The sequence below is a fragment of the Myotis nattereri genome (assembly GCF_964212035.1).
Source record: "Myotis nattereri genome assembly, chromosome: 19".
Lineage (NCBI taxonomy): Eukaryota > Metazoa > Chordata > Mammalia > Chiroptera > Vespertilionidae > Myotis > Myotis nattereri.
Genome location: NC_138095.1, coordinates 26,536,996 through 26,676,550, shown reverse-complemented (window position 1 = coordinate 26,676,550; position 139,555 = coordinate 26,536,996). Strand labels below are relative to the sequence as shown.

The window sequence follows — 139,555 nt, the reverse complement described above, 5'->3', positions numbered from 1 at the left end:
GTGACTGGATCAGGGGACGGGGAAGGGGCCCTGGGGAGACACATGGGCCCTGCTTCCTCCTCTTGTCTCTAGACCCAGACTCACCATCTCTGTGTCTCCCCCTCTTGCAGGATCCTGGGCCCAGTCTGTGCTGACTCAGCCATCCTCAGTGTCGGGGGCCCCGGGCGAGAGGGTCACCATCTCCTGCACTGGAAGCAGCACCAACATTGGGGATGGTTACAGTGTGAACTGGTACCAACAGCTCCCAGGAAAGGCCCCCAAACTTATCATCTATGGTAATAGCAACCGGCCCTCAGGGGTCCCTGACCGGTTCTCTGGCTCCAGGTCTGGCAGCTCAGGCTCCCTGACCATCACGGGGCTGCAGGCTGAGGACGAGGCCGACTATTTCTGCCAGTCCTATGACAGCAGTCTTGGTACTCGCACAGTGCTGCAGGCCTGTGGGGAAGTGAGACAAAAACCCGCTGTCCCACTGCAGTGGGGCCCGGGGCAGCCCCATCCTCTGATAAGTCGGTTGTGCCTTTGCTGGGTGACCCGAAACTGGGCCCTGAGGTCCCCCCCAGGGGACTGTTTCTGAAAAACCTGTCCCCACCCTTTGAACCTGCCCGTCAGGCCGCCCGTGGCAGCAGCACAGGGTGTGCGTGTCTCAGCCTGAGCAGACCTCCCGGTGCGTCAGGGGCCGACAGGACGGGGCAGCGCAGACCCAGGGCCCAGACTCCAGCTGTGCCTGCGTCAGAGCCCCTCAGGGAGGCCAGTGTCTGTGCTGTGACCTGGGGTTCCCCACACCGCCTGGGACCCCCATCCAGCCGGAGAGCAGGCGCCTGTGTGGTCCCTGATCTGCTCACTGGGGCAAGGCTGGCAACTCGGGCTCCATGAGCCCCGCCTGGCGGGCACTGAGGCCATTACTTCCTGCCGGGCCCCTCCTGTGCCCGCAGCCCCAGTGCCCACCCAGAGCCCGTCCTGTGGGACTGAGGCCACAGGGAGCCCTTCTCACCTGCCAGGAGGGGGCGCCCCAGCACCTGCCACTCAGGCTCAGCCTCTGGCCTCTGCTTCTAATGCTGTTCCTCCCAGGGGCCAGGTCCCAGGGCAGCCCCTGGAGCATGAATGGGCCTCCTCCCTCTCCCCTCAGAGGCCCTCACAGCAGCCTCCTCCTGGACACACGGCCTGACACCAAACAGGAGGCCCATCCCCATCAGCGGGGACACTCAGCCCCTTGGCCCTGAGTCCCGGGTCTGAGGTGGGGACCGTTTGTGGTCACTTCAGGCCTGAACCCCGACCAGGGCCCCTGCGTCTCTCTCAGGGTCAGTGACTGTGTCCAGGACCTTCCCGGCCGGGCCCCCTCCTCCCTGATGCTCAGTGGGAGCGGCTGAGGCCTTTGTGCACAGAGAGGCCCCTGTCCCTGTGCCCCGGCCCCGGGGTCTCAGGCCGCAGCGCCCACCGGGGTCCTTGGGCACAACCGCTGTCCCCCCTCAGTGCTGAGCTCTGACGCTCACTCCTCCTGTGAGTCACTGGCGGCTCCTCTCGGGAACCCTGAGCCCTGAGCAGTGACGGCCACAGTGTGGCTCCTGGTCTTTGGGGCAGTGCCCTCCCCCCCAGGGGCTCACAGGCTGCTGTGGGAGGCGTCGTACGTGTGGGGAGAGTGTCAGTCACCACATCTGCCAGCTCCTCACCAACCCCTTTAGCTTGTGCCTCAAATGAGGAAACATGCACGAAAGGACAGACAGGGAATTTAAAATATAAGCATATTTTTTTTTTGTAAATACATATTTTATTGATTTCTTCCAGAGAGGAAGGGAGAGGGATAGAGAGTCAGAAACATCGATGAGAGAGAAACATCGATCAGCTGCCTCCTGTACACCCCCCACTGGGGATGTGCCCGCAACCAAGGCACATGTCCTTGACTGGAATCGAACCTGGGACACCTCAGTCCCCAGACAGATGCTCTATCCACTGAGCCGAAGTAGCCAGGGCATAAAATATAAGCACATTTTTGAACACCGAAGATAAAATTGGTACACAGAAAAGCACCACATAGAAATGTTGGAATATAAAGGCATTTCCTAAAATATAAAAAACCCAACATGCTACAAACGCCACCGGTAAATGTGAAGCCTACCAAACCGTTTTGCTTTTTTTAATGAATCACTAACTCAAATCACATGACAATGAATTGATCCTTTACATGGTTTGAAATGTTTGCTGAACAGTCCTTCGTTGAATATGATCCTGAGGGTATTTCTGGAAAAATCCTTTTCTGTCATTCACCTGGACAGCCCCCAGGAGCTCATCACAGCTCCCTCACCTGTGAGGTTGGACACGCGGCTCACTGTGTGTTTATTTGTGCAGCATCTTCACTGGGAGAGAAACCACATTCATTTGTCATTTGTGAACGTTTGAGCTCCTCACACAGACGCAGACCTGGGAGTGAGACGCTGCGGGATCAGACAGAGATCCCATCGCAGGGTCTGGGCTCAGACCGTGGGGGTGGGAACAGGGACAGGGACCTGGGGGCCCACAGCCAGCTGGGCTGTCAGGGCTTTGGGGCAGGGAGGGTGTGTCCTCCCACCAGCAGGGGGCGCTGTGGGACCGCCAGGCGATCAGCACACAGCTGTTCAGTGAGACCTGCACACACAGGTCCCTGCACTGTGGGCTCCCTGCTGTCCTTGGGGGCCTGGCAGCGCCCCCTGAGCAGGCACCTGTGTGTGGTCTCAGCAGGTGCTTCCTCCCAGACCCCCCAAGGGGTGAGCCCACCTCCATGCCCCTCAGTCTGGGGTGTGAGCTGAGCTCCAGCCCCAGGGCCCAGGGAGGGGCTGGGCAGTCCCTGGAGGGACTCCCATTTGCATGGCAGCCCCTCCCCTGGCAGAGGGTGGGGAGAAAAGGAGGCCTGGGCAGCCCAGCCCCACTGTGGGCTCAGGGCTGTGAGCACCATGGCCTGGACTCCTCTGCTCCTCGCGCTCCTCTCTCACTGCACAGGTAGGGACAGACCTGGGACCCGGCTTCTTCCCTTCCTGCTCAGGCTCCTGGGAAACGGCCCCTGGTCCCTGCCCATCACTGACAGTGTCTGTGTCTGCAGGGTCCCTCTCCCAGCCTGTGCTGACTCAGCCGCCCTCCCTCTCTGCATCTCCGGGAGCCACAGCAACACTCACCTGCACCCTGAGTGGTGGTGCCTATTCTATTACTGGTTACTGGATACACTGGTTCCAGCAGAACCCAGGGAGCCCTCCCCGGTACCTCCTGCAATATAAGTCAGACTCAGAGAAGCACCAGGGCTCCGGGGTGCCCAGCCGCTTCTCTGGATCCAAAGACGCCTCGGCCAATGCGGGGCTCCTGACCATCTCGGGGCTGCAGCCTGAGGACGAGGCCGACTATTACTGTGCCATATGGGATGGCAGCTCTAACACTCACACAGTGGTCCAGACCCACAGGGAAGTGAGACAAAAACCTCCTCTCCGCTCTCATGGCCTGACCTTGGCCCTGCTGGCGGCTCCGCCCCGTTCTGGCTCAGCTGTGACTGTGCTGATAGGTGTCCATCTGCACCGGCTGACGCTTGGACCCGGGGTCCTGACAGTGTCACAGCTTTGATGTCAGGTCAGCGTTTCCATTGATTTGTTGCTCAAGGAATGTGTGCCATGTTCACGTTCTCACAGGTAACATTCCTCAGGGATGAAGTTTCCCATGGAGACATTGGAGGAGGTTGAGTCAGAGTCATTCAGGCCGAGCTCAGATCCGAATGGAGGAGTGACTGAGATAGGATCCTGGTCTAAGGGCCCAAATCTGAATTGTGCATTAAAACCCACCTACAGTAATGAAGTGCATTCTGTATAACAGCAGGGAACTATCAAAATGCAAAAATAACAACATCCTATCTTAGCCACATGCATAGGAGCTCCTTGAGGATACGTCTGGCTGTGGGACGGGATGATGGATGTGAGGCTGCTGGGCCTTAGCTCCGGGGCCAAAGGACCAGGGTGTCAGGTTGTGCCACCAGGTCCTGGTTCTTCCTTGTCCTCACGATTAAACACGACCCAGGGACAGGCTCCCAGATGCTCATGCTCATGGGGGCAGCCCTGCCAGTGCACACGGGTCCCTGCAGCTCCCCTGCTCCTCCAGCTCCTCCAGCTACTCCAGGGACCGGGACAAGGACAGACAGCCCAGGCCTAGTGCCCGGCCCAGGCAGCAGCACTGGGGAGAAAGCCGTCATTTTCATCCCTCAGCACCAGTGACATGTCATCAACACTCTGCAGCAATGACACAGCCACATCCTCAGGACATGGGGGTCCTCAGCCCGGTCGCCGGGGCTCAGTGGTTGAGCGTCGACATGTGAACCAGGAGGTCAGGGTTGTATCCCGGGTCAGGGCACATGCCCAGGTTGCAGGCACCATCCCCAATGGGGGTTGGAGGGGGTGCAGGAGGGAGCCAGTCGATGATTCTCTGTCATCACTGATGTCTCTCTCTCTATCTGCCTCTTACTTCCTCTCTGAAATCAATAAAAATATATTTAAAAAAAGAATGAAATGTTGGTTCTCATTTTGGTCACCATGTCAGCTACCGCAGAGGCCCCTGGTCACAGCTTGAGGATGAGGCTGAGCATCACTGACCAGCCCACCCCAGGGCCCCGCCCTCCTCCCAGCAGAGCCTCGGGGGGTGTGAGTCCCCTTCCTGGGCTCCCAGTCTCTCCCGGGAGGTGCTGACTCCAGGTTGAATTATCATCATCATCATCGTTACATTTCAGAGGATTCTGCAAAGTGAGCACAAGAGAAATGAGTTGGTAGCTCATCTCCTTGCCGTCTCCCACCCACACCCCCGGGTCAGCAGGAGGTCACAGGTTCTGGCAGCTTCCCTGGGGGCAGGACAGACAGAGTAGAGCACAGCTGAGTCTGGAGGAGGAAGGTCACTGTCCTCACCCCAAGGTCAGGAGCGCCCTCTGCAGACTTGGACGGGGAGGCCTGCGGGACGCTATGGTGCCTGCAGGCCCTGCTCTGAGGGGAGGGTCCAACCTGGAACCAGAAGGACGATCTTCCGGGGTTTCCCCAGCGCTTCTCCAGGGGCCTGGACAGGAAGGCTGGCGTCTAAGGGTCTCACCAACATCCTATGGCTGTGTTCTTAAAGGGCCAGACCGATTATCACACAAAATGCCCCCAAACGGGTATTGATGGTTCCTGTGGCTTTTCCCCTCCATCGATCTGCCACTGTCCCCCCCCACACACGCATTCAGTGTCTTCAGCTCTTTGTGTGGCCATTGCATGGGGACGACGAAGAGATTGCTCCCCCTAAACCCACACCCAGCTCATCACAGAGGGCCCAGCGCAGAAGGCACTGCATCATCAGCCAACACCCCCCATTCACTGGACGGGTGAGCGAGTCCACAGAGACAGACTGAGTGAGTGACATGCGTGTCAGGAGCCCCCTCCCGTCTGTGCAGAGGGAGGAGCCCCGGGCTGTGTCCCAGGCTCATGTCCCTTCTCAGCCCTCCAGCGCCCTCAGGACCCTTAGCACCATGACCTCCCCTGAAGGCTGGGGCACAGCTGACTGTTTATGAACGTGTGAGGCCGCATTTCTAACGGCCTCCCAGACAGCAACTCCCAGTCACTTCCCTGCTGGCACCTCCCAGGCTGCGCCCAGGAGTGAGAGGCTGCCAGTCAGACCAGGAAGTGGGAACAGACAGTGGCCTGGGAGCTGCAGACACCAGCTGGGCCTCAGGGCTTAGGACCAGGGCGATGTAGTGTGTGCTGCGGCCAGCAGGGGGCGCTGTGGGACCGCCCTGTGGCCCCCACCCAGCTGCTCACTAAGGACTTTCCACTCACAGGAGCCTGGACCTGGGGGCTGGGCCCTGTGCGCCCTGATGGGGACCAGCTGTGTCTGTGCTGGCAGCGCCCCCTGAGCAACAGCCTCTGTGCTGTCTCAGCAGGTGCTTCCTCCCAGGGCCCCCAAGGAGTGAGCCCACCTCCATGCCCCTCAGTCTGGGGTGTGAGCTGAGCTCCAGTCCCAGGGCCCAGGGAGGGGCTGGGCAGTCCCTGGAGGGACTCTCATTTGCATGGCAGCCCCTCCCCTGGCAGAGGGTGGGGAGAAAAGGAGGCCTGGGCAGACAGCCCCACTGTGGGCTCAGGGCTGTGAGCACCATGGCCTGGACTCCTCTGCTCCTCGCGCTCCTCTCTCACTGCACAGGTAGGGACAGGCCTGGGACCCGGCTTCTTCCCTTCCTGCTCAGGCTCCTGGGAAACGTCCCCTGGTCCCTGCCCGTCACTGACAGTGTCTGTGTCTGCAGGGTCCCTCTCCCAGCCTGTGCTGACTCAGCCGCCCTCCCTCTCTGCATCTCCGGGAGCCACAGCCAGACTCACCTGCAAGCTGAGCAGTGGCTTCAATGTTGGAAGCTACACTATATACTGGTACCAGCAGAAGCCAGGGAGCCCTCCCCGGTACCTCCTGTACTACTACTCAGACTCAAGTAAGCACCAGGGCTCCGGGGTCCCCAGTCGCTTCTCTGGATCCAAAGACGCCTCGGCCAATGCGGGGCTCCTGCTCATCTCGGGGCTGCAGCCTGAGGACGAGGCCGACTATTACTGTCTGATCGGGCACAGTGGTGCTTCCCACAGTGACACACACAGATGGGGAAGTGGGACAAAAACCTCAGCCTCCCAGAGTCTTATTTCACAGTAATTGAACCTGTTAACATAACCTCCAAGTGCAAACTATACGTGGAAGTACTTCTGGTTTATAATGTGTCACTTTCCATTTTTTATCACATGTATCTGAGCTAACACCCCAACCCAATGGTCATTTGTCCCTGAAAGGAGGCCTGTCACCCGTGGGTCAGAAGCCCATGTCCTGGGCGATGGCTGTTTCTGACGTGAAATAAGGGAAGAGCTTTGGAAACGGCTCCCAGAGCCCAGGACCCTCCCAGCAGGCGGCCCGTCCCCGGAGCACGGACTCGGTGCCCAGAGGTCAGAGCAGGGACCCCTCCGTCCCCGGCTCCTCGCCCACGGCCCCTGTCCGGCCCTGTGCACACGGACCGGCTCTCAGCTGCGAGGGGTTGGGGAGCCTCGGGCCCAGGAGGAGGCCCCGGCACAGGGCTGGCCGTCACCTCTGCTGGGACCCTGACCTTCAGTGCCGCTGGGGAGAGGGGCGGTCAGAGGGAAACGGGTGGCCGGGGCCCTGGAACCCTCTTTGGGTCTCGACAGGGTGAGCGAGCTGGACGGCGGCCGGATGCTGAGCTGCTCCAGGGAGGAGGCGGGCGCCGGGGTCTGTGGGGAAGACGCTCTCACCGCTGACGCCACTCGGGCCCATAGGGCTCCCGTGAGTGGGGTTCCCTGAGCCTCAGGCTCTGACTGTGTCCTCTCCTCTCACCCACCGGGGCTTTCCTGCCCCCAGGGTGCGGGTGGCTGTGGGCCATGGGGAGCAGGACCTTCCCAACGGGTGCCTGTCACTCCCCTGGGAAGCTGTTGATGAGCCCAGATCCCAGGTCACCTTCTCCTGAACCTGGGTCAGCAGACACATTGACCGTTCCCATAGCAACGTCCCCACACCTCCCAGGCAGAGCGCCTACCGGACCTTGTGACCTAGGACAGAGGTGATTGACAGTCTGGGGTCAGCCCTCTTCCGGTTCTCCTGGCTGGTGCACTGGGCCCTGTGACCAGCCCTGGTCTGTGGCCTGAGGAGGAGGCTGCCTGTCTCTGTCACGTGACTTCATCAACCCGCTGCCACAAGGAGCTGCCAGCCCGGGGGCAGCTGAGGGGCATGTGCCCTCCACTCCTGCAGGACCAGCTCACCCTGCACCCGATTTCAAAGATACCACTGAGAGCCCTGGCCGGTTGGTTCAGTGGGTAGAGCCTCAGCCTCCAGACTGAAGGGATTGGGTTTGATTGTGATCAAGGCTCATGCCATGGTTGAAAGTTCCATCGCCAGTAGGGGACGTGCAGGAGGCAGTCGCTCAATATTCTCTCTCATCATTAATGTTTCAATCTCTCTCTCCCTCTCCCTTCCTCTCTGAAATCAGTAAAAACATTTTAAAAAAGGGAGAGTGCATGGGACCCAGAGGCTTCTCACATCATCTCCAAAATGTCTGGATTCTGTATAAATTACCCCTCGTTATGTCAGGAACCAGGAAGTTAAAAGCCTGAAGGAGGAAAGAGAATCTACTGACACCAACCCTGGGGCGGCCCAGAGGAGGGGGTTCTGGGCGGATATATGAGGACAGGACCCCACAGTCCATGGAGGAGCAGCACACGCTTCCTAGTCCAAAGGGAGGAAGAGACACCCAGGATTTAATAGACTCTGTGAACACAGCCAAAGGGCAGCTATAGAACCAAAAACAAAACCGGGGGGAAGCTCTCTGCAGGGAGTCAGAAGGAGGAAGTACCTGGTTGGTTGGTTTGTTTGAAGAGCCATCAGTCCTTCTGTAGTTCCCCCACCATGACTATTCCCACGCCCTCTCCTTGGAACCTCTGCCTTGCCCGCCCCTCCCTCAGGGGGGGACAGGCCCTGAGGCCCCGCCCTCACCCTCTGACCCCACACCCCATGATGCTTCCATCCCACAAAGTGCTCCCCCAGGTCACCGTGAGGTCATCAATCAGTGTCCCCCCCTCACAGGCCCTGGTCCCGGTGGGGCTGTCACTGTCCCTTCCCCTCTGTGTCCAGGGAGCTGGGGTCACAGTGACTCAGTCAGACACTCAGACACCAGACTCTCCTGTGGACAGAAAACAGACGATGGGAAACATTATATTCAATTTCCCTGTTAATGAGGATGCCGGTTACTAGGTAAAGCTTGACCGAAAAGCGTGTGCAGAAACACAATATGTATAATCCACTGGACAGAAGGGAAGGACATTGAGAGAATAATATCTGTGTGCTGGGAAGAGAGTGATTTATTTCTAACCGGGAGGAATCACATAAAAAAATAAAACTGTGTCCTGACAATTAGGGACTTGCCTCCTCAGCACAGTCGCTGCTCTGGACCTGATCCTGGGAGGAACGTTCCCTAAGTGACAGCAGCTCAGCTCTGACCATGAACAGCCAGTGAGACGGGCCCAGACCCCCAGGAGGAGGCGGAGGGACATAGAGAGAGTCCTGAGGGGATGAGGAGGCCGCCTCAGGGGGACCTGGACGCCCTGAGCCAGGGGGTCAGAGCACAGAGCTGGGGGAGCAGGACCTGCCCCTCATGGGCTCAGTCAGCAGGGGGCACAGCGGTGCATCCAGGCCTGGGCACCAGGGGGCGCTCAGGGGCTGCTGCTGAAGGGCTGGGCTCATTGGAGCTGCAACCTGTCCCCTGGCCCTGCCTGGTGCCCTGTGCTCAGGGCTCACAGCTGTGACCTGCCACCCCCTGGGACCCACACAGCCCCACCCCTGCCCTCACCCTGCCTTCCTCAGGCACAGGGACCAGACCCAGGGCCCAGGGAGGGATCAAAACCAGGGGGTCCTCATTTGCATGAGTGGGCCCTCCCTCCCGCAGACTATGAAGAGGGGAAGGGAGAGGTGTGGGGAGCTCTGCTTCAGCTGTGGGGCCTCAGGAGGCAGGACTCAGGGATGACCTCCACCATGGCCTGGGCCCCTCTCCTCCTCACCCTCCTGGCTCACTGCACAGGTGACTGGATCAGGGGACGGGGAAGGGGCCCTGGGGAGACACATGGGCCCTGCTTCCTCCTCTGGTCTCTAGACCCAGACTCACCATCTCTGTGTCTCCCCCTCTTGCAGGATCCTGGGCCCAGTCTGTGCTGACTCAGCCATCCTCAGTGTCGGTGTCCCTGGGCCAAAAGGTCACCATCTCCTGCACTGGAAGCAGCAACAACATTGGGGGTTACAATGTGCACTGGTACCAACAGCTCCCAGGAACGACCCCCAAACTCCTCATCTATGGTGATAGCAACCGACCCTCAGGGGTCCCTGACCGGTTCTCTGGCTCCAGGTCTGGCAGCTCAGGCTCCCTGACCATCACGGGGCTGCAGGCTGAGGACGAGGCCGACTATTACTGCCAGTCCTATAGCAGGAGTTTTGATGATTGCACGGTGCTGCAGGCCTGTGGGGAAGTGAGACAAAACCCGCTGTCTCACTGCTGTGTAGCCCGGGGCAGCCCCATCCTCTGATGAGATGGCTGTGCCTTTGCTGATGGCCCGAAACAGGGTCTGAGGCCCCCCCAGCGGACACTGTCAGCAAAACCTGTCCCACCCTTTGTACTTGCCTGTCAAACCCGCCCGTGGCAGCAGCACAGGGTGTGCGTGTCTCAGCCTGAGCAGACCTCCCGGTGCGTCAGGGGCCGACAGGACGGGGCAGCGCAGACCCAGGGCCCAGAGTCCAGCTGTGCCTGCGTCAGAGCCCCTCAGGGAGGCCAGTGTCTGTGCTGTGACCTGGGGTTCCCCACACAGCCTGGGACCCCCATCCAGCCGGAGAGCAGGCGCCTGTGTGGTCCCTGATCTGCTCACTGGGGCAAGGCTGGCAACTCGGGCTCCATGAGCCCCGCCTGGCGGGCACTGAGGCCACTACTTCCTGCCGGGCCCCTCCTGTGCCCGCAGCCCCAGTGCCCACCCAGAGCCCGTCCTGTGGGACTGAGGCCACAGGGAGCCCTTCTCACCTGCCAGGAGGGGGCGCCCCAGCACCTGCCACTCAGGCTCAGCCTCTGGCCTCTGCTTCTAATGCTGTTCCTCCCAGGGGCCAGGTCCCAGGGCAGCCCCTGGAGCATGAATGGGCCTCCTCCCTCTCCCCTCAGAGGCCCTCACAGCTGCCTCCTCCTGGACACAAGGCCTGACACCAAACAGGAGGCCCATCCCCATCAGCGGGGACACTCAGCCCCTTGGCCCTGCAGCCCCGGGTCCGAGCTGGGGACCATCTGTGGTCACTTCAGACCTGAACTCCGACGAGGGCCCCTGCGTCTCTCTCAGGGTCAGTGACTGTGTCCAGGGCCTTCCTGGCCGGGCCCCCTCCTCCCTGATGCTCAGTGGGAGCGGCTGAGGCCTTTGTGCACAGAGAGGCCCCTGTCCCTTCTGCCCCGGCCCCGGGGTCTCAGGCCACAGCGCCCACCGGGGTCCTTGGGCACAACCGCTGTCCCCCCTCAGTGCTGAGCTCTGACGCTCACTCCTCCTGTGAGTCACTGGCGGCTCCTCTCGGGGACCCTGAGCCCTGAGCAGTGACGGCCACAGTGTGGCTCCTGGTCTTTGGGGCAATGCCCTCCCCCCCCAGGAGCCCACATGCTGCTGTGGGAGGCATCGTATGTGCGGGGGGGGGGGGCGTGTTAGTCACCACCTGCCAGCTCCTCACCATCCCCTTTAGCTTGTGCCTCAAATGAGGAAATGTGCACGAAAGGACAGGCAGGGAATTTAAAATATAAGCACAGTTTTTTTTTTTGGAAATACATATTTTATTGATTTCTTGCAGAGAGGAAGGGAGAGGGATAGAGAGTCAGAAACATCGATGAGAGAGAAACATCGATCAGCTGCCTCCTGCACACCCCCCACTGGGGATGTGCCCTCAACCAAGGCACATGCCCTTGACCGGAATCAAACCCTGGACACCTCAGTCCCCAGGCCGACGCTTATCCACTGAGCCGAAGTGGCCAGGGCATAAAAATATAAGCACATTTTTGGACACCGAAGATAAAATTCGTACACAGAAAAGCACCACATAGAAATGTTGGAATATAAAGGCATTTCCTAAAATATAAAAAACCCAACATGCTACAAACTCCACCGGTAAATGTGAAGCCTACCAAACCGTTTTGCTTTTTTTAATGAATCACTAACTCAAATCACATAACAATGATTTGATCCTTTACATGGTTTGAAATGTTTGCTGAATGGTCCTCCTTTGATTATGATCCTGAGGGTATTTCTGGAAAATTCCTTTTCTGTCATTCACCTGGACAGCCCCTGGGAGCGCATCACAGCTCCCTCACCTGTGAGGTTGGACACGAGGCTCACTGTGTGTTTATTTGTGCAGCATCTTCACTGGGAGAGAAACCACATTCATTTGTCATTTGTGAACGTTTGAGCTCCTCACACAGACGCAGACCTGGGAGTGAGACACTGCGGGATCAGACAGAGATCCCATCGCAGTGTCTGGGCTCAGACCATGGGGGTGGGAACAGGACAGGGACCTGGGGGCCCACAGCCAGCTGGGCTGTCAGGGCTTTGGGGCAGGGAGGGTGTGTCCTCCCACCAGCAGGGGGCGCTGTGGGACCGCCAGGCGATCAGCACACAGCTGTTCAGTGAGACCTGCACACACAGGCCCCTGCCCTGTGGGCTCCCTGCTGTCCTTGGGGGCCTGGCAGCGCCCCCTGAGCAGCACCTGTGTGTGGTCTCAGCAGGTGCTTCCTCCCAGGGTCCCCCAAGGGGTGAGCTCACCTCCATGCCCCTCAGTCTGGGTGTGAGCTGAGCTCCAGCCCCAGGGCCCAGGGAGGGGCTGGGCAGTCCCTGGAGGGACCCCCATTTGCATGGCAGCCCCTCCCCTGGCAGAGGATGGGGAGAAAAGGAGGCCTGGGCAGCCCAGCCCCACTGTGGGCTCAGGGCTGTGAGCACCATGGCCTGGACTCCTCTGCTCCTCGCGCTCCTCTCTCACTGCACAGGTAGGGACAGGCCTGGGACCCGGCTTCTTCCCTTCCTGCTCAGGCTCCTGGGAAACGTCCCCTGGTCCCTGCCCGTCACTGACAGTGTCTGTGTCTGCAGGGTCCCTCTCCCAGCCTGTGCTGACTCAGCCGCCCTCCCTCTCTGCATCTCTGGGAGCCACAGCCAGACTCACCTGCACCCTGAGTGGTGGTGCCTATTCTATTACTGGTTACTGGATACACTGGTTCCAGCAGAAGCCAGGGAGCCCTCCCCGGTACCTCCTGCAATATAAGTCAGACTCAGAGAAGCACCAGGGCTCCGGGGTCCCCAGCCGGTTCTCTGGATCCAAAGACGCCTCGGCCAATGCGGGGCTCCTGACCATCTCGGGGCTGCAGCCTGAGGACGAGGCTGACTATTACTGTGCCATATGGGATGGCAACTCTAACACTCACACAGTGGTCCAGACCCACAGGGAAGTGAGACAAAAACCTCCTCTCCGCTCTCCTGGCCTGACCTTGGCCCCTGCTGGCGGCTCCGCCCAGTTCTGGCTCAGCCGTGACTGTGCTGATAGGCGTCCATCCGGCACCGGGTGATGCTGGGACCCGGGGTTCTGACAGGGTCACAGCTTTGATGTCAGGTCAGCGTTTCCATTGATTTGTTGCTCATGGAATGTGTGCCAGGCTCACGTTCTCACAGGTAACATTCCTCAGGGATGACGGTTCCCATGGAGACATTGGAGGAGGCTGAGTCAGAGTCATTTAGGCCGAGCTCAGCTCAGAGTGGAGGAGTGACTGAGATAGGATCCTGGTCTGAGGGCCCAAATCTGAATTTTGCATTAAAACCGATTTGCAGAAATGAAGTGTATTCTGTATATCAGCAGGGAACTATCAAAATGCAAAAATAACAACATCCTATCTTAGCCACGTGCATAGGAGCTCCTTGAGGATACGTCTGGCTGTGGGATGGGAAGACGGATGTGAGGCTGCTGGGCCTTAGCTCCGGGGCCAAAGGACCAGGGTGTCAGGTTGTGCCACCAGGTCCTGGGTCCCCCTTGTCCTCACGATTAAACACGACCCAGGGACAGGCTCCCAGATGCTCATGCTCATGGGGGCAGCCCTGCCAGTGCACACGGGTCCCTGCAGCTCCCCTGCTCCTCCAGCTCCTCCAGGGACCGGGACCAGGACAGACAGCCCAGGCCTAGTGCCCGGCCCAGGCAGCCGCACTGGGGAGAAAGGTGTCATTTTCATCCCTCAGCACCGGTGACATCTCATCTCTGCACCCAATGACACAGCCACATCCTCAGGACATGGGGGCCCTCAGCCCGGTCGCCGGGGCTCAGTGGTTGAGCGTCGACATGTGAACCAGGAGGTCAGGGTTGTATCCCGGGTCAGGGCACAGGCCCAGGTTGCAGGCACCATCCCCAATGGGGGTTGGAGGGGGTGCAGGAGGCAGCCAGTCCATGATTCTCTGTCATCACTGATGTCTCTCTCTCTCTCTGCCTCTTACTTCCTCTCTGAAATCAATAAAAATATATTTAAAAGAAGAATGAAATGTTGGTTCTCATTTTGGTCACCATGTCAGCTACCGCAGAGGCCCCTGGTCACAGCTTGAGGATGAGGCTGAGCATCACTGACCAGCCCACCCCAGGGCCCCACCCTCCTCCCAGCACAGCCTCGGGGGGTGTGAGTCCCCTTCCTGGGCTCCCAGTCTCTCCTCGGAGGTGCTGACTCCAGGTTGAATTATCATCATCATCATCGTTACATTTCAGAGGATCCTGTTCAGTGAGCACAAGAGAAATGAGTTGGTAGCTCATCTCCTTGCCATCTCCCACCCACACCCCCGGGTCAGCAGGAGGTCACAGGTTCTGGGGGCTTCCCTGGGGGCAGGACAGACAGAGTAGAGCACAGCTGAGTCTGGAGGAGGAAGGTCACTGTCCTCACCCCAAGGTCAGGAGCGCCCTCTGCAGACTTGGGCGGGGAGGCCTGAGGGACACTATGGTGCCTGCAGGCCCTGCTCTGAGGGGAGGGTCCAACCTGGAACCAGAAGGAAGATCTTCCGGGGCTCCCCCTGCTTTTCTCCAGGGGCCTGGACAGGAAGGCTGGCGTCTAAGGGTCTCACCAACATCCTATAGCTGTGTTCTTAAAGGGCCAGACCGATTATCACACAAAATGCCCCCAAACGGGTATTGATGGTTCCTGTGGCTTTTCCCCTCCATCGATCTGCCAATGTCCCCCCCACACACCCACACGCACACGCATTCAGTGCCTTCAGCTCTTTTTGTGGCCATTGCATGGGGACGACGAAGAGATTGCTCCCCCTAAACACGCACCCACCTCATCACCAAGGGCCCAGCGCAGAAGGCACTGCATTATCAGCCAACACCCCCATTCACTGGACGGATGATCATGGGCATCCACAGAGACAGACTGAGTGAGTGACATGCGTGTCAGGAGCCCCCTCCCGTCTGTGCAGAGGGAGGAGCCCCGGGCTGTGTCCCAGGCTCATGTCCCTTCTCAGCCCCCAGCGCCTCAGGACCCTTAGCACCATGACCTCCCCTGAAGGCTGGGGCACAGCTGACGTTTATGAACGTGTGAGGCCGCATCTCTAACTACCTCCCAGACCAGCACCTCCCAGTCACGTCCCTGCTGGCACCTCCCAGGCTGGGCCCGGGAGTGAGAGGCTGCAGTGAGCGCCAGCCTATGTGCCAGTCAGACCAGGGGTGGGAACAGACAGTGGCCTGGGAGCTGCAGACACCAGCTGGGCCTCAGGCCTTTGGACCAGGGCGATGTAGTGTGTCCTTGGGCCAGTAGGGGGCGCGGTGGGACCGCCCTGTGGCCCCCACCCAGCTGCTCACTAAGGACTTTCCACTCACAGGAGCCTGGACCTGGGGGCTGGGCCCTGTGCGCCCTGATGGGGACCAGCTGTGTCTGTGCTGGCAGCGCCCCCTGAACAGCAGCCTCTGTGTGGTCTCAGCAGGTGCTTCCTCCCAGGGCCCCCCAGGGGTGAGCCCACCTCCATGCCCCTCAGTCTGGGGTGTGAGCTGAGCTCCAGGCCCAGGGCCCAGGGAGGGGCTGGGCAGTCCCTGGAGGGACTCTCATTTGCATGGCAGCCCCTCCCCTGGCAGAGGGTGGGGAGAAAAGGAGGCCTGGGCAGCCCAGCCCCACTGTGGGCTCAGGGCTGTGAGCACCATGGCCTGGACTCCTCTGCTCCTCGCGCTCCTCTCTCACTACACAGGTAGGGACAGGCCTGGGACCTGGCTTCTTTCCTTCCTGCTCAGGCTCCTGGGAAACGGCCCCTGGTCCCTGCCCATCACTGACAGTGTCTGTGTCTGCAGGGTCCCTCTCCCAGTTTGTGCTGACTCAGCCGCCCTCCCTCTCTGCATCTCCGGGAGCCACAGCCACACTCACCTGCACCCTGAGTGATGTTCCCAGTATTAGTGGTTACTGGATACACTGGTACCAGCAGAAGCCAGGGAGCCCTCCCTGGTACCTCCTGGCCTATCAATCAGACTCAGATAAGCACCAGGGCTCCGGGGTGCCCAGCCGCTTCTCTGGATCCAAAGACGCCTCGGCCAATGCGGGGCTCCTGACCATCTCGGGGCTGCAGCCTGAGGACGAGGCCGACTATTACTGTGCGATCTGGTACAATAGTGCTTCCCACAGTGACACACACAGATGGGGAAGTGGGACAAAAACCTCGGCCTCCCAGAGTCTTATTTCACAGTAATTGACCCTGTTAACATAACCTCCAAGTGCAAACTATTCGTGGAAGTACTTCTGGTTTATAATGCATCACTTTCCATTTGTATCCCATGTATCTGAGCCAACACCAAACCTGAACGGTCATTATGTCCCTGAAAGGAGGCCTGTCACCCGTGGGTCAGAAGCCGAGGTCCCGGGCGATGGCTGTTTCTGGCGTGAAATAAGGGAACAGCTTTGGAAACGGCTCCCAGAGCCCAGGGCCCTCCCAGCAGGCGGCCCGTCCCCGGAGCACGGACTCGGCGCCCAGAGGTCAGAGCAGGGACCCCTCCGTCCCCGGCTACTCGCCCAAGGCCCCTGCCCAGCCCTGTGCACACGGACCGGCTCTCAGCTGCGAGGGGCTGGGGAGCCTCGGGCCCAGGAGGAGGCCCTGGCACAGGGCTGGCCGTCACCTCTGCTGGGACCCTGACCTTCAGTGCCACTGGGGAGAGGGGCGGTCAGAGGGAAACGGGTGGCCGGGGCCCAGGAACCCTCTTTGGGTCTCGACAGGGTGAGCGAGCTGGACGGAGGCCGGGTGCTGAGCTGCTCCAGGGAGGAGGCGGGCGCCGGGGTCTGTGGGGGAGACGCTCTCACCGCTGACGCCACTCGGGCCCATGGGGCTCCCGGGAGTGGGGTTCCCTGAGCCTCAGGCTCTGACTGTGTCCTCTCCTCTCACCCACCGGGGCTTTCCTGCCCCCAGGGTGCGGGTGGCTGTGGGCCATGGGGAGCAGGACCTTCCCAACCGGTGCCTGTCACTCCCGCTGGGAAGCTGTTGATGAGCCCAGATCCCAGGTCACCTTCTCCAGAACCTGGGTCAGCAGACACACTGACTGTTCCCATAGCAACGGTCCCCACAGCGTCAGGCAGAGCACCTACCGGACCTTGTGACCTAGGACAGAGGTGATTGACAGGCTGGGGTCAGCCCTCTTCCCGTTCTCCTGGCTGGTGCACTGGGCCCTGTGACCAGCCGTGGTCTGTGGCCTGAGGAGGAGGCTGCCTGTCCCTGTCACGTGACTTCATCAACCCGCTGCCACAAGGAGCTGCCAGCCCAGGGGGCAGCTGAGGGGCATGTGCCCTCCACTCCTGCAGGACCAGCTCACCCTGCACCCGATTTCAAAGATACCACTGAGAGCCCTGGCCGGTTGGTTCAGTGGGTAGCGCCTCAGCCTCCAGACTGAAGGGTCCGGATTTGATTCTGATCAAGTCACATGCCCGGGTTCAATGATCCATCCCCAGTAGGGGGCGTGCAGGAGGCAGCCGCTCAATATTCTCTCTCATCTTAAATGTTTCAATCTATCTCTCCCTCTCCCTTCCTCTCTGAAATCAGTAAAAACATTTTAAAAAAGGGAGAGGGCGCAGGACCCAGAGGCTTCTCACATCATCTCCAAAATGTCTGGATTCTGTGTAAATTCCCCCTCGTTATGTCAGGAACCAGGAAGTTAAAAGCCTGAAGGAGAAAAGAGAATCTACTGACACCATCCCTGGGGCGGCCCAGAGGAGGGGGTTCTGGGCGGATATATGAGGACAGGACCCCACAGTCCATGGAGGAGCAGCACACGCTTCTTAGTCCAAAGGGAGGAAGAGACACCCAGGATTCAATAGACTCTGTGAACACAGCCAAAGGGCAGCTATAGAACCAAAAACAAAACAGGGGGGAAGCTCTCTGCAGGGAGTCAGAAGGAGGAAGTACCTGGTTGGTTGGTTTGTTTGAAGGGGCATCAGTCCTTCTGTAGTTCCCCCACCATGACTATTCCCACGCCCTCTCCTTGGATCCTCTGCCTTGCCCGCCCCTCCCTCAGGGGGGACAGGCCCTGAGGCCCCGCCCTCACCCTCTGACCCCACACCCCATGATGCTTCCATCCCACAAAGTGCTCCCCCAGGTCACCGTGAGGTCATCAATCAGTGTCCCCCCCTCACAGGCCCTGGTCCCGGTGGGGCTGTCACTGTCCCTTCCCCTCTGTGTCCAGGGAGCTGGGGTCACAGTGACTCAGTCAGACAATCAGACACCAGACTCTCCTGTGGACAGAAAACAGACGATGGGAAACATTATATTCAATGTCCCTGTTAATGAGGAAGCCGGTTACTAGGTAAAGCTGGACCGAAAGCATGTGTAGAAACGCAATATGTATAATGTGCTGGACAAAAGGAAGGACATTGAGAGAATAATATTTGTGTGCTGGGAAGAGAGTGATTAATTTCTAACCGGGAGGAATCACATAAAGAAATAAAACTGTGCCCTGAAAATTAGGGACTCGCCTCCTGGGGACGGTCGCTGCTCTGGACCTGATCCTGGGAGGAAAGTTCCCTAAGTGACAGCAGCTCAGCTCTGACCATGAACAGCCAGGGAGACGGGTCCAGACCCCCAGGAGGAGGCGGAGGGACATAGAGAGAGACCTGAGGGGATGAGGAGGCCACCTCAGGGGGCACCTGGACGCCCTGAGCCAGGGGGTCAGAGCACAGAGCTGGGGGAGCAGGACCTGCCCCTCATGGGCTCAGTCAGCAGGAGACACAGTGGTGCATCCAGGGCTGGGCACCAGGGGGCGCTCAGGGGCTGCTGCTGAAGGGCTGGGCTCATCAGAGCTGCAACCTGTCCCCTGGCCCTGCCTGGTGCCCTGTGCTCAGGGCTCACAGCTGTGACCTGCCACCCCCTGGGACCCACACAGCCCCACCCCTGCCCTCACCCTTCCTTCCTCAGGCACAGGGACCTCACCTAGGGTCCAGGGAGGGATTAAACCAGTGGGTCCTCATTTGCATGAGTGGGCCCTCCCTCCCTCAGACTATGAAGAGGGGAAGGGAGAGGTGTGGGGAGCTCTGCTTCAGCTGTGGGGCCTCAGGAGGCAGGACTCAGGGATGACCTCCACCATGGCCTGGGCCCCTCTCCTCCTCACCCTCCTGGCTCACTGCACAGGTGACTGGATCAGGGGACGGGGAAGGGGCCTTGGGGAGACACATGGGCCCTGCTTCGTCCTCTTGTCTCTAGACCCAGACTCACCATCTCTGTGTCTCCTGCTCTTGCAGGATCCTGGGCCCAGTCTGTGCTGACTCAGCCATCCTCAGTGTCGGGGTCCTCGGGCCAGAGGGTCACCATCTCCTGCACTGGAAGCAGCTCCAACATTGGGAGTTACCATGTGTCCTGGCACCAACAGCTCCCAGGAAAGGCCCCCAAATGCATCATCTATTATAATAGCAACCGACCCTCAGGGGTCCCTGACCGGTTCTCTGGCTCCACGTCTGGCAGCTCAGCCTCCCTGACCATCACGGGGCTGCAGGCTGAGGACGAGGCCGACTATTACTGCTCAACATGGGACAGCAGTATCAAAGGTGCCACAGTGCTGCAGGCCTGTGGGGAAGTGAGACAAAAACCCCTCTGGTCTGCGAGGGGGTGAGCTCTCCAGCAGTTGCCTGCTCAGCTCAGCCTGTGACCTGTGGCTTCTGCTTATTCCCTCGCTGACTCCCTGGGCCCAGGTTCATGGGTGACCCTGCCTGGGGGTGAAAGGTCCTCCCTCCCCTCCGGCCTCCATGTCACTCAGAGCAGCGCTTTCCCAGGCTCAGGGTCCTGGAGGAAGGGAAGGCCTCTCCCCACCCAGGGGCCCCGTTCCCTCCCCCTGGGCTGCACTCACTGGGCCTGGGAGACTGAAATGAGTGACAGCTGGCTGGGCCCGCCCCTGCCTGGGGCTCAGCACTGTGTGCTGTGCTGGAAGGACCCCTGGCCCTGTTCCATCCCATCAGGATTTACTACCTTTAAGCCGTGCGACTGGTTTCCATCTGCTCTGTGATTTTAAGCACAAAAATCGGCAATTCACAGCTGTCACTATAGCAGATTGGGGGGTGCCATGGTGGGCGCTGAAGGGGTTGGTCCCAGTGGGTGAAGGGGTCCAGGAGGAGACACTTCCGGCTGTGACTACCTGGCTCTGGGAGTGTGGACAGCATGGGGACCCGGCAGGGGGCGCTGTCACACTGTGTCTGTGAAAGCAGCTGAGAGACTGGATCTTAAGTGTCCTCAGCACAAGAAATAGCAAAACTTGCAGCCACGTATGATGGCTGAGGTCAAGGAGACGTATTCTGGGATGGTTCCTCAGTATACACCGCTCAGCGTCATTATGTCGTACACCTGACACAAATTAATGTCAATTACATCTCAGTTAAAAATAAATTGAAATTAATCTGAATCTTCTGTTTCCAAATAACCAGCACGTGGAATCTTTAGCAGCTTGATTAACCCCCTAGCAGTGGTTGGCATACTCAATCGTCAACAGAGCCAAAAACAGAGTCAAAGATTGAAATTTCTTTTGAGAGCCAAATTTTTTAAACTTTAACTATATAGGTAGGTTCATTGTTATTAACTTAATTAGGGTACGTCTAATGCTTAAGAAGAGCCACTCAAGGGGCCAAAGAGCCACATGTGGTTCGCGAGCTGATGTTTGCCGACCACGGCCTAGACCAGTGGTTCTCAACCTTGGCTGCACATTAGAATCACCTGGGAATCTTGTTAAAATCCTGATTTCTGGGTGTCATCATTACTAACAAAGAAACAGAATTTCCGGAGGATGAGGCCCAGAAATCAGGATTTTATCAAGATCTACAGGTGATTGTAATGTGAGCCAAGGTTGAGAACCACTACCTTAGACTGAGAGCAGCCAGGAGTCTGTGCCTGGAGTCTGTGACAGCTGTGAGTGGTGGGGATGTCCTCCAATAAGGGCCTGATTTTAAAAGGGGATGTGGCCCGGCCGGCGTGGCCCAGTGGTTGAAAATCGACCTGTGAACCAGGAGGTCACGGGTCAATTCCTGGTCAGGCAGGACACATGTCCGGGTTGTGGCCTCCATCCCCAGTGGGGGGTGTGCAAGAGGCAGCCGATCCATGATTCTCTCTCATCATTGATGTCTCTATCTCTCCCTCTCCCTCTCCCTGTCCCTTCCTCTCTGAAATCAATAAACATATATCTTAGAAAAAGAAGAAAGGCCAAAACCTGTTTGGCTCAGTGGATAGAGCGTCGGCCTGCGGACTGAAGGGTCCGAGGTTCGATTCAGGTCAAGGGCATGTACCTGGGTTGCGGGCACATCCTCAGTGGGGAGGTGTGCAGGAGGCAGCTGATCGATGTTTCTCTCTCATTGATGTTTCTAACTCTCTATCTCTCTCCCTTCCTTTCTGTAAAAAATCAATAAAATATATTTAAAAAAAAAAAAAGAAAAAAAAGAAAAGAAGAAGAAGAAAGGCTGGTTTGGTGATTTTTTTATACCTAGATCTTCCAAGGACATGAAGCACCCTTCTGCCTGCTGGTTAGGGTTCCTCCTACCTCAGACCCCACACCCCCATCTCCTGTTAACGACTTAATTCCCCTCCAGCCTCCATTGGTCTCAGTGAAAACTGCCTGAATGTGTGGCCCAACGGTTGGGAGGCTCATTGTCCGTTTGACCATCGGAGCTGGGTCTCTGCTTCCTCACGTGGCCCCCAGGTTGTTCACCCCGAGACTTGAAGCTGTGGGTCTCCTGGTGACAAGGCCTCTCTAGTGTCCACTGGAGACTGGGCGTGTCCCGGTCCCTGCAGGAGCCTGGGGAGCAGGCCAAGGTTCTCTCAGCAGGGCCTGTGGTCCCTGTGCCGGCGGCTGGCTCCTTGGTCATTGCCCATCGGCTATTCCTGACCTGGAACCTCAGTACGGACATGTTACTTAGGACATCTGTGCCCACATCTAGCATGATTTCCTGTCATTTTTAGTTTTCTATCATTTCCAGGAGCATTTGTCGCTGTGATAACGGCTTTAAAACCAACCAGGACAGGGTACAACTTGTTAAATGTTTTTGAGAAATTTGGATGAAAATGAATTAGAACCATTAGATCTGCTGACCTGTGAGAGGGCCCGTGAAACTGCCTTTCCCATTCCATGAAGTCGTCCCTCAGCATTTTCTGTTTTATAAGAACATTGGTCTCTTAGTTATTCCATTGGTGATGCAGCCACACTTGCGTCTTCCAAGGAAAGTTATCATGTTATCGATCTATCTACATAAAAGGCTAATATGCAAAGTGTCCCCCCCGGGAGTTCGACCAGAAGATCTGAGTTCGATTGCTCGCTATGACGTGAGCTGACCACGAGAGGGCGGTGCGGAACATGGAGTGGGAGCAGTGGTGGGGCTCTGAGGGAGTGAGGGAAGGACGTGGAGAGGTGGGAGACCTGATCGGCCCTGATCACCAGCAAGGCCTAGGGACCCTTCCCGTGCATGAATTTCGTGCACCAGTCCTCCAGTCTTTAAATTAAGGTTAGAAATATTAGCTTTTCTATTTTAGCACATATGACCAGCAGGTGGCGCTGTGGGACTGCCCTGAGGTTCATGCAAGCTGCTCAGTGAGGACCATTTACTGACAGGAGCCCCATGGCCATGCTCTGTGCTCCCTGAGGGGAAAGCAGCAGCCGCATCCTCTGAGCAGGACCCTTGTGTGGTCCCAGAAGGTGCTTCCTCCCAGGGCCCCCAAGGGGTGAGCCCACCTCCATGCCCCTCAGTCTGGGGTGTGAGCTGAGCTCCAGCCCCAGGGCCCAGGGAGGGGCTGGGCAGTCCTTTGGGGGGGCTACATTTGCATGGCAGCCCCTCCCCTGGCAGAGGGTGCGGGAGAAAAGGAGGCCTGGGCAGCCCAGCCCCACTGTGGGCTCAGGGCTGTGAGCACCATGGCCTGGACTCCTCTGCTCCTCACGCTCCTCTCTCACTGCACAGGTAGGGACAGGCCTGGGACCCGGCTTCTTCCCTTCCTGCTCAGGCTCCTGGGAAACGGCCCCTGGTCCCTGCCCATCACTGACAGTGTCTGTGTCTGCAGGGTCCCTCTCCCAGCCTGTGCTGACTCAGCTGCCCTCCCTCTCTGCATCTCCGGGAGCCACAGCCACACTCACCTGCACCCTGAGCAGTGGCTTCAATGTTGGAAGCTATGTTATATCCTGGTACCAGCAGAAGCCAGGGAGCCCTCCCCGGTACCTGCTGTCCTACTACTCAGACTCAAGTAACGACCAGGGCTCCGGGGTGCCCAGCCGGTTCTCTGGATCCAAAGACGCCTCGGCCAATGCGGGGCTCCTGACCATCTCGGGGCTGCAGCCTGAGGACGAGGCTGACTATTACTGTGCCATATGGGACGACAACTCTAAGACTCACAGTGGTCCAGACCCACAGGGAAGTGAGACAAAAACCTCCTCTCCGCTCTCCTGGCCTGACCTTGGCCCTGCTGGCGGCTCCGCCCAGTTCTGGCTCAGCCGTGACTGTGCTGATAGGCGTCCATCCGGCACCGGGTGATGCTGGGACCCGGGGTCCTGACAGGGTCACAGCTTTGATGTCAGGTCAGCATTTTCATTGATATGTTGCTCATGGAATGTGTGCCATGTTCACGTTCTCACAGGTAACATTCCTCAGGGATGAAGGTTCCCATGGAGACATTGGAGGAGGTTGAGTCAGAGTCATTCAGGCTGAGCTCAGATCCGAGTGGAGGAGTGACTGAGAGAGGATCCTGGTCTGAGGGCCCAAATCTGAATTTTGCATTAAAACCGATTTGCAGAAATGAAGTGTATTCTGTATATCAGCAGGGAACTATCAAAATGCAAAAATAACAACATCCTATCTTAGCCACGTGCATAGGAGCTCCTTGAGGATACGTCTGGCTGTGGGATGGGATGACGGATGTGAGGCTGCTGGGCCTTAGCTCCGGGGCCAAAGGACCAGGGTGTCAGGTTGTGCCACCAGGTCCTGGGTCCCCCTTGTCCTCACGATTAAACACGACCCAGGGACAGGCTCCCAGATGCTCATGCTCATGGGGGCAGCCCTGCCAGTGCACACGGGTCCCTGCAGCTCCCCTGCTCCTCCAGCTCCTCCAGGGACCGGGACCAGGACAGACAGCCCAGGCCTAGTGCCCGGCCCAGGCAGCCGCACTGGGGAGAAAGGTGTCATTTTCATCCCTCAGCACCGGTGACATCTCATCTCTGCACCCAGTGACACAGCCACATCCTCAGGACATGGGGGCCCTCAGCCCGGTCGCCGGGGCTCAGTGGTTGAGCGTCGACATGTGAACCAGGAGGTCAGGGTTGTATCCCGGGTCAGGGCACAGGCCCAGGTTGCAGGCACCATCCCCAATGGGGGTTGGAGGGGGTGCAGGAGGCAGCCAGTCCATGATTCTCTGTCATCACTGATGTCTCTCTCTCTCTCTGCCTCTTACTTCCTCTCTGAAATCAATAAAAATATATTTAAAAGAAGAATGAAATGTTGGTTCTCATTTTGGTCACCATGTCAGCTACCGCAGAGGCCCCTGGTCACAGCTTGAGGATGAGGCTGAGCATCACTGACCAGCCCACCCCAGGGCCCCACCCTCCTCCCAGCACAGCCTCGGGGGGTGTGAGTCCCCTTCCTGGGCTCCCAGTCTCTCCTCGGAGGTGCTGACTCCAGGTTGAATTATCATCATCATCATCGTTACATTTCAGAGGATCCTGTTCAGTGAGCACAAGAGAAATGAGTTGGTAGCTCATCTCCTTGCCATCTCCCACCCACACCCCCGGGTCAGCAGGAGGTCACAGGTTCTGGGGGCTTCCCTGGGGGCAGGACAGACAGAGTAGAGCACAGCTGAGTCTGGAGGAGGAAGGTCACTGTCCTCACCCCAAGGTCAGGAGCGCCCTCTGCAGACTTGGGCGGGGAGGCCTGAGGGACACTATGGTGCCTGCAGGCCCTGCTCTGAGGGGAGGGTCCAACCTGGAACCAGAAGGAAGATCTTCCGGGGCTCCCCCTGCTTTTCTCCAGGGGCCTGGACAGGAAGGCTGGCGTCTAAGGGTCTCACCAACATCCTATAGCTGTGTTCTTAAAGGGCCAGACCGATTATCACACAAAATGCCCCCAAACGGGTATTGATGGTTCCTGTGGCTTTTCCCCTCCATCGATCTGCCAATGTCCCCCCCACACACCCACACGCACACGCATTCAGTGCCTTCAGCTCTTTTTGTGGCCATTGCATGGGGACGACGAAGAGATTGCTCCCCCTAAACACGCACCCACCTTATCACCAAGGGCCCAGCGCAGAAGGCACTGCATTATCAGCCAACACCCCCATTCACTGGACGGATGATCATGGGCATCCACAGAGACAGACTGAGTGAGTGACATGCGTGTCAGGAGCCCCCTCCCGTCTGTGCAGAGGGAGGAGGCCCCGGCCTGTGTCCCAGGCTCATGTCCCTTCTCAGCCCCCAGCGCCTCAGGACCCTTAGCACCATGACCTCCCCTGAAGGCTGGGGCACAGCTGACGTTTATGAACGTGTGAGGCCGCATCTCTAACTACCTCCCAGACCAGCACCTCCCAGTCACGTCCCTGCTGGCACCTCCCAGGCTGCGCCCAGGAGTGAGAGGCTGCAGTGCGCGCCAGCCTATGTGCCAGTCAGACCAGGGGTGGGAACAGACAGTGGCCTGGGAGCTGCAGACACCAGCTGGGCCTCAGGCCTTTGGACCAGGGCGATGTAGTGTGTCCTTGGGCCAGCAGGGGGCGCTGCGGGACCGCCCTGTGGCCCCCACCCAGCTGCTCACTAAGGACTTTCCACTCACAGGAGCCTGGACCTGGGGGCTGGGCCCTGTGCGCCCTGATGGGGACCAGCTGTGTCTGTGCTGGCAGCGCCCCCTGAGCCAGTCCCTCTGTGTGGTCTCAGCAGGTGCTTCCTCCCAGGGCCCCCCAGGGGTGAGCCCACCTCCATGCCCCTCAGTCTGGGGTGTGAGCTGAGCTCCAGGCCCAGGGCCCAGGGAGGGTCTGGGCAGTCCCTGGAGGGACTCTCATTTGCATGGCAGCCCCTCCCCTGGCAGAGGGTGGGGAGAAAAGGAGGCCTGGGCAGCCCAGCCCCACTGTGGGCTCAGGGCTGTGAGCACCATGGCCTGGACTCCTCTGCTCCTCGCGCTCCTCTCTCACTACACAGGTAGGGACAGGCCTGGGACCTGGCTTCTTTCCTTCCTGCTCAGGCTCCTGGGAAACGGCCCCTGGTCCCTGCCCATCACTGACAGTGTCTGTGTCTGCAGGGTCCCTCTCCCAGTTTGTGCTGACTCAGCAGCCCTCCCTCTCTGCATCTCCGGGAGCCACAGCCACACTCACCTGCACCCTGAGTGATGTTCCCAGTATTAGTGGTTACTGGATACACTGGTACCAGCAGAAGCCAGGGAGCCCTCCCTGGTACCTCCTGGCCTATCAATCAGACTCAGATAAGCACCAGGGCTCCGGGGTGCCCAGCCGCTTCTCTGGATCCAAAGACGCCTCGGCCAATGCGGGGCTCCTGACCATCTCGGGGCTGCAGCCTGAGGACGAGGCCGACTATTACTGTGCGATCTGGTACAATAGTGCTTCCCACAGTGACACACACAGATGGGGAAGTGGGACAAAAACCTCGGCCTCCCAGAGTCTTATTTCACAGTAATTGACCCTGTTAACATAACCTCCAAGTGCAAACTATTCGTGGAAGTACTTCTGGTTTATAATGCATCACTTTCCATTTGTATCCCATGTATCTGAGCCAACACCAAACCTGAACGGTCATTATGTCCCTGAAAGGAGGCCTGTCACCCGTGGGTCAGAAGCCCAGGTCCCGGGCGATGGCTGTTTCTGGCGTGAAATAAGGGAACAGCTTTGGAAACGGCTCCCAGAGCCCAGGGCCCTCCCAGCAGGCGGCCCGTCCCCGGAGCACGGACTCGGCGGCCAGAGGTCAGAGCAGGGACCCCTCCGTCCCCGGCTCCTCGCCCAAGGCCCCTGCCCAGCCCTGTGCACACGGACCGGCTCTCAGCTGCGAGGGGCTGGGGAGCCTCGGGCCCAGGAGGAGGCCCCGGCACAGGGCTGGCCATCACCTCTGCTGGGACCCTGACCTTCAGGGCCACTGGGGAGAGGGGCGGTCAGAGGGAAACGGGTGGCCGGGGCCCAGGAACCCTCTTTGGGTCTCGACAGGGTGAGCGAGCTGGACGGCGGCCGGATGCTGAGCTGCTCCAGGGAGGAGGCGGGCGCCGGGGTCTGTGGGGGAGACGCTCTCACCGCTGACGCCACTCGGGCCCATGGGGCTCCCGGGAGTGGGGTTCCCTGAGCCTCAGGCTCTGACTGTGTCCTCTCCTCTCACCCACCGGGGCTTTCCTGCCCCCAGGGTGCGGGTGGCTGTGGGCCATGGGGAGCAGGACCTTCCCAACCGGTGCCTGTCACTCCCGCTGGGAAGCTGTTGATGAGCCCAGATCCCAGGTCACCTTCTCCAGAACCTGGGTCAGCAGACACACTGACTGTTCCCATAGCAACGGTCCCCACAGCGTCAGGCAGAGCACCTACCGGACCTTGTGACCTAGGACAGAGGTGATTGACAGGCTGGGGTCAGCCCTCTTCCCGTTCTCCTGGCTGGTGCACTGGGCCCTGTGACCAGCCGTGGTCTGTGGCCTGAGGAGGAGGCTGCCTGTCCCTGTCACGTGACTTCATCAACCCGCTGCCACAAGGAGCTGCCAGCCCAGGGGGCAGCTGAGGGGCATGTGCCCTCCACTCCTGCAGGACCAGCTCACCCTGCACCCGATTTCAAAGATACGACTGAGAGCCCTGGCCGGTTGGGCTCAGTGGGTAGCGCCTCAGCCTCCAGACTGAAGGGTCCGGATTTGATTCTGATCAAGTCACATGCCCGGGTTGAATGCTCCATCCCCAGTAGGGGGCGTGCAGGAGGCAGCCGCTCAATATTCTCTCTCATCTTAAATGTTTCAATCTATCTCTCCCTCTCCCTTCCTCTCTGAAATCAGTAAAAACATTTTAAAAAAGGGAGAGGGCGCAGGACCCAGAGGCTTCTCACATCATCTCCAAAATGTCTGGATTCTGTGTAAATTCCCCCTCGTTATGTCAGGAACCAGGAAGTTAAAAGCCTGAAGGAGAAAAGAGAATCTACTGACACCATCCCTGGGTCGGCCCAGAGGAGGGGGTTCTGGGCGGATATATGAGGACAGGACCCCACAGTCCATGGAGGAGCAGCACACGCTTCTTAGTCCAAAGGGAGGAAGAGACACCCAGGATTCAATAGACTCTGTGAACACAGCCAAAGGGCAGCTATAGAACCAAAAACAAAACAGGGGGGAAGCTCTCTGCAGGGAGTCAGAAGGAGGAAATACCTGGTTGGTTGGTTTGTTTGAAGGGGCATCAGTCCTCCTGTAGTTCCACCACCATGACTATTCCCAGGCCCTCTCCTTGGATCCTCTGCCTTGCCCGCCCCTCCCTCAGGGGGGAACAAGCCCTGAGGCCCCGCCCTCACCCTCTGACCCCACACCCCACGATGCTTCCATCCCACAAAGTGCTCCCCCAGGTCACAGTGAGGTCATCAGTCAGTGTCCCCCCTCACAGGCCCTGGTCCCGGTGGGGCTATCACTGTCCCTTCTCCTCTGTGTCCAGGGAGCTGGGGTCGCAGTGACTCAGTCAGACACTCAGACACCAGACTCTCCTGTGGACAGAAAACAGACGAGTGGGAAACATTATATTCAATGTCCCTGTTAATGAGGATGAGAGTTACTAGGTAAAGCTGGACCGAAAGCATGTGTAGAAACGCAATATGTATAATGTGCTGGACAAAAGGAAGGACATTGAGAGAATAATATTTGTGTGCTGGGAAGAGAGTGATTAATTTCTAACCGGGAGGAATCACATAAAGAAATAAAACTGTGCCCTGAAAATTAGGGACTCGCCTCCTCAGCACAGTCGCTGCTCTGGACCTGATCCTGGGAGGAAAGTTCCCTAAGTGACACCAGCTCAGCTCTGACCATGAACAGCCAGTGAGACGGGCCCAGACCCCCAGGAGGAGGCGGAGGAACATAGAGAGAGTCCTGAGGGGATGAGGAGGCCGCCTCAGGGGGCACCTGGACGCCCTGAGCCAGGGGGTCAGAGCACAGAGCTGGGGGAGCAGGACCTGCCCCTCATGGGCTCAGTCAGCAGGAGACACAGTGGTGCCTCCAGGGCTGGGCACCAGGGGGCGCGCAGGGGCTGCTGCTGAAGGGCTGGGCTCATCAGAGCTGCAACCTGTCCCCTGGCCCTGCCTGGTGCCCTGTGCTCAGGGCTCACAGCTGTGACCTGCCACCCCCTGGGACCCACACAGCCCCTACCCCTGCCCTCACCCTTCCTTCCTCAGGCACAGGGACCTCACCTAGGGTCCAGGGAGGGATTAAACCAGTGGGTCCTCATTTGCATGAGTGGGCCCTCCCTCCCGCAGACTATGAAGAGGGGAAGGGAGAGGTGTGGGGAGCTCTGCTTCAGCTGTGGGGCCTCAGGAGGCAGGACTCAGGGATGACCTCCACCATGGCCTGGGCCCCTCTCCTCCTCACCCTCCTGGCTCACTGCACAGGTGACTGGATCAGGGGATGGGGAAGGGGCCTTGGGGAGACACATGGGCCCTGCTTCGTCCTCTTGTCTCTAGACCCAGATTCACCATCTCTGTGTCTCCTGCTCTTGCAGGATCCTGGGCCCAGTCTGTGCTGACTCAGCCATCCTCAGTGTCGGGGTCCTCGGGCCAGAGGGTCACCATCTCCTGCACTGGAAGCAGCTCCAACATTGGGAGTTACCATGTGTCCTGGCACCAACAGCTCCCAGGAAAGGCCCCCAAATGCATCATCTATTATAATAGCAACCGACCCTCAGGGGTCCCTGACCGGTTCTCTGGCTCCACGTCTGGCAGCTCAGCCTCCCTGACCATCACGGGGCTGCAGGCTGAGGACGAGGCCGACTATTACTGCTCAACATGGGACAGCAGTATCAAAGGTGCCACAGTGCTGCAGGCCTGTGGGGAAGTGAGACAAAAACCCCTCTGGTCTGCGAGGGGGTGAGCTCTCCAGCAGTTGCCTGCTCAGCTCAGCCTGTGACCTGTGGCTTCTGCTTATTCCCTCGCTCACTCCCTGGGCCCAGGTTCATGGGTGACCCTGCCTGGGGGTGAAAGGTCCTCCCTCCCCTCCGGCCTCCATGTCACTCAGAGCAGCGCTTTCCCAGGCTCAGGGTCCTGGAGGAAGGGAAGGCCTCTCCCCACCCAGGGGCCCCGTTCCCTCCCCCTGGGCTGCACTCACTGGGCCTGTGAGACTGAAATGAGTGACAGCTGGCTGGGCCCGCCCCTGCCTGGGGCTCAGCACTGTGTGCTGTGCTGGAAGGACCCCTGGCCCTGTTCCATCCCATCAGGATTTACTACCTTTAAGCCGTGCGACTGGTTTCCATTTGCTCTGTGATTTTAAGCACAAAAATCGGCAATTCACAGCTGTCACTATAGCAGATTGGGGGGTGCCACGGTGGGCGCTGAAGGGGTTGGTCCCAGTGGGTGAAGGGGTCCAGGAGGAGACACTTCCGGCTGTGACTACCTGGCTCTGGGAGTGTGGACAGCATGGGGACCCGGCAGGGGGCGCTGTCACACTGTGTCTGTGAAAGCAGCTGAGAGACTGGATCTTAAGTGTTCTCAGCACAAGAAATAGCAAAACTTGCAGCCACGTATGATGGCTGAGGTCAAGGAGACGTATTCTGGGATGGTTCCTCAGTATACACCGCTCAGCGTCATTATGTCGTACACCTGACACAAATTAATGTCAATTACATCTCAGTTAAAAATAAATTGAAATTAATCTGAATCTTCTGTTTCCAAATAACCAGCACGTGGAATCTTTACCAGCTTTATTAACCCCCTAGCAGTGGTTGGCGAACTCAATCGTCAACAGAGCCAAAAACAGAGTCAAAGATTGAAATTTCTTTTGAGAGCCAAATTTTTTAAACTTTAACTATATAGGTAGGTTCATTGTTATTAACTTAATTAGGGTACTTCTAAGGCTTAAGAAGAGCCACTCAAGGGGCCAAAGAGCCACATGTGGTTCGTGAGCTGATGTTTGCCGACCACGGCCTAGACCAGTGGTTCTCAACCTTGGCTGCACATTAGAATCACCTGGGAATCTTGTTAAAATCCTGATTTCTGGGTGTCATCATTACTAACAAAGAAACAGAATTTCCAGAGGATGAGGCCCAGAAATCAGGATTTTAACAAGATCTACAGGTGATTGTAATGTGAGCCAAGGTTGAGAACCACTACCTTAGACTGCGAGCAGCCAGGAGTTGGTGCCTGGGGGTTTGTGACAGCTGTGAGTGGTGGGGATGTCCTCCAATAAGGGCCTGATTTTAAAAGGGGATGTGGCCCGGCCGGCGTGGCCCAGTGGTTGAAAATCGACCTGTGAACCAGGAGGTCACGGGTCAATTCCTGGTCAGGCAGGACACATGTCCGGGTTGTGGCCTCCATCCCCAGTGGGGGGTGTGCAAGAGGCAGCCGATCCATGATTCTCTCTCATCATTGATGTCTCTATCTCTCCCTCTCCCTCTCCCTGTCCCTTCCTCTCTGAAATCAATAAACATATATCTTAGAAAAAGAAGAAAGGCCAAAACCTGTTTGGCTCAGTGGATAGAGCGTTGGCCTGCGGACTGAAGGGTCCCAGGTTCGATTCAGGTCAAGGGCATGTACCTGGGTTGCGGGCACATCCTCAGTGGGGAGGTGTGCAGGAGGCAGCTGATCGATGTTTCTCTCTCATTGATGTTTCTAACTCTCTATCTCTCTCCCTTCCTTTCTGTAAAAAATCAATAAAATATATTTAAAAAAAAAAGAAAAAAAAGAAAAGAAGAAGAAGAAAGGCTGGTTTGGTGATTTTTTTATACCTAGATCTTCCAAGGACATGAAGCACCCTTCTGCCTGCTGGTTAGGGTTCCTCCTACCTCAGACCCCACACCCCCATCTCCTGTTAACGACTTAATTCCCCTCCAGCCTCCATTGGTCTCAGTGAAAACTGCCTGAATGTGTGGCCCAACGGTTGGGAGGCTCATTGTCCGTTTGACCATCGGAGCTGGGTCTCTGCTTCCTCACGTGGCCCCCAGGTTGTTCACCCCGAGACTTGAAGCTGTGGGTCTCCTGGTGACAAGGCCTCTCCAGTGTCCACTGGAGACTGGGCGTGTCCTGGTCCCTGCAGGAGCCTGGGGAGCAGGCCAAGGTTCTCTCAGCAGGGCCTGTGGTCCCTGTGCCGGCGGCTGGCTCCTTGGTCATTGCCCATCAGCTATTCCTGACCTGGAACCTCAGTACGGACATGTTACTTAGGACATCTGTGCCCACATCTAGCATGATTTCCTGTCATTTTTAGTTTTCTATCATTTCCAGGAGCATTTGTTGCTGTGATAATGGCTTTAAAACCAACCAGGACAGGGTACAACTTGTTAAATGTTTTTGAGAAATTTGGATGAAAATGAATTAGAACCATTAGATCTGCTGACCTGTGAGAGGGCCCGTGAAACTGCCTTTCCCATTCCGTGAAGTCGTCCCTCAGCATTTTCTGTTTTATAAGAACATTGGTCTCTTAGTTATTCCATTGGTGATGCAGCCACACTTGCGTCTTCCAAGGAAAGTTATCATGTTATCGATCTATCTACATAAAAGGCTAATATGCAAAGTGTCCCCCCCGGGAGTTCGACCAGAAGATCTGAGTTCGATTGCTCGCTATGACGTGAGCTGACCACCAGAGGGCGGTGCGGAACATGGAGGGGGAGCAGTGGTGGGGCGCTGAGTGAGTGAGGAAAGGAGGAGGTGGAGAGGTGGGAGACCTGATCGGCCCTGATCACCAGCAAGGCCTAGGGACCCTTCCCGTGCATGAATTTCGTGCACCAGTCCTCCAGTCTTTAAATTAAGGTTAGAAATATTAGCTTTTCTATTTTAGCACATATGACCAGCAGGTGGCGCTGTGGGACTGCCCTGAGGTTCATGCAAGCTGCTCAGTGAGGACCATTTACTGACAGGAGCCCCATGGCCATGCTCTGTGCTCCCTGAGGGGAAAGCAGCAGCTGCGTCCTGTGAGCAGGGACCCTTGTGTGGTCCCAGCAGGTGCTTCCTCCCAGGGTCCCCCAAGGGGTGAGCCCACCTCCATGCCCCTCAGTCTGGGGTGTGAGCTGAGCTCCAGCCCCAGGGCCCAGGGAGGGGCTGGGCAGTCCTTTGGGGGGGGCTACATTTGCATGGCAGCCCCTCCTCTGGCAGAGGGTGGGGAGAAAAGGAGGCCTGGGCAGCCCAGCCCCACTGTGGGCTCAGGGCTGTGAGCACCATGGCCTGGACTCCTCTGCTCCTCGCGCTCCTCTCTCACTGCACAGGTAGGGACAGGCCTGGGACCCGGCTTCTTCCCTTCCTGCTCAGGCTCCTGGGAAACGGCCCCTGGTCCCTGCCCGTCACTGACAGTGTCTGTGTCTGCAGGGTCCCTCTCCCAGCCTGTGCTGACTCAGCCGCCCTCCCTCTCTGCATCTCCCGGAGCCACAGCCAGACTCACCTGCACCCTGAGCAGTGGCTCCAAAGTTGGCAGCTATGCTGTAGGCTGGCACCAGCAGAAGCCAGGGAGCCCTCCCCGGTACCTGCTGTACTACCACACAGACTCAGATAAGGGCCAGGGCTCCGGGGTGCCCAGCCGCTTCTCTGGATCCAAAGACGCCTCGGCCAATGCGGGGCTCCTGACCATCTCGGGGCTGCAGCCTGAGGACGAGGCTGTCTATTACTGTAACACATGGGATGGCAACTCTAAGACTCTCACAGTGGCCCAGACCCACAAGGAAGTGAGACAAAAACCTCCTCTCCGCTCTACTGGCCTGACCTTGGCCCTGCTGGCGGCTCCGCCCAGTTCTGGCTCAGCCGTGACTGTGCTGATAGGTGTCCATCCGGCACCGGGTGATGCTTGGACCCGGGGTCCTGACAGGGTCACAGCTTTGACGTCAGGTCAGTGTTTCCATTGATTTGTTGCTCATGGAATGTGTGCCAGGCTCACATTCTCACGGGTAACATTCCTCAGGGATGAAGTTTCCCATGGAGACATTGGAGGAGGCTGAGTCAGATTCATTCAGGCCAAGGTCAGATCTGAGGTGAGCAGTGAGTGAGATAGGATCCTGGTCTGAGGGCTCAAATCTGAATTTTGCATTAAAACTGACCTGCAGAAATGAAGTGTACTCTGCATAACAGCAGGGAACTACCGAAATGGAAAAATAATAACATCCCATCTTAGCCACATGCATATGAGCTCCTTGAGGATACGTCTGGCTGTGGGACGGGATGATGGATGTGAGGCTCTAGGCCTTAGTTCCGGGGCCATAGGACCAGGGTGTCAGGGTGTCTCCACCAGGTCCTGGGTCCGCCTTGTCCTCACGATTAAACAGGACCCGGGACAGGGTCCCAGATGCTCATCCTCATGCGGGCAGCCCGCCCAGCCCTGCCCCATCCCCTGCAGCGTGGACCCTCCTGTGCACAGGGGTCCCTGCATCTCCCCTGCTCCTCCAGCTCCTCCAGGGACCGGGACCAGGACAGACAGCCCAGGCCTAGTGCCCGGCCCAGGCAGCAGCACTGGGGAGAAAGGTGTCATTTTCATCCCTCAGCACCGGTGACAGCTCATCAACTCTGCACCCAATGACACAGCCACATCCTCAGGACATGGGGGTCCTCAGCCCGGGCGGCGGGGCCCAGTGGTTGAGCATCGACCTGTGAACCAGGACGTCAGGGTTGTATCCCGGGTCAAGGCACAGGCCCAGGCTGCAGACACCATCCCCAGTGGGGGGGTTGGGAGGCGTGCAGGAGGCAGCCAGTCGATGATCCTCTGTCATCACTGATGTTTTTCTCTCTCTATCTCTCTGACTCTCACTTCTTCTCTGAAATCAATAAAAATATATTTAAAAAAAGAATGAAATGTTGATTCTCATTTTGGTCACCATGTCAGCTACCGCAGAGGCCCCTGGTCACAGCTTGAGGATGAGGCTGAGCATCACTGACCAGCCCACCCCAGGGCCCCGCCCTCCTCCCAGCAGAGCCTCGGGGGGTGTGAGTCCCCTTCCTGGGCTCCCAGTCTCTCCCGGGAGGTGCTGACTCCAGGTTGAATTATCATCATCATCATCGTTACATTTCAGAGGATTCTGCAAAGTGAGCACAAGAGAAATGAGTTGGTAGCTCATCTCCTTGCCGTCTCCCACCCACACCCCCGGGTCAGCAGGAGGTCACAGGTTCTGGCAGCTTCCCTGGGGGCAGGACAGACAGAGTAGAGCACAGCTGAGTCTGGAGGAGGAAGGTCACTGTCCTCACCCCAAGGTCAGGAGCGCCCTCTGCAGACTCGGGCGGGGAGGGCCTGTGGGACACTATGGTGCCTGCAGACCCTGCTCTGAGGGGAGGGTCCAACCTGGAACCAGAAGGAAGATCTTCCGGGGTTTCCCCAGCGTTTCTCCAGGGGCCTGGACAGGAAGGCTGGCGTCTAAGGGTCTCACCAACATCCCATGGCTGTGTCTTAAAGGGCCAGACCGATTATCACACAAAATGCCCCTAAACAGGTATTGATGGTTCCTGTGGCTTTTCCCCTTCATCGATCTGCCAATGTCCACCCCCACCCCCACCACACACACGCATTCAGTGCCTTCAGCTCTTTGTGTGGCCATTGCATGGGGACGACGAAGAGATTGCTCCCCCTAAACACGCACACACCTCATCACAGAGGGCCCAGTGCAGAAGGCACTGCATCATCAGCCAACACCCCCCGTTCACTGGACGGGTGAGCGAGTCCACAGAGACAGACTGAGTGAGTGACATGCGTGTCAGGAGCCCCCTCCCGTCTGTGCAGAGGGAGGAGCCCCGGGCTGTGTCCCAGGCTCATGTCCCTTCTCAGCCCCCAGCGCCTCAGGACCCTTAGCACCATGACCTCCCCTGAAGGCTGGGGCACAGCTGACTGTTTATGAACGTGTGAGGCCGCATTTCTAACTGCCTCCCAGACCAGCACCTCCCAGTCACGTCCCTGCTGGCACCTCCCAGGCTGCGCCCAGGAGTGAGACGCTGCAGTGACCGCCAGCTTCTGTGCCAGTCAGACCAGGGGTGGGAACAGGCAGTGGCCTGGGAGCTGCAGACACCAGCTGGACCTCAGGGCTTTGGACCAGGGCGATGTAGTGTGTCCTGGGGCCAGTAGGGGGCGCGGTGGGATCGCCCTGTGGCCCCCACCCAGCTGCTCACTAAGGACTTTCCACTCACAGGAGCCTGGACCTGGGGGCTGGGGGCTGTGCGCCCTGATGGGGACCAGCTGTGTCTGTGCTGGCAGCGCCCCAGAGCAGGTCCCTCTGTGCTGTCTCAGCAGGTGCTTCCTCCCAGGGCCCCCCAGGGGTGAGCCCACCTCCATGCCCCTCAGTCTGGGGTGTGGGCTGAGCTCCAGGCCCAGGGCCCAGGGAGGGGCCGGGCAGTCCCTGGAGGGACTCCCATTTGCATGGCAGCCCCTCCCCTGGCAGAGGGTGGGGAGAAAAGGAGGCCTGGGCAGCCCAGCCCCACTGTGGGCTCAGGGCTGTGAGCACCATGGCCTGGACTCCTCTGCTCCTCGCGCTCCTCTCTCACTGCACAGGTAGGGGCAGGCCTGGGACCCGGCTTCTTCCCTTCCTGCTCAGGCTCCTGGGAAATTCCCCTGGTCCCTGCCCATCACTGACAGTGTCTGTGTCCGCAGGGTCCCTCTCCCAGCCGGTGCTGACTCAGCCGCCCTCCCTCTCTGCATCTCTGGGAGCCAGGGCCATACTCACCTGCACCCTGAGGAGTGACATCAGTGTTGGTGGTAAAACCATACACTGGTACCAGCAGAAGCCAGGGAGCCCTCCCCGGTACCTCCTGTCCTACTACTCAGACTCAAGTAAGCACCAGGGAACCGGGGTGCCCAGTCGCTTCTCTGGATCCAAAGACGCCTCGACCAATGCGGGGCTCCTGACCATCTCGGGGCTGCAGCCTGAGGACGAGGCCGACTATTACTGTCTGATTGGGCACAGTGGTGCTTCTCACAGTGACACACACAGATGGGGAAGTGGGACAAAAACCTTGGCCTCCCCAGAGTCTTATTTCACAGTAATTGACCCTGTTAACATAACCTCCAAGTGCAAACAATACGTGGAAGTACTTCTGGTTTATAATGCATCACTTTCCATTTGTATCCCATGTATCTGAGCCAACACCAAAACCCAATGGTCATTATGTCCCTGAAAGGAGGCCTGTCACTCGTGGGTCAGAAGCCCAGGTCCCGGGCGATGGCTGTTTCCGTCGTGAAATAAGGGAACAGCTTTGGAAACGGCTCCCAGAGCCCAGGACCCTCCCAGCAGGCGACCCGTCCCCGGAGCACGGACTCGGTGCCCAGAGGTCAGAGGAGGGACCCCTCCGTCCCCGGCCCCTGTCCGGCCCTGTGCACACGGACCGGCTCTCAGCTGCGAGGGGCTGGGGAGCCTCGGGCCCAGGAGGAGGCCCCGGCACAGGGCTGGCCGTCACCTCTGCTGGGACCCTGACCTTCAGGGCCACTGGGGAGAGGGGCGGTCAGAGGGAAACGGGTGGCCGGGGCCCAGGAACCCTCTTTGGGTCTCGACAGGGTGAGCGAGCTGGACGGCGGCCGGATGCTGAGCTGCTCCAGGGAGGAGGCGGGCGCCAGGGTCTGTGGGGGAGACGCTCTCACAGCTGACGCCACTCGTGCCCATGGGGCTCCCGGGAGTGGGGTTCCCTGAGCCTCAGGCTCTGACTGTGTCCTCTCCTCTCACCCACCGGGGCTTTCCTGCCCCCAGGGTGCGGGTGGCTGTGGGCCATGGGGAGCAGGACCTTCCCAACAGGTGCCTGTCACTCCCGCTGGGAAGCTGTTGATGAGCCCAGATCTCAGGTCACCTTCTCCTGAACCTGGGTCAGCAGACACACTGACCGTTCCCATGGCAACGGTCCCCACAGCTCCCAGGCAGAGCGCCTACCGGACGTTGGGACCTAGGACAGAGGTGATTGACAGGCTGGGGTTCAGCCCTCTTCCCATTCTCCTGGCTTCTGCACTGGACCCTGTGACCAGCCCTGGTCTGTGGCCTGAGGAGGAGGCTGCCTGTTCCTGTCACGTGACTTCATCAACCTGCTGCCACAATGAGCTGCCAGGCCAGGGGCAGCAGAGGGGCATCTGCCCTCCTCTCCTGCAGAACCAGCTCACCCTGCACCCGATTTCAAAGATACGACTGAGAGCCCTGGCCGGTTGGGCTCAGTGGGTAGCGCCTCAGCCTCCAGACTGAAGGGTCCGGATTTGATTCTGATCAAGGCTCATGCCCGGGTTCAATGCTCCATCCCCAGTAGGGGGCGTGCAGGAGGCAGCCGCTCAATATTCTCTCTCATCATAAATGTTTCAATCTCTCTCTGCCTCTCCCTTCCTCTCTGAAATCAGTAAAAACATTTTAAAAAAGGGAGAGTGCATGGGACCCAGAGGCTTCTCACATCATCTCCAAAATGTCTGGATTCTGTATAAATTACCCCTCGTTATGTCAGGAACCAGGAAGTTAAAAGCCTGAAGGAGGAAAGAGAATCTACTGACACCATCCCTGGGGCGGCCCAGAGGAGGGGGTTCTGGGCGGATATATGAGGACAGGACCCCCACAGTCCATGGAGGAGCAGCACACGCTTCCTAGTCCAAAGGGAGGAAGAGACACCCAGGATTCAATAGACTCTGTGAACACAGCCTAAGGGCAGCTATAGAACCAAAAACAAAACAGGGGGGAAGCTCTCTGCAGGGAGTCAGGAGGAGGAAATACCTGGTTGGTTGGTTTGTTTGAAGGGGCATCAGTCCTTGTGTAGTTCCCCCACCATGACTATTCCCAGGCCCTCTCCTTGGAGCCTCTGCCTTGTCTGCCCCTCCCTCAGGGGGGGACAGGCCCTGAGGCCCCGCCCTCACCTTCTGACCCCACACCCCATGGTGCACCTCCTTCTGCTTCCATCACCAAAAGTGCTCCCCCAGGTCACCGTGAGGTCATCAATCAGTGTCCCCCCCTCACAGGCCCTGGTCCCGGTGGGGCTGTCACTGTCCCTTCCCCTCTGTGTCCAGGGAGCTGGGGTCACAGTGACTCAGTCAGACAATCAGACACCAGACTCTCCTGTGGACAGAAAACAGACGATGGGAAACATTATATTCAATGTCCCTGTTAATGAGGAAGCCGGTTACTAGGTAAAGCTGGACCGAAAAGCATGTGCAGAAACTCAATATGTATAATCCACTGGACAAAAGGAAGGATATTGAGAGAATAGTATTTGTGTGCTGGGAAGAGAGTGATTAATTTCTAACCGGGAGGAATCACATAAAAAAATAAAACTGTGCCCTGACAATTAGGGACCTCGCCTCCTCAGCACAGTCGCTGCTCAGGACCTGATCCTGGGAGGAAAGTTCCCTAAGTGACATCAGCTCAGCTCTGACCATGAACAGCCAGGGAGACGGGCCCAGACCCCCAGGAGGAGGCGGAGGGAACATAGAGAGAGTCCTGAGGGGATGAGGAGGCCACCTCAGGGGGCACCTGGACGCCCTGAGCCAGGGGGTCAGAGCACAGAGCTGGGGGAGGCAGGACCTGCCCCTCATGGGCCCAATCAGCAGGGGGCACAGCGGTGCCTCCAGGCCTGGGCACCAGGGGGCGCTCAGGGGCTGCTGCTGAAGGGCTGGGCTCATTGGAGCTGCAACCTGTTCCCTGGCTCTGGCTGGTGCCCTGTGCTCAAGGCTCACAGCTGTGACCTGCCACCCCCTGGGACCCACACAGCCCCACCCCGCCCTCACCCTGCCTTCCTCAGGCACAGGGACCAGACCCAGGGCTCAGGGAGAGATCAGATAGATGGGGTCCTCATTTGCATGAGTGGGCCCTCCCTCCCGCAGACTATGAAGAGGGGAAGGGAGAGATGTGGGGAGCTCTGCTTCAGCTGTGGGGCCTCAGGAGGCAGGACTCAGGGATGACCTCCACCATGGCCTGGGCCCCTCTCCTCCTCACCCTCCTGGCTCACTGCACAGGTGACTGGATCAGGGGACGGGGATGGGGTGCTGGGGAGACACATGGGCCCTGCTTCCTCCTCTTGTCTCTAGACCCAGACTCACCATCTCTGTGTCTCCCCCTCTTGCAGGATCCTGGGCCCAGTCTGTGCTGACTCAGCCATCCTCAGTGTCGGGGTCCCCGGGTCAGACGGTCACCATCTCCTGCACTGGAAGCAGCTCCAACATTGGGGGTTACAGTGTGTACTGGTACCAGCAGTTTCCAGGAAACGCCCCCAAACTTATCATCTATGGTACTAACAGTCGACCCTCAGGGGTCCCTGACCGATTCTCTGGCTCCAAGTCTGGCAACTCTGCCTCCCTGACCATCACGGGGCTGCAGGCTGAGGACGAGGCCGACTATTTCTGCGCATCACCCGACAGCAGTCTCTATAGTCCCACAGTGCTGCAGGCCTGTGGGGAAGTGAGACAAAAACCCCTCTGGTCTGCGAGGGGGTGAGCTCTCCAGCAGCTGCCGCTCGGCTCAGCCTGTGACCTGTGGCCTCTGCTTATTCCCTCGCTGACGCCTTGTGCCCAGCTTTACCCGGGGACCCTGCCTGGGGGTGAAGGTCCTCCCTCCCCTCCGGCCTCCATGTCACTCAGAGCAGCGCTTTCCCAGGCTCAGGGTCCTGGAGGAAGGGAAGGCTTCTCTCCACCCATGGGGTCCGTTCCCTCCCCCTGGGCTGCACAAACTGGGCCTGTGAGGCTGAGATGAGTGACAGCTGGCTGGGCCCCGCCCCTGCCTGGGGCTCAGCACTGTGTGCTGTGCTGCAAGGACCCCTGGCCCTGTTCCATCCCATCAGGATTTACTCCCTTTAAGCTGTGCGACTGGTTTCCATTTGTTCTGTGATTTTAAGCACAAAAATCGGCAACTCACAGCTGTCACTATAGCAGATTGGGGGGTGCCACGGTGGGCCCTGAAGGGGGTTGTCCAAGTGGGTGAAGGGGTCCAGGAGGAGACACTTCTGGCTGTCACTACCTGGCTCTGCGAGTGTGGACAGCATGGGGACCCAGCAGGGGGCGCTGTCACACTGTGTCTGTGAAATCGGCCAAAAGACTGGCTCTTAACTGTTCTCAGCACAAGAAATAGCAAAACTTGCAGCCATGTATGATGGTAGAGGTCAAGGAGACGTATTCTGGGATGGTTTTGCCGTATACATCTCACAGAGTCATTATGTAGTACACCTGGCACAAATTAATGTCAATTACATGTGAATTAAAAATAAATTAAAATTAATCTGAATCTTCTGCCCACAGAAATACCAGCACCTGGAAGCCTATTGTGGCTTTATTCACCCCCTAGACCAGTGGTCGGCAAACTCATTAGTCAACAAAGCGAAATATCAACAGTACAACGATTGAAATTTCTTTGAGGGTCAAATTTTTTAAACTTAAACTATATAGGTAGGTACATTGTTATTAACTTAATTAGGCTACTCCTAAGGCTTAGGAAGAGCCACACTCAAGGGGCCAAAGAGCCGCATGTGGCTCGCGAGCCGCAGTTTGCTGTCCATGGCCCTAGACTGAGAGCAGCCAGGAGTCGGTGCCTGGAGGTGTGTGACAGCTGTGAGTGGCGGGGATGTCTTCCGATATGTGGCCAGTTTTAAAAAGGCGATGTGGTCTGGCCTCCGTGGCCCAGTGGTTGAGCATCGACCTATGAACCAGGAGGTCACGGTTAGATTCCAGGTCAGGGCACAGGCCCAAGGTGTAGGCTCGATCCTCATTGGGGGGCGTGCAGGAGGCAGCCAGTCAGCGATTCTCTCTCATCATGGATGTTTCTCTCTCCCTCTCCCTTCCTCTCTGAAATCAATAAACACATATTACACAGATATAAACACAGAACACACCCCGGGCTTTAATGGGGGAGCACTTGGACAGTCTGTGTGCAGGGGGTCCCTTCCCGCAGGAGGCCTTCCGGGGACCACAGCGTTGTGTCCCCACCAGAAGGCGAAGAGGCGGGGGAGCTTCAGGGGGTGGAGGGGCTGAGAGAGGCGGCCATTCGCTCAGCAGCTCAGCAAGGAGGCGGCGCTGGGTCACAGAACCCAGGGGGCAGCAGTGAGTTAAGGTTGTTCCTGGCTTTGGGGTCTGTCTCTCCATGACCAGGAGGTGGCGCTGCAGAGCAGGACGCTTTCCCTGGCCAGGTTGTGCTGACTTCAGCTACAGTGTAAACAATCGCAGGTGTAAAAATTGCAGTTGGTTGTGGTGATTTAACAAATATATATATTTGTATTGATTTCAGAGAGGAAGGGAGAAGGAGAGAGAGATAAAAACATCAATGATGAGAGAGAATCATGGATCGGCTGCCTCCTGCACCCCCCCCCCCCCGGGGATGGAGCCCACAGCCCAAGCATGTGACCTTGACTGGAATTGAACCTGGGACCCTCCAGTCCGCAGTCCGGTTACATCTGAATTAAATTGAGTCACACCGGCCAGGGTGGTTGTGGTGATTTTTTGGACAGATGATGCGGAGTGCTGTGCAGTAAATCTCCCCGAAGCACTGTGCCAATGACCCGGCCTCTGAGGTTCATCGATAGAAAGCCCCGCCCACAGGTACTCTCACGCTTTCTCTCTCCTTCTCTGCCAGAGAGCCAATAATCTGTCACCCTTGTCACTGGTTCAGGCTTCCTGGGACGCTCCAGGCCGCCCACCAACGTAGGACAAGGAAACGCAGGCACAGACCGCGTCAGGGACAGAACCCAAGCTCGGAGCGGCCTCCTGCTCATTCTCCTGCAAGGGAAGCCCTCTAGGTCCCTCGGGAAAACGCAGCAGGTTGCCACACCCACAGCCACACCCACAGCCACACACACACACACAGACACACACCCACACAGACACACCCACACAGACACACCCACACAGACACACACCCACACACAGCCACACACACACAGACACACCCACACACAGACACACACACACAGACACACCCACACCCACACACCCACACCCACACACAGACACACACACACACATAGACACACACACAGACACACACACATACACACACACACACAGACACACACAGAGACACACAGAGACACACAGACACATACACACAGACACACACACACAGACACAGACACACCCACACCCACACATCCACACCCACACACAGACACAGACACACACACACACACCCATTCAAGGTTGGATCTTTCGCCCCAGCCCTTGTCACGATCGGGGGTCCCCAGGATGGACCCGTGACTGATCTGCTTGGCTCCCAAACGGTCTCAGAACCCAGAACATTCCAAACCAACTGTCCCGTGGCAGCTCTGCCCAGAATGAGCCGTTACTTCCACTGCCCAGCCCTGGGAGAGGGCTCCTGCCTCACGCAGGGAGGGCGGCCGGCGGGCCGGGGCCTGGCTGGGTTCACGTGTGGAGTCTGTGGGGCCGGGTGCGAGGCTGACTCGGGATGGGAGCTACTGTCTGTGCAGCCCTGACGGAGGCCCGGGAGCCCCCAGGGCTGCCCTCACACGTGACTTTTCAGTGAATCAGTCCTGGGTGGTAGCAGTGCTGATGGGCCAAGAACGATGCTTGTCCACAGGAAATGGAAAGGGGGGTGTGAGAGCGTGGGGGTGACAGTGGAGAAACATGGCAATATCAAGAGTTGCCAAGAGCCAGGGAACTAGGACCCCCACCCGGTTGGCGGGCGTGAGCACCGCTGGAACGGGGAGCAGGGACTGAGCATGCGCACGCCCTCCACCTCCGCGGCCACATCTGGGTATTACTGAGAATATTGCCCAGTTTGTAGTAGCGAAACGTGGAAAACTAAATGTCTACTCTATACAACACACACACACACACACACACACACACACATATGGCATATACCATATGCTGGCATTACATATGTACCTAGGATACTCACAAACGTGTATAGACATGTTGATTTCGGGTGATGCTTGAGATGGGTTTTATAGCCTCTACGTCACCCCGTCTAGAGAACTACTTGCCTCATGCTGCTCAGGTTGGTGCGATAGCAAAGACCTTATTGTTTAAGCCCCAGCAGAGGTTCATACCGATGTAAAATACACACACACATAGATCGGTACAGTGGTACCTGCATATGCTGAACGCTTCAGCAATTAGTAGCAATGACCTGGCTCTATATGTGATCACGGCCAGGCCTCCAGAACACAATGCTGAGTGAAAAAAAAATGCAGCCAAGTCTCACGGACAGCAGAAGCCCATCCTGTGTGAAACGGAAAACTCGGGAACAACTTCCCAATGCATATCGCAGCCTCCCGCGGCCTGCTGTTCTCTCTGAGGTCCGTAGTTGTAGACTCTCTCGCTCTCTTAAACGTAAGGCGAGACTCTGTCGTGTTTCCTTCTCTGTCCACTCCTGCCTCCACACCGTTGGTGGAAGGAGAATTGTCCATCCTCCTCGGAAAACAGCTGGGTGGCTGCTGAGGACGGTGGCTACTGCGTCTCACAGGGGCCGGCCATGGCTCTCCCAGGTGTAGAGCAAGAGAAAAGGACATTTACATGTCTGTACAACACTCGCACACACGTGCTTAGTAGAGCAGTGTGTGGCACACAACAAGCCTTCAATAAATACTTGAATGAGTGAGTGAGTGAGTGAGTGAATGAATGAATGGTTCAGAAGGAAAAGGTGCCGTGTAAAGGGGCGTCTGGGGAAGGCAGGTGGCTTCGGGGAACAGCTGTCGGAGCAGTGTGTGGCTGGCAGGACAGCTGGCCCCTGGCCAGAGAGTGGGGGCCCGGGCTGGTGCCCAGAAGTGCCCACCATGGCCAGAAGGCAGGCGGTGGGAGGCAGGCGGTGGTCTTTCGCCCGGACGGGAAGTTATACTTGTTGCAGGAGTGGCTGCCAGGCGGACAGCAGGGGGCCTGAGTGCAGAGCTGGAACCGGTCAGTCAGGGTCACTGAAGGGAGACCGGCCACCCCCTGTGCCAATCGCCGTGTAAGCGATTGTGCTCAATAAAAAAAACAGAGAAAGCTGGAAAAGATGGGAGAGGCCTTCTCGGGGCTATGGCCTTGCAGTGTGCCTCCGGCACCCTCTATTGGCAAAGCCTGGTACTGCACCAGCTGGCAAAGCCACTTTTCATCTGAGCAGCATCTCTCCTTTTTACAAAAATCTCCCCCTCCCTCTCCAATGAGGAGACACATGCTCCCATGAGTCGTAGAACACACGGCAAACTATATTAACTTCTCCTCAAAGCCAGCCACAGTTCCACTGAATATCCTCCTGGCCTCCAACAACCTGAATATAAACACTAGAGGCCCAAGGCACGAAATTCATGCAAGGGGCTCGGCCCTCGCAGCCCCGGCTTCCTCCGGAACGTCATCTGGAAGGACGTCCGGAAGGTCATCCGGCTGTCCAGTCTAATTAGCATTTTACGCCTTTATTATTATAGATAGCAATACCGAGAAGAAGAGAGAATGTGGTTAAGAAATACAAACACATATGGACATAGAATGAGCCAAGAAAAAAGGTGTGAAGTTCCTGCAGTACTTGGGGCATCGGTCATGAAAATGGGGCTGTGAGATAGGCCACAGGCCGTGCAAACAATGATTTTATTTTATTTTATTTTTTAGTATAAGGATGTCCCAACTATTTCATGTGACACAACTTAGACGAAAAAGATTATTCATTGTTTCCCTGAAATCCACATTTAACTGGACACCTGTGTTGTTGTTTGTAATTTGCTAAACCTGGCCACCCTCGTCATGAGGTCATCGTTACTATCTACGACCTGTTTCTCCCGCCACCGATGTGATATTGTTATTTCTCTGGCCCTGAGCTGGAACCCCAGCCGTCATGGATCTTCTCCTGGCGGTGGCGGCAGATCTAAACCTTCGTGCTTTGAGGCTCTGAGTCCTAAGAGGCCCCGAGAGGCCTATGGAGCCCGTGGTGCCCTCAGGTCTGCACAAAGTCCTGGTGTAGCCCCGCAGCCTGATTTCTAGGAGTCCAACCCGAGCCTCTTCCCTGCCCGTTGGAGCGCCCCTAGCGCCCCCTGGTGGGAGCATGATCCGCGGGGAGCTAGGCTCTCCGAAGCCGCAGAGGTCAGAGTGAGTGCATCCGCTGGACTCTGTGAAAGAAGCCGTTCCTGCCTCCACCTCCGGATCCCAGGCACAAGGAGCTCGGCTCAGGGAGAGGGGCCGCACCCCAGAATGGTCTCTGATTCGCAGCGCGCATTGCAACCCAGACGGCTACCCCTCAGGGTGTTGCTCCCACCGCAGAGCCCTCAGAAAGCCGCCCTGCTTCTTGCATGAGGCCGGTCGCCTCTGGGCAACGGGGCACATACATCTACGCTCAGACTCAGACGAGAGAACCCCCGGTGCAGGTCCTTGGCTGGGGAACAAGTCCCCCCGTTACACGCGGTGCTTTGGGGGGGACAGCCGCGATGGTGGCTGAGACGTCCCGAGCGCCCAGGGATGGCGGCGCTGGAAGCAGCATCACAGGCGGGGACAGCAAGTCCGGACCCAGAGCCTGTGCCCCTTCCGTGATGCAAGAGGTGCCATGGCATCACCTCGCCACCAGGCGGCTCCCGGGGGCGCCCCCAGGGAAGGGTGCTCTGCGTGGGGTGGGGCTCCCTGTGGTTCGCAGTTCTGGGCGGGTGAGCCACCAGGTGGCAGCAGCACGCGGGCCAGCTGGGTGAGGGGGAGACCGTGCCCCCACCGCCCCTCTGTTCATGGGCCCGTTGGGCCAACGCTGGCAGGGCTGGGAGCCAGGCCGGCGGGCACCCCGCACTGCGTCCCCCCGGCCCCTGGTCACCGAGCCTCCTTTGCAGGGCGCTCCGCTGCCCGTGGGCGGCAAGGGGTGGGGGTATCTTCACGTGTGTCCGTCCTGGGGGCCGTCCTCCACCTGCCTCCGCTCCCCGGGGCCATGTCCTTTCCAGCCCTGACCCGCACCCCTGCGCCCCGGCTGTCCTGGCTCAACACCGGGGACTGGGTGGGTGCTATGCGGGCATCGCTTTCCTGCAGCTCTAGGGGGACTGGGGTGCCGCAGACCCGGCGTTTGCAGGTTCGGTGCCTGATGTGAGCCCGTCTGGCCTTCCGTCTGGGCGTGGAGAGAGGGGGAGCTGGGGGTGGACGTAGACGCTGACGCCTCTCTCTCTCTCTCCTTCTAAGGGCATCCCCCCCATCCCCAGGGTCCCCCCTGACCTCATCCAACCCGAATTTCCGCCCAAAGACCCCTTCCCCAAAGACCACCATGTGGGTGCTAAGGGCCGCGGCCTGTGGATTTTGCACTGGCTGTTCCTCTGCCGGGAGCACCCCCTCCCAGGCACCTTCCCGGCTCGTGCCCCGGCGGCACCCAGGGTGGCCTCTGTGACCACCATCTACACCAGCAGCGCGGCTCTCCCCGCCCCACGTGGCGTCATGTGGGGTTCGCTCGGGCCTGCGCCCCCCGGGACTGTGCTGCAGGCCCCTGTCGCAGGGGCCGCTCCGGGGCCGGGCTGGGCGCTGGAGCTGCTCAGTAGCGACGGGCGGAATGAAAGGCGCTGGTTTTTTCTCTGGGGGAGGAGGCAGCCCACGGGACCCTGTGCCTGGGGCAGGTGTGTGTGGGTACAAGACCCCCCCCTGTGGCAGGGCCCTGGGAGCTGGGATCTGAGCGCCCAGGCTGAGTGGGGGGGGGGGGGAGCACTGGCTGAGGAGTCAGGGGCAGGGCTCCCCCACCCCCTCCTGCGTGACCTTGGCCAGGTCACGTGCCTCCCGGGAAAGGAGAGAATGGCCTTCAGCTTTGTGCAGCCTGGTTTCCCATGAGGCTCCTGGGGACCTTTTAGGACAATGACAAGAGCGGCCACTAGAGGGCACTGCCGGCTCGGGTGTGCGCCTGGGTGAGTGTGTGGGCTGTGTGCCCTGTGGGCTGTGTTGCCTGTGGGTGTGTGCGTGTGGACGTGTGCGTGTGGATGTGTGGGTGTGGGTGTGGGTGTGGACGTGTGCGTGTGGATGTGTGCGTGTGGACGTGTGTGTGTGGGTGTGTGCGTGTGGACGTGTGCGTGTGGATGTGTGTGTGAGTGTGTGCGTGTGGATGTGTGTGTGGATGTGTGTGCATGTGGATGTGTGCATGTGGATGTGTGTGTGGACGTGTGCGTGTGGATGTGTGGGTGTGGATGTGTGTGCGTGTGGATGTGTGTGTGAGTGTGTGCGTGTGGATGTGTGTGTGGATGTGTGTGCATGTGGATGTGTGCATGTGGATGTGTGTGTGGACGTGTGCGTGTGGATGTGTGGGTGTGGGTGTGTGCGTGTGCGTGTGCATGTGGACGTGTGCGTGTGGATGTGTGTGCGTGTGGATGTGTGCATGTGGATGTGTGTGTGGATGTGTGTGTGGATGTGTGTGTGGATGTGTGCATGTGGATGTGTGTGCATGTGTATGTGTGCGTGTGCGTGTGGATGTGTGTGCATGTGGATGTGTGTGTGGATGTGTGTGTGAGCGTGTGTGTGTGGATGTGTGTGCGTGTGGGTGTGTGCGTGAGCGGGAGGGGGCACTGTACAGGGACACTCGGGGGGTGATGACCAGGAAGGCAGCTGGTAGGACCCGCCCTGCGGCCCAGGGAGCACAGTCAGGGGAGGAGGGTGACATCCCGTGGGGGCGCCACCCCTGCCGGGTGTGTGGTGACGGCCTGGCCGTCCTGCTCCCGGGTCAGCTCCTGACCCCCTCTCCCCAGGGGTACACTGGATCCCCTTGGGCTTGGGAGAGCTGGGGTGGGGCCTGGCCCACCGGGAGGCACCTGGGGCAGTGGGGTCGCTGTGCTCCCCGAGGCCCGAAGGGGGTGGCAGGAGGAGCCAGCTTCTGCTCCCAGAGGTTGTGCAGCTCGCCCATGACAACAGACACCTTCCCGGGTCCCCTCGGGCCGGGCCTGGGACCGCTCACAGCGAGGTCCCCCAGGCCCCTGCTCCAGTCGGGCTGCCCCACCCTGACCTCCCTGGTGGGGTGCGAGCGGGAAGCCGAGAGCCTGGAGCTGACCCTCAGCCTGGAATGTGCTTCTGGCCTGAGGCCCAGGAAGGAGGCCGGGCGGGCCGCAGCTCCTTGGCCTTGACTGTGGCCCCTGAGCTCCTCAGCCCCACGTGGCCAGGCCGCCTCAGGGTGCAGGTCGCAGGGGGAGCTCAGCCGAGAGGGGCCCCTGGGGCCAGGGCGTGTGGGTGCATGCTGGGGAGAGCAATGCCTCAGTCCTGGTCCTTTGCGGCCTGTGGGCCTGGCTTCTCCTGTGAGCTGTGTGGCTGTCACCCACTTTCTGTTGCCCCTTCTGGGTTCCCCGTGACCCCCCGGCTTCCCTCTGGCTTCTGGGGCAGCTGATGAGTCTGACACCCGGGCTCTGAGAGGGGTGGGGGCGGGGGGGCTGGAGGCCTCCTGCTGAAGCCCCCACATTGAGGCCGGACAGGGGGGCCTCTGACCTCAGAAATGGGGAGCATGTGCTATTCAGGGCAGAGGGGACACCCCCCCTCCCTGCGCTCTAACCCTGGGAACCACCAACAGGGCCTCGCGTGTCCCCCACAGCCTCACGGGCAGCCCCCGCCCGCCCCCGCCCGCTGACCCCGGGACAGTCCCAGGCCCTCGCTCCCAGCCTTGCAGCCTCCCCCACTCAGCCTAGCCCCCCCAACCCCCACCCCCAGCCAAGGGCTGAGCTCACAGCCCAGAGCCCTCTCCTACCCGGGGGCTCCTACTGACAGGGCTACACGGGGAGCAGTGTGTGTGTGTATGTGTGTGTGAGTGTGTGTGAGAGAGTGTGTAAGTGGTGTGTGTGAGAGTGTGTATGCGTGTGTGTGAGTGAGTGTGTGTGAGCCTGTGTGTGTGTGTGTGAGTGTGTATGTGTGTGTGAGTGTGTGTGTATGTGTGTATGTGTGTGAGTGTGTGTATGTGTGTGAGCCTGTGTGTATGTGTGTGTGTATGTGTGTGAGCCTGTGTGTATGTGTGTGTGTATGTGAGTGTGTGTACGTGTATGTGTGTATGTGTGTGTATGTGTGTGTGTATGTGCGTGTGTATGTGTGTGTGAGTGTGTGTGTGTGAGTGTGTGTGTGTGAGCCTGTGTGTGTGTGTGAGCCCGTGTGTGTGTGTGTAAGTGTATGTGTGAGTGTGTGTGAGTGTGTATGTGTGTGTATGTTTGTGTGTGTGTGAGCCTGTGTGTGTGTGTGAGTGTGTGAGCCTGTGTGTGTATGTGTGTGTGAGTGTGTGTGAGTGTGTGTATGTGTGTGTGATAGTATGTGTGTGTGTATGTGAGTGTGTGTGTATATGTGTGTGTGCGTGTGTGAGCCTGTGTGTGTATGTATGTGTGTGTGTGTATGTGTGTGTGAGTGTGTGAGTGTGTGTATGTGTGTGTGTGTGAGTGAGTGTGTGTGTGATAGTATGTGTGTGTGTATGTGAGTGTGTGTGCGAGAGTGTGTGTGTATATGTGTGTGTGAGTGTGTGTGCGAGAGTGTGTGTGTATATGTGTGTATGTGTGTGAGTGTGTGTAAGTGTATGTGTGTGTGTGAGTGTGTGTGTGTGTGTGTGTGTGTGTGTGTGTGTGTGTGTGGAGAGGTCAAGGCCTCGTGGGGACGGGGCCAGGCCTGCTCAGGTGCCTGGTGGGGGGACTCCGAGGAGCTGGGAGAGGCCTCGGGCCCTCGGGCCCCACCTCGGAGCAGAGCTGGGGTTGGGGTGGGATGGGTGGGAGGGTGGGACGGTGGGAGGGTGGTGTCCCCAGGTTCCTCTCTTTCACGGCTGTGCAGCCCCTTCCTTAGACCCAGGGGTGCTCCCAGGCCGGGGGTGGAGGGAGGGGGGTGGTGGCAGCGCATGCTTCCCTCTCTGGAAGGTGTGGGAGGGTCTGCACTCTCCTTCCAGGGCCTTAGAGGGCCTGACCTCTGTTTGATTCCTGGGGGGAGGGTTCGGGAGGGCCCCCCTGAAGTCAGTGGTGGGATGGGGATAGGGGCCCACGGTGGGGTGCACGCCCAGGTGACCCACACCGGTGGGGGTTGCTGCTCAGCGCGAAGACAAACTCTTCCTGGAAAATATGCTGAGCGGAAGCAGCCAAACGGAGGAAGACAAATAGCCATGAGCTCCCCACGCGTGGGATCTAACGAACAAGGTGAACCGGCCCCCAAAACAAGACCCGAAGCCGGAGGCATGGAGCAGCCCACCACGCCCCCATGTGGGGCTGGGGGACGAGAAGAGAGAAACCCCAGAACTTATATGGTTACACGCACAGCCCATGGACAGCGGCAATAAGGGGATGAAGACCTGGGGAGGGGGGGTGTGTGTGGGAGGAGATGGGGGGAAACAGGAGATATCTGTAATACTTTCAACAATAAAAAATACATTGAAAAATAAAAGAACATTTCCTATCATTAAAAAGAAAAAGAAAAACTCTTCTGTCTGTCATCTACCTATCATTTATTATCATCTACCATTATCATCTATTATCTATCATCTATCATTTATTATCTATCATCTATCATCTATCACCTATCATCTATCATTATCATCTATCTATCATCCTATCCTCTTTGTGAAATTCAAGGTCATATTTGGAAGGACACACACCAGATACAACCAGCACGGAACTGCAGGCTGTGCTGGAAACTTGTTTACATTTTTACTTCTGTTTCATTTTTAAAGAGTATTTGGATTTCTCTGTAGACCCAGGGAGACGAATTCAGCTGTCTCCATTTCTGAGAACAAAACAGAGAAGGAATGCGCTGCGCAAGTGCAGGGCCCTGGACAGACCCCAGGCCCAGGCGGACGGTGGGGCCGCCCGGTGTGGGCCTCCCCCGGCACCTCTGGGGCTCGGGCGCCCGGGGGGGTGGGGTGGGGCAGAAGTCACCCGCCGCCCAGTTCAGCCTGGTGACGCTCAACAGCAGAGAAACCGCTGGGTTAAGGGCACCCACCGAGGAGGTAAAGCTAGAAGGAAGAGGGAAGAACGCAGGATCCTGGGGTCTGCCCGCGTGCTGGGTCTGGGATCTAACCGACGGGAAGTTCACCTCCCCTGGAACTCGCCATTTTAAAACGAGCAATTAGGCCCGGCCGGCGGGGCTCCGTGGTTGGGTGTCGAACTGTGAACCAGGAGGTCACGGTTCAATTCCCAGTCAGGGCACAGGCCTGGGTTTCGGGCTCGATCCTCAATGTGGGGCGTGCGGGAGGCAGCCGATCCATGATTCTCTCTCATCATTGATGTTTCCATCCCTCTCTCCCTCTCTCTTCCTCTCTGCAATCAATATAAATGTATTAAAATGAACAATTCGGTCACTAGTACATCCAGGGCGATACGCAATGATCACCACGATTATTATGACTCTTTAGCTCTGCAGGTGCGTTTTATTTACCGATGGTGCTCATCACAGTTTACAATGAAAACAGGAGGCCCGTCCGAATCACAGCAGCGGCTCTTCTGGGCGAATGTGGGGGCGCATCTCTGCCCCCCTGTTTGTTTCTCTGTCCTTTTCGTGTTGTTTACAGCGAGCAGTTATTGTTTTCAACCCGAGACCGAGACCCAGACTCTATTTTGAGAGGAACTCGGAAAACAAGCAAGGTGATTTCCCTCCCGGGAGCGGCACCTGCGCCCTCCTCGCTCCTTCACGCCCGGGTGCCTCCACCTGGGCCCGGCGTGGGGGCCGGAGGCACCTGAAGGTCTCTGACGGGAGGGACCCCAAACTGGAGAGAAATCTCTTCCAGGCTCAGCGGTGTCCCCCCTGGATCCCCTGCTCCCGGCCCCCCAGCCCCTCCATGTCTGACAGACGCTTGGCCCCGGATGTTTGTGAGCCCAGACCCTGAACTGGAGAATTGGAGGCCCCTGAGGGTGTGGGTGGAGATGTTGTGCCACCAGCCATCTCCTCTTCTCCTTCCTGTTGAAGTCCCGCAGCAAACTGAGCGACAAATTTAAAAAGGAACTCGAGCCCTAGCTGGGTTGGCTCAGTGGATAGGGCGTAGGCCTAGGAATGCAGGGCTCCAGGCTCGATCCCCAGTTGGGGGCCATGCAGGAGACAGCCGATCCATGATTCTCTCTCCTCATTGATGTTCCTATCTCTCTCTCTCTCTCCCTCTCCCTCCCCCCTGAAATCAATACAAATATATTTAAGAAATAATAATAAATAAATAAACATTTAAACAGAAAGTTGAGATGGCCCCACAGTGGATGCAAATGGTGGCCCTGCTGTCCCCCCAACTCTTGCGGCCCCTGCCTGTGCATGCTGCTCCCAGGAGGTGCCATGCTGCCGGGGCCAGGCCCCTGCTCCCGGGCGGGGAGGGTCTGCCACCGGGATGAGTGCCCGAGCTCTGCTGCCCCCTGAGCCCCCGGATGCTCTTGGGTGGGTCTCGGGTATCGGTCTCCTTGACCAGGGGCTTGGGTTGGGTGGCGAGGGTGACCCTCTCTGGGTCACGGCCTCTCTCGGCAGAGCCCGGAGCTCTCCCCACCTGCACGTTTATGCGGACACATTCCTGCGTTTAGCAGCCCCTGGGCTGGCTGTCCCGGACTCCTCGTGCCTCCGGGGCACACTGCTGCGGGGACGGGGTTGGTCTCTTCTCGGTGACCCCAGAAGGCCGGCCTCAGGTCCATCGCTGCACCCCTGCCTGGTGCTGTGCCGGGCGCTTTCTGGAATTACCCGCCTGTACCCTCACTCAGCCCCGAGGGATGGTCGCCACCGTCATCACCTCCATGTGACAGAGGAGGACACCGAGAAGGTGTCACCAGGCCAAGGCTGTACGCCTGGAGAGTGGTGGAGCCAGGACTCAAACTCGGTCCGTCTGGGTTCCAGGCTCAGACGCTTACCACCGACTGGGACCCAGCCCCGCAAGGTGCCCCCAGCGCCAGGAGTGCCCCAAGGTGCTCTCTGGGTTCCCACCAAGTCTTCCTGGACGTGTGTCCTGCCAGCAGCGTGTGAGGTGAGCAGGGCAGGACCACCTTCCTCTTTGTCACGAGAAGACAGGGCTGAGAGACATGAAGGGACGGCCGGGGTCACACTCACGTCAGCGTCGGATCTGGGGTAGGAACCCACGCGTTGGGTTCAGCATTTCTCCACAGGAACCAAGGTTCTGCGTTTCTCATGATCAGGACCTCCCCCGCCCCCCAACAACCGTCCATCCACTCACCACCCAACTACTCATCCACTCTGGCACCCACCAACCCACCCACTCACCCATCTAGCTATTCATCATCCATCCATCTGTCCACACACCTACCCATCCACCCCACAGCCATCAGTCACCTCCCTATCTCCCCATCCATTCATCCAGCCACCCAGCTCTTCATCTATCCATTCACCCATACAACTACCCACCCACCAAACCACCCACCCAACTATTCATCTATCCATTCACCCATACAACTACCCACCCACCCACTCACCCACCAAACCACCCACCCAACTATTCATCTATCCATTCATCCATACAACTACCCACCTACCCACTCACCCACCAAACCACCCACGCAACTATTCATCTATTCATTCACCCATACAACTACCCACCCATACAACTACCTACCCATACAACTACCTACCCATCTACCCACTCACCCACCAACCCACCCACTCATCCAGCCACCCAACTATTCATCTATTCATTCACCCATACAACTACCCACCCATACAACTACCCACCCACCCACCCACCCACTCAGCCACCAAACCACCCACCCAACTATTAATCTATCCATTCACCCATACAGCTACCTACCCATACAACTACCTACCCATACAGCTACCTACCCACTTACCCACCAACCCACTCACTCATCCACCCACCTAACTGTTCATCTATCCATTCACCCATACAACTACACACCCACCCACTCAGCCACCAATCCACCCACTCATCCATCCACCCAACCACTCATCCGTTCACCCATCAGTTATTTACCCAAGCACACGTCCATTCACCCACTCCCCCCTCCCTCCCTTCCCCCCTTTCCTCATTCAGTTTACTGAGAGCCTCGAAGTTCCCAGGCACGGGCCGGGGTGAGATGAAGAGCCTGCAGACCTGGAAGGAGCTGCATCTCTTGGGGCCGATAGCTTTCCTTCCCTCTGTCAGGGCAGGCTCTGGAGGGGGACCTGAGGCAGGGAGCAGGGAGGAAGCAGAGATGGCCAAGTTCCTGCCATCTGGGCTCCAGGTCACAGCACTGGACTCCCTGAATTGGGTTAAAAATGGCATTTTTCTGGGGGAGAAGTGAGGAGGGAACCATGGGGTCTGTCCACCTGTCACTTACGGAAGGGAATGCTGGCAATGCCCTCGGGTGGAGAGTGTCTCTAAACAGAGTTTTCATGAACAGACGGAAGGACAGGTACACAGCGACCAGGCAGGCAACATAGATGCCATTAGCATGAACGAGCAAACCAGGAAACAGTGAGATTCCAGCAGCCATTTCTAACCCGCTTCGGCCCTCGTTGCACCAGGTCTTGTGGCGGGATTTGCGAACATGCCCTCATGCTCCCCACACGGACATGCACGTGGAGACGCCTGTCATCAACATCGACGGGACCAGAACACGAGGAGAGAGACCGTCACGGCAAACGGTCACCCCCACAGTGAAGTTTGTCAGCCCCGGTCTCCCCACCGCCACCGCCACGCCTTGGCCTGTCCCAGGACCTGGCGGCGACTCCCTGGGCTGCGTCAGACGCTGCTTCTCTCCCCCTACTCCCCCCAGCCCGGGGCCGGCCGGTCCGTGCCCATCGCTTTATACGCAGGAGGGTTTGCAGAAAGGGTTGGTGTGCAATTGCTCACTCCTCTGTTGTTAACTGTATTGAAACGGGGTTGCCTTCCTCCAATCCTCTCTGCTAGATGCCTGGAGAACTCCTTCTCTCCTTTCAACGGCCCAGAAACTGCCTCCTGCCTCCTGCCTCCAGCCTCCTGCCTCCTGCCTCCTGCCTCCTGCCTCCTGCCTCCAGCCTCCTGCCTCCTGCCTCCTGCCTCCTGCCTCCAGCCTCTGGCCTCCTGCCTCCTGCCTCCGGCCTCCTGCCTCCTGCCTCCTGCCTCCTGCCTCCTGCCTCCAGCCTCTAGCCTCCTGCCTCCTGCCTCCAGCCTCCAGGCTCCTGCCTCCTGCCTCCTGCCTCCTGCCTCCAGCCTCCAGGCTCCTGCCTCCAGCCTCCTGCCTCCTGCCTCCTGCCTCCTGCCCCCTGCCTCCTGCCTCCTGCCTCCTGCCCCCTGCCTCCTGCCTCCAGCCTCCAGCCTCCTGCCTCCTGCCTCCTGCCTCCTGCCTCCTGCCTCCAGCCTCCTGCCTCCTGCCTCCTGCCCCCTGCCCCCTGCCCCCTGCCTCCTGCCTCCAGCCTCCAGCCTCCAGCCTCCTGCCTCCTGCCTCCTGCCTCCAGCCTCTAGCCTCCTGCCTCCTGCCTCCAGCCTCCAGGCTCCTGCCTCTGGCCTCCTGCCTCCAGCCTCCTGCCTCCTGCCTCCTGCCTCCAGCCTCCTGCCTCCTGCCTCCTGCCTCCTGCCTCCAGCCTCCAGCCTCCTGCCTCCTGCCTCCTGCCTCCAGCCTCTAGCCTCCTGCCTCCTGCCTCCAGCCTCCAGCCTCCTGCCTCCTGCCTCCTGCCTCCTGCCTCCAGCCTCCAGCCTCCAGCCTCCTGCCTCCTGCCTCCAGCCTCTAGCCTCCTGCCTCCTGCCTCCTGCCTCCAGCCTCTAGCCTCCTGCCTCCTGCCTCCAGCCTCCAGGCTCCTGCCTCCTGCCTCCTGCCTCCAGCCTCCTGCCTCCTGCCTCCTGCCTCCTGCCTCCTGCCTCCAGCCTCCAGGCTCCTGCCTCCTGCCTCCTGCCTCCTGCCTCCGGCCTCCGGCCTCCCTCCGGCCTCCGGCCTCCTGCCTCCGGCCTCCGTGGGGAGCGGGAGCTGTGAGAGAGTTCCCAGATCTGGGCAGGATAACGCGAAGGAGCAAGAATCCACATCGGGCCTCGAATGACCACCCTCCACGCGTGTCCCGCGGGGCCCCTCCCGGGAGAGACGGCGCTCTTTGTCATCAGCGCAGTCCCGGGCACGCGCTGATCTCTGTCGGATTTAGGGAATCGGACTAAACGTGCTGAAGTGAGAGGAAAGCTTGTTGTCCATAATTGCACAGGAAGGGCGCACTCACTGAACAGCAGTCGCAAAAGTCAAATGTGGAAAATAAAACATTATAGTTCCCCCCCGGGCAGCCCCGGGCAGCAGACGGCTCCAAGAATGATCTTAAATCAGCTCATTCTTCTGTTTTCTGATTATAAAGGTGACACACGCTCTTTGAGAAATCGGAGAACAGGGAGGAACATGCAGAATGAAACAGAGCAAACATCTCTCTCCCAGGCTCTCCTCTGCATGCAGTCCTGTCGTTTTCACAAAAATGGGCTCCTGCGAGACCGTCCCTCGTCACCTGCCAGGACCCCACCGCCCCCCACTGTCCCCCACCGCCCCCCATCTGGAGTCTGCCCGTGGCCCGTCTCCAAGGCCGCCCAGGCCGTGGCATCAGGCCCACAGCAGCGTATGCTGCCGGACACGCACTGTGAGGCATCTCCGTGCACTTGGCCCTGTGATGTGTTCATGGTGCATTTCTACCAGCGAGGCTGCTGGGGTCAAGGGGACAAGAGGGGGCGCCTTCCGGGCCCAGGACACAGGGGTCACAGTCCCTCCTGCAAGGCTGGATGTGTCTCCCCGAGGCCCCTTGGAGTCCCGGGGTCTCGGGGAGTCTGGCTGCCTGTGCGCCCCGCTCGCCCACTCAGCGGCTCATTCAGCTGCAAGAAGGGCCTGGGGCCGGGGCTCAGGGTGCGGCCCTCCCTCTGCGCCCACTCGCTCTGTGAGCCTCATCCCCTCCCGGGACCCCACTGACCAGGGGGCGGCCGGTGTGGCTCTGAGATCCCTCGGGGTGGGGCCCTGGGGATTCCAGGACCCAGGATGGAAGTGGGAGGACTGGGGAGGCAGCCAGGGGGCAGCACCAGGCCCCGGCCCTGCCCGGAGGGGGCCAGGGTGGGGGAGGGCTCCGCACCCCCACCTGCGAGCTGCACAAACATCCGGGGACAGCCTGAAACCGCCCGCTGCCCCCTGCGCCCCAGCCGGCCCTGTTTGTCGCTGGGCCCACGCCCTGCTGGCCACCAGCTTAGTTTCTCTTCCTCTTCCGTCTCCCCTTTTGTCACCCCGAGTTCTGGTTTCAACCAGCACGGGGTTAACTTTAGCCTGGGGATTCCCAGGGGTGGCCAGCTGCAGCCTGGGCCCGCACCCCGCCCGCCTCCTCGCCCCCACCGGCCCCCAGCCTGCTCCCACCTCAGGCCTCGCTGCGCAGCAGGCCCAGGGCCTTCCCGCTCAACCCCTTCACCCGGGAATCCTATGGTTTTCCTGTAGGTTCTGGCCCTCAAGACCCCTCCCCCAGCTCCCCCCTGAGCAGAGGCCAAGGCTGGGCCCAGAGAGGGGAAGGGACTTGCCCAGGGCCACACAGCATGTCCGAGGCCGGCCCCGCAGGAGCGGGAGATACAGCAATGGCGGGGGGTGGTGAGCGCCAGCCTGGGCCAGGCTGGTCAGAGGCATCGTCTTTAACCTTCAAACCCACCCTGTGGGGAGGAAACAGGCCCACAGAGGGGAAGCAAACTGCCAAGGTCAGGGCTGTGTGGGTGGGGGGCTTCCCTGTCTGCTCTGAGGTCTGGGTTCCCACTGCTGGGTCTCCCCCGGGCCCGCGGCCAGCCAGGCTCTCCTCCTCCGGGTCATCGGGCGAAGGGGTGGCCACTGGGCCCGCTCTTGGGCCTCTTTCCCGCCCCCCTGAAATGGGGTCAGGGCTGGGGAATGACGGGGGGAGGTCACCCCACGTGAGCACAGAAGGCAGCGCTCCACACAGGCCGCCCCTGTGTGAATCCAGGCAGGTCCCGTCCTCTGCTGGCCTCAGCGTCCCCACCCAGCAGATGCGAGGGCCCAGGCTGGACGCTGGGACACCCAGGAGCTGATTCTGTCTTGCTCTTTGGGATGTGAGTCACACTGAGCCTGTTTTCCTACCTGTGAAATGGGACGATGATCCTGGCTGCCAGCTCAGCATACGGAGTGGCGCAGCCGGGTAGGGGAATTCCTGTGTTTTCTAAAAGGCACGGGGGCGACAGGCCGCTCAGCAGTGCCCAGGGTGCAGCAACTTCTGGAATCGCAGATCTGGTCAACACTGAAGCCCCCGGGGCCTCCACTTTGGCTTTGCCTCCTCTGACCCTGTCCCTGCTCTGAACCTGTCCCTCCTCTGACCCTGTCCCTGCACTGACCCTGTCCCTGCTCCTCAGCCCGGCCTGTGGCACAGACCACGCTCCCACCCAGAGCCTCCTGCGCACCCCTGGGCCTCACCCTGGGTCTGCATCCCAGCATCCTCTGCACGTCCCCCCCGCTGCCTGCATTCCTGTCTATGTCCCCTTTTCCTTCCTCCCCAGGCCGGGGCCTGGCCCCAGGGCACACGGGCTTTCTGGGTGGGGAGCAGGGTGTTGGGTCTGGGCTGGCTGAGCTGGAGGGGCGAGAGGGCTTCACGGGGGGCCTGTATGTGCCAGCTGAGGGGTGCCGCAGTCCCTCCCTGCCTTTGCGCCTGCTGACCCCCCAGCCCTTTCTCCCTTTGTCCCTCAGCCCCGGGGTCCAGCCCCCAGGCCCTGTTTTGAGGCTCAGGTTGCTGCTGCCACCAGACCGCCTTTGCTGGCTGCCCAGGGCCCCCATTTCCCCCACCCAGGGGTGGCCAGCAGCAGCCTGGGCCCGCACCCCGCCTGCCTCCTCGCCCCCACCGGCCCCCAGCCTGCTCCCACCTCAGGCCTCGCTGCCCAGCAGGCCCAGGGCCTTCCTGCTCAACCCCTTCACCCGGGAATCCTATGGTTTTCCTGTAGGTTCTGGCCCTCAGGACCCCTCCCCCAGCTCCCCCTTGAGCAGAGGGCAAGGCTGGGCCCAGAGAGGGGAAGGGACTTGCCCAGGGACCACACAGCATGTCCGAGGCCGGCCCCGCAGGAGCGGGAGATACAGCAATGGTGGAGGGTGGTGAGCGTCAGCCTGGGCCAGGCTGGTCAGAGGCATTGTCTTTAACCTTCAAACCCACCCTGTGCGGAGGAAACAGGCCCACAGAGGGGAAGCAAACCGCCAAGGTCAGGGCTGTGTGGGTGGGGGGCTTCCCTGTCTGCTCTGAGGTCTGGGCTCCCACTGCTGGGTCTCCCCCGGGCCCGCGGCCAGCCAGCCTCTCCTCCTCCCGGTCGTCTCCACTGATGCCTGCGGCGGGGAGGGTCTTGTCTGCACCCTGAGCTCTGGGCTGAGCAGGGGTCAGTCTCCCCGAGCTGGCTGCACCCCAGGACCTGGGCTGGGCAGGGGAGCTGAGGGGTGGGAGTGAGTGAACAGCAGTTGCTGAGCCGATGGATCTCGGCTGAGCGGGGCACACTCCCCAGACTCTTGGGTGGGGCACTTGCCCAGCAGACACTGCACCTCTCCTGGCTCCTGGCTTCCCCGGGCTGGGGGGCTGTTGCCAGTGTCCCCCAAGCACAAGCTGGTGAAGTCTCACCGGTGGAGGTGAAGCCAGGAAACGGTGGCTGGGTGCCTGGTCCCCCCATCTCCACTCCTATGTGGACCTTGGAGCCCTGGATGACCTGGGGACCCCTCTGATTGGGGAAGGAGAGGGAGAAGAGGCAAGAAGGGAGGGTCTGCTTAAAGGTTGGATCTGGGAGCGTGTAACTGGGGTGTGTGGGGAACCTGGTCACCCTCGGGCAGGGGCATCAGGCCTTCCCACACTGGCCCCTTGTCACACCTCTCAGCACCCTGGCTTTGCCCTTGGCATCTAGGCCCAGCCCAGGGCACCCAGTGCCTGATGCCCGCTCCTCACATGGTGAACAAGCACATTCCAGACCTCATTTTGGCCTTGACTGGGCCAGTCCCTCTTTGCCCCAGGACATGACAGCTGAGGGCAGGTGCCCAGCCCTGAGGAGGCTTGTGGATGGATGGATGGACGTATGGATGGTGGGTGGGTGGGTGGGTGGATGGATGGATGGATGGATGGAAGTATGGATGATGAATGGGTGGTGGGTAGATGGGTGGGTGGACGGACAGATGGACAGACACATGTATGAACAGATAGGCAAGTGGCTGACCAATCTGAGGTCCTGTCCACTGGGGAAGGCCCTTGTGAAGTCTTTGGGGGACAGTGAGCTTCTGTCCCCAGAGCCCGGGCTCCCAGGGCAGCAACTATGAGGGCCCACAGATCTCACCCCCCACCCCCACTTGGCCCAGACCCCCGAAGAGGCCAGGCCTGGGGATGGCGGTAGAGGTGTGACCCGCACCCAGCCCTGGCCTCATGTTTGAGCTCCAAGGGCCAGGCTGTGTCCCACGCTCTGAGCACGACCCGCATACACTCAGGCTTCTGGGCCTGGCGGTGCCCCTCCTGGGGCTGATCGACCATGACCTCGAGCCCTGGCCCCGCTCGGGCCTGGACACACGGGCTTGGTGGCCTCGGGGCTGGGATGTGGGCCCTTCTCCAGCTGGGCCGGTGGAAGCTTACAGAGCTGGAGCCCCCCACCTCACCCCCACCCTGGGGAGCCGGGCACCTGCAGCCAGGGCTGGGCTGGGCCGGGGTTTCCCAGCTATTTTGGGGCATCAGAAACTCTTGGTTTCACCAGGCCAGCTGCGCTGGGGCGAGGGTGCCAGGTCCGCGGGAGCCGGGGCGCTGGCCTGAGGCCGCTGGGCCTGGGACAGTCAGCGATAACGGTCACAACAGTCAACCGCAGGGACCAGCGAAACGTCCATTTTCCATCTGGCCGTCCTTCCCCGGGGGGGTGGGGGGGGGAGGCTCCCTTAGCAACTGGCTGCACAGAGGGGAAACTGAGGCTCCAGGCCACCAGCCCCGCTGCAGGGACCTGGCCCCTGGCCGCCCCCAGCTGCCTGGACGTCGCCCCGTGTGGGACCCCGGCCCCCTCCCCCAGGACTCCATTTCTTCTCTGGGTGACCCCGTCTCCTGCAGGGCGCCATTCACTAGTCCATTGGGCGGATCCCCATGTTCCCCAAACGTGGGCGCTCTGAGCAGGGCTGTGAGCCCGCACACAGTAGGTACTCAGAGAGAGATGCTCAGTGGTCACTTGGCTCTGAGTAGGTCTACGCTGGGGCCTCATCCGTGTCGGGCCTCGGTCCACACTGGACCGGGACACCTGAGGATGGGGCTCCCCTGGCTGGTTGAGGGTCCTGCTCTCTCCAGCCCGCTCTGCCCAGCGCCCTCCCTCAGAGAATGTTCTGGGCCCCCCAGCCCTCTGTTGGAGCCAGGCCAGGTCTGGCTGCAGGTCCCCTCTCCTCCCAGGGCGACAGGAGACCCCGATACCTCCCCCATGGGCTGGGCTCTGGGTGGGCAGGGGCTGCCCGCCTTTCTGAGGACCTGCGGGGAGGGGGCCGGGCTCCGGTCCCCAGCACAGCCCTGGGCACCGTGGACACTCGGTGGCCTCAGCCCTGACCTGAGTGTCCCCAGGCCAGAGGCTGAGGCGCAGGAGGCCTCTGGGCTGCTGGTGTGGCCACGGGAAGAGGGTGGCACCACAAAGGGGTGACTGGAGAGGAAAGAGACCCATGGTAGGTGCCCCGGTGGGTCGTGGTGAGCACCCCAGAGTGGGCACAGCGGCATCTGGTGACCCAAGCCCTGGGATCCTGGCCACAGGAGTTACCCAGCCTTCCCCGGGCCCCTGGCCTTGTTACCCCGAGACATTTCCCCTATTTTCTGCCAATTTCCCGAGGGACAGGGCTGCCCAGAAGACCAGTCCCTTGCTGGACCCCGCACACTGGGTGGCCACTGGGTGGGAGGTGGCATGAGGGTCTCACTTGGGTCTCTCATGGGCTGGGACGGTGTGAGCTCACACCCAGGGGACTCAGCCCGGGCCTGCAGAGGCCAGGAACCCCGTGGTGACCGCCCAAGTGTGGCCCGGGGAGGCCGCTGGCCCCCGTCCGGCACTCTGGGAAGGCTGGCACAGTGTCTGGCACGGGTGACCGCAGGCCAGGAGGCTGGCCTTGGCCCCTTCCGTTCTAGCCCGTGACAGGGAGCAGCGTTTAGCCCATCAGCAATCCGTTACGCTGAGCTTGGGCGGCCAGAACTGATCTCCCAAACTGGACATTTCCGGGAGCAGAAGGGGCATTACTATTATTACACCAGGAGCCCCGGCCGGGGTGGCTCAATGGATAGAGCGCTGGCCTGCGGACTGAAGGGTCCTGGGTTGGTTCTGGTCCAGGGCACGTGCCTCGGTTGCAGGCTCAATCCCTGGCTCTGGCTGGGGTGCGTGCAAGAGGCAACCAATCAATGTGTCTCTCTCACATCGATGTTTCTTTCTCTGTCTCTCCCTCTCCCTCCCACTCTCTCTAAAAACAAAAAAATCAATGGAAAGACATCCTCTGGTGAGAATTAACTACAACAACAGTGACACCAGGGAGCAGGCGTGAACGGGGATGTCTGGGAGATGCAGGCCCGGTGTCCCAGGGGACACGCCACCTTGGACTCCTGGCCAAACAGGATGCAGTTTGCTGTGATCCCAAGTGATGCACTGGCTTTTCAGCAAAGCTGATCCAAAGCCTGGCCCTGCCCGACCCCCCTGCTGAAGGCCCCCCTGCCATTCTGCGAGGTGACCCCGTAGAGGACAGGGGTTCTCCCAGGTCACCCCAAGAGAGCAAGTCCCCACAAAGGCGTCTGCAGGAGGCGCCTCTTGGGGACCTTGTCCAGCAGGGTTCTGGGAGGGGGACGGGGGGCAGCGGCCGGCTCTGTGGGTGCTGCTTGGGAGGAGCGGGGTGTGTAAACTGGCCTCAGATGGGCTGGGGGCCCCGAACCTGGCCAGGGGTGACAGAGACCCCCCCAAAGCAGCTGATGTGTTGGCAGGAAGGGAGCCCACCCTGAGAGATGTCACTGTCGTGCTGTGTCGCGTGGCGCTAAACCAATGGGCACTGAGTGGGCGGTTGGCTGCTCCCTGGACACCCTGGGAGCTGTGTTCACAGGGCGGCCGGGGCCTGGCTGGGGCCTGGTGTTGGGAAGGGGCCTCGCCTTGTGAGGGGCACTCGCTCTGCTGGTCTGTGTCCTGGTGAGTGTCTGTCCTCAGGACACACAGACCGGGGGCGGGACCCCTTCCCATGGGCCTGGCTGGGCCACACCGCTGGGTGCTGCTGCAGGTCTCACAGGGTCTTGGCAGACAGGAGAGTCGCCCAGCTCTGCTCTGTAGGAGCTCCCAGGCCTTCCCCAGGGCCCTGAGCTGCCACCTCCCCTCTCCACCCCTCCCCCAAGACCCTGAGCTGCCACCTCCCTTCTCCTCCCCCAGGGCCCTGGGCTGTCACCTCCCCTCCCCTCCCCTCCCCCAGGACCCTGGGCTGTCACCTCCCCTCCCCTCCCTTCCCCTCCCCCAGGACCCTGGGCTGTCACCTCCCCTCCCCTCCCCTCCCCTTCCCTCCCCCAGGGCCCTGAGCTGCCACCTCCCCTCCCCTCCCCTCCCCTCCCCCAGGACCCTGGGCTGTCACCTCCCCTCCCCTCCCATCCCCTCCCCCAGGGCCCTGAGCTGTCACTTCCCCTCCCATCCACTCCCCCAGGGCCCTGAGCTGCCACCTCCCTTTTCCTCCTCCAGGGCCCTGAGCTGTCACCTCCCCTCCCCTCCCCCAGGGCCCCTCTGCTGGAGACTATTCTAGCTCTGATTTCTCAGCTGGCAGTGGAGGAAACCACAGGTCCCTCCCCCATCAGACTCAGTGCCTCCCAGCCCTGGCCGCCAGGGAGGCCCAGGAGTTAGGAGGCTGCACAGGGAGAAGACACCGGGCAGCGCTGGGGAGGAGCCCATCCTGGGCAGCGCTGGGCAGTGCCCACCCTGGGCAGCAGGCACCAGAGGCTCAACAAGGCGCCGCCTGGCCCCCATCGGCTTCCCTAGGGGCTGGGGGAGATGAGTCCGGCCCTCAGGTGGCCGCCACGGTGAACCTGGCCTGCAGCCCTGTTGCCCACCCCAGGCTGGTGGGTAAAGAAACAGGCCCTTGTTCAGTCCCGCCGGGGCATGCCCTTCCTGGGCAGAGAGGGAAAGCGTTTCCGGGCCGGAAGCAGCCTGCCCGTGTGGTGGCCCACAGGGGTGCAGGGCCACACCGATGGGGGGCACCCAGGCCTCCCCCAGGGCTTCCGGCTCCAAGGTCAACCCCAGGCCACCCCACCTTTCCCGATGCCAGACTCAGGAGGCTGTGCCTCGGGGACTCACAGGTGTGGGCCACAAGCCGGTGGGCAGCCAGGCTCCCGGGCCCCGGGTCGCCCACCCGCCCGAGGAGCCCCCAGCCCTGCCTCTTCCCTGTTCCAGGAGGGGTGGCCCAGGCTGGACTGCCCGGCGCCCTGGGCCATCACTCCCCCGGCTGCCCTGGCTCTGAGCTGTGCAGGGCAGCGCCAGGGTGGCCCTCCTGGCCAGTGCCCCCCGTGAAACAGGCGATGGCAGCCCAGTGCCTGTGAGGGTCTCTGAGGGACCCCTACTGGGCATCTAGCCGCGACCGAGGTACATGCCCTTGACCAGAACCGAACCCGGGACCCTTCATTCCATGGGCTGACACTCTATCCACTGAGCCATACCTGCCAGGGCTGGAAATAAAGGCCTTGGTGGTCTGTCAGAGGGGCCACCCGAGTCCAGGCATTCCCCTGATTCTGGGTGACTCCTTCCCCACAGGCCACGTCCATGGTCCCATGACGGCCTGGGGGGAACACTGGCCCTCACACTGAGACTCGGTGGCCTGGATGCTGGGCTGGGACCAGAGACCGCCCCCTCACAGAGTAGTGGGGCCCCGAGGGGGTCGTGGCTGTGGCCAGGGCGTCTGGGCAGGGCCCTCCCTTGGTGGCTGCTACCATGGCCCCAGGCAAGGCCAGGCTGGGTCCCAGGCGGGGCTGGGCAGGCTCATCACTTGGAAAGCTGCGGCTGCTGGGCGGGGGCCGCCTGGGACCCGAATGGGAGCGCGATCTCTCATGGGCCGGTCATCGCTCCATCCCCAGCATCAATGCCCAGGGGTCCGAGGGGCAGGGACTGGAGCAGCATGTGATTATGGCGGGGAAGCGGGTCACAGAGGGCCAGAGCAGGAGAGGCCCACACCCCACAGCCTGCACTGTGTGTGCCTCTGGGCGGCTGCAGCCACGCGGGGTGTCTGTCCATCTCGGGGTCTGAGGGTCCCCTCTGCTGGGCGCCCAGGGCCCCAGGCGTGGGGCGGGGGGAGGATGGGGGCCTGGACCTTTCTCATCAGGAAAGGGGGGTGGAAGTGGATGTGGGGGTCGGGGGGAGAGAGGGAAGCAGCCTGGGGCTCTCCCTGGCCGCGTGCTACCCGGCCTGCTATGCTCCTGGGAGTTTCCCGCAAGTCGGTGTCGCCGACCAGCACTGGGCCCCCTTTTCCTGGGCCCCAAGCCCCTGCTCTGTGCACTGTTCCCTTGGAGAGCTTGGCTTGCCTGCAGGTGTTGCTACGGATTCCTGCACCCGACGGGAGCAGCTGGGACCAGGATGTGCGGGGACGGGTTTTCTGGTGTTGAGCACTGCGGCGACCCTCGCCTCCCAGAACCTTAAGCAAGGTGAGGTCCCTGCGAAGAGGAGACACTCTCACCACCCCTCTCCCAAGTGCCCTGACAGTGATTTAAATATATATATATATATTTCAGAGAGGAAGGGAGTGGGAGAGAGAAACATCAATGATGAGAGAGAACCACTGATCGGCCCTTCATAAAAAAAAAAAATGGAATCATATACCATGTTTATGGATAGGAAGAATTAACATCATTAAAATATTCATACTATCTCTAGATTCAATGCGGTTTCTATCAAAATACCAATGTTATATTTTGCAGAACTAGAAAAAATAATGCAAAAATTCATATGGAATCACAAAAAAACCCCTAAATAAACTCAGTGATACTGAGAAAGAAGAAGAAAGTTGGAGGTACCATACTACCTGCTATCAAACTATACTTCAAGGCCATAGTAAGCAAAGCAGCCTGGTACTGGCATAGAGCAGGCATATAGACTTACGGAACAGCACAGCGAGCTCAGAAATCAACCCACACCTTTATGGTCAATGAGTATTTGACCAAGGAGGCAAGCACATACAATGAGGTAAAGATGGTCTATATTCAATAAGTGGTGCTGGGAAAATTGGACAGATACTTGCAAAGGAAAGAAAAGAAATGAGATCATCTTCTAGCCCCATATGCAAGGATAAACTTGAAATGGATCGAAGACTTAAAAGTAAGCCTTGCAACCATCAAAATCCTAGAAGAAAACACAGGCAGTAAAATCTCTAACGTTTCTCATGCAATATTTTTTCTGCGATATCTCCTTGGACAAAGGAAACAAAAGAATAAGTAAACAAATGGGACCAAAGAGCTTTTGCACAGCAAAGGAAGCCATCAACAAAGTGAAGAGACAACCGAATAAATGGGAGGAGAACATATTCACCAATGACACATCTGATCAGGGGAAAATACCCAACATGTATAAAAAACTCAGAACACTCCACACCAAAAAAATCCCATTAAAAAATGGGCAGAGGGCCTCAGTAGACACCTCTCCAAAGAGGACACGCAGACGGCCAGCTGACATAGGAAAGGACGCTCAGCGTCACTAATCATCAGAGAGATGTAAGTTAAAACCACAGGAGCGACCACCTCACACCTGTCAGAGTGGCCATCATCGACAAACCAGAACGACAAGTATTAGCAGGGATGTGGAGAAGAGGGAATGCAGATTGGCGAAGCCACTGTGGAAAACTGCATGCAGGGTCCTCAAAAAGTTAAAAATGAATCTTCCTTACGACCCAGAGATTCCACTTCTGGGATTTACCCAGAGAAACCCAAAACACGGGTTCAAAAGCATATGTGCACCCCTATGTTCATCGCAGCATCATTTACAACGGCCAAGAAATGGAAGGGACCCAAGTGCCCATCAGTAGACAAGGGGGTGGATGGAATATTACTCAGCCATGAAAAATGAATAAAACCTTACCTTTCGCGACAGCATGGATGGACCCAGAGGGTATTATGCTAAGTGAAACGAGTCAGAGGAAGCAAACAGCACAGGAATTCACTTAACTGTGGAATCTAAAGAAAACACAAACAAAACTGAAGCACCCATTGACAGTTACAGAGCAGTCACGGGAATGGAAAGTACAGCCTAGGGAATAGAGTCAATAATCTTGTGATAACTGCGTGGTGCCCGTTGGGGGACTGGAAATATCGAGGGGAACACTACATAAATGATATGATTGTCTAACCACTAAGCTGTACTCCTGAAACCAACATAAAATCAAATCCAAAGAAAAACAAAACAAAATGAAGGAATAGAGCCCGGCCGGCGTGGCTCAGTGGTTGAGCATCAACCTATGAACCAGGAGGTCCTGGTTCCATTCCAGGCCAGGGCACAGGCCCAGGTTTCGGGCTCCATCTCCAGTGTGGGGCGTGCAGGAGGCAGCAGATCCATGATTCTCTCTTCATTGGTGTTTCTATCTCTCTCTCTCCCTTCCTCTCTGAAATCAATAAAAATATATCTTAAAAAACACACACAAAGGAGTAGTCATCAGAGACAAGGGCACAGGACAACTCTCCGGGGTCCTTTGTCTGACCTTCTGCCCTGCAATGTTTCCCGGGTATTTCCGGGTGAGAGTAAACTCCCCTTCAAGGAAAAACAAAGATTCCTTCAAACTCAGAGGCCGGAAGCGACGGTCCCCTGGAGCGAGAGCAGCGAGGAGGGACAGGAGGGGTCTCTCACCAGGTGCCTCGGGAGCCAAGCGGTCCAGGGGGCTGAGATGGGCAGAGAGAAAAGGCGAAGGACGCGGAATTCCAGCGCCAGTCAGAGCCTAGACCACACTGGATGGGAAGAAGAGAAAAATGGGCCCAAATTCTGCTCGCCTCCAAGGAGGAGGGGGCGGAAGAGCCTCACCGAGGATGGTCAGATAGGTCCCCTCTGCCGAACACAGCACACAGTGACACAGCCTTGAACATAAACCCCCTGTCGCCCCCACCGCCCCGGCCGGGCCCAACTGCAGCTGCACGGGAGGCCCCAAGTCCAGCCCCCTGGTCATGGGGGCCGATCTGGCCCATGGGGGGGGGCGGTGCGGGAGGGTGCCCCCTCCCCACCTGCAACTCCGCTTCCTTGAGGGGTGACCTTTCCTCCATCTGTCCCCCGTGGTGGCAGGGGTAGGAGGGAGTGTCTGAGGGTCCCATCACATCCAGGGACCCTACAGTCCCGGGAGGGGCTGTGTCTCTGGCTCCTTGGGGAATGTCAAGTGGAAGGAGAGGGAAGTCCAGTTTACAGCCCAGAGATGATGGAGCCCGGGCGGCCATGGGAGGGTTCTGGATGCCACACGTGTCCCGGACACATGGTCTACCAGGTGTACCGGTTAATAATGCGGATTTCCCCCAATAGACGGAGTCACACATATGTTGATCTAGACGCGATTTGATATGTACGCTATTTGGTTGTATTGCTCCTTCAGATTCCCACTTGTTCCGATTGATGGCACGCGCACTTTCTGAGCGGCACTTCAAAACGTACGAAGAAGTGGAAAATTGGGGCTCTGAATGGTCTGCCTCAAAACAAGAAATTGGGACGGTCTCCACAAATCACCTGAAAGATGGGGGAAATGTGTAGCTAGCGATGGCCATTACTCTGAATAAAGCACTTTTGATGTTTCTCTTGAAATTATCGTGTTTTCTTTGATTACAAAATCCACATTTTTAACCGGTTAACAACTAATCTGCATTTTTAACCAGATCCCCACCCAGGGCCAGCTTCTAGGACTATAATCTCCCGGGGATCTCGGGGTCCATGTTAGGTTCCCAAGAAAACAAGTCAGTTCAGAGTCATGCACATGACTTATTCTCAGAATCATATTCTTGATTTTATTTATTATTATTATTTTTAATATTTTTATTGATTTCAGAGAGGAAGGGAGGAGAGAGAGATAGAAACATCAATGATGAGAGAGAATCATGGATTGGCTGTTTCCCACACTCCCCACACTGGGGATCGAACCGCAACCCGGGCCTGTGCCCTGACCGGGTGTGGAACCATGCCCTCCTGGTTCATAGGTTGGTTCTCAACTGCTGAGTCATGCCGGCCATATTCTTGACCTTAGACTAGTGGCCCATCTGCTACCCATGGCTACTATGACATGCATGTTTGTGGTGGGCTCAGTGGTGGGCTGGCATCTGAGGGGTTGAAAGGGAGCAGAGCTGGCCCCTAACTCCACTGGCCTTGACCACAGATGGGACCCAGATGGGAGAGGTGGTCCCCAGGAAAGAGTCCAGGTGACTGGCCACGGTCCAGGAACCGAGGGTTCTGTAGTGAGTGTAACAGTGAGGGGCCAACGGTCAGGGCACATGGCAGTGATGACACAGGGGCAGGGGGAAGGGGGCCTAAAGGAGGAGGAACGCTCTAGATTGGGAGGATGGAGAATTTCCAGAAGGAGGGAGCCATGGAAGGCATGTGAATGAGGATTTGGGGGGAAGAGAGCTCAGGCACTACCCTGGTTTCCATGGGGACCAAGGGGAGTGGTCCTTGGGGGTGGACATGGTCCACAGGAAAAAAGCAATTTTAGGGCAGGCGTGAGAAGTGTGCTCTCCTGCGTTCTGCAGCCCCTACCCCTTGTTCTAGAACATTCTCTGGGCAGCTCTGGGTGAGAGGGAAACCCCTTCAGGGAAACATAAAGACTCTTTCACTGGGTCCTTTCCTACAAGGTCAAAAGGACAGTTTTCACCTTTGAGGATAGTTGAGTTCAAGGTCAAAGTCCAGAAACAAAAATGACCAAGAGAATATGACATCTGATTGACAATAAGAATATTTTATTGAGAGCTGATCAGGTGCAGGGAGAAGAAAGAATGGGTGTGGGGGTAGGGAGATCCTCTTGGGGGTCCTGAAGTCTAGACCCCCAAGGGTGAGAGGACTTGGGTTCTAGGAACACTCCGAGGGGACCACTGTCTTCTCCACGGTCTTCCCGTCGTGCGTGACCTGGCAGCTGTAGGCGCTGGCGGACTTCCAGTCCTGGCTGGACACGCTCAGGTAGCTGCTGGCCGCGTACTTGTTGTTGCTCTGCTTGGAGGGCTTGGTGGTCTCCACGCCCTGGGTGACGGGGGTGCCATTTGCCTTCCAGGCCACCGTCACGCTGCCCGGGTAGAAGTCACTCATGAGACACACCAGTGTGGCCTTGTTGTTGTTGTTGAGCTCCTCAGCGGATGGAGGGAACAGAGACACGGAGGGTGCAGACTTGGGCTGGCCTGTGGGTGCGGGAGGGGCAGGAGGGGAGAGGCTCAGGGGCCATCCTGAAAGCTGCTGCCCTCGGTCCTCCTGTGGGCACAGTGTCCTGAGGACCATGCAGGACCCCGAGGGCAGGGGCCTCTCTGGGTGTGAGCGTCCATGCCATGAGTTTGGGGTGTTCTTAGCTCAAGTCCCCATTTTCCTGAGAAACCCTGAGCCTATACACCTGCCATCACCGTCCTTGTGGGCCCCGTTCTGCCCCCCACACATCTGACTGTCACCCTCTGGCTCTGCCTTCTCCTGGTATCTGACTGGGCCTGTCTGTGTCTGTCCGTCTGTTTGACCCACAAAAGATGCTCTGAGCCCTCTGACCTGCTGGGCCCATCTGTGGACACCTCTGACCTGATCCTCGGTGCTGGGGGCTTCGGAGCATCTGCCCAAGGGCTCAGTTTCTCACCCAAATCTATGTCCCTGTAACTTCTCTAACAGGGCACACTTTTAGCTGATGAATCAGAAGTCTGTCTGTCTGTCCTTGGGTCTCTCTCATTGTTGAGTCAAAGCCTCCCCACAGATCGCTCCTATCCCTAGAGCTTTCGTGCCATAGATTCTGCATTCCCTTGAGCAAGTCTTAACAGAGACCAAAGGCCACCTTGTCCTCATACCTGTCCTTCCATGACCCTTCCTCCTGCACCTTCTCCTCCCCCCTGTGTCCTTCCTCCTGCAGGCTTCCCTGGTGCCAGGCTGGTCAAGACTCCGCATGGCAGCTCCATGCAGTCCCGGGGAGCCCTGCACCCCAGCACCATTCCTGACCCCTGTTCATGAGCCCACAGTCCCTGAGACCTGCCCTGAACCTCTGACTTGTACGTCTCTAGTCTTGGTCACCCTACAATGTTCATGTGGTTAACCGCTCAGGCCTGCTTATCCTCCCTTAGGATGTGAGCAACCATTGACCCCCAGAAAGAAATCTGGCACAAGAGGAGCCCATCAGATGAAGACAGAACAGAGCCCGTCCAGAATCCAGCAGGTCCTGGCAAAAAGATAGAAGAAACCACAGGTCATCCTGTCCATTCCTCAGTCTCTGGGGTCCGAGGTGAATGGCTGGTGGTGACCGTGGAGCGAAATAGGACAGAAAGAGCGGAGATGGGAAGAGCTCAGGGCCCCAAAGGCTGGGATCCTGGTGGAAGCTTGGCCACAGGCTGAGATAAGACCCCCCCAAAAAGAGCAAAACTAGCAGAAAAATGCCCCGACTGCCCAGAGAACAAGGAAGGATGGGGAAGGAGAGACTCACCTAGGACGGTCAGCTGGGTCCCTCCGCCGAACACAATACACTGTGACACAAGCTCATACAAAAACCTCTCTCTGGGAGGCCCTGCCCCACCCCTGAGCCCACCCCTCTCCCCCTGCAGCTGTGATGGAGGAAGCCTGGGCCACTGCCCAAGCTGGTGGTGACTGGCCTGCAAGGGGCACACACATTGTCCCCCCTTTCAGACCAGCAGGTGACAGGATAGGGGACAGGGTGCATTGCAAGGTGATAGCACTGTTGGAAGCAATTCTCCCAAAAGAACTTGGTGTCTGATAGGCTGTTTCCACTGCGGTCTCCTGGGATTTGGGATGAGTTTGGAGGCCGTTTATTTCACGGTGAGTGAGGTTCCGAGGGAACGGGTGGCACATCTCTCTTACGTCCTAACAACCTTAATCCCAGGGTGAGAGCATGAGGGGCGGGCGGCCTGTAATCCCTCTCCCGCTCCCTCCCCTCCGTGGAAGGGCAGGCTGGCCTGTGTAGGATTCTACTCCCACTCTATGTCCCCAGCCATCTGATCCAGACCTCTGGCTTATGGTCCCTATGGACAGCCTAGATAGGGATAGCACTGGGGATGTCAGGGTGGGACAGTAGTCTTTGCCTACCTGCCCTTTAGGGTGACCTTGGGGGTGTCCCCTGCCTTCACTCCCAGAGTTGGAGTGGTTTGGGGGTGCTGTGTCACCAGGAAACTCTGACCTTGCTGTAAACCATAGGCCACTTGCCCCCTGCTCTGAGCTGGTCTCACCTGCCCTTACTGGACTCCTGAATTCCAGTGGATATGCCCTCCCTGGGACGACACTGGATGCCCATTCTGTGCCCAGGACGGTGCCCTTTGTAATCCATCAAGGACAACTCCCATGTCTATTCCACCTGAGATGCTGACATCACCTTCTCGATCCTTAAAATCAACCCTCAAATCTCTCAGGTTGATCTGACTTCAGGGTTTGAGATCTTCATGATGGAGGTCCCAGGCCTAAGCAAGGGTCACCTTGAGCCTGAGCCTGACCCAAGACGATGTGAACAGAAACTGAGCTTCCTTGTGCCTCATCCTCAACCCAGGTTCCCACACCAGTGATGATGAGTCCCAGGCTCCCTGACTTGCTAGAAGGAATGATCATGATGGGGGAATTGTTAGGCTCCGTGATATTTAACTGTTTCTCTGCTGCAGGACTAGTCAGTGCCATTGCTTAGCTCACGTGCATTGGCAGAGTTTGACCAATGCCCCATGGGAGGCACTATTCCAAGCTTTCCCTGACTCTGAGCTGATGGGCCAACCATGAGCCCCTCACCTGGCAATGGCTCTCCCATTGGGCTCCATGATGGACAGGGATGTTCAATGTCTGTTCCCAATGAGCTCAGCCTTGGCTCCATGATTTCCTTCCCAATATTTCCATCTGTAGCCCACCGTGCCCTCCTGGGACCCTCTTCAGTTTTCCTTGATTGCCCCTCAGGGTGCTCACATCTTTGTCACTCAGCCCCTGTTCCTTTCTGGGGACAAGTACTGCCTCCCAGGGGCCAGAACCACAGGAGAAGTTCCTGCCCTGGGAACCACCTCCCAAGGGAACTCAAACTGATTCAAGTACCTGGTGGGTGAGTGGATGGACCTCAGGTGAGTCCATGTCATGTCATTCCTGTCCTGCCCTTTATTACCGACCCTTCAACCCAGAGACCCTCCCCCACACAGAACACACATGCGAAATGTCAGATGAGAAATGACAGGAGTTTATTCAGGAGAAGGGGAACCGGGGAGGGATGGCCACATGCCCAGTCTGAGCGACCAGGGCAGGAGCCGCAGGGGGACAGTGGGGAGCAGGGGAAGGGAGCGTCTGACGGAGAAGTGTCCCCAGAAGTGGGGACTCAGGTCCTAGGAACACTCCGAGGGGACCACTGTCTTCTCCACGGTCTTCCCGTCGTGCGTGACCTGGCAGCTGTAGGCGCTGGCGGACTTCCAGTCCTGGCTGGACACGCTCAGGTAGCTGCTGGCCGCGTACTTGTTGTTGCTCTGCTTGGAGGGCTTGGTGGTCTCCACGCCCTGGGTGACGGGGGTGCCATTTGCCTTCCAGGCCACCGTCACGCTGCCCGGGTAGAAGTCACTCATGAGACACACCAGTGTGGCCTTGTTGTTGTTGTTGAGCTCCTCAGCGGAAGGCGGGAACAGAGACACGGAGGGTGCAGACTTGGGCTGACCTGTGGGTGCGGGAGGGGCAGGAGGGGAGAGGCTCAGGGGCCATCCTGAAAGCTGCTGCCCTTGGTCCTCCTGTGGGCACAGTGTCCTGAGGACCATGCAGGACCCCGAGGGCAGGGGCCTCTCTGGGTGTGAGATCCATGCCATGAGTTTGGGGTGTTCTTAGCTCAAGTCCCCATTTTCCTGAGAAACCCTGAGCCTGGACACCTGCCATCACCATCCTTGTGGGCCCCGTTCTGCCCCCCACACATCTGACTGTCACCCTCTGGCTCTGCCTTCTCCTGGTATCTGACTGGGCCTGTCTGTGTCTGTCGGTCTGTTTGTCCCACAAAAGATGCTCTGAGCCCTCTGACCGCCATCTGTGGACACCTCTGACCTCATCCTCTGTGCTGGGGTCTTAGGGGTTTGCCCTCAGGGTTCTGTTCCCACCCTCCAATCTACTGGTCCCGTACTCTCTCTTAAGTGAGTATGAGTTTTTCTGATGGACAAAATGTCTGTCTGTCTGTCCCTGAGTCTCTCTCATTCTACAGTCAATGGAGTCTGGCCTAGTCGGTTATATCACTGGAACTTATATGCCAATAATTGTACGTTACCTTCTGAGCAGATTTTCGTCCTGCAGAGACCAAAGACCACCTTATCCATACCTGCCCTTCCATGCCCTTCCTCCAGCACCTTCTCCTCCCCCCTGTGTCCTTCCTCCTGCAGGCTTCCCTGGTGCGAGGCTGATCAGGACTCTGCATGGCAGCTCCATGCAGCCCCGGGGAGCCCTGCACCCCAGCACCATTCCTGGCCCCTGTTCATGAGTCCACAGTCCCTGAGTCCTGCCCTGAACCTCTGACCTGTGTGTCTCTAGCCTTGACCCTGAGCTTCTGGGTCACCCTAAAATGTTAACCCGGTTTCCCCTCGGTACTTCTTTTCCTCTCTTCCCCTTAAGACAGAGGCCACCAGTGACCTGCAGATAGAATCTTGTCCCACAGGAGCCCATCAGGGGAAGACAGAAGAGAGCCCAACTGGAATCCAGCACGACCCTCGCAGACAGACAGACAGAGAGAAGAATCCACAAGGCATCCTGTCCATTGCCCTGTCTCTGAGGTCAGAGGTTAATGGCTGAAGGTGACCAAGTAGGACAGTAAGAACAGGGGTGGGAAGACCTCAGGTCCCCAAGGGCTGGGGTCCTGGGTGAAAGCTTGGCCACAGGCTGAGGCAAGACCAGAAAAAGAGCAAAAATAGCAGAAAATGGCCCAAACTTTGTGGGGGAGCAGGGAAGGAGGGGGAAGGAGAGACTCACCTAGGACGGTCAGCTGGGTCCCTCCGCCGAACACATAACACTGTGACACAAGCTCATACAAAAACCTCTCTCTGGGAGGCCCTGCCCATCCTTGAGCCCCCCGCCCCCCCATCCCCTCCCCCTGCAGCTGTGATGGAGGATGCCTGGGCCACTGCCCCAGGGGGTGTCTGGTCTGCAAGGGGCACACACACTGTGCCCCCTTTCAGACCAGCAGGTGACAGGATAGGGGGCAGGGTGCACTGCACGGACATAGCATTCTTGGAAGCAATTCTCCCAAAGGAATTAGGTGTTTGACAGGCTGTTTCACTCTGCTCCCCTGGGATGTGGGATGAGTATGGCGGACATCTCTGTCACCGTGAGGGAGGTTCCATGGGAATGGGTGGCACATCTCTCTTATGTCCAAACATCCCTAACCCCTGGGTGAGAGCATGAGGGGAGGGCAGTGTGTATTCCCTCCCCCCCTCCCCTTCTAGGGAAACACAGGTTGGTCTGTGTAGAGTGTCTACTGGCAACTTCCTATGTCCCCAACCATCTGATCCAGACCTCTGGCTTATCCTTCCTATGGACAGCCTGGATTGGGAGAGCACTGGAGATGTCACATTGGGACTGTAGTCTTTGCCAACCTGCCGTTTAGGGTGAGCTTGCGGGTGTCCCCTGCGATTCTTTCCAGGGGTGGAGTGGCGTGGGGTGCTGTGTCAGCGGGAAGGCCTGACCTTGCTGTAACCCACAGGCCACACTCCCCCTGATCTGAGATTGTCTGACCTGCCCTTACTCAGCTTCTGATTTCCGATGGATATGCCTTCCCTGGGACGGCACTGGATGCCCATTCTGTGCCCAGGACTGTGCCCTTTCTGATCCATCGAGGTCAACTCCCACGTCCCCTCCACCTGAGGCCTGTCATCACCTGCTCCATCCTTAAACCAACCCCCAAAACTCTCAGGTTGATCTGATTTCAGGGTTTGAGATCTTCATGATGGAGGTTCCAAGCCCAAGCTAGGGTCACCTTGAGTCTGAGGCTGACCCAAGACAATGAGAACATAAAACGAGCTTCCTTGTGCCTCATCCTCAGCCCAGCTTCCCAGCACCATGAGATCCAGGCTCCCTGAGTTGGTAAGGGGTGTGGCATGATTGTGCAATTGTTAGGTTATATGATGTTAAACTGTTTCTCTGCTGTGTGACTTGTCAGTGTCTTTGTTGACTTAACATGCATAGTCAAAGTTTGACATATGCACCATGGGAGGCACTGTTGAAAGCTTTTCATGATTTTAAGGCGAAGAGTACCTTCACCTACTAATGGCTCTCCCATTGGGTTCCATGATGGGAAAGGGAAGTTCAATGTCTGTTCCCAAGGACCATAGCCTTGGTTCCATGATTTCCTTCCCAATATTTGCATCAGTAGCCCACCTTGCACTCCAGGTCCCTCTTCAATTCTCCCTGTTCCCTCCTCAGGGCTCTTGAATCCCTCTCACTCAGCCCTTGTCCCTTGTCAGGTGACCAGGACTGCGTCCCAGGGGCTGGTCCCACAGGAGAAGTTCCTGGCCTGGGTCGCAGCTCCTTCGGGCACTCAAAGCTCATCCAGGTCCCTGGAGGGTGAGTGGAGTGGACCTCAGGTGGGTCCATGTCATGTCATTCCTGTCCTGCCCTTTATTACCGACCCTTCAACCCGGAGACCCTCCCCCACACAGAACACACATGCGAAATGTCAGATGAGAAATGACAGGAGTTTATTCAGGAGAAGGGGAACCGGGGAGGGATGGCCACCTGCCCAGTCTGAGCGACCAGGGCAGGAGCCACAAGGGTGAGAGTGGGGAGCGCGGGAAGGGAGCGTCTGACGGAGAAGTGTCCCCAGACGTGGGGACTCAGGTCCTAGGAACACTCCGAGGGGACCACTGTCTTCTCCACGGTCTTCCCGTCGTGCGTGACCTGGCAGCTGTAGGCGCTGGCGGACTTCCAGTCCTGGCTGGACACGCTCAGGTAGCTGCTGGCCGCGTACTTGTTGTTGCTCTGCTTGGAGGGCTTGGTGGTCTCCACGCCCTGGGTGACGGGGGTGCCATTTGCCTTCCAGGCCACCGTCACGCTGCCTGGGTAGAAGTCACTCATGAGGCACACCAGTGTGGCCTTGTTGCTGTTGAGCTCCTCAGCGGATGGCGGGAACAGAGACACGGAGGGTGCAGACTTGGGCTGGCCTGTGGGTGCGGGAGGGGCAGGAGGGGAGAGGCTCAGGGTCCATCCTGAAAGCTGCTGCCCTCGGTCCTCCTGTGGGCACAGTGTCCTGAGGACCATGCAGGGGCCTCTCTGGGTGTGAGTGTCCATCCACACAGAGCAGTTTGGGGTTGTTCGTAGCTCAACTCCCCATTTTCCTGAGAAACCCTGAGCCTGGAACCTGCCATCACCATCCTTGTGGGCCCCGTTCTGCCCCCCACACATCTGACTGTCACCCTCTGGCGCTGCCTTCTCCTGGTATCTGACTGGGCCTGTCTGTGTCTGTCAGTCTGTTTGTCCCAGAAAAGATGCCCTGAGCCCTCTGACCTCCTGCTGGGTCCATCCGTGGACACCTCTGACCTGATCCTCGGTGCTGGGGGCTTTGGATCATTTGCCCAAAGGCTCAGATTTTCACCCTAATCTATGTCTCCTGCTCCCTGTCTAAACTGGGTGGCATCTTTTTTGATGAAACAGAAACCTGTCTGTCTGTTGTTGGGTGGCTCTCATTCTACAGTCAATGCATCCCCAAGAATTGGTCGGATCACTAGAGCTTTCTTGACATGGATTCTGTGATTCCTTCTGTGAGAATGTTCTTCCTGCAGAGATCAAAGGCCACCTGTCCTCATACCTGTCCTTCCATGCCCTTCCTCCAGCACCTTCTCTTCCCCCCTGTGTCCTTCCCTGGTACAAGGCTTCCCTGGTGCCAGGCTGGTCAGGACTCTGCATGGCAGCTCCATGCAGCCCCGGGGAGCCCTCTTCTCCAGCACCCTGTTCATGAGTGACAGTCCCTGAGACCTGCCCTGAACCTCTGACCTGGGTGTCTCTAGCCTTGGCCCTGAGCGTCTGGGTCTCTCTAAAATTTCCACCCGGATCCCCTCAATACTTCTCCTCCCTCTTCCCCTTAAGACAGGGTCCTCCAGTGACTTCCAGATATAAATCTTGTCCCACAGGAGCCCAACAGGGGAAGACAGAACAGAGCCCAACTGGAATCCAGCACGACCCTCGCAGACAGACAGACAGACAGAAGAATCCACAAGGCATCCTGTCCATTCCCCTGTCTCTGAGGTCAGAGGTGAGTGGCTGAGGGTGACCAAGTAGGACAGTAAGAACAGGGTGGGAAGACCTCAGGTGCCCAAGGGCTGGGATCCTGGGTGAAAGCTCGGCCACAGGCTGAGACAAGACCAGAAAAAGAGCAAAAATAGCAGAAAACGGCCCAAGCTTTGTAGGGGAGCAGGGAAGGAGGGGGAAGGAGAGACTCACCTAGGACGGTCAGCTGGGTCCCTCCGCCGAAAACCCAACACTGTGATACAAGCTCATACAAAAACCTCTCTCTGGGAGGCCCTGCCCATCCTTGAGCCCACCCCCACCTCCCCCTGCAGCTGTGCTGGAGGAAGCCTGGGCCACTGCCCCAGGGGGTGTCTGGTCTGAAAGGGTCAAACACAATGTCCCCCCCTTTCAGACCAGCAGGTGACAGGATAGGGGACAGGGTGCATTGCACGGACATAGCATTCTTGGAAGCAATTCTCCCAAAGGAATTAGGTGTTTGACAGGCTGTTTCACTCTGCTCCCCTGGGATGTGGGATGAGTATGGCGGACATCTCTATCACCGTGAGGGAGGTTCCATGGGAATGGGTGGCACATCTCTCTTATGGCCAAACACCCCTACCCCCTGGGTGAGAGCATGAGGGGAGGGCAGTGGGTATTACCTCCTCTCCCCTCCCCGCCATTCCAGGGAAAGACAGGTTGGTCTGTGTATAAAGTCTACTGGCAACTTCCTATGTCCCCAACCATCTGATCCAGATCTCTGGCTTATTTTCACCAGGGGCAGCCTAGATCGGGAGAGCACGGGTGATGTCACAGTGGGACTGTAGTCTTTGCCAACCTGCCCTTGAGGGTGAGCTTGGGGGTGTCCCCTGCCTTCGCTCCCAGGGCTGGAGTGGCGTGGGGGTGCTGTGTCAGCAGGAAGGCCTGACCTTGCTGGAATCCACAGGCCACACCCCCCCGATCTGAGATTGTCTGACCTGCCTTTACTTGGCTCTTGAATTCCAGTGGATATGCCCTCCCTGGGTCACACTGGATGCCCATTCTGTGCCGGGGATGGTGGCCTTTCTGCTCCATTAAGGTCAACTCCCATGTCCCCTCCACCTGAGAAGCTGACATCACCTGCTCCATCCTTAAACCAACCCCCAAAACTCTCAGGTTGATCTGGCTTCAGGGTTTGAGATCTTCATGATGGAGGTCCCTGGCCAATCTAGGGTCATCTTGAGCCTGAGCCTGACCCAAGATCATACAAACATAAACTGAGCTTCCTTGTGCCTCATCCTCAGCCCGGTTCCCAGCACCATGAGATCCAGGCTCTCTGAGGTGGTAAGGGGTGTGGCATGATTGGGGAATTGTTACTATGTTTAATATGTGATATTAAACTGTTTCTCTGCTGTGTGACTTGTCAGTGTCGTTACTGACCTAACATGCATTGTCAAAGTTTGACAAACGCACCATGGGAGGCACTGTTGAAAGCGATTCATGATTTTATGGGGAGGAGTCAACCAGGAACCTTCACCTGGGAATGGCTTTCTCATTGGGCTCCATGAAGGGAAAGGGATGTTCAATGACTGTTCCCAATGACCATAGTCTTGGCTCCATGATTTCCTTCCCGATATTTCCATCTGTAGCTCACCTTGCCCTCCTGCGACCCTCTTCATTTCTCCCTGCTCCTTCCTCAGGGCCCCTTGATGCCTCTCACGCATCCCTTCCCCCTTTCCAGGTGACAAGGACTGCATCCCAGGGCCTGGTCCCACAGGAGAAGTTCCTTCCTGGTGTCCCAGCTCCCATGGGCACTCAGAGCTCTTTGAGGTCCCTGGAGGGTGAGTGGAGTGGACCTCAGGTGGGTCCATGTCATGTCATTCCTGTCCTGCCCTTTATTACCGACCCTTCAACACAGAGACCCTCCCCACACAGAACACACGTGCGAAATGTCCGATGAGAAATGACAGGAGTTTATTCAGGAGAAGGGGAACCGGGGAGGGATGGCCACCTGCCCAGTCTGAGCGACCAGGGCAGGAGCCACAGGGGGACAGTGGGGAGCAGGGAAACGGGGTGTCTGCAGGATAAGTGTCCCCAGAAGTGGGGACTCAGGTCCTAGGAACACTCCGAGGGGACCACTGTCTTCTCCACGGTCTTCCCGTCGTGCGTGACCTGGCAGCTGTAGGCGCTGGCGGACTTCCAGTCCTGGCTGGACACACTCAGGTAGCTGCTGGCCGCGTACTTGTTGTTGCTCTGCTTGGAGGGCTTGGTGGTCTCCACGCCCTGGGTGACGGGGGTGCCATTTGCCTTCCAGGCCACCGTCACGCTGCCCGGGTAGAAGTCACTCATGAGACACACCAGTGTGGCCTTGTTGCTGTTGAGCTCCTCAGCGGATGGCGGGAACAGAGACACGGAGGGTGCGGACTTGGGCTGACCTGTGGGTGCGGGAGGGGCAGGAGGGGAGAGGCTCAGGGTCCATCCTGAAAGCTGCTGCCCTCGGTCCTCCTGTGGGCACAGGGTCCTGAGGACCATGCAGGGGCCTCTCTGGGTGTGAGTGTCCATCCACACAGAGCAGTTTGGGGTTGTTCGTAGCTCAACTCCCCATTTTCCTGAGAGACCCTGAACCTGGAACCTGCCATCACCATCCTTGTGGGCCCCGTTCTGCCCCCCACACATCTGACTGTCACCCTCTGGCGCTGCCTTCTCCTGGTATCTGACTGGGCCTGTCTGTGTCTGTCAGTCTGTTTGTCCCACAAAAGATGCCCTGAGCCCTCTGACCTCCTGCTGGGTCCATCCGTGGACACCTCTGACCTGATCCTCGGTGCTGGGGGCTTTGGATCATTTGCCCAAAGGCTCAGATTTTCACCCTAATCTATGTCTCCTGCTCCCTGTCTAAACTGGGTGGCATCTTTTTTGATGAAACAGAAACCTGTCTGTCTGTTGTTGGGTGGCTCTCATTCTACAGTCAATGCATCCCCAAGAATTGGTCGGATCACTAGAGCTTTCTTGACATGGATTCTGTGATTCCTTCTGTGAGAATGTTCTTCCTGCAGAGATCAAAGGCCACCTGTCCTCATACCTGTCCTTCCATGCCCTTCCTCCAGCACCTTCTCTTCCCCCCTGTGTCCTTCCCTGGTACAAGGCTTCCCTGGTGCCAGGCCTGTGAGGACTCTGCATGGCAGCTCCATGCAGCCCCGGGGAGCCCTCTACTCCAGCACCATTCCTGGCCCCTGTTCATGAGTGACAGTCCCTGAGACCTGCCCTGAACCTCTGACCTGGGTGTCTCTAGCCTTGGCCCTGAGCGTCTGGGTCTCTCTAAAATTTCCACCAGAATCCCAACGTTACTTCTCTTCCTCGCTTCCCCTTCAGACAGGGGCCACCGGTGACCTGCAGATAGAATCTTGTCCCACAGGAGCCCAACAGGGGAAGACAGAACAGAGCCCGACGGGAATCCAGCACGACCCTCCCAGACAGACAGACAGACAGAAGAATCCACAAGGCATCCTGTCCATTCCCCTGTCTCTGAGGTCAGAGGTGAGTGGCTGAGGGTGACCAAGTAGGACAGTAAGAACAGGGGTGGGAAGACCTCAGGTCCCCAAAGGCTGGGGTCCTGGGTGAAAGCTCGGCCACAGGCTGAGACAAGACCAGAAAAAGAGCAAAAATAGCAGAAAACGGCCCAAACTTTGTAGGGGAGCAGGGAAGGAGGGGGAAGGAGACACTTACCTAGGACGGTCAGCTGGGTCCCTCCGCCGAACACCCAACACTGTGATACAAGCTCATACAAAAACCTCTCTCTGGGAGGCCCTGCCCATCCTCGAGCCCACCCCCACCTCCCCCTGCAGCTGTGCTGGAGGAAGCCTGGGCCACTGCCCCAGGGGGTGGCTGGTCTGAAAGGGTCAAACACAATGTCCCCCCCTTTCAGACCAGCAGGTGACAGGATAGGGGACAGGGTGCATTGCACGGACATAGCATTCTTGGAAGCAATTCTCCCAAAGGAATTAGGTGTTTGACAGGCTGTTTCACTCTGCTCCGCTGGGATGTGGGATGAGTATGGCGGACATCTCTGTCACCTTGAGGGAGGTTCCATGGGAATGGGTGGCACATCTCTCTTAGGTGCAAACACCCCTAAACCCTGGGTGAGAGCATGAGGGGAGGGCAGTGGGTATTACCTCCTCTCCCTTCCCCCCCATTCCAGGGAAAGACAGGTTGGTCTGTGTAGAGTGTCTACTGGCAACTTCCTATGTCCCCAACCATCTGATCCAGATCTCTGGCTTATTTTCACCAGGGGCAGCCTAGATCGGGAGAGCACGGGTGATGTCACAGTGGGACTGTAGTCTTTGCCAACCTGCCCTTGAGGGTGAGCTTGGGGGTGTCCCCTGCCTTCGCTCCCAGGGCTGGAGTGGCGTGGGGGTGCTGTGTCAGCGGGAAGGCCTGACCTTGCTGGAATCCACAGGCCACACGCCCCCTGATCTGAGATTGTCTGACCTGCCTTTACTCGGCTCTTGAATTCCAGTGGATATGCCCTCCCTGGGTCACTCTGGATGCCCATTCTGTGCGGGGGATGGTGGCCTTTGTGCTCCATCAAGGTCAACTCCCATGTCCCCTCCACCTGAGAAGCTGACATCACCTGCTCCATCCTTAAACCAACCCCCAAAACTCTCAGGTTGATCTGGCTTCAGGGTTTGAGATCTTCATGATGGAGGTCCCTGGCCAATCTAGGGTCATCTTGAGCCTGAGCCTGACCCAAGATCATACAAACAGAAACTGAGCTTCCTTGTGCCTCATCCTCAGCCCAGGTTCCCAGCACCATGAGATCCAGGCTCTCTGAGTTGGTAAGGGGTGTGGCATGATTGGGGAATTGTTAGGTTATGTGATATTAAACTGTTTCTCTGCTGTATGACTTGTCAGTGTCATTACTGACCTAACATGCATTGTCAAAGTTTGACAAACGCACCATGGGAGGCACTGTTGAAAGCGATTCATGATTTTATGGGGAGGAGTCAACCAGGAACCTTCACCCGGGAATGGCTTTCTCATTGGGCTCCATGATGCGAAAGGGATGTTCAATGACTGTTCCCAATGACCATAGTCTTGGCTCCATGATTTCCTTCCCGATATTTCCATCTGTAGCACACCGTGCCCTCCTGCGACCCTCTTCATTTCTCCCTGCTCCTTCCTCAGGGCCCCTTGATGGCTCTCACGCATCCCTTCCCCCTTTCCAGGTGACAAGGACTGCATCCCAGGGGCTGGTCCCACAGGAGAAGTTCCTTCCCGGTGTCCCAGCTCCCATGGGCACTCAGAGCTCTTTGAGGCCCCTGGAGGGTGAGTGGAGTGGACCTCAGGTGGGTCCATGTCATGTCATTCCTGTCCTGCCCTTTATTACTGACCCTTCAACCCAGAGACCCTCCCCACACAGAACACACATGCGAAATGTCCGATGAGAAATGACAGGAGTTTATTCAGGAGAAGGGGAACCTGGGAGGGATAGCCACCTGCCCAGTCTGAGCGACCAGGGCAGGAACCGCAGGCGGACAGTGGGGATCAGGGGAAGGGAGCGTCTGACTGAGAAGTGTCCCCAGAAGTGGGGACTCAGGTCCTAGGAACACTCCGAGGGGACCACTGTCTTCTCCACGGTCTTCCCGTCGTGCGTGACCTGGCAGCTGTAGTCGCTGGCGGATTTCCAATCCTGGCTGGACACGCTCAGGTAGCTGCTGGCCGCGTACTTGTTGTTGCTCTGCTTGGAGGGCTTGGTGGTCTCCACGCCCTGGGTGACGGGGGTGCCATTTGCCTTCCAGGCCACCGTCACGCTGCCCGGGTAGAAGTCACTCATGAGACACACCAGTGTGGCCTTGTTGCTGTTGAGCTCCTCAGCGGATGGCGGGAACAGAGACACGGAGGGTGCAGACTTGGGCTGACCTGTGGGTGCGGGAGGGGCAGGAGGGGAGAGGCTCAGGGCCCATCCTGAAAGCTGCTGCCCTCGGTCCTCCTGTGGGCACAGTGTCCTGAGGACCATGCAGGACCCCGAGGGCAGGGCCGTCCTTGGGTGTGAGAGTCCATGCCATGCAGGGCAGTTTGGGGTGTTCCTAACTGAACTCCCCATTTTCCTGAGAAATCCTGAGCCTGTACCTGCCATCACCCGTCCTTGTGGGCCCCGTTCTGCCCCCCACACATCTGACTGTCACCGTCTGGCTCTGCCTTCTCCTGGTATCTGACTGGGCCTGTCTGTGTCTGTCCATCTGTTTGTCCCACAAAAGATGCTCTGAGCCCTCTGACTGCTATCTGTGGACACTCTCACCTGATCCTCTGTGCTGGGGTCTTAGGGTCTTTGCCCTCAGGGTTCTGTTCCCACCCCCCAATCTACCTGTCCAAGACTTTCTTTTAAGTTGGTATCAGTTTTTCTGATGAACAAAAAGTCTATCTGTCTGTCCCTGAGTCTCTCTCATTCTCCAGTCAATGGAGTCCCCGCTATTCGGTCACATCACTGGAGCTTTTATGCCAATAGTTGTACGTTACCTTCGGAGAGGATGTTCATCCTTCAGAGAACAAAGACCACCTTATCCTCATCCCTGACCTTCCATGCCCTTCCTCCAGCACCTTCTCTTCCCCCTTGTGTCCTTCCTCCTGCAGGCTTCCCTGGTGCCAGGCTGGTCAGGACTCTGCATGGCAGCTCCATGCAGCCCCGGGGAGCCCTGCACCCCAGGACCTTTCCTGGCCCCTGTTCATGAGTCCACAGTCCCTGAGACCTGCTCTGAACCTCTGACCTGGGTGTCTCTTGCCTTGGCCCTGGCGCCTGGGTCACTCTAAAATTTCCATCTGGATCCCCTCAATCCTCTCTTCCCCTTAAGACAGGGGCCACCAGTGACTTCCAGATATAAATCTTGTCCCACAGGAGCCCAACAGGGGAAGACAGAACAGAGCCCAACTAGAATCCAGCACGACCCTCCCAGACAGACAGACAGACAGACAGACAGAAGAATCCACAAGGCATCCTGTCCATTCCCCTGTCTCTGAGGTCAGAGGTGAGTGGCTGAGGGTGACCAAGTAGGACAGTAAGAACAGGGTGGGAAGACCTCAGGTGCCCAAGGGCTGGGGTTCTGGGTGAAAGCTTGGCCACAGGCTGAGGCAAGACCAGAAAAAGAGCAAAAATAGCAGAAAACGGCCCAAACTTTGTAGTGGAGCAGGGAAGGAGGGGGAAGGAGAGACTCACCTAGGACGGTCAGCTGGGTCCCTCCGCCGAACACATTACACTGTGACACAAGCTCATACAAAAACCTCTCTCTGGGAGGCCTTGCTCCACCCCTGAGCCCCCCGCCCCCCCCATCCCCTCCCCCTGCAGCTGTGCTGGAGGAAGCCTGGGCCACTGCCTTAGGGGGTGTCTGGTCTGCAAGGAGCACACACACTGTCCCCCCTTTCAGACCAGCAGGTGATAGGATAGGGGACAGGGTGCATTGCACGGACATAGCATTCTTGGAAGCAATTCTCCCAAAGGAATTAGGTGTTTGACAGGCTGTTTCACTCTGCTCCCCTGGGATGTGGGATGAGTATGGTGGGCATCTGTGTCACCGTGCGGGACATTTCATGGGAACGGGTGGCACACCTCTCTTATGTGCAAACACCCCTAATCCCTGGTGAGAGCATGAGGAGAGGGCAGTGCGTATTTCCTCTGCCCTATTCTCCTTCCAGGGAAAGACAGGTTGGTCTGTATAGAAAGTCTACTGGCAACTTCCTATGTCTCCAGCCATCTGATCCAGACCTCTGACTTATGGTCCCTAGAGCAGCCTAGATTGGGATAGCAATGGTGATGTCATGGTGGGACTGTAGTCTTTGCCAACCTGCCCTTTAGGGTGAGCTTGTGGGTATCCCCTGACATTCTTTCCAGGGGTGGAGTGGTGTGGGGGTGCTGTGTCACCGGGGAGACCTGACCTTGCTGTAACCCGTAGGCCACACTCCCCCTGATCTGAGATTGTCTGACCTGCCCTAACTCTAATCCTGAATTCCAGTGGATATGCCCTCCCTGGGCTGCACTGGATGCCCATTCTGTGCCCAGGATGGGTCCCTTTCTGATCCATCGAGGTCAATTCCCATGTCCACTCCATCTGAGGCCTGATATCACCTGGTCCGTCCTTAAACCAACCCCCAAAACACTCAGGTTGATCTGACTTCAGGGTTTGAGACCTACATGATGGAGGTCCCAAGACCAAGCTAGGGTCACCTTGAGTCTGAGGCTGACCCAAGACAATGAGAACATAAAACGAGCTTCCTTGTGCCTCATCCTCAGCCCAGCTTCCCAGCACCATGAGTTCCAGGCTCCCTGAGTTGGTAAGGGGTGTGGCATGATTGGGCAATTGTTAGGTTATATGATATTAAACTGTTTCTCTGCTGTATGACTTGACAGTGTCATTGCTGACTTAGCATGCATTGTCCAAGTTTGACAAATGGACCATGGGCAGGCACTTTTCAAAGCTTTTCATGATTTTTATGATGAGGAGCCAACCAGGAACCTTCACCTAGTAATGGCTCTCCCATTGGGCTCCATGATGGGAAAGGGAAGTTTAATGTCTGTTCCCAATGACCTCAGCCTTGGCTCTATGATTTCCTTCCCAATATTTCCATCTGTAGCCCACCTTTCCCTCCGGGGACCCTCTTCATCTTTTCTTCATCGCCCCTCAGGGTGCCCACATCTTTCTTATTCAGCCTCTGTCCCTTCAAGTGAAGTAGGACGGCCTCCCGGGGGCCGGCCCCGCAGGAGAAGTTCCTGCTCTGGGTTCCGTCTCCCACAGGCACTCAGAGCTGATTGAGGTCCCTAGTTAGTTGGTTGAGCTAATGATGAGTAGATGGAGCCACATGTCATAACCCTCCTGCCCTTGGTTGAACCCAAACACCCGTCCCCCACACAGAACACACATGCGAAATGTCAGATGAGAAATGACAGGAGTTTATTCAGGAGAAGGGGAACCGGGGAGGGATGGCCACCTGCCCAGTCTGAGCGACCAGGGCAGGAGCCGCAGGGGGACATGGGGAGCGGGGGAAGGGAGCGTCTGACTGAGAAGTGTCCCCAGAAGTGGGGACTCAGGTCCTAGGAACACTCCGAGGGGACCACTGTCTTCTCCACGGTCTTCCCGTTGTGCGTGACCTGGCAGCTGTAGGCGCTGGCGGACTTCCAGTCTTGGCTGGACACACTCAGGTAGCTGCTGGCCGCGTACTTGTTGTTGCTCTGCTTGGAGGGCTTGGTGGTCTCCACGCCCTGGGTGACGGGGGTGCCATTTGCCTTCCAGGCCACCGTCACGCTGCCCGGGTAGAAGTCACTCATGAGACACACCAGTGTGGCCTTGTTGCTGTTGAGCTCCTCAGCGGATGGCGGGAACAGCGACACGGAGGGTGCAGACTTGGGCTGGCCTGTGGGTGCGGGAGGGGCAGGAGGGGAGAGGCTCAGGGGCCATCCTGAAAGCTGCTGCCCTCAGTCCTCCTGTGGGCACAGTGTCCTGAGGACCATGCAGGGACCCGAGGGCAGGGCCTCTCTGGGTGTGAGATCCATGCCGTGCAGGGCAGTTTGGGGTGTTCCTAACTCAACTCCCCATTTTCCTGAGAAACCCTGAGCCTGGAACCTGCCATCACCATCCTTGTGGGCCCCGTTCTGCCCCCCACACATCTGACTGTCACCGTCTGGCTCTGCCTTCTCCTGGTATCTGACTGGGCCTGTCTGTGTCTGTCTGTCTGTTTGTCCCCAAAAAGATGCTCTGAGTCCTCTGACCTCCTGCTGGGTCCATCCGTGGACACCTCTGACCTGATCCTCTGTGCTAGGGTCTTCGAGTCTTTGCCCTTCAGGGTTCTGTCCCTACCCGCCCTCCCCAGTCTACCTGTCCTGGACTTTCTCTTAAGTGAGTATGAGTTTTGCTGATGAACAAAATGTCTGTCTGTCTGTCCCTGGGTCTCTCTCATTCTACAGTCAAAGTAATCTCCGCTAGTCGGTGACATCCAGTGGTATGACCTTTATGCCAATAGTTGTACATTACCTTCTGAGAGGATGTTCACCCTGCAGAGACCAAAGACCACCTTGTCCTCATACCTGTCCTTCCATGCCCTTCCTCCTGCACCTTCTCCTCCCCCTGTGTCCTTCCTCCTGCAGGCTTCCCTGGTGTGAGGCTGGTCAGGACTCTGCATGGCAGCTCCATGCAGCCCCGGGAGCCCCTCTAACCCAACACCATTCCTGGCCCCAGTTCATGAGTCCACAGTCCCTGAGACCTGCCCTGAACCTCTCTAGCCTTGGCCCAGATGGTACTGTGTCACCTTAAAATTTGCACGCGTTGACTCTCTCAGGGCTCCTTATACTTTCTTCCACTGTGACAGTGGCTACAATTGACCCCCAGAAATGATCCCATGCCTTAGCAACCCATCAGGGAAAGACAGAGCAGGCCCCTCTAGCATCCAGCATGACCCTGGCAGACAGATAGAAGCGTCTACAGGGCCTCCTGTCCATTCCTCTGTCTCTGGGGACAGAGAGAAAGAGCTACTAGTGACCCGTGGATGCAAATAGGACAGTAAGAAGGAAGAAAGGAAGAGCTCACTGTCCCAAAAGACCAGGATCTTGGGTGAAAACTTGGTCAGAAGCAGAGAGAACAGCCAGAAAAATAGCAAACCTAGTAGAAAATGGCCCAAACTGCTGGAGGAGGTGGGGAGAAGAGCGAATGAGAGACTCACCTAGGACGGTCAGCTGGGTCCCTCCGCCGAACACAGCACACTGTGACACAGGCTCATACAAAAACCTCTCTTTGGGAGCCCTGCCCCACCCCTGGGCCCCCACCTGCAGCTGTGATGGAGGAAGCCTGGGCCACTGACCCAGGCTGCTGTTATGGTTGCAAGGGGCACACACATTGCCCCCTTCCCCTCCCCTACCCCCTGCCATGACACAGCAGATGACAAGATAGAGGACACAGGGTGTTGTACAGAAGCAGGATTGTTGGAAGCAACTCTCCTAAAGGAATTCAGTGTCTGATGAACTCTTTACCACTCTGGCCTCCTGGATGTGGGATGCTTTGGAGGCTATTTTTGTCACTGGGAGTGAAGATTCATGGGAATGAATGGCGCATCTCTCTTATGTCCCAAAGCCCTAATCCCTTGGTGAGAGCATGAGGGGAGGGCAGGCTGTATTTTCTCTCTCCCTCCCTCCCCTTCCAGGGAAAGGCAGGTTGGCCTGTGTACAGTCTATTGGCCACTTCCTATGTCCCCAACCATCTCATCAAGGCCTCAGACTTATCTTCCCTAGGGACAGCCTAGATTGGCAGTGTTCTGGTTGATGTTGGGGTGGGGGGTGTTCTGTAGGATTTCCAACCTGTCTTTTAGGGTGACGTTGGGGGTATCCCCTGCCTACGCTCCCAGGAGTGGACTGGTGTGGGGGTACTGTGTCACCAGAGAGGCCTGACCTTGGTATAACCCACAGGCCACACGCTCCCTGCTCTGAGCTGGTCTGACCTGTCCTTACTCGGCTCCTGAATTCTAGTGGATATGCCCTCCCTGGGCCGCACTGGATGCCCATTCTGTGCCCAGGACAGTGCCCTTTCTGATCCATCGAGGTCAACTCCCGTGTCCCCTCCACCAGAGGCCTGATATCACCTGCTCCATCCTTAAACCAACCCCCAAAACTCTCAGGTTGACCTGACTTCAGGGTTTAAGACCTTCATGATGGAGGTCCCAGGCCTATGCTAGGGTCATCTTGAGCCTGAGCCTGACCCAAGACGATGAGAACATAAACTGTGCTTCCTTGTGCCTCATTCCCACTCCATGTTCCCAGCACCAGTAACGATGCCTTGAAGAGTGTTCCAGGCTCCCTGAGTTGGTAAGAGGTGGATCAAGATTGGGGAATGGTCAGGCTATGTGATATTAAACTTTCTCTGATGTAGGACTAGTCAGTGTCCTTGCTTAGCTAATGTGCATTGGCAGAGTTTGACAAATGGACCATGGGAGGCACTGTTCAAAGCTTTCCATGACTCGGTGGTGAAGAACCAACCAGAAACCTTCACCTGTAGTGGCTCTCCCATTGGGCTCCATGATGGAGCAGGGCAGTTGAATGTCTGTTCCCAAAAACCACAGCCTTCCTCCATAATTTCCCTCCCCATATTTCCATCTGTAGCTCACCCTGCCCTCCTGGGACCCTCTCCATTTCTCCCTGATCCCTCCTCAGGGCCCCTGCATATTTGTCACTGAGCCGTTGTCCCTTCCCAGTGGAAAAGGACGGCCTCCCCAGGGCCGGCCCCACAGGAGAAGTTCCTGCTCTGGGTTCCATCTCCCACAGGCACTCAGAACTGATCCAGGTGCCTAGTTGGTGGGTTGAGCGAACGATGGGTAGATGGAACCACATGCCATAACCATCCTGCCTTTATTTCACCTTGAGACCCTCCCCCCCACAGAACACACATGCGAAATGTCAGATGAGAAATGACAGGAGTTTATTCAGGAGAAGGGGAACCGGGGAGGGATGGCCACCTGCCCAGTCTGAGCGACCAGGGCAGGAGCCACAGGGGGACAGTGGGGAGCAGGGAAACGGGGTGTCTGCAGGATAAGTGTCCCCAGAAGTGGGGACTCAGGTCCTAGGAACACTCCGAGGGGACCACTGTCTTCTCCACGGTCTTCCCGTCGTGCGTGACCTGGCAGCTGTAGGCGCTGGCGGACTTCCAGTCTTGGCTGGACACGCTCAGGTAGCTGCTGGCCGCGTACTTGTTGTTGCTCTGCTTGGAGGGCTTGGTGGTCTCCACGCCCTGGGTGACGGGGGTGCCATTTGCCTTCCAGGCCACCGTCACGCTGCCCGGGTAGAAGTCACTCATGAGACACACCAGTGTGGCCTTGTTGCTGTTGAGCTCCTCAGCGGATGGCGGGAACAGCGACACGGAGGGTGCAGACTTGGGCTGGCCTGTGGGTGCGGGAGGGGCAGGAGGGGAGAGGCTCAGGGGCCATCCTGAAAGCTGCTGCCCTCGGTCCTCCTGTGGGCACAGTGTCCTGAGGACCATGCAGGGACCCGAGGGCAGGGGCCTCTCTGGGTGTGAGAGTCCATGCCATGCAGGGCAGTTTGGGGGTGTTCGTAGCTCAAGTCCCCATTTTCCTGAGAAACCCTGAGCCTATACACCTGCCATCACCGTCCTTGTGGGCCCCGTTCTGCCCCCCACACATCTGACTGTCACCCTCTGGCTCTGCCTTCTCCTGGTATCTGACTGGGCCTGTGTCTGTCTGTTTGTCTCGCAATAGATGCTCTGAGCCCTCTGACCTCCTGCAGGGTCCATCCGTGGACACCTCTGACCTGATCCTCGGTGCTGGGGGCTTTGTAGTATCCACCCAAGGGCTCAGTTTCTCCCCCAAATCTATGTCTCCTGCTCCAGGTCTAAACTGGGTGGCAGCTTTTCCTGATGAACAAAATGTCTGTCTGTCGTTGGGTCTCTCTCATTCTACAGTCACTGGCATCCCCACAGATTGGTCAGATCACTTGAGCTTTCATGCCATAGATTCTGCCATTCCTTCTGTGAGAATGTTCTTTCTGCAGAGACCAAAGGCCGCCTTGTCCTCACACCTGACCTTCCATGCCCTTCCTCCAGCACCTTCTCCTCCCCGCTGTGTCCTTCCTCCCGCAGGCTTCCCTGGTGCCAGGCTGGTCAGGACTCCGCATGCCAGCTCCATGCAGCCCCGGGGAGCCCTGCACCCCAGCACCATCCTGGCCCCTGTTCATGTCATCCGAACCTCCGACCCGGGTGTCTTCAATCTTGGCCCTGAAGGTTCCGGGGCATTCTAGAATTTGGTTTCCCCTTCTGCAGTCCTTATCCCATATTCTCTTTGAGATGGGGGCCCCTATTGACACCCAGAAATAAATCTGCTGCCACAGGAGCCCATCAGAGGGAAACAGAACAGTGCCCATCTAGAATCCAGCATGACCCTCAGAGACAGATGGAAGAATCCACACACAGGGCACCCTGACCATTCCTGTCTCTGGGGGCAGAGGTGAACAGCTGAGGGTGACCAAATAGGACAGTAAGACCAGGGACCCATAGAGCTCAGGTTCCCAAGGGCCGGGATCCAGGGTGAAAGCTTGGCCACAGGCTGAGACAGGAGGCAGAGAAAGAGCAGAACTCGCAGAAAATGGCCCAAACTTGTAGGAGAGCAGCAAAGGAGGGAGAAGGAGAGACTCACCTAGGACGGTCAGCTGGGTCCCTCCGCCGAACACCCTACACTGTGACACAGGCTCATACAAAAACCTCTCTCTGGGAGGCCCTGCCCCACCCCTAGAGCCCCCACCTGCAGCTGTGCTGGAGGAAGCCTGGGCCACTGCCCCAGGGTGGTGTCTGCTCTGCCAGGGGCACACACTGTCCCCCCTCCACCACCTCAGCAGATTGCAGGGTGGATGGGTGACACAGCGACTTGTACAGCAGCAGGCCTGTTGGATGCAATTCTCCCAAAGGATATTGGTGTTTGATATACTCTGTCTACTGCGGTCTCCTGGGATCTGGGATGAGTTTAGAGGGCGCTTATTTCATCGTGAGTGAGGTTCCATGGGAATGGGTGGCACATCTCTCTTATGTCCAACAACCCTAATCCCTGGGTGAGAGCATGAGGGGAAGGTGGCCTTTAATCCCTCTCTCCCTCCCTCCCCTTCCAGGGAAAGGCAGGCTGGCCTGTGTACAGAATCTCCTGGCAACTTCCTGTGTCCCCAGCCATCTGATCAGGGGCTCAGGCTGATCTTCTCTATCGATAGCCTAGATTGGCACTGTTTAGGGTGATGTCAGGGTGGTCCTTTAGAATTGTCAGCCTGTCTTTTAGGATGACCTTGGGGGTGTCCCCTGCCTTCCCTCACAATGGTGGAGTGGTGTGGGGGTGCTGTGGCAAGGGGGAAGGCTGACCTTGCTGTAACCCACAGGCCACTTGCCCCCTGCTCTGAGCTGGTCTGACCTGCCCTTACTGGGCTCCTGAATTCCAGTGGATATGCTCTCCCTGGGACATCACTGGATGCCCATTCTGTGCCGAGGACGGTGCCCTTTCTAATCCTTCAAGGTCAACTCCCATGTCTACTCCACCTGAGGGCTGACATCACCTGCTCCATCTTAATCCACCTATAAAAAGTCTCACCCTGATATGACATCAGTTGTTGAGATTCCTCATGATGGAAGTCCATACCCCTCTAAGGTCACCTTGAACCTGACCCAGGCCCATCAGAATGTAAACTGAGCTTCCTTGTGCCTCTTCCTCACCCCATATTCCCACACCAGTGACCATCCCTTGAAGACTGTCTCAGAGCTCCCTGTGTTGGTAGGAGGAATGAACATGATGGGGGAATTGTTAGGCTACATGATATTTAATTGTTTTTCTGCTGCAGGACTAGTCGGTGTCATTGCTTAGCTAATGTACATTGGCAAACTTTGACAAACACAGCATGGGATGCTCTGTTCAAAGCTTTCCATGACTCCATGGTGATGGACCAACCAAGAAACGCCCAGAAGGTAAAGGATTTCCCCAGTGGGTTCAATGTCTCTCTCTAAGAGGATTGACTTGGCTCAATGGATTCCTTCCCAATATTTCCATCTGTAGACCCTGCTGCCCTTCTGGGACCCTCATTAGGTTAAAAGGGACTATGTCCCAGGTGGCGGCCCCATCGGAGTAGTGCCTGCTCTGGGTCCTGGCTCCGACTGGCACTCAGAGCTGATTCAGGTGCCTGGTTGGTGGGTTGAGCTAACGATGGGTAGATGGAACCACATGCCATAACCATCCTGCCTTTATTTCACCTTGAGACCCTCCCCCCCACAGAACACACATGCGAAATGTCAGATGAGAAATGACAGGAGTTTATTCAGGAGAAGGGGAACCGGGGAGGGATGGCCACCTGCCCAGTCTGAGCGACCAGGGCAGGAGCCGCAGGGGGACAGTGGGGATCAGGGGAAGGGAGGGTCTGACGGAGAAGTGTCCCCAGAAGTGGGGACTCAGGTCCTAGGAACACTCCGAGGGGACCACTGTCTTCTCCACGGTCTTCCCGTCGTGCGTGACCTGGCAGCTGTAGGCGCTGGCGGACTTCCAGTCCTGGCTGGACACGCTCAGGTAGCTGCTGGCCGCGTACTTGTTGTTGCTCTGCTTGGAGGGCTTGGTGGTCTCCACGCCCTGGGTGACGGGGGTGCCATTTGCCTTCCAGGCCACCGTCACGCTGCCCGGGTAGAAGTCACTCATGAGACACACCAGTGTGGCCTTGTTGCTGTTGAGCTCCTCAGCGGATGGCGGGAACAGCGACACGGAGGGTGCAGACTTGGGCTGGCCTGTGGGTGCGGGAGGGGCAGGAGGGGAGAGGCTCAGGGGCCATCCTGAAAGCTGCTGCCCTCGGTCCTCCTGTGGGCACAGTGTCCTGAGGACCATGCAGGGCCCCGAGGGCAGGGGCCTCTCTGGGTATGAGAGTCCATGCCATGCAGGGCAGTTTGGGGTGTTCCTAACTCAACTCCCCATTTTCCTGAGAAACCCTGAGCCTGGAACCTGCCATCACCATCCTTGTGGGCCCCGTTCTGCCCCCCACACATCTGACTGTCACCCTCTGGCTCTGCCTTCTCCTGGTATCTGACTGGCCTGTCTGTGTCTGTCCGTCTGTTTGACCCACAAAAGATGCTCTGAGTCCTCTGACCTCCTGCTGGGTCCATCCGTGGACACCTCTGACCTGATTCTCGGTGCTGGAGGCTTCGGAGCATGGGCCCAAGGGCTCAGTGTTTCACCCAAATCTATGTCTCCTGCTCCCTGTCTAAACTGGGTGGCAGCTTTTTCTGATGAACAAAATGTCTGTCTGTCTGTCCTTGGGTCTCTTTCATTCTACCGTCAGTGGCATCCCCGCAAATTGCTCAGATCACTAGAGCTCTCATGCCATGGATTCTGCCATTTCTTCTGAAAGGATGTTTCTCCTGCAGAGACCAAAGGCCACCTTGTCCTCACACCTGTCCTCCCATGGCCCTTCCTCCAGCACCTTCTCCTCCCCCCGTGCCCTTCCTCCTGCAGGCTTCCCTGGTGCCAGGCTGGTCAGGACTCTGCATGGCAGCTCCATGCAGCCCCGGGGAGCCCTGCACCCCAGCACCATTCCTGGCCCTTGTTCATGAGTCCACAGTCCCTGAGACCTGCCCTGAACCTCTGACTGGAGTGTCTCTAGCTTCCAGAGGGCCCTGAGTCACCCTAAAAGTTTCACAAGGTTACCCCCTCAGTGCTCCTTTTCCTCTCTTTCTCTTAGGAAGGGGGCCACCAATGACCCCCTGAAATAAGCTTGTCCCACAGGAACTTAACAGAGGAAGACAGAAAAGGGCCCTTCTAGAATCCAGCATGACCCTCAGAGACAGATGGAAGAATCCACAAACAGGACATCCTGACCATTCCTCTGTCTCTGGGGTCAGAGGTGAACGGCTGAGGGTGACCAAATAGGACAGTAAGACCAGGGACCCACAGAGCTCAGGTTCTCAAGGGCTGGGATCCTGAGTGAAAGCTTGGCCACCGGCTGGGACAGGACCCAGATAAAGAGAAAAACCAGCAAAAAATGGCCCAATCCTCTGGGAGAGCAGCAAAGGAGGGGGAAGGAGACACTCACCTAGGACGGTCAGCTGGGTCCCTCCGCCGAAAACCCAACACTGTGACACAGACTCGTACAAAAACCTCTCTCTGGGAGGCCCTGCCCCACCCCTGGGCCCCCACCTGCAGCTGTGCTGGAGGAAGCCTGGGCCACTGCCCCCGGCTGCTGTCTGCTCTGCCAGGGGCGCACACTGTCCCCCCTCCACCCCCTCAGCAGATTGTAGGGTGGATGGATGACACAGCGACTTGTACAGCAGCAGGACTGTTGGAAGCAATTCTCCCACAGGAAGCTGGTGCCTGATAGGCTGCTTGTACTGTGGTCTCCCGGGATTGGGATGAGTTTGGAGGGCGTCTATTGCACCGTGAGTGAGGTTCCATAGCCTGCCCAGAGGCACCAGGGGAGCTACAGCATGCTGGCTTCTTGTCACCTGGCACCATCGAGAGCCCCTGGGGTCGTGTCGGGACGCACAGAAGCCTCCCGAAGAGGCTCCCACTGGACAGATGGCCGCCGCTCGCAGACACACTGTTGTCATCACTTGGGGGACCCGCGGTGCTTTCACCGGCAGAGCCATTCACCTGCTGGAGTTCCCCAAGCGACTCAGTGGCCATGGTTACCGTGGGGACGGCGGGGACCAGACCACCATCCTGCGAACTGGAGGACCAGAGAGAAACGTCCCCATTCCCTCATCTGTGCTGGCGTGTGACACACACATCCTGGTGGGGACGGATCTGCTGGAGGCACGCCTTTCATGCACACGTGGGGCACCACAGGAGGAGGAGGGCGAATCTGGGATATCCCATGATGCATTCCTTCCTGTCTGATGGACCACGTCATTGGACATCCAAGCGGAGGGTGTCACTCAAAGGCGGTCTATTCGATAAGGGTCCTTTGGTGCAAAGTGGGAACCATCCTGGGAGGCAATTTTGCTAAAGTCCAACCTGGACCTTGTGAAGCTTCTGATGCCAAAACCATTTTGCAGGAACATGAGGAGGAGAGACCCACCCAGATGCAGCTGGTGGAGGCTGGGACCGCATCCCGACTGAGGGAGAGCCCCCGAGGCCAGCAGCTCAGCCCCTCAGCCACTTGCTGGCATGGAAAAGCTGGAGAGGTCTGGGGGACACTTCCAGACCCAACATCACCATGCGGGACCTTATTCTGTTCTCATATGTAAACAACACCTGAGATACACCCAAGTAAATACACTAAAAGCTGGATATAATGGACTAATTCCAGTGCAGGGGTGTCCATATAAAGCTAAACTTCCATTATATAATAAAGTAGGTTTCCTAACACGTACATAAAAAATTGACAAATTAGCCCTGGCTGGTTTGGCTCAATGGATAGAGCGTCAGACTGTGGACTGAAGGATCCTGAGTTTGATTCCAGTCAAGGGCATATGCCGGGGTGTGGGCTTGATCCTCAGTGGGGGGGCGTGCTGGAGACAACCAATCAGTGATCCCCTCTCATCATTGATGTTTCTATCTCTCTCTCCCTCCCCTTCTTCTCTGAAATCAATAAAAAAATATTTTTAAAAAATTGACAAATTAGTCAGTCTCCCCATCTCATGGGCCTGGAGTGAGTGTGTCTCTGACACCAGCTGCACTCAGGGCTGAGACAAGGGAGCGAGGGGCAAGGGGCCCAGGGGAGGAGTGGTGTGGGGGTGCTGTGTCCCCAGCGAGGCCTGACCTTGCTGTACCCCACAGGCCACACTCTGCCTGCTCTGAGCTGGACTGACCTGCTCTTACTCGGCTCCTGAATTCCAGTTGATACTCCCTCCCGGGGACATCACAGGATGCCCAATTGGTGCCCAGGACTGTGCCCTTTCTATTCCATCAAGGTCAACTCCCATGCCCTTCACACCTTTCTTGTGCAGTCTGACAACACCTGCTCCATCCTTAAACCAACCATAAAGAATCTCACCCTCATCTGACTTCAGGTGTTGAGACTCTTGTAATGGAGGTCCATGCCCCCTGCTAGAGTTACCTTGAGCCTGACCTTGACTCAGGCCCATTAGAACATAAACTGAGTTTCCTTGTGCCTCATCCTCACCCCATGTTCCTAGCACCAGTAACCATGCCTTGAAGGGTGTCCCAGGCTACCTGAGCTGAAAGGAGGAATGAACATGATGGGGGAATTGTCAGGCTCCATGATATGAAACTGTTTCTCTGCTGCAGGACTAGTCAGTGTCTTTCCTTAGCTCACGTGCATTGGCAGAGTTTAAAAAACGCCCCATGGGAGGCACTGTTCCAAGCTTTCCCTGACTCTGACCTGATGGGCCAACCATGAGCCCCTCACCTGGCAATGGCTCTCCCACTGGGCTCCATGATGGACAGGGCAGTTCAACGTCTGTTCCCAATGACCTCAGCCTTGGCTCCATGATTTCCTTCCCAATATTTCCATCTGTAGCCCACCGTGCCCTCCTGGGACCCTCACCATTTCTCCCTGGTCCCTCCTCAGGGCCGCGGGATCCCTCTCACTCAGCCCTGTCCCTTTCCAGGGTACAAGGACGGTGTCCCAGGGGCTGGTCCTAGAGGAGAAGTTCCTGCCCTGGGTCCCAGCTCCCATGGGCACTCAGAGCTGATTCAGGTCCCTGGAGGGTGAGTGGATGGACCTCAGGTGGGTCCATGTCATGTCATTCCTGTCCTGCCCTTTATTACCGACCCTTCAACCCAGAGACCCTCCCCCACACAGAACACACATGCGAAATGTCCGATGAGAAATGACAGGAGTTTATTCAGGAGAAGGGGAACCGGGGAGGGATGGCCACCTGCCCAGTCTGAGCGACCAGGGCAGGAGCCGCAGGGGGACAGTGGGGATCAGGGGAAGGGAGCGTCTGACGGAGAAGTGTCCCCAGAAGTGGGGACTCAGGTCCTAGGAACACTCCGAGGGGACCACTGTCTTCTCCACGGTCTTCCCGTCGTGCGTGACCTGGCAGCTGTAGGCGCTGGCGGACTTCCAGTCCTGGCTGGACACGCTCAGGTAGCTGCTGGCCGCGTACTTGTTGTTGCTCTGCTTGGAGGGCTTGGTGGTCTCCACGCCCTGGGTGACTGGGGTGCCATTTGCCTTCCAGGCCACCGTCACGCTGCCCGGGTAGAAGTCACTCATGAGGCACACCAGCGTGGCCTTGTTGCTGTTGAGCTCCTCAGCGGATGGCGGGAACAGAGACACGGAGGGTGCGGACTTGGGCTGACCTGTGGGTGCGGGAGGGGCAGGAGGGGAGAGGCTCAGGGGCCATCCTGAAAGCTGCTGCCCTCGGTCCTCCTGTGGGCACAGTGTCCTGAGGACCATGCAGGACCCCGAGGGCAGGGGCCTCTCTGGGTGTGAGAGTCCATGCCGTGCAGGGCAGTTTGGGGGGGTTTGTAACTCAACTCCCATTTTCCTGAGAAACCCTGAGCCTGGAACCTGCCATCACCGTCCTTGTGGGCCCCGTTCTGCCCCCCACACATCTGACTGTCACCCTCCGGCTCTGCCTTCTCCTGGCATCTGACCGGGTCTGTCTGTGTCTCTCAGTCTGTTTGTCCCACAAAAGATGCTCTGATTCCTCTGACCTCCTGCAGGGTCCATCTGTGGACACCTCTGACCTGATCCTCGGTGCTGGGGGCTTTGGAGCATCCGCCCAAAGGCTCAGTTTTTCACCCAAATCTATGTCTCCTGCTCCCTGTCCAAACTGGGTGGCTGCTTTTTCTGATGAACAAAATGTCTGTCTGTCTGTCTTTGGGTCTCTCTCATTCTACAGTCACTGGCATCCCCGCACACTGGTCAGATCACTAGAGCTTTCATGCCATGGATTCTGCCATTTCTTCTGAAAGGATGTTCCTCCGGCAGAGACCAAAGGCCACCTTGTCCTCACACCTGTCCTCCCATGGCCCTTCCTCCAGCACCTTCTCCTCCCCCTGTGTCCTTCCTCCCGCAGGCTTCCCTGGTGCCAGGCTGGTCAGGACTCCGCATGCCAGCTCCATGCAGCCCCCGGGGAGCCCTGCACCCCAGCACCATTCCTGGCCCTTGTTCATGAGTCCACAGTCCCTGAGACCTGCCCTGAACCTCTGACCTGGGTGTCTCTAGCCTTGGCCCAGAGGCTACTGGGTCACCCTACAATTTTCACAAGGTTACCCCCTCAGTGCTCCTTTTTCTCTCTTTCATTAGGCAGGGGTCACTAATGACCCCCTGAAATAATCTTGTCCCACAAGAACTTAACAGGGGAAGACAGATCAGAGCCCTTCTAGAATCCAGCATGACCCTCAGAGAGACAGAAGAAGCCACACACACAGAGCATCCCATCCATTTCTCTTTCTCTGGGTCAGAGATGAATGGCTGAGGGTGACCAAATAGGACAGTAAGAACAGGGACCCACAGAGCTCAGGTTCCCAAGGGCCCGGATCCAGGGTGAAAGCCTGGACACAGGCTGAGACAGGACCCAGGGAGAGCAGAACTCGCAGAAAATGGCCCAATCCTCTGGGAGAGCAGCAAAGGAGGGGGAAGGAGACACTCACCTAGGACGGTCAGCTGGGTCCCTCCGCCGAACACAAAACACTGTGACACAGGCTCATACAAAAACCTCTCTCTGGGAGGCCCTGCCCCACCCCTGGGCCCCCACCTGCAGCTGTGCTGGAGGAAGCCTGGGCCACTGCCCCCGGCTGCTGTCTGCTCTGCCAGGGGCGCACACTGTGCCCCCTCCACCCTCTCAGCAGATTCTAGGGTGGATGGGTGACACAGCGACTTGTACAGCAGCAGGCCTGTTGGAAGCCATTCTTCCAAAGCAGCGGTTCTCAACCTGTGGGTCGGGACCCCTTTGGCCGTCGAACGACCCTTTCACAGGGGTCATCTGAGACCATCCTGCATATCAGATATTTACATTATGATTCATAACAGTAGCAACATTATGAAGTAGCAATGAAAATAATTTTATGGTTGGGTCACAACATGAGGAATTGTGTTTAAAGGGCCCGAAGGTTGAGAACCACTGCTCCAAAGGAACTTGGTGCCTGATAGGCTGTTTCTACTGTGGTCTCCTGGGATTGGGATGAGCTTGGAGGGCGTCTATTGCACTGTGAGTGAGGTGCCATGGCCTCGGCAGTGGTCGGCAAACTCATTAGTCAGCAGAGCCAAATATCAACAGAACAACTATTGAAATTTCTTTTGAGAGCCACATTTTTAAAACTGAAACTATGTAGGTAGGTACATGGTTATTAACTTAATTAGGGTCCTCCTAAGGCTTAGGAAGAACCATACTCAAGGGGCCAAAGAGCCGCATGTGGCTCGAGAGCCGCAGTTCGCCCACCACGGGCCTAGGGCCAGAGGCACCAGGGGAGCTACAGCATGCTGGCTTCTTGTCACCTGGCACCATCGAGAGCCCCTGGGGTCGTGTCGGGACGCACAGAAGCCTCCCGAAGAGGCTCCCACTGGACAGATGGCCGCCGCTCGCAGACACACTGTTGTCATCACTTGGGGGACCCGCGGTGCTTTCACCGGCAGAGCCATTCACCTGCTGGAGTTCCCCAAGCGACTCAGTGGCCATGGTTACCGTGGGGACGGCGGGGACCAGACCACCATCCTGCGAACTGGAGGACCAGAGAGAAACGTCCCCATTCCCTCATCTGTGCTGGCGTGTGACACACACATCCTGGTGGAGACAGATCTGCTGGAGGCACGCCTTTCATGCACACGTGGGGCACCACAGGAGGAGGAGGGCGAATCTGGGATATCCCATGATGCATTCCTTCCTGTCTGATAGACCACGTCATTGGACATCCAAGCGGAGGATGTCACTCAAAGGCGGTCTATTCGATAAGGGTCCTTTGGTGCAAAGTGGGAACCATCCTGGGAGGCAATTTTGCTAAAGTCCAACCTGGACCTTGTGAAGCTTCTGATGCCAAAACCATTTTGCAGGAACATGAGGAGGAGAGACCCACCCAGATGCAGCTGGTGGAGGCTGGGACCGCATCCCGACTGAGGGAGAGCCCCCGAGGCCAGCAGCTAGCCCCTCAGCCACTTGCTGGCATGGAAAAGCTGGAGAGGTCTGGGGGACACTTCCAGACCCAACATCACCATGCGGGACCTTATTCTGTTCTCATATGTAAACAACACCTGAGATACACCCAAGTAAATACACTAAAAGCTGGATATAATGGACTAATTCTGTGCAGGGGTGTTCATATAAAGCTGAAATTCCATTATATCATAAAGTAGGTTTCCTAACACATACGTAAAAAATTGACAAATTAGTCAGTCTCCCCATCTCAGCAACCTGGGGTGAGTGTGTCTCTGACACCAGCTGCACTCAGGGCTGAGACACACGGAGCTAGGGGCAAGGGGCCCAGGAGGGGGGGAAGTGATGGGGGTGCTGTGTCCCCAGCGAGGCCTGACTTTGCTGTACCCCACAGGCCACACTCTGCCTGCTCTGAGCTGGTCTGACCTGCTCTTACTCGGCTCCTGAATTCCAGTTGATATGTCCTCCTGGGACACCACAGGATGCCCAATTGGTGCCCATTACGGTGCCCTTTCTAATCCTTCAAGGTTAACATTCATGCCCCCTCACACCTTCCTTGTGCAGGCTGACAATATCTGCTCCATCCTTAAACCAACCATAAAGAATCTCACCCTCATCTGACTTCAGGTGTTGAGACTCATGATGATGGAGTTCCATGCCCCCTGCTAGGGTCACCTTGAGCCTGACCTTGACTCAGGCCCATTAGAACATAAACTGAGCTTCCTTGTGCCTCATCCTCATCCCATTTTCCCAGCACCAGTAGCCATGCCTTGAAGGGTGTTCCAGGCTCCCTGAGTTGGGTAAGGGGTGTGTATTTGATGGGGGAATTGTCAGGCTCCATGATATTAAACTGCTTCTCTCTGCAGGACTAGTCAGTGTCTTTCCTTAGCTCACGTGCATTGGCAGAGTTCGACAAACGCCCCATGGGAGGCACTGTTCCAAGCTTTCCCTGACTCCCTGCTGATGGGCCACCCATGAGCCCCTCACCTGGCAATGGCTCTCCCATTGGGCTCCATGATGGACAGGGCAGTTCAACATCTGTTCCCAATGACCTCAGCCTTGGCTCCATGATTTCCTTCCCAATATTTCCATCTGTAGCCCACCGTGCCCTCCTGGGACCCTCACCATTTCACCCTGATCCCTCCTCAGGGCCGCGGGATCCCTCTCACTTAGCCCTTGTCCCTTTCCAGGGTACAAGGACTGTGTCCCAGGAGCTGGTCCTAGAGGAGAAGTTTCTGCCCTGGGTCCCAGCGCCCATGGGCACTCAGAGCTGATTCAGGTGCCTGGTTGGTGGGTTGAGCGAATGATGGGTAGATGGAACCACATGTTATAACCATCCTGCCCTTTATTTCACCTAGAGACCCTCCCCCACACAGAGCACACATGCAAAATGTCAGATGAGAAATGACAGGAGTTTATTCAGGAGAAGGGGAAACGGGAAGGGATGGCCACCTGCCCAGTCTGAGCGACCAGGGCAGGAGCCGCAGGGAGACATGGGGAGCGGGGGATGGGAGCGTCTGACGGAGAAGTGTCCCCAGAAGTGGGGACTCAGGTCCTAGGAACACTCCGAGGGGACCACTGTCTTCTCCACGGTCTTCCCGTCGTGCGTGACCTGGCAGCTGTAGGCGCTGGCGGACTTCCAGTCCTGGCTGGACACGCTCAGGTAGCTGCTGGCCGCGTACTTGTTGTTGCTCTGCTTGGAGGGCTTGGTGGTCTCCACGCCCTGGGTGACGGGGGTGCCATTTGCCTTCCAGGCCACCGTCACGCTGCCCGGGTAGAAGTCACTCATGAGACACACCAGTGTGGCCTTGTTGTTGTTGTTGAGCTCCTCAGCGGATGGCGGGAACAGAGACACGGAGGGTGCAGACTTGGGCTGACCTGTGTGGACAGAGAAGCGGTGTAAGAGGCAGAGGCAGAGCCCAGATGTTGGGATCCCCCCCACCCCAGGGACGGCCTCTGTGACTGGGCCCATGTGTTTGTTCCCCTTGGGGACCTTCCTTCCTTTTCTGTCCCCTCTTTCTACTCTGTCCCTGCACAGCAGTCAGCCCCACCCTCCCAGAAGCTCTTCCAAGTCATCTCTCCCATGGGACCCGGTCAAGCTCCTCCATCCGTAGCCTCAGTTTCCCCAAGTGTTATCGGGCCAAGCTCTGCTCCCTCCTCCTACTCTCCTGAGTGGAGTGTGCATTCTGCCCCGACCTCCCGGCCCTCAGCCCAGCCTCAGGCCCCCTTCACTCACGCTTCTGGAGCCCCGGCCTCCTCTGAGGTCTGGGGTCTGCACCCAGCCGGCCAGGAGGACCCCAACAGCGTGTGGAGAGGCCCAGCCTGAGCCAGGACACAGTGGGGCCTGGGACCCCTGTCTCCCCGGGGCACCTGGCTCTCCAGTGAGGGCCGGGTCCTTGCAGCCAAAGCCTGGGGGCTCCTTCTGGCTCTGCCCGTCTCCCTGTGCCTGGTCCCCGGACACCAAGACCTTTCATCTCGCTGCGTTCATGGCACCGATGCCCCCGACAAGGCGCACAGAGGCCCGCAGCCCCCTCGGCACCTCCGACCACCCAGACTGACAGGGCCGCTGGGTGGCTCTGAGTCCCCCATCCACCAGCCCTGACCCGAACACCCTTGGGCTGATGGGACAACTGGGTCCCAGGAATTATGGGGCTCCAGGGTCAGTGAGTCTCTGCCCCATGGGACCCACTCCTTTCTGACCTCCATCCTGAGCGGGTCGGGCTCCTGAGGGGCCAGCCCGCCCCATCTCACCTGTGTCTCCGTGACCCCCCATCCTTGCGGCCCAACAGAGGCTCTGAGTGCTTCAGAGCAGGCCCCACCCTCCTCTCCGCCCTCCACGGCTTCCCCTCCAGCTGCCCTTGGTGCCCCCGAAGGCCGGGTCCGAGTCTCAGCCTTGCCTCCGCCTCCTGTGCGGCTTTCCCAGGCCGGAGGGCATCGAGCCCTCAGCGCAGACCCTCGGGACTGGGACTGTCGCTAAGGCTGCCCCACTGACCCTGGCCAGAACCAGCCTTGCCCCCCCTGAGGGCATCTGCCCTGGAGGAGAGGAAGGATCCCCTTTCCTAGGCCCACCCCCAGACTCTGGGGGGCTATTGGGGTTCTGCTATTGAGGTCCTCCCTGCTGGTTACCCCAAGACCAACCTGCCTTCCCCAGAGCCCACGGAGAAAGTGGGGGTCGGTCTGTAAGGCTGGCAGGGCAGAAGGAAGCAGCCCCCAGAGAGAGGACTGACTTGCCCAAGACAGCAGAGCGGTGGGATGGGTTGGAAAAGGTGCTGAGAGCCACTTACCTAGGACGGTGAGCTGGGTCCCGCCGCCGAAGACATACCACAGTGACTGAGGCTCGGACTAAAACCCGCCGGACCAGCACCTGCGGCCTGTCCCCCGGGGGCCAGTCTGGCACAGGAACCTGCCGGGCATGACGGATGCAGGGCTGCAGCTGTGTTCTGGGGCAGGGCGGGTGGGCAGTTACCCCCCAGAGGCTGGAGCATCCCCATGCCTGGCCCCCCATCCAAGGCAGGTGGCACCCACACCTTCGAGTGACCCAGTGTGTTCTCCCTCCTCCCAAGACTGTCCTGGTCACTACCCAATCCTCAGTGCTGACAAAGATTCTGAGCGCCTTGTCCCCTCGAGGGGCTGTGTGGTGTAGCTCAGACCCCTGGCCTCCTCCTGGGGCCTCTGAGTGTTCCTTACCCACAATTTCCCATGTTCCAGCCAAGTGAACCTCTCCCCGGGCCTATGGACACTGGGTCATTCCTGACTAATGGTGCTTCTGTGGAGATCCCCTCCCCCTTTGTCTCCATACACTGAGACACAGTGTAGTTCCACCTCTTTCATGAAGCCTTTTCTGAGCTCTCAGACCACTGTCTTTCCATCAGTCCATCCTTCCATCCATCCATCCATCCATTCATCCATCCATCCCTTCATCCATCCATCAGTCTATCTCTCATCTCTCCATCCGTCCATCCATCCATCCATCCATCCATCCATCCATCCATCCATCCGTCCGTCCATCCATCCACCCATCCATCCATCCATTATCTGTCCATTCGTCCAACAATGGCTCCCAACTGTTTCATGTGCTGGGACACGATTGGGACCCCTCTGGCTCTCACCCCATATTTCCTGGAACCTCTCAGGTCAAAGCCAACAAGACCCTCATCCTGGTCAAGTCCGAGGTCCAGCTTCAGTCCCTGGACATCTCTGCCAGAGGTTCCTCTTTCTGGTGACTGTCCTCCCCTTGGTGTCTGACACCACCCACTCTCGCTCTTTCTCTCTCCCGTGACTGTTGACCCCACACCCCAGAATCCCGTTCTGCCTGTACTCTCCCTCTCTCTCTGCCTCTGCCCCCACACTGTGCACTCCAACAACTGTCTAGGGGTCTCCCTTCCCTATTTCCAGCCCGGACCTCTCTTTGTGGCTTTAGGTTCACAGGTGCTCGGCCTCCCGAACTCTTCTGGAACGCCCTGCAGGAATCAAACTCCACAGGCCCCATAGACTCTCCTCACACTCCCCCCACATCCAGCAGGCTTCTCTCCAAGCCCGAAGTCACCCCACAATCTGTTCCCCTCATGGAATCACCCTCTGTGTTAGTCATCCACCAGAAAACAAAAGCACATGAAGATACACAAATAAACACAAACACCCAAGTCACACTCTATGAGTCAGGATGGCAAGAGTCCTCAGGCTTGGCCTGATCTGATGGTACCTCCCCATGTGGCTTATTCAACGGGGAAGCGAACCCGTTGCCCTGGGGCCAGCATTTTCCACCTGAGTGGCAGGGTCACTGGGTCACGGGTGCATGTAAGATGCGCACGTACGATTGTTTGAAACAACATTTAATATAATATGAATATAAATGCCACCCTTGTTTCTGACTTAAAGAAAGCAAACACGCAGCCCTTTATCAGGTTGATTACCTAAGGGACCTTCCTCAACTCCATACAGTGTATCTCCCCACATTTACAGCAACCTTCATACTTAAAGGCAAATTCTTCATAAAAGAATTCTACAGATTCTCACCAATGAAATGAGATGGGGGAGGTGCAAGTAATAGGAAAAAAGAGAGAACATGGTTCTTTGCAGGTGAGGAGAGAGTCTACTTAAAAAAATAAAGCCCACGGAGTCAGATGAAGAGCTATTAGAACTAATCTGAGTTCAGTGAGGTGGCCCAATACACGGGCCATGAGCGAATATCAGTCGTTTTCCCTTCTACACAAGCAGTGACCATTTAAGACATGAATTGGGGGACATTTTACAGCTTCAATCCACATGATCTTTCAAAGCCTTAGGAATAACCTTAACAGGAAATGGGCAAGGTCTGCAGAGATAAAGTATGAGGCAATGGGCTGGAAGACATCATAGCAGAGTGAGTGCGTAGGGGCCGGTCGCGTTCCTGGAGGGAAATGCCGGGCGTTGCAAAGATGCTGGTCCTTCTCCAATGAACCCGCATAAGCCACCAAATTACAGGCACCGAAAGCGGATTATGAAAACGAGCGAATCATTTCTAAAACCCAACAGCGAGGACGATGACAGAGTAGGCACGGCTGTTTTGAAAAAAATAAATTATAACCATGGGCCCAAACACCCTGTAAAGCTACGACAATTAAAACAGGTGCAATGGATATGGGATCAGATCATTAGATCACTAGAGCCATAGGGAAAATCTGATAAACCAATGGGTTAGTGTTTGATAGAAGGCGTGTTTATATTCAACAAACAGGTGACGACCGGCTCCCCATTTGGAAAGTAAAAAAGGTTATGTCCTCACCGACATCAAAATAAACTCCAGCGGAAGTACACACAAGCTGACAACCCCCCAAACACGGAAAATACCAGCATAAAATAGAAACCCGATCTTATAATATTGAAACAAAGATGACTCTGCCATGCTTGTCACAGATCACAGAAACCGTAAAGAAAAAATTACACCACTCTGACATATAACCATTAAAGATGGCTTTACGGCAAAACACCCATTAACAAGAGGCGTCCAGCAACTCAGGGGAGAATATTCCCAGCAGAGGCTGAACAAGGTGGCTGATATCTCAAATGCGGGAAGAGTGTCTATAGCTCTATAAGAGCACACAACCAACTCAATGGAAAACACCACCACCAACAACAGGTAAAATTATGGCCGGTAAATTCGCAAAAGACATAAAACCAGGCAATAAAAATAGGAACAGAAAATAAGTTTGATCCATGATCAAATAAGCAAACACATTCTCATTTTTGCTCAGCTGATGGGCAAAATAGACAGTGGCTGTCGAATGGGTTTTAGGGTAAGATGTGGAGAAATGGTGAGCAGAAACTCTCAATTTTCACTCTATAGACCTCTGTGCTTAATCTTTTTTTTTTTTTTAACAACACGTTACTCTTGTATTAACATCATTTTAGGAGCTAAAAATGAAATAAATCTTCTTGTGAACATTTAATGACTACAGATAATTGTGAAGCGAACATTAAAATTAGGCAAAATCCCGCCGACCAGAAATATACGCTGACATTTTTTCTGCATTTTCTGACAAGCCTTGGAAAATGCACTCATATTAAAAAGTCCAATTGCACCCTGGCTGGTCTGGCTCAGTGGATACAGCGTCGGCCTGCTGACTGAAGGGTCCTGGGTTTGATTCTGGTCAAGGGCATGTGCCTGGGTTGTGGGTTCAATCCTGGGGGAGGGGGGGGGACATGCAGGGGGCAGCTGATCAATGATTCTCTCTCATCATTGATGTTTCTATCCCTCTCCCTTCCTCTCTGAAATCAATAATAATAATAATAATAATAATAATAATAATAAAAGGCCCAATTGGGAGCATTCTGTATATCTGGCACCTGGACATCCTTTTAAAAATGGAATTTGCCATATTACTCAAGATGCTTCAGAAACATAATTTTGTGCAAAATTCCACATGGTGGATGCTCTATGCTGTCGTGATTCCCACCTTTCTGTGGGATATTTAGGTTCTCTCCCATCATTAACAATGTCGGGCTCATCATTTTTTGTTAAACTTTTGGTTATATCTTTGATTATTCCCCAACCCGAAAGGATGAGTTCCTAGAAGTGGAACTACACAATATAAATAAATACACTTTCTTTTATGACAATATAATGGTTGTCCATATTAGTCTCCCATGAACAGTCTATGAGAGAGCCCGTTCCTCACATCAACCCCTGCTACCGTCACTTCCAATGCACTGGCCAATGCCATAGGGGATTTTTAAAAAAGATATTTTAATTGATTTCAGAGAGAAAGGCACAGGGTGAGAGAGATAGAAACATCAATGATGAGAGAGAATCATTGATCGGCTGCCTCCTGCACGCCCCACCCTGGGGATCAAGCCTGAAACCCAGGCCTGTGCCCTTGACCGGGAATCGAGGTCACAGCATCCAGTCCTGGGACTCCTTCCTGTCCTGGGGCTGCGGCCCCCTCTCTGGGCCTCTAACCCTGTCTGGAAGAGGGGGATGACACCAGGGCCTTACGGGGACCCTGAGCGGGAAGGCCTGCCCCTAAAATGATGGGTACATCCTGCCCCTGCCTTCCAGAGGACTGGGTCGAGATGAACAAGGCTCTAGTCTTAGATGCGAAATTTAAGGGGTGCCCAAAGCCTCAGTCATCGAGATAAATACATTTTAATAAAATACTAAACATAAAAATCAACACTAATAAATCCACAATGGACAAAATGCCAACTCTTTATATACAGCCAGCGTCTGCCCAGGCCCCCACTCTCCACCGACCCTCCCTTCGTCCACATCTTTCCCCCATGGCGCATGGGCTCCTTACCTGTCCTTCAGGCTCCGAGGGCTGCTTCCCACCGGGTCTCGGGGGCCTGGGCCCTGCTCCGAAGCGCTGCTGGCAGGGGCAGCAGCCATGGGTGGCCATGGCAGGCCCAGCGGCCTCAGGGGCCAGCGCTGCTTGGGGCCAGGGCTCTGCTCCCCGGAGTCCTCATGGCCCACTTGGCAGGTCCTGGGCCTCCTCTGCCTTCAGGGTCAAGGGCACCTCCGGCCTGATCCTCAGTGTGAGCTCCCAAGGGTCCTGCAGGGCGTGATCGATCCCCCTCACTCCAGGAGTAACGTCAAGCTCATGAATGTCGAAACCATCCAGACCTAGGTCACCTCTGGGCCTCGGTTTCCACATTTGTGAAATGGGTGCTGTTGGCAGGTGCCCCTGGGCCTCACCGGCAGTGGCCATCCCCGTGTGCCCTGGCCCGAATGGCCCCATCTTCTGCCTGGGCCTTCTCCGGTGCCGGCCCCCGCGCGGGTCCTCTTAGAGTGGCATCTGCCAACTGCTCTGCTGTGGTTGGAATCAGAGCTCAACCATCTCCCACAGTCACCCCTGCTGGCCCCGCCCCTGGGGTGCTGGGAGGGGCACACCTGCTCCTGCCCTCATTCCCTGGTTCCCCAAAGGCCTCTCTGGGCATTGGAGCATCTACCTCGGGCCAGGAGGGCAGCCAAGCGCCCAGTGGATGAGGAATTGAATTCCTTGGGGTGGGCCTGGGGCTGCTCTTCTGACCAGGCCCCCAGGCTGGGCCCCTGCACACTCCACACCTGCCAGTCAAGCCTGGTCCTTCCTTGTCTGGTTCCTCCAAGCCTGGTAAGTTTGGCCAGCTCCTGGGCTAGGCCAGGGCCCGGCAGGGAGTCAGCCATCCCCCTCTCTCCAGGGGGAAGGTCAAGCTCAGGGGTGTTGGAACCACCCAGACCCAGGTCGTCCCTGGGCCCCAGTTTCCTTGTCTGTGAAGTGGGGAGAGCTCCTCCGCAGCAGGAGGGCCCCGGGGTGAAGGGGATCCTGCGTCTGCTAAGCCCCAGCACAGCGCAGACGTTGAACCAATGCCGGTTCCCCGTCCACCTCTCTTACTCTGGGCTTCGGAGCAGCTCTTCGTGTGTCCTTGAGCCAAGTGTCCCTGTTCCATGGGTGAGAAAACGAAGGCCCAAGAAGGCGAATGCAGGACCCAAGGCGGCTCCAGGGTGCAGGGGCAGGGTGAGCTGGAACCTAGCGGTGACCTTGTCCCTGCACTTCCAGCCCTCACCACCCGGAAGGCTTGTGCTCTGCTCCCCGGGGAGCCCAGGTGTGGGCTGTGCTGGGCAGGGTGCAGGCGGGATGGGCTGCCCAGGTGCTTGGGGTCGGGGCTTGTTTGAAAACCCAGGAATATAACACATAGTATGACGATGAGAGTGACGCTGCTTGTGTAGCCCTGACAATGGGGTCTGTTCCCTGCTGAGCTCAGGTGACCTCCCCTTTCGAAAATGAGACATTGCTGTTCAAGCAGCTTCCATACTTCCTGGGTGCCACCCAGCCAGGAGGCCTGGCCCTCGCACGGCTCCAGGGCATGCTTTGTGGGTCTCCACGGGCTCACACTGCTGGTGTCTGGGAGAACTCGGGTGGTAGGTTCCTGCCAGTCACACCCAGCACCCACCCACTTGCTTTCCAGTTGCCTTTGGGCCACAGGAACCTTCATACATCCGCTCAACTCCGGAGCTGCAGTCCCTAGGGCTCCTGGTTTTCTGCTTCAGCAACTCCAAAGGGGGGCCCAGCCCCCACCAACCTTGACTTTCCTGGGAGGTCCCTGGCCCATGTTTTGAGTCAGGTACTCATGAACTCCTTGCTGGCCTTGGTGAAAATCAATCCAGATGTTTCCATGGGAAGCGGTAACACATTGCCTGGGACTTCAGTTTCTTGGTGTGGACAGCGGTTGCTGGGAGACCACTGTCTGAAGGTCCCTTCGCATCTGCACGTCTCGTGAGCAAAGGCACCGATTGCCCTTGTGTTGGACCATCTTTTCCAGGATGCTTGTAGAGAGGGTGTGTTCCTCTGGAGCAACATGTGCTTACCGGCCGGTATGAAAGATTTGGGGTCCCCAAGCTTGGATGTGCGGCTGTCACCTGGCCCTTTTTACAGCATCTTGGGGGGCTCAGAGGACTGATGTCGGACGCTGATATTCCAGCTGATAATCTTAATGCTGCTGGTACTCTGGCTACTTGAGTAATGAACTATGAGAAACAGAGTGGCCTTTGTCTCCGACCCAGGAGTCTCATGTCTCCTGCCAGCACCCGGGAATCTACGGCAGGCTTGCTTTTCAGCCTGCAAGTAGAGTCAAAACTCTCAGACTTTCTACTCCTCCTGACAAGGGCAATAATGAGCAGGAAGGAAGAAGTCAAGCTGATGCTGATCAGGACTTAACGGTTTGACCAAACTCATCAGAGCAGCTTTCAAGGAACCCCAGGCTGGATTTTCCTACTCCCCGAACACAGCTCAGGCAGCGTCTGGGGGATGAGGTCCAGAGCTGAGGGCTGGACCGCACAAAACCCGCTCCCCTGGCCTTGGAGATGGTCAAGGCACCGAACAGTGACAGGGTGTGGGTGCCTGGGGGGCCCCTGATCCAGGGCAGCTCCTCCCCATTTTGGTGCTTGGCTCACTCCAGCCTCTGACCTCAGGCTCCTGGTACTTTGGGGACCAGGGGTTCCACTGGAATTGTTCCCTTCCCATCACCCACTGCTCAGAGCCCAGAAGGTGTGGTTGCCCTGGGGATAGTCCCGGAGCTTGGGGGAGGGGAGAAGGGACTTTCCCTAAATGCAACATCCCCAGCTGCCCCCCTCCCCGACCCCAGCACCTGCCATGACCCCTGGGCAGACACCACCACAGACCACATCCTCCTGCGGTGGCTGCGGTCGGAAATCCGAGTCTGGCTGGACCCTGGGGACCCTCGAGGGATGGCCTGGGCTTTCCCAGCGGGTACAGCTGCAGCTCTGTCCCACCCAGGCCTGCTCCCCGCCCCCTCCCTAGCCTCCTGCTCCTCCTCCATCCCACAGGCCCCACAGACCCTGCCTGAGGCTGTGGGCTCCTCTCCCTGGCCCAGGTCTCCCCAGCTCTCTGCTCCCCTCCATTCCCAAACTCAAGCCACTGGTCCCTCTCATCTCACCTTGAGAATGTCATTGTCTTTCCCGTGGGGGTCGGGGAGAGGGTCTGGGGCAGAGGGTGTCACAGGATCCATGTAGGGATATGACAACGGTTCTGAAATCTCTGAGTCCCTCTGAGGGGTCCCCAGGAGGCGACAGAGAAGATGCTGGCTCCTCGGGAGACCCTGGGAGTGCAGCCCCCTCCAGAAAATGGGGGAGAATACCGCTGGTTCCCTAGAGAACAGGGACTCACCCACCTGGTGGGGGTCCTCCAGCTTCTGCTGATGAGAAACAGGCACAGAGAGGGCGAGTTTCTTCCCTAAGACACACAGCCACCTGGTGTGAAGACCATGTTCTGGGGCCAGCGAGACCTGGGAGGATGCACCTTTATTGGACGTGGGGTGGGGCCAGCCTGGAACTGGGGGCTTTGGGAAATGTCAGTGCTTGAACCTCTAACTCTCCAGGTCCAGCTGCCCGAAGTGCAGCCGGGAAGGAGAGATTCCAGGAGGGGGCAGCAGAGACCAGCAGTAGAGGGAGGCAAGGCCCCAGAAAGGGCTGGAGCTCCAAGGGGAAGGCAGGCAGGAGAGCAGGGAGGCGCCCCTGGAGGGGTGGGGTGGAGGGGTGAGGGTTGGAGAGGAGGGATGGGGATGCAGGACCCCAGCACCCACCTCACCCCTAGAACTGGGAACGGGTGTTGGGAGAGGCAAGTGAGGCGAGTGGTGCCTGTTTAGGAAGGATCCTGATTTTCCTTCACATATGGATGTTTATTCATCATGGAATATATATTTTAAAATATATTTTTATTGATTTCAGAGAGGAAGGAAGCGAGAGAGAAGGAGAGGGAGAGAGAGAGAGAAACATCAATGATGAGAGAGAATCATTGATTGGCTGCCTCCTGCACGCCTCCTCCTGGGGATCAGGCCCGCAACCCGGGCACATGCCCTGACCTGGAACTGAATGCGGGACCCTTCAGTCCGCAGGCTGACTCTCTATCCACTGAGCCAAGTTGGCCAGGGCTCATGGAATATCTATTGTATTAATTTCGATTTCAAAAAATATCGCATTAAATATGACTCTCTCAGTGAGTGGGTTTTTGGAGCCGGGCACTCTCCTTCCACCTTCTGGAACTTCTCACGGCTTCTGAGAGGAGAGAGGGAGGAGCAGAAGCTGGAGAGGCGCTGAGACTATCCCGGGCTCAGCGAGCGGGTGGGGACCCCTCTGGAGCCACCAGTGCTGACAACAGTCTCCAAACTCAGACTCGACCCCACCTGACACCTCTCAGCCCGAGACAGAGGCCCGAGGGCTCAGAGAAGCTGCTGAGTCCCCCAGCCCTGGGGAGGGGGGCCCAGGAGGACACCTGACCCTGAGGCCTGACCGACAGCTGCTCAGACAGCGGGTGAGCGTGGGCACCAGGCCCGGCGGGCAGGTTTCTGTCCCACTTCCCCACCCGCCTGAGTCACTGTGAGCTTTAGCACTGCTGTCCCACACCGCACAGTAATAGTCGGCCTCGTCCTGGGCCTGGGCCCCGCTGATGGTCAGGGTGGCCGTGTTCCCTGAGTTGGAGCCAGAGAATCGGTCAGGGATCCCTGAGGGCCGGCTGCTATCATCATAGATGACCAGCACGGGGGCCTGGCCGGGCTTCTGCTGGTACCAGTAAGTATATTTACTTCCAATGTTTTCTCCCCCACACGTGAGCCTGGCCGTCTGTCCCGGGCTCACCGACACCGAGGGCGGCTGCGTCAGCTCATAGGAAGCCACAGAGGCTGCAGGAGGAAGAGGAGGCAGGAGGGTGAGAGCCCCTTCCCAGGCACCCCCTGCCGCCCCGCCCACCTGAGCTCCAGGGGTTCCCAGGCTCCAGGGTGCCCTCTCATCCCCCTCAGCCCAGGTGGCCTGGGGCTCCCGGGGATGGAGCCTCTGAGCACTGAGCCCCCCTTCCTGCTGCAGGGGAGCCCTCAGGCCCTCAGAGCCCGTGAGCACAGGGGGCGCCGCCTCAGCCCTGAGCCAGCAGCAGGGCCTGAGCCTCCTGCCCCACAGGCAGCACCCTGAGCTCAGAGGCAGCCAGGCGGGTGCAGGCCCCAGGGCGGGGAGGGTGTGAGCCGGGCAGCACCTGTGCAGTGAGCCAGGAGGCCGAGGAGGAGAGGGGTCCAGGCCATGGTGGGTGCCCTGACTCTGCTCCCTGAGGCCCAGGCTGCAGGGCTCCTCCCAGGCCTCTCTTATCCCCTTGGACACAGCTGGGGGGCATGCAAATCAGCCAGGCCCAGGGGCTGCTGGGAGCTGGTGGCTTCTGAGAAGGGCTCAGCCCAGGGACTCAGGGAGGGAGGGGCAGCCCCTGCAGATCCCACCCTGGTGGTCCCATGGTCTGGGGTGACATCTGCCACAGCAGGGGATGGGGGAGGGGGCAGGAGTCTGCATTGGCTGAAGGAATTCTACAGGTGACATCACATGCTTAGGGGCGAGGTCCAGCTTCACCTCAGGGCCTGGGCCTCAGAGACCGAATAACATTGATCCTTTGTCAAGAACACTTGGAGTTTTCTTTTTTTAAATCTGTTTTTATTGATTTCAGAGAGGAAGGGAGAGGCACAGAGAGAGAGAAACATCAATGACGAGAGAGGAACATAGACGGGCTGCCTCCTGCACGCCCCCTACTGGGCATCTGGCCCCCAACAGGTCCCAGTGCACTGATAGGAATTGGACCGTGGCCTCCTGATTGACAGGTCACAGCTCCATGCTCAGCCACTGGCCACATGGAGCTCGTAAAAGCACTCCTGTTGCGGTCAGTGTCTGCCCGGGGCTGTGAGTCATCAGGCAGATCCCAGGTGCGGTGCCTCAGTCTCCCCATTGTGCAGTTGAGGCCGGGACAGGGCAGGTGCTAGAAGGAATCTTTGAGGTGAGGGAATGAGAGGCAGCTGCCAAGCGGAGTAAGTCTTTATGCAGTGGTTCTCAACCTTCTGGCCCTTTAAATACCGTTTCTCATGTTGTGACCCAACCATAAAATTATTGTCGTTGCTACTTCATAACTGTCATGTTGCTACTGTTATGAGTCGTCATGTAAATATCTGATCTGCAGGATGGTCTTAGGTGACCCCTGTGAAAGGGTCGTTTGACAGCCAAAGAGGTCTCGACCCCCAGGGTGAGAACCACTGCTTTAAGGGAATGCTTCTCGCCAATAATTGTCCCGCTGGGGGTTATATTCAGGAATAAAATAACCTAATCTAAGAAATGAGGTCAGGACCAGTTCACTGAGCACCAGCGGAGTCAGGCCCTGGGACAGGAAGCCCAGGACTTGCCAGCCACGGGCCAGGAATGGGCGCCTCAGTGTCAAGGGTGATACTGTGTAAACCTGTCCTGTAGGTTTGAGGTTAAGGTTACGGACCCTCTGGCCCAGGCCCATCTTAAGGCCCCTGAGGCCAGGCCCACCCCATCTGCAGGTGGCTTTGCCAGGTGGCTCTCTGGCGCCCCCTGGCTGTGGAGGTGCAGGCTGAGCTCTGCCCAGGGGTAGATGCACAACCCACTGCTCAGGTGGAGACTCCCTGGTCCCTGGGCTGCTGGCCGCAGGGGAGGGGGGCGGGCTCCTCTCTGTGACCCCTGACCTCCTCCACCAGGCAGGGAGGCTCAGGTCACCCACTGAACGGTGAAAACAAAGGGAGCACAGGCAGCAGCCTCAGGGAAGGAGGGGAGCCTGGGGGGGCGGGGTGTGTGTGTGTGGAGCTTGGTCAGGCCCTGCCCTGCAGGAGAGTCAGGTGTGATCCAGGACACTGAGCAGGGGCAGTGGGGGGTGGGGGCGGGGGGGGGGGGGGCTCTGGGCTGCAGCCCTGTTCCCGTCTGAGGCGTGGAACTTGGGGTGGAGTGGGGGTCCCTGGGTGATGAGGAGGGTTCCAGGTAACCAGTCAGGAGGTCTGGGAGCGGCTGGGCACATCCACTGCCCGAGGGTTTCCAGGAGGGCGCTGCTGGGCAGGGACAGGTGAGAGGCAGGGGGCTCAGACACACCTCCGGCTGCTCCCTACCCCCGGGGCTGAAGACACTCAGGGAGGCAGTTGCTAATCTCCCCCACCTTTCTACGTCCACGCAGCCCTGTGGGGACTCCTGCTGCTGAGTGCGCCTCTGGTCCTGAACCGGCTCCCGAGGGCTCCTGTGGGTGACCCACCCCACATTCCTGCAGGTCCCCCCACCTGGCTGGCCTGGCCCCACCACAGAGGTGGGGGGGGGCGCTTGGCCCAGAAAGGAGGGCTTCGAGGTGAGGGCTGTTCACCGCGGGGAGGGGAGCGGAGGACAGGGCCTGGGTGGTCTGGGTTCCATAGATGACCAAATGGCAAAGTGTTAGTGACAGGGACACAGACAGAATCCTGGGGACCAGCTGGAATGTGAGAAATGGGAATCCTGCCCTGTTCACCGTGACTGCTTTGTTCTGTTAAAGGAGGCGCCTTCTCACCTGGCTGGGAGCTGCACCTGGGACCTGGGAGCTCACCTGGGAATGTGATCCGTCCTCCCCACCAGGAGGCTGCCTGTGATCATGGGAAGATGACCAGCCTGGTTGCAGAACCCAGAGCCGCCAGCCCTTTGCACACCCACAGCCCTTTGCACACCCACAGGCCTTTGCACACCCACAGGCCGTTGTGAATCTCCTGCCCCCATTACCTGTGACCTGCCATTTGGCACACCCATTGCCTAAGTCCGCTGTACTCCTTGTCCTTCTCCCCAATACAAGCAGCGGGCTTATGGGGGGCAGAGCAGGTTTCTGTGGGTGACCCGCTGCTCCCCCAGGCTGCGGCAGGAGGGGAATCAACGCTCATATGATTCCTCCCTGTCTCCGCTGAATTGGCTCCAGGGGGACAGGCAGCGCAGCCCATGGATTGTGGGGTTACTCTGCCAGGAAACAGTCCCCAGGTGGGACCCGCAGTGGTGTCTGCACTTCCTCCCTCATCACGTGAAACCTCAGGACAGGAAGAAACCCGGGCAGCAGGCGCCGGGTCTCAGGGCCTCTGGGGGGTCCCCACAGCCAGTGAAATGTGGGGGTGTCTCACCCAACATCCTCGACGACACAGCCCCGGGGCATCCACCCGCTGCTTCTACCCAGGAGGAAGGGGCTTCGCCAGGGCTGCTGGGCCACCTCTCTCCTCGCTCACATGGCAGCTGATGCCATGAGGGACGGGGAGGAGGTTCTAAGGCTGTTGTGGCTATTAAGGCGGCCAATAGCCCAGCTCAGAGCAGCCCCTCATCCACCATTTCCATCACCAGGAACAGAGGCCCCAGAGGACAGAGGACCCGCTGAGTCCCCCAGCGCTGCCGGGGCCGGGCCAGGCCGGGGAGGACTCCTGACCCTGAGCCTGGCCCACAGCTGCTCAGACAGCGGGTGAGCGTGGGCACCGGGCCCGGGGGCAGGTTTCTGTCCCACTTCCCCACCCGCCTGAGTCACTGTGAGTCACTGCCAGGTGCTCCCACTGCCATGAGGTACACCACAGTAATAGTCCGCCTCGTCCTGGGCCTGGGCCCCGCTGATGGTCAGGGCGGCCGTGTTCCCCGAGTTGGTGCCTGAGAATCGGTCCGGGATCCCTGAGGGCCGGTTGCTATCACTATAAATGACCAGCACAGGGGCCTGGCCGGGCTTCTGCTGGTACCAGTGAGTATATTTATTTCCAATGTTTTCTCCCCCACACGTGAGCTTGGCCGTCTGTCCCGGGCTCACCGACACCGAGGGCGGCTGCGTCAGCTCATAGGAGGCCACAGAGGCTGCAGGAGGAAGAGGAGGCAGGAGGGTGAGAGCCCCTTCCCGGGCACCCCCTGCCGCCCACCTGCCTGAGCTCCAGGGGTTCCCAGGCCCCAGGTGCCCTCTCACCCCCCTCAGCCCAGGTGGCCTGGGGCTCCCGGGGATGGAGCCTCTGAGCACTGAGCCCCCCCTTCCTGCTGCAGGGGAGCCCTCAGGCCCTCAGAGCCCATGAGCACAGGGGGCGCCGCCTCAGCCCTGAGCCAGCAGCAGGGCCTGAGCCTCCTGCCCCACAGGCATCGCCCTGAGCTCAGAGGCAGCCAGGCGGGTGCTGGCCCCGGGGCGGGGAGGGTGTGAGCCGGGCAGCACCTGTGCAGTGAGCCAGGAGGCCGAGGAGGAGAGGGGTCCAGGCCATGGTGGGCGCCCTGACTCTGCTCCCTGAGGCCCAGGCTGCAGGGCTCCTCCCAGGCCTCTCTTATCCCCTTGGACACAGCTGCGGGGCATGCAAATCAGCCAGGCCCAGGGGCTGCTGGGGGCTGGTGGCTTCTGAGAAGGGCTCAGCCCAGGGACTCAGGGAGGGAGGGGCAGCCCCTGCAGATCCTACCCTGGGGGTCCCATGGTCTGGGGTCACATCTGTCACAGCAGGGGGTGGGGAGAGGGAGGGGGCCTGCTTTGGCTGAAGGAATTCTACAGGCGACATCACAAGCTTAGGAGCGAGGTCCTGCTTTACCTCAGGGCCTGGGCCTCAGAGACCGAATAACATTGACTCTTTGTCAACAGCATATGGAGTTTTTTGTTGTTGTTTTTTTAACTGTTTTTATTGATTTCAGAGAGAGGAAGGGAGAGGCACAGAGAGAGAGAAACATCAATGACAAGAGAGGAACATAGACCGGCTGCCTCTTGCACGCCCCCTACTGGGCATCTGGCCCCCAACCGGTCCCAGTGCACTGATAGGAACTGGACCGTGGCCTCCTGGTCGACAGGTCACAGCTCCATGCTCAGCCACTGGCCACATGGAGCTCTTGAAAGCACTCCTGGTGCGGTCAGTGTCTGCCTGGGCTGTGAGTCATCAGGCAGATCCCAGGTGCGGTGCCTCAGTCTCCCCATTGTGCAGTCGGGGCCGGGACAGGGCAGGTGCTAAAAGGAAGCTTTGAGGTGAGGGAATGAGAGCCAGCTGCCGAGCGGAGAACCGCTGCTTCAAGGGAATGCGTCTCACCAATAACTTGTCCGCTGGGGGTTATATTCAGGAATAAAATAACCTAATCTAAGAAATGAGGTCAGGACCAGTTCACCGAGCACCAGCGGAGTCAGGCCCTGGGACAGGAAGCCCAGGACTTGCCAGCCACGGGCCAGGAATGGGCGCCTCAGTGTCAAGGGTGATACTGTGTAAACCTGTCCTGTAGGTTTGAGGTTAAGGTTATTTACCCTCTGGCCCAGGCCCATCTTAAGGCCCCTGAGGCCAGGCCCACCCCATCTGCAGGTGGCTTTGCCAGGTGGCTCTCTGGCGCCCCTGGGTGGTGGCTCCGTCCTGCCTGTGGAGGTGCAGGCTGACCTCTGCCCAGGGGTAGATGCACAAGCCACTGCTCAGGTGGAGACTCCCTGGTCCCTGGGCTGCTGGCCGCAGGGGAGGGGGGCGGGCTCCTCTCTGTGACCCCTGACCTCCTCCACCAGGCAGGGAGGCTCAGGTCACCCACTGAACGGTGAAAACAAAGGGAGCACAGGCAGCAGCCTCAGGGAAGGAGGGGAGCCTGGGGGGGCGGGGTGTGTGTGTGTGGAGCTTGGTCAGGCCCTGCCCTGCAGGAGAGTCAGGTGTGATCCAGGACACTGAGCAGGGGCGTTGGGGGGTGGGGGCGGGGGTGGGGGTGGGGCTCTGGGCTGCAGCCCTGTTCCCGTCTGAGGCGTGGAACTTGGGGTGGAGTGGGGGTCCCTGGGTGATGAGGAGGGTTCCAGGTAACCAGTCAGGAGGTCTGGGAGCAGCTGGGCACATCCACTGCCCGAGGGTTTCCAGGAGGGCGCTGCTGGGCAGGGACAGGTGAGAGGCAGGGGGCTCAGACACACCTCCGGCTGCTCCCTACCCCCGGGGCTGAAGACACTCAGGGAGGCAGTTGCTAATCTCCCCCACCTTTCTACGTCCACGCAGCCCTGTGGGGACTCCAGCTGCTGAGTGCGCCTCTGGTCCTGAACCGGCTCCCGAGGGCTCCTGTGGGTGACCCACCCCACATTCCTGCAGGTCCCCCCGCCTGGCTGGCCTGGCCTGACCACAGAGGTGGGGGTAGCGCTTGGCCCAGGAAGGAGGGCTTCGAGGTGAGTGCTGTTCACCGCGGGGAGGGGAGCGGAGGACAGGGCCTGGGTGGTCTGGGTTCCATAGATGACCAAATGGCAAAGTGTTAGTGACAGGGACACAGACAGAATCCTGGGGACCAGCTGGAATGTGAGAAATGGGAATCCTGCCCTGTTCACCGTGACTGCTTTGTTCTGTTAAAGGAGGCGCCTTCTCACCTGGCTGGGAGCTGCACCTGGGACCTGGGAGCTCACCTGGGAATGTGATCCGTCCTCCCCACCAGGAGGCTGCCTGTGATCATGGGAAGATGACCAGCCTGGTTGCAGAACCCAGAGCCGCCAGCCCTTTGCACACCCACAGCCCTTTGCACACCCACAGGCTGTTGCGAATCTCCAGACCCATTACCTGTGACCTGCCATTTGGCACACCCATTGCCTAAGTCCGCTGTAATCCTTGTCCTTCTCCCCAATACAAGCAGCGGGCTTATGGGGGGCAGAGCAGGTTTCTGTGGGTGACCCGCTGCTCCCCCAGGCTGCGGCAGGAAGGGAATCAATGCTCATAGGACTCCTCCCTGTCTCCGCTGAATTGGCTCCAGGGGGACAGGCAGCGCGGCCCATGGATTGTGGGGTTACTCTGCCAGGAAACAGTCCCCAGGCGGGACCCGCAGTGGTGTCTGCACTTCCTCCCTCATCACGTGAAACCTCAGGACAGGAAGAAACCCGGGCAGCAGGCGCCGGGTCTCAGGGCCTCTGGGGGGTCCCCACAGCCAGTGAAATGTGGGGGTGTCTCACCCAACATCCTCGACGACACAGCCCCTGGGCATCCACCCGCTGCTTCTACCCAGGAGGAAGGGGCTTCGCCAGGGCTGCTGGGCCACCTCTCTCCTCGCTCACATGGCAGCTGATGCCGTGAGGGACGGGGGAGGAGGTTCTAAGGCTGTTGTGTCTATTAGGCGGCCAATAGCCCAGCTCAGAGCAGCCCCTCATCCACCATTTCCATCACCAGGAACAGAGGCCCCAGAGGACAGAGGACCCGCTGAGTCCCCCAGCGCTGCCGGGGCCGGGCCAGGCCGGGGAGGACTCCTGACCCTGAGCCTGGCCCACAGCTGCTCAGACAGCGGGTGAGCGTGGGCACCGGGCCCGGGGGCAGGTTTCTGTCCCACTTCCCCACCCGCCTGTGTCACTGTGAGCTTTAGCACTGCTGTCCCACACCGCACAGTAATAGTCGGCCTCGTCCTGGGCCTGGGCCCCGCTGATGGTCAGGGTGGCCGTGTTTCCCGAGTTGGTGCCTGAGAATCGGTCAGGGATCCCTGAGGGCCGGTTGCTATCATTATAAATGACCAGCACGGGGGCCTGGCCGGGCTTCTGCTGGTACCAGTGAGTATATTTATTTCCAATGTTGTCTCCCCCACACGTGAGCCTGGCCGTCTGTCCCAGGTTCACCGACACCGAGGGCGGCTGCGTCAGCTCATAGGAGGCCACAGAGGCTGCAGGAGGAAGAGGAGGCAGGAGGGTGAGAGCCCCTTCCCGGGCACCCCCTGCCGCCCACCTGCCTGAGCTCCAGGAACTCCCAGGCCCCAGGTGCCCTCTCACACCCCTCAGCCCAGGTGTCCTGGGGCTCCGGGGATGGAGCCTCTGAGCACTGAGCCCCCCTTCCTGCTGCAGGGGAGCCCTCAGGCCCTCAGAGCCCATGAGCACAGGGGGCGCCGCCTCAGCCCTGAGCCAGCAGCAGGGCCTGAGCCTCCTGCCCCACAGGCAGCGCCCTGAGCTCAGAGGCAGCCAGGTGGGTGCTGGCCCCGGGGCGGGGAGGGTGTGAGCCGGGCAGCACCTGTGCAGTGAGCCAGGAGGCCGAGGAGGAGAGGGGTCCAGGCCATGATGGGCGCCCTGACTCTGCTCCCTGAGGCCCAGGCTGCAGGGCTCCTCCCAGGCCTCTCTTATCCCCTTGGACACAGCTGCGGGGCATGCAAATCAGCCAGGCCCAGGGGCTGCTGGGAGCTGGTGGCTTCTGAGAAGGGCTCAGCCCAGGGACTCAGGGAGGGAGGGGCAGCCCCGGCAGATCCTACCCTGGGGGTCCCATGGTCTGGGGTCACATCTGCCACAGCAGGGGGTGGGGAGAGGGAGGGGGCTTGCATTGGCTGAAGGAATTCTACAGGCGACATCACAAGCTTAGGGGCGAGGTCCTGCTTCACCTCAGGGCCTGGGCCTCAGAGACCGAATAACATTGACTCTTTGTCAACAGCATATGGAGTTTTTTGTTGTTGTTTTTTAACTGTTTTTATTGATTTCAGAGAGAGGAAGGGAGAGGCACAGAGAGAGAGAAACATCAATGACGAGAGAGGAACATAGACCGGCTGCCTCCTGCATGCCCCCTACTGGGCATCTGGCCCCCAACCGGTCCCAGTGCACTGATAGGAACTGGACCGTGGCCTCCTGGTCGACAGGTCACAGCTCCATGCTCAGCCACTGGCCACATGGAGCTCTTGAAAGCACTCCTGGTGCAGTCAGTGTCTGCCTGGGCTGTGAGTCATCAGGCAGATCCCAGGTGCGGTGCCTCAGTCTCCCCATTGTGCAGTCGGGGCTGGGACAGGGCAGGTGCTAAAAGGAAGCTTTGAGGTGAGGGAATGAGAGCCAGCTGCCGAGCGGAGAACCGCTGCTTCAAGGGAATGCGTCTCACCAATAACTTGTCCGCTGGGGGTTATATTCAGGAATAAAATAACCTAATCTAAGAAATGAGGTCAGGACCAGTTCACCGAGCACCAGCGGAGTCAGGCCCTGGGACAGGAAGCCCAGGACTTGCCAGCCACGGGCCAGGAATGGGCGCCTCAGTGTCAAGGGTGATACTGTGTAAACCTGTCCTGTAGGTTTGAGGTTAAGGTTACGGACCCTCTGGCCCAGGCCCATCTTAAGGCCCCTGAGGCCAGGCCCACCCCATCTGCAGGTGGCTTTGCCAGGTGGCTCTCTGGCGCCCCCTGGCTGTGGAGGTGCAGGCTGAGCTCTGCCCAGGGGTAGATGCACAACCCACTGCTCAGGTGGAGACTCCCTGGTCCCTGGGCTGCTGGCCGCAGGGGAGGGGGGCGGGCTCCTCTCTGTGACCCCTGACCTCCTCCACCAGGCAGGGAGGCTCAGGTCACCCACTGAACGGTGAAAACAAAGGGAGCACAGGCAGCAGCCTCAGGGAAGGAGGGGAGCCTGGGGGGGCGGGGTGTGTGTGTGTGGAGCTGGGTCAGGCCCTGCCCTGCAGGAGAGTCAGGTGTGATCCAGGACACTGAGCAGGGGCGGGGGGGGGGGACGGGGGGGGGGCTCTGGGCTGCAGCCCTGTTCCCGTCTGATGTGTGGAACTTGGGGTGGAGTGGGGGTCGCTGGGTGATGAGGAGGGTTCCAGGTAACCAGTCAGGAGGTCTGGGAGCGGCTGGGCACATCCACTGCCCGAGGGTTTCCAGGAAGGCGCTGCTGGGCAGGGACAGGTGAGAGGCAGGGGGCTCAGACACACCTCAGGCCGCTCCCTGCTCAGGGGGTGCGGGGGCGGGGGGGGGGGTGATGGGGGGCGGGGCTGAAGACACTCAGGGAGGCAGTTGCTAATCTCCCCAGCTTCCTGCCCTCCAAGCAGCCCTGTGGGGACTCCAGCTGCTGGGTGCGCCTCTGGTCCTGAACCGGCTCCCTAGGGACCCTGTGCGTGCCCCACCCCACATTCCTGCAGGTCCCCCCGCCTGGCTGGCCTGGCCCCACCACAGAGGTTGGGCGATCCCTTGGCCCAGAAAGGAGGACTGCGAGGTGAGGGCTGTTCACCGCGGGGAGGGGAGCGGAGGACAGGGCCTGGGTGGTCTGGGTTCCATAGATGACCAAATGGCAAAGTGTTAGTGACAGGGACACAGACAGAATCCTGGGGACCAGCTGGAATTGTGAGAAATGGGAATCCTGCCCTGTTCACCGTGACTGCTTTGTTCTGTTAAAGGAGGCGCCTTCTCACCTGGCTGGGGGTTACACCTGGGACCTGGGAGCTGCACCTGGGCTGGACCTGGGAGCTCACCTGGGATTGCGGCCCATCCTCCCCACCAGGGAGCTGCCTGTGATCATGGGAAGATGACCAGCCTGGTTGCAGAACCCAGAGCCGCCAGCCCTTTGCACACCCACAGCCCTTTGCAAATCTCCAGACACATAACATGTGAACTGCCCATTTGGCACACCCATTGCCTACGTCCCCTGTAATCCTTGTCCTTCTACCCAATACAAGCAGCGGGCTTATGGGGGGCAGAGCAGGTTTCTGTGGGTGACCCGCTGCTCCCCCAGGCTGTGGCAGGAAGGGAATCAACGCTCATATGATTCCTCCCTGTCTCCGCTGAATTGGCTCCAGGGGGACAGGCAGCGGGACCCATGGCTTGTGGGGTTACTCTGCCAGGAAACAGTCCCCAGGCGGGACCCGCAGTGGTGTCTGCACTTCCTCCCTCATCACGTGAAACCTCAGGACAGGAAGAAACCCGGGCAGCAGGCGCCGGGTCTCAGGGCCTCTGGGGGTTCCCCACAGCCAGTGAAATGTGGGGGTGCCTCATCCATGATCCCCGACGGCACAGCCCCTGGGCATCCACCCGCTGCTTCTACCCAAGAGGAAGGGGCTTCGCCAGGGCTGCTGGGCCACCTCTCTCCTCGCTCACATGGCAGCTGATGCCATGAGGGACGGGGAGGAGGTTCTAAGGCTGTTGTGTCTATTAGGCGGCCAATAGCCCAGCTCAGAGCAGCCCCTCATCCACCATTTCCATCACCAGGAACAGAGGCACCGGAGGACAGAGGACCCGATGAGTCCCCCAGCGCTGCCGGGGCCGGGCCAGGCCGGGGAGGACTCCTGACCCTGAGCCTGACCGACAGCTGCTCAGACAGCGGGTGAGCGGGGGCACCAGGCCCGGCGGGCAGGTTTCTGTCCCACTTCCCCACCCGCCTGTGTCACTGTGAGTAAATGCCACCATAAACACCACAGTAATAGTCCGCCTCGTCCTCAGACAGGATGTTGGAGATGGTTAAGTAGCGGTCGGCCCCGGAGCTGGAGCCCGAGAAGCGATCGGGGATCCCGTCCCCCTTGGTGTGGCTTCCGTCCCTGTTAATGTACATGAGGAACCGAGGGGCCTGTCCTGCTCTCTGCTGAAACCAGTTAACATAGTTGTAGTTGCTGTGCTCACTGCTCAGGGTGCAGGTGAGCTTGACCGTGCCCCCCGGGGCGGCAGAGGCAGACGGGGGCTGGGTGAGCACAGGATCAGCACAGAGACCTGCGGACAGAAAACACAAGAGCGATGCCCACTGCGCCCCGATGAGCAGGCGCCCCTGGGACTGAGCTGGGAGGGAGAATGGGGGGCAGGACCCCAGGTGCGGTGACCGCTCTGACCTGTGGAGATGACGAGGGGCAGGAGGTAGAGGGGAAGCCAGGCCATGGTGGGAGGGTCCTGAGCGCTGCCTGCGGCTGCCCAGCTGGCACTGGCCCTGCCAGCTCCTGTCTTATCCTCTCTGCCTGCAGCTCAGGAGGGAGGAGCAGGGATGCAAATCTGTTGTCTGGGCCCAGCCAGGGTCTGTCTCAGCTGCTGGCCCCGCCCTGAGCCCAGGGCCTCCTGCGGGGACTCCCCTGGGGCAGAGGGCAGGTGTGGGTTTCATTGCTAAGAGCTGGTTGGCCCAACAGAAGGGTCTTCAAAGGAGCTCAGTCCTGCTCTTTGCACTTGACAAAGCCCAGGGGACCCTGACCTCTAAAGGCCTCCAACCAGGACCCACAGCGCCCCCCGTAATCCCTACGATGAATGTCAACTGCCTGTGCAGCTGGTTGATCACCATGACTGCTTCTGAGAGCTTCCTGGAGGCTGACAGGTGGGGGGTGTGTCCCTGGGCCCCTCACTCAGCGTCACAGGAGCCCACACCCCCCTCTGCTGGGGCCCAGCCTCTCCTCCCGGCCATGAGGAGGGAGCATTCTGGGAGGTGAATGATTTTCCCAGAATCCCCCAGACGGAGATGATGGGTCAAGACTCCAATGCAGGAGACTGACCTCGGAGCCTGACCTTCAGCCCCCTCCTTGTCCTGCCCCTCCCCAGGTCCCACACCCCGTCTTCCCGCTCATCCCAGCCTCCTGAGCCCTCCTGTCTCCGCCCTCTTTTCTCTATTCACGTGTCTGTCCTCCTGGAGTCTGGTCTTAACAGCGCTCAGATCCTCACAGTGTTGGCATTGGTGTTTCCAGGGAAACATGGATCTGTGTGTGGACTGAGGTGGGGACACTCCCCTCTCTATAGCCGACACCACGGGTTCATGTGTCAAAGGGATGTTGGGAATCAGGTCCTGCTTAGGGCCCGTGTCGGGCTAGGCTGCTAGCCGTTTGGATCAGGATTGCTCTCTGGCCTGGCCAAGGCCATTGCGTGTGGAGCAGGGTCAGTACAGGAACAGGAAGCCTTTGGTTTATGAAGCACATTTGGTCAGAAAGCAGGTTCACCCAACATCCCTGATGGATGTGCTGGTTGTCCACCTGTCCTGCTGAGGATGCGATGACATGGTTCACTCCCACAAGCTCGCGACACTGGACATGGAAACGAAGTGGGAGGCGCTTTGTGACTCATGAGCACAGACAGACAGACCCCTGGCCACTGCTCAGCGTTTGGTCTAAAGAGGGAACTGACATGAGCCCAGGGCACCTGCCTCAGACACGCCCCCTGCTGTCCCAGCTGAGGGGGCACCAGCTCCCCTCTCCCTTCCCCCCCAATGCTGCCCCTCCTCACACCCACACCTCAGGGTCTCCCCAGGGGCCCTGCTGGCCACTCCTGCTGCCCAGTCCTCACCCCTGAGCTGTGGGCTCATGACCTCGTGGGAGGGAACCTGTTAGTTCCGTCCTGGGCGACCTGACCTCCATGGAAGGGTCTGAGCTGGGGACTGAGGCCCACATGGCCCTTTGTGGGGAACAGCAGGTCCCCCCGTCCATGGACATTCCTGATTGTCAGCTGTCCCTCCAGATCCCTGCGCACAGCACAGCGTCTGGCCTCCGGGAGGTTCATGGAAATGCCCTTCCCACCGAGAAGGGTATTCCCAGCAGCATTTATTTATTTATTTACTATTATTTTAAAAATATGTTTTTTATTGATTTCAGAGAGGAAGTGGAGGGAGAGAGAGATAGAAACATCAATGATGGGAGACAATCATTGACTGGCTGCTTATTGCATGTCCCCTAACGGGGATGGAGCCTGCAACCTGGGCAGGAGCCCTTGATCAGAATTAAACCCGAGACCCATTAGTCTGCAGGCCGATGCTCTATCCACTGAGCCACACCAGTGAGGCCCAGCAACCTTTATTTTAAACATGAAAAGACCCATTGTCATCAGGACACTGGCGGGTGATAAATGTCTGGGAGCCCAGGTTCCCTGTACACTGAGCTTCTATTGAACATGGAGGGGTCACTGTGGAGCTGATGTGGCTGCTGTTACAGACGTTCCCGCTCACGGGATCAAGGCCCCTCCCGGGGGCCGTCCCGATGCACCCACACTCCTCATGGGCCTCCTGCTCCCGGACAGGACCCATGGCTGACAGGGCTCCAAGTGGGATCGTCCACAGGTGCCTGAAGCTGCCCCTGTCCCGCTCGATATAGACAGGCAGCCGTGCTCAGGGCTTGGTCTGCAGCCCTCGGGGCTGGAGGAGCGGATTATGCACGAAGGTTTCTGTCCCACTTCCCCATCCGCCTGTGTCACTGTGAGCTTTAGCACTGCCGTCCCACACCGAACAGTAATAGTCGGCCTCGTCTTGGGCCTGGGCCCCGCTGATGGTCAGGGTGTTCGTGTCCCCTGAGTGAGAGCAAGAGAATCGCTCAGGGATCCCTGAGGGTCGGTTGTTGTTACCATACATGACCACCACCGGGGCCTGGCCGGGCTTCTGCTGCTGCCAGGTTGGATAATAATTTGTTAGGAGTTCTCCCTGGCAGGTGATCCTGGCCGTCTGTCCCGGAGCCACAGACACTGCTGGGGGCTGAGTCACTTCTGAAGAGGCCACAGAACCTGTAAGAGAGGAGAGGAGAGGAGGGGAGAGGAGAGGAGAGGAGAGGAGAGGAGGGGAGAGGAGAGGAGAGGGGAAGAGAGGAGAGGAGAGGTGAGTGTGGGCATGAGGCTCTCAGTCCCAGAGGCCCACACCCCGCAGCGTCCCCTGGGCTGAGCTGAAGGTCATGGCCAGGCTGCTCCCTGGTTTCTGGGCCTGATCCTGGGGGCAGCACCTGTGCAGAGTGTGAGGAGGGGGAGCAGGAGGGTCCAGGCCATGGTGAGGCTGCCAGGCTCTGCTCTGAGCCCTCAGCTGGGGTGTGGTCTTCAAGGCTCCTCACCCCTGGGTGGGCGGGGCCTCATGCAAATCCACTTCCTTCCTCCTGGGCCTCAGGGGGGTCTCCCTGCTGAGCAGCACAGGGCTCAGTGGAGGAGGCTGTGCCAGGGCTCCATGCATAGGCCTGAGCCAGGTTCCCAGAGCGCCCTGTGCTGTCCAGTTAGAAAGGTCTGTGCAGCCGGTGTGGCCCAATGTTGGAGCATCGACCCATGAACCAGTGGGTATAGCTTTGATTCCAGGTTAGGCCCAAGCCCAGGATGGGGGTTGGATCCCCACTAGGAGGGTGCAGAATGCAGCCAATCATTGATTCTCTCATCATTGATGTTTACCTCTTTCTCTTATCCTCCATTCCTCTCTCTGAAATGAATAAAACATATTTTATAAAAAATTAAAAATAATCTTCTGACCTATGACCCAGCAGCTGCACACACAGGCTGCGGCCTGGCCTCCTCTCAGGGGGTGTGGACAACCCTCAGGCCTCCTTTCTGGTGAGGACTCGCCCTCAGGGCGGGGCTGGGGGTCTGGGAGGAGCCTGTGGGGCCAGTGGTCATGCTGGGGTGGGAGAGGCCAGGATCCCATGGCCAGAGGCAGAGAAATTGCTCCTGTGCTTCTCAGGCGACCTTGTTATTGATTGTTTGAGGTCTAAGGCCAAGGTCGCGTTCATTCATGACATCAGAAGCACGATTCACCACAGGAACAATTCATGCATTGACACTCATCGAAAGCAATCTCCTTGGCTTTGCCAAACTTTCTAAAGAAACAGGCAGCAGAGAGACGAGAAGTTGGTGTTAACAACACATCCAATGGTGACCAGTGCAGAGAGGACAGGAGGAATCATGAAATTTAGCCAAAGAACCACAGCCCAGGAGGACACAGGCAGATCCAAGAGCAGGCGCGTCAGGAAGAGGGTGTGTGACGGCCATGCGCACAGGAGAGGGCGTCCATCCTCAGCTGTTAGGGAAACACCAGCGAATCCACAGCGAGACACGACCACACACGGGTCAGGGGCTCCCGTGACACAGGGACCCCGGTGCCGGCAGGGGTGGGGGCGGGGCGGGGGGAGGAAGGGAGGCGATGCAGGGACGGTGGGAACGGGAAAGGGTCGGTGATTGTGGGAAGGCGCCTCACAGCCTCTCGGGGACTGACACTCGCACTCAGCACACAGCCCAGCAGCTGTGCTCCGGGCACTCATTTCAGAGGGAGGCCTGTGCTCACAGGGACACTGTGCCCAGAGGTCATGGCCCCGCGGGCACCAGGTCCACGGGGAAGCCACGGAGGCCTCTGCTCTTCCTGCGTGGACGGGTTAACAGCCGTCAGTCCCCCTGGACTAGAACACTGCTCAGCAATGACAAGGAAAGCGCTCTTTTTACAATACATGTATTTTTATTCATTTCAGAGAGGAAGGGAGTGGGAGAGAGAGAGAGAGAGAGAGAGAGAGGCAGAGGGTTCGTGGGACCTCTTTTGGGACAAAGTCAGCACAGCCCTTTAGAGAACAGCCCTTCACAGGGAGGAGGACCAAGGAGGCCCTGGGACCCTGTGCTTCTAGCTCCTGGGTTGACAGACGTCACTGCGGGGTCAGCCCTGAACCATCTCCTCCTGCTCCCTGTCCCCTCCCTCCCCGGAGACCAGTCCGGCCTCCCTCCTACCCCTGGGGGGTCACGCAGGCCCCGGGCATCTCCTGGACCTTCATCTCAGAAACAACCCTGGGGACCAGCCCTGCCTCCCTCCTGCCCCAGTTCAGCTCAGCGCCCAGGGACCCAGCCAGTGAGTGCACAGCTGCTCCCTGCGGCCTGGGCAGTGAGGGGGTGTGAAAGGCGCTGCATTTCAGTTCCAGAAAACCAGGCAGGAGGCCAGCCCGTCCCCTCCCCTGGGCTCCCCTTGTGATGTAATTCCGGGGGATCCCCCACAGGACTCCCCTCCAGCGGGAAGGAGGCCACAGGTTTCCCACTTCAGTCTCTGGCCCCAGGCCCTGCTGCCCTCCCAGGGGACATGGCCTTGACCTGACCTTGGGAAAGGCCTGGGCAGAGGGGGAGCCTGTCTTGGCCCCACAAGGGGAGGCCCTGGTGCAGTGGGAGGAGCCAGGCCCTGCTCCAGGCTGGTCCTGCTCAGACCTCCTCACAGGCCCTGCCTCCCTCCTGGGCCCAGGGATGCACCCCCCACGGGTCAGGGCTCTGTCCTGCCTCCCTGAGGACAAGAGGCTTCCTGCTCAGCCCCCAAACTGCTAGGGCCCTGCTTCCCTCCACAGAGCAGCGGAGGCAACAAGTGATGTCCAAGGTCACCCCTGCAGCACAAGGTCTCTGTTGCTTCCTGAGCAGAGCCCCAGATGGGAGCCCAGGCCCAGTGGCTCCTGGGAACCTGGTCAGCACAGCCCCGCCCTCAGGGGTAATGTCTGCGGGGCCTGGTGTGGTCTGTCCCAGCTCCTGCCCACAGGTGAGCGGGGATCAGAATGTAAGTGTTGGCACAAACACCCCAGTCGTGGCCCCGTTTGCTTCTCCCCGTGGCGCCTTGGGGAGCAGGAGGTGGGTGGTGGGTTTTGCACAGGAAAGTCAGCATATCAGCACCCAGGAGGGGGACAGAAAGCAGGTCCCCTGAGTCCCCGGGAACAGAGGGAGGGAGGTTTGAGCCCCACTTCCCCTTTGTCTGTGTCACTGTGGCTCACCCGATCTGGCCACCAATGCTATAGTCTGCACCACAGTAATAGTCCGCCTCGTCCTCGGACTGGAGGCTGGAGATGGTTAAGTAGCGGTCGGCCCCGGAGCTGGAGCCCGAGAAGCGATCAGGGATCCCGTCCCCCTTGGTGTGGCTTCCGTCGCTGTTAATGTACATGAGGAACCGAGGGGCCTGTCCTGGTCTCTGCTGATACCAATCAATAGTGTAGCCACTGTGCTCAGCGCTGAGGGTGCAGGTGAGCTTGGCCGAGGCCCCCGGGGCGGCAGAGGCAGACGGGGGCTGGGTGAGCACAGGCAGAGCACAGAGACCTGCGGACAGAAAACACAAGAGCGATGCCCACTGCACCCCGATGAGCAGGCGCCCCTGGGACTGAGCTGGGAGGGAGAACCGGGGGCAGGACCCCAGGGGCGGTGGCTGCTCTGACCTGTGGAGACGACGAGGGGCAGGAGGTAGAGGGCAAGCCAGGCCATGGTGGGAGGGTCCTGAGCGCTGCCTGCGGCTGCCCAGCTGGCACTGGCCCTGCCAGCTCCTGTCTTATCCTCTCTGCCTGCAGCTCAGGAGGGAGGAGCAGGGATGCAAATCTGTTGTCTGGGCCCAGCCAGGGTCTGTCTCAGCTGCTGGCCCCGCCCTGAGCCCAGGGCCTCCTGCGGGGACTCCCCTGGGGCAGAGGGCAGGTGTGGGTTTCATTGCTAAGAGCTGGTTGGCCCAACAGAAGGGTCTTCAAAGGAGCTCAGTCCTGCTCTTTGCACTTGACACAGCCCAGGGGACCCTGACCTCTAAAGGCCTCCAACCAGGACCCACAGCGCCCCCTGGTGTCCCCAGGGTGAATGTCACCTGCCTGTGCAGCTGGCTCATCACCAGGACTGCTTCTGAGAGCTTCCTGGAGGCTGACAGGTGGGGGGTGTGTCCCTGGTCCCCTCACTCAGGGTCATAGGAGCCCACACCCCCCTCTGCTGGGGGCCCAGCCTCTCCTCCCGGCCAATGAGGAGGGAGCATTCTGGAAGGTGAATGATTTTCCCAGAATCCCCCAGACGGAGATGATGGGTCAAGACTCCAATGCAGGAGACTCACCTCAGAGTCAGACCTTTCAGCCCCCTTCCTGCCCTACTCTCCCCCCAGACCCCCGCCCCTTTCACCCCCTAGGCCTCCTGAGCCCTCCTGTCCCCGCCCTCTTTTCTCTATTCAGGTGTCTGTCTTCCCTGCGTTGTTGTGAACAGCGCTCAGATCTTCATGGTGTTGGCATCGGCCTTTCCTGGGAAACAAGGATCTGTGTGTGGACTGAGGTGGGGACACTCCCTTCCTCCCTCTGGGGCTGACACCACGGGGTCATGTGTCAAAGGCACATGGGGTCAGGTCCTGCTTACATCCCGTGTCGGGCTAGGCTGCTAGCCGTTTGGATCAGGATTGCTCTCTGACCTGGCCAAGGCCATTGAGTGTGGAGCAGGGTCAGTACAGGAGGAGGAAGCTTTTGAGTTCATAAAGCACATTTGGTAAGAGAGGAGGTTTCACCTGATTTCTTGAAGGAAGTTAAGTTTTGAAAACTAGCACTGCTGAGAACATAATGTCACTAATGCACTCCCACACGCTGGCGACGCTGGACATGGAAGTGAAGTGGGAGGCGCTTGGTGACTCATGAGCACAGACAGACAGACAGACCCCTGGCCACTGCTCAGCGTTTGGTCTAAAGAGGGAACTGACATGAGCCCAGGGCACCTGCCTCAGACACGCTCCCTGCTGCTCCCAGCTGAGGGGGCACCAGCTCCCCTCTCCCTTCCCCCCCATGCTGCCCCTCCTCACACCCACACCCCAGGGTCTCCCCAGGGGCCCTGCTGGCCACTCCTGCTGCCCAGTCCTCACCCCTGAGCTGTGGGCTCATGACCACGTGGGAGGGAACCTGTTAGTTCCGTCCTGGGCAACCTGACCTCCATGGAAGGGTCTGAGCTGGGGAGTGAGGCCCACATGGCCCTTTGTGGGGAACAGCAGGTCCCCCCGTCCATGGACATTCCTGATTGTCAGCTGTCCCTCCAGATCCCTGCACACAGCACAGCGTCATGCCTCAGGGAGGTTCATGGAGAAGGACACTCCCAGCAACATTTATTTATTTATTACTAGAGGCCCAGTGTATGAAAATCATGCACTGGGGGGGATGTGTGCCTCTGAGACCGGCCTACACCCTCTCGCAGTCTGGGAGCCCTTGGGGGATATCTGACTGATGGCTTAGGCCCACTCCCGTTGTGGAGCAGCCATGAGCCTGGCTTCAGGCTGAGCAGAGCTCCCACTGTGGGAGTACACTGACCACCAGGGGCTGCTCCTGCATTAAGGATAAGCGTCTGCCCTCTGGTGGTGAGTGTGCGTCATAGCGACTGGTCATTCCACCATTTGGTCGATATGCATATTAGCCTCCTGTTATATAGGATTATTTTTAAATATATTTTTATTGATTTCAGAAAGGAAGGCAGAGCAAAAGAGAGAGAGAACAATCAATGATGAGAGACAATCATTAATTGGCTGCCTCCCGCACGCTCCTTACTGGGTATAGAACCCACAACCAAGGCATGATGTGCCCTTGACCACAATCGACCTTGGGACCCATCAGTCTGCAGGCCGATGCTCTATCCACTGAGCCACACCAGTGAGGCCCAGCAATGTTTATTTTAAAGTTCAAAAGGCCCATTGTCATCAGGACACTGACGGGTGATAAATGTCTGGGAGCCCAGGTTCCCTGTAAACTGAGCTTCTATTGAACATGGAGGGGTCACTGTGGAGCTGATGTGGCTGCTGTTACAGACGTTCCCGCTCACGGTGTCCAGGCCCCTCCCGGGGGCCGTCCCGATGCACCCACACTCCTCATGGGCCTCCTGCTCCCGGACAGGACCCATGGCTGACAGGGCTCCATGTGGGATCGTCCACAGGCGCCCGAAGCTGCCCTTGCTCTCGCTCGAAACAGACGGGCAGCCGTGCTCAGGGCTTGGTCTGCAGCCCTTGGTGCTGGAGGAGAGGGTGACACAGGGAGGTTTCTGTCCCACTTCCCCATCCGCCTGTGTCACTGTGAGCTTTAGCACTGCTGTCCCACACCGCACAGTAATAGTCGGCCTCGTCCTGGGCCTGGGCCCCGCTGATGGTCAGGGTGGCCGTGTTCCCCGAGTTGGTGCCTGAGAATCGGTCAGGGATCCCTGAGGGCCGGTTGCTATCAGCATAGATGACCAGCACGGGGGCCTGGCCGCGCTTCTGCTGGTACCAGTGGACAATTTTACTTCCAATGTTTTCTCCCCCACACGTGAGCCTGGCCGTCTGTCCCGGGCTCACCGACACCGAGGGCGGCTGCGTCAGCTCATAGGAGGCCACAGAGGCTGCAGGAGGAAGAGGAGGCAGGAGGGTGAGAGCCCCTTCCCAGGCACCCCCAGCCGCCCCGCCCGCCTGAGCTCCAGGGGTTCCCAGGCCCCAGGCGCCCTCTCACCCCCCTCAGCCCAGGTGGCCTGGGGCTCCCGGGGATGGAGCCTCTGAGCACTGAGCCCCCTCTTCCTGCTGCAGGGGAGCCCTCAGGCCCTCAGAGTCTGTGAGCACAGGGGGCGCCGCCCCCCAGCCCTGAGCCAGCAGCAGGGCCTGAGCCTCCTGCCCCACAGGCAGCGCCCTCAGCTCAGAGGCAGCCAGGCGGGTGCAGGCCCCAGGGCAGGGAGGGTGTGAGCCGGGCAGCACCTGTGCAGTGAGCCAGGAGGCCGAGGAGGAGAGGGGTCCAGGCCATGGTGGGCGCCCTGACTCTGCTCCCTGAGGCCCAGGCTGCAGGGCTCCTCCCAGGCCTCTCTTATCCCCTTGGACACAGCTGCGGGGCATGCAAATCAGCCAGGCCCAGGGGCTGCTGGGAGCTGGTGGGTCCTGAGAAGGGCTCAGCCCAGGGACTCAGGGAGGGAGAGGCAGCCCCTGCAGTCCTGCCCTGGCCCAGGGGATTCTGGGTTATTCCGGAACCATCTGGTAGCGGGGATATTTCCACTTAGATGGATCCTGGCCTCGGGCCTGCGCTGGCCTGGCCCTAGCAGAGCTCAGAGGGGAGGCCTGTCTGCAGGTGTGAGCCCGGGAGAGACGGTCCCTGGAGAGGTGAGAACCTGAGCCTGAGGTCCGAGCAGGGGCCGCCCAGGCCCGGTGTGTGCGCATCAGAACCGGAACACGTGCCCGCCTGGCTCATGGCACGTGGGGTTCTAGGAGCCACTGAGGAGCTGTACGTGTCTGAGCTCGGTGAGCGCTCGGGGCAGGTCAGAGATGCTGGGCGGCCGTGTCCCCCGGGTGCCTGGTGCCGGGAGGCTCAGGGCTGAGGCAGGTGTGACAGCTGGAGGTTTCGCAGGAACAGGGCGGGGAGGGGCTGGAGAGGAATGAGGGGCCTGGACCTGAGCTGGAGAAACAGGCGAATCCCATAGGAACCAGGGGGGAGAGATGCAGCCAGAAGGTCCCAGAGGTGCCAAAGGCAATGCTGCAGGAACCCCCTGCTCTCTCTGCAGGTGGGAGGGTGGGGGGAGTCATCCCTGTGAAGTTAGAACCCCTCAGGCCAGGCCCTCCCAGGAGCCAGGAGGCGGGAGGTGGTCTGTGCTGCCCCCTGGTGGCCGCTGCTCTCTGGCTGCTGGGGGTGCAGGTGTCCTCTGTCCAGGTGGAGATCTGAGCCTCCAGCTCAGGGGAAACTCACTGATCCCTGAACTGCTGGTCCCAGGGGGGGGGGGCTGGTCTCTCCATGGCCACGGCCGGTCTCAGGACCAGGCACCAGAGGCCAGGTCGCCCAGGAACTGGGAAGGGAAGCATTTAGAGGATGGGGGTCGGGCCCCCTGAGGCATCACTGCTCCTATCCCTGGGGTGGCGGGTTCTGGGGTGGGACTGGGGGACACAGGGCTTAAGGACTGACTCTCAGTGGTGCTGGCCGCTGGTGCAGGTCAAACAGCACCGTGTGCTGGGTCTGCCGGGATCATTTCTCTCAGTGTCGGCGTCTGAGAGAGTTCTACTTCCCCTTCTCTTTTGAAAGACAGTTTCGCTGGGCAGAGACGTGGAAGTGGACCGCGTTTTGTGGTTTTGTTTTTACTTTTAGTTTTCTCAGGGCATCGCTTCACTTTCTCCTAGTTTGTGCTGATTTCAAGGAGGGACCTGCTGAGATCTCCAGGTTCCTCTCTGTGGAATGTGTCCTTCTCCTGACGCTGTGAGGGTTTCTCTTCTGTGCTGGTTTTAAGGAATTGGATCATGTTTGTGCTGATGTTTCGTGTGTGTGTGTGTGTGTTTGTGTGTGTGTGTGTGTGTGGCCTGTGTGTGCTTGGACTTGTCAGAGTGCTTGGGTCTGTGGGATCCCAGGTTTCACGACTTTTAGAATCTTTCTGATGAGTATTTTATTTTCTCAAATATCTTTCTACCTCCCCTCGAATCTCCTCTGCTTCAAAGACAGAAATTACATACATATTAAGCTCCCTAACGTTGTCCTGGAGCACAGGGAGGCTTGTGTTAGTGATTTCAGTGTCTTGTTCTGTCGGTGGTTTTATCTCTTGTCTATAGATTCTCTTCCATGGCACCAACTGACTAATCTCCTTTCTGGTGATCCACCTTCTGTCCACCCATCAAGTGTGACTTTCTCTCCGACTCTGCAGTTTTCATTTCTACTCATTGAGTTGGATGCTGTTTTTTTGTCTCCCTCATCTGCAATTATCATGTTCAGTCATTCTTTCCCTCCTGAACAAATGAAATGTGGATTTTTGAAGTCCTTGTCTACAAAGTCCATCTTTTGTGAAATTTCTTGGCCAGAATGATGGATTGATTTTTTCATTTTTTTAAAATATATTTTACTGATTTTTTACAGAGAGGAAGGGAAAGGGACAGAGAGCCAGAAACATCGATGAGAGAGAAACATCCATCAGCTGCCTCCTGCACATCCCCCACTGGGGATGTGCCCACAACCAAGGTACATGCCCTTGACCGGAATCGAACCCGGGACCTTTCAGTCTGCAGGCTGACACTCTATCCACTGACCCAAACCAGCTATGGCTGATTTTTTCATTTTTATTTTGCTTCTTATGGCTCATATTTTCTTGTGTCCCTGCGGGTAATTTTGATGTGACACCAGACTTAGTGAATATTTATTTCCTTGTTTAGTAAACAATACTTGCAAATATATAATATCTATATCTATATCTACATCTATCTATCTATATCTATATCTATCTATCTATCTATCTATCTATCTATATAGGGTTTGCTGTTTAAATTACCCCGGATTCAGTGAGGTTAATGGAAACTCTTTGATCCTTACCCACCTGGGCTTGCACTTCCTTGGGTGGGGCCCGAGCAGCGTGCAGCCCTGTGCTCATTGCCCGATTGCCCAGCACGGAGGACGCTCCTCTCTCTGGTCAGCCTGGTGCCTGATGAGGAGCCTGTCCTCTCTGACTGAGGACGCACGGCCTCTGATTGTGGGTGTGAGCTCTGCCCCTGGTCTCTGGGCTCCTGGGTGGCTCTTTCTGGTTGTGGATACTGCTCTCACAGGTGGTGCTGAGATCTCAGGGATAATTGCCGTCCCCCTGGCGCCATGGGAGAGGGAGACTCGCCTGCAGCGGGGCTTTGGGGTGAGCCCTCTGGAGGAAACGTGAGAGGCCAGACCAGGTGACCTGCATTGGTGACAACCGAGAATCAGCGGGGAGGGCGCCCTGAGCTGAGGGGGACTCGGGACCCTGGCCTCAGGCGGGTGCTGGCCTGAGCCTCACTCTGAGAGGGGCATGGCCTTGGGGGAGGCAGCCCTTCCCGGGGAGGGCGCAGCTGTGAGCTGCCAGGTCCCAGCGGGGCTGTGAGGTGGGTCAGCCCTGAGCAGGGACCTGGGTGGAATCCTCAGTGCCCACAGCTCGGGTTTGGTTGTTCAGCACCCAGGCTGCCAGGTCCTGGGGCTTCATGAGCTCAGATGTGCTGGGAGATGGGGAGACACTCGGACATGGGACCCGTGAGGGGCCCCGTTACCATGGGGGGATAAGTAGGGTCGTTACCACTGTCTGTGTGTCTCCCGCTGTGGGTCCTCCACCCAGGCCCTCTGTCT

The 139,555-nt window shown here is 58.3% G+C and overlaps 1 protein-coding gene and 10 gene segments (V, D, J or C); 1 reads left to right on the top strand and 10 right to left on the bottom strand.

Moving 5' to 3' along the window:
• The first annotated feature begins 40,005 nt into the window (after positions 1 to 40,005).
• LOC308535046 (immunoglobulin lambda variable 1-40-like) lies at positions 40,006 to 40,529 on the top strand. The segment is given in 2 exons: positions 40,006 to 40,051; positions 40,162 to 40,529.
• A 30,158-nt stretch (positions 40,530 to 70,687) lies between these two features.
• LOC308535045 (Ig lambda chain C region-like) lies at positions 70,688 to 73,738 on the bottom strand. The segment is given in 3 exons: positions 73,710 to 73,738; positions 72,409 to 72,479; positions 70,688 to 71,140 (listed from the first exon to the last, which is right to left on the bottom strand).
• A 383-nt stretch (positions 73,739 to 74,121) lies between these two features.
• LOC308535044 (Ig lambda chain C region-like) lies at positions 74,122 to 77,513 on the bottom strand. The segment is given in 3 exons: positions 77,298 to 77,513; positions 75,894 to 75,933; positions 74,122 to 74,607 (listed from the first exon to the last, which is right to left on the bottom strand).
• An 89-nt stretch (positions 77,514 to 77,602) lies between these two features.
• Positions 77,603 to 80,267, bottom strand: LOC308535043 (Ig lambda chain C region-like). The segment is given in 3 exons: positions 80,259 to 80,267; positions 79,356 to 79,395; positions 77,603 to 78,079 (listed from the first exon to the last, which is right to left on the bottom strand).
• Positions 80,268 to 81,071: 804 nt separating this feature from the next.
• LOC308535085 (Ig lambda chain C region-like) lies at positions 81,072 to 82,887 on the bottom strand. The segment is given in 2 exons: positions 82,842 to 82,887; positions 81,072 to 81,553 (listed from the first exon to the last, which is right to left on the bottom strand).
• A 1,671-nt stretch (positions 82,888 to 84,558) lies between these two features.
• LOC308535042 (Ig lambda chain C region-like) lies at positions 84,559 to 86,693 on the bottom strand. The segment is given in 3 exons: positions 86,682 to 86,693; positions 86,326 to 86,365; positions 84,559 to 85,034 (listed from the first exon to the last, which is right to left on the bottom strand).
• A 1,344-nt stretch (positions 86,694 to 88,037) lies between these two features.
• On the bottom strand, positions 88,038 to 90,737 carry LOC308535041 (Ig lambda chain C region-like). The segment is given in 3 exons: positions 90,729 to 90,737; positions 89,817 to 89,925; positions 88,038 to 88,514 (listed from the first exon to the last, which is right to left on the bottom strand).
• An 803-nt stretch (positions 90,738 to 91,540) lies between these two features.
• On the bottom strand, positions 91,541 to 93,333 carry LOC308535082 (Ig lambda chain C region-like). The segment is given in 2 exons: positions 93,288 to 93,333; positions 91,541 to 92,022 (listed from the first exon to the last, which is right to left on the bottom strand).
• Positions 93,334 to 94,919: 1,586 nt separating this feature from the next.
• LOC308535040 (Ig lambda chain C region-like) lies at positions 94,920 to 97,283 on the bottom strand. The segment is given in 3 exons: positions 97,110 to 97,283; positions 96,694 to 96,733; positions 94,920 to 95,395 (listed from the first exon to the last, which is right to left on the bottom strand).
• Positions 97,284 to 99,384: 2,101 nt separating this feature from the next.
• LOC308535039 (immunoglobulin lambda-1 light chain-like) lies at positions 99,385 to 115,729 on the bottom strand. The gene is made up of 6 exons (XM_081113746.1): positions 115,657 to 115,729; positions 115,017 to 115,312; positions 105,946 to 105,991; positions 104,241 to 104,539; positions 101,166 to 101,205; positions 99,385 to 99,866 (listed from the first exon to the last, which is right to left on the bottom strand). The coding sequence occupies exons 1-6, from the start codon at positions 115,700 to 115,702 to the stop codon at positions 99,547 to 99,549; spliced, it is 1,047 nt and encodes a 348-aa protein (XP_080969872.1). The 5' UTR covers positions 115,703 to 115,729; the 3' UTR covers positions 99,385 to 99,546.
• Positions 115,730 to 126,465: 10,736 nt separating this feature from the next.
• On the bottom strand, positions 126,466 to 126,947 carry LOC308535037 (immunoglobulin lambda variable 4-3-like). The segment is given in 2 exons: positions 126,902 to 126,947; positions 126,466 to 126,785 (listed from the first exon to the last, which is right to left on the bottom strand).
• Between the last annotated feature and the right edge of the window lie 12,608 nt (positions 126,948 to 139,555).

Excerpts from the sequence above, each read along its gene's own strand:
- LOC308535039 (XM_081113746.1), bottom strand. The coding sequence starts at position 115,702 with ATGGCCTGGACCCCTCTCCTCCTCGGCCTCCTGGCTCACTGCACAG. Across the intron at positions 115,313-115,656 it reads CCTCCTGGCTCACTGCACAG|CCTCTGTGGCTTCCTATGAG; the intron begins GTGCTGCCCGGC and ends TTCCTCCTGCAG. Across the intron at positions 105,992-115,016 it reads TGTGGGACAGCAGTGCTAAA|TCACTGTGGTATGTCTTCGG; the intron begins GCTCACAGTGAC and ends TCCGAGCCTCAG.